Source organism: Lycium ferocissimum, chromosome 12 (genome assembly GCF_029784015.1).
Source record: "Lycium ferocissimum isolate CSIRO_LF1 chromosome 12, AGI_CSIRO_Lferr_CH_V1, whole genome shotgun sequence".
NCBI classification, from domain to species: domain Eukaryota; kingdom Viridiplantae; phylum Streptophyta; class Magnoliopsida; order Solanales; family Solanaceae; genus Lycium; species Lycium ferocissimum.
Window position 1 is genome coordinate 47,711,927 of NC_081353.1, and position 133,304 is coordinate 47,845,230.

At 37.5% G+C, this 133,304-nt stretch overlaps 1 protein-coding gene and 1 pseudogene across 2 annotated transcripts; both read right to left on the reverse strand.

Annotated features, from left to right (window-relative positions):
- Nucleotides 1-37,626: 37,626 nt before the first annotated feature.
- On the reverse strand, nucleotides 37,627-109,261 carry LOC132040129 ((+)-borneol dehydrogenase 1-like). 2 transcript variants are annotated; one of them, XM_059430745.1, is made up of 2 exons: nucleotides 109,133-109,261; nucleotides 37,627-38,509 (listed from the first exon to the last, which is right to left on the reverse strand). In XM_059430745.1, exons 1-2 carry the CDS (start codon nucleotides 109,171-109,173, stop codon nucleotides 37,678-37,680), a joined length of 873 nt encoding a protein of 290 aa, XP_059286728.1. In that variant the 5' UTR covers nucleotides 109,174-109,261; the 3' UTR covers nucleotides 37,627-37,677. The 2 variants fall into 2 exon arrangements, with proteins under 2 accessions (XP_059286728.1, XP_059286727.1); XM_059430744.1 differs by lacking the exon at nucleotides 109,133-109,261 and adding an exon at nucleotides 38,918-39,195.
- On the reverse strand, nucleotides 64,803-65,630 carry LOC132040903 (short chain aldehyde dehydrogenase 1-like; annotated as a pseudogene).
- Nucleotides 109,262-133,304: the final 24,043 nt, after the last annotated feature.

Sequence of the window (133,304 nt, forward strand, 5' to 3'; positions counted from 1 at the left end):
GACGCCACGAAGCCACCAAATTTCCCGGGAACTACTTTTTGGGGGCCAAAAAGGAAAAGTGCCCAAATGGGGCAAAGATGCCATCAATGTCAAATCCACAACGATTTAATCAAGGTTCCGCTGAGTGAGCTTAATGTTATGAGTTCACCATGGTCCTTCGTTGCTTGGGGTATAGACGTCATTAGACCCATCAAACTCGCCGCTTCAAATAGGCACTGATTCATTTTAGTCTCCATTGATTACTTCACTAAATAGGTGGAAGCAACGCCACACAAGTCACTGACAAAGAAAGTAGTGACTGACTTTGTGAGAAACAATATCATATGTCAATTTGGTATACCTGAGTCCATTATAACTGACAATGGAGAAAATCTGAATAGCCACTTGATGAAGGATATCTGTGAGCAATTCAAGATCACCCACCGAAATTCAACAGGCACACCGGCCACGTACGAACGGAGTCACAGAGCCCAACAAGAATATCAAGAGGATATGAAGGAAAATGACAAACAACTACAAAGGATGGCACGAGTAGTTGTCATATGCCTTATTGGGATACCGTGCCACAGCCAGAACTTCAACAGGGGTAACACCCTATTTATTAGTCTACGGTACTAAAGCGGTTATGCCTGCTGAAGTCGAGATACCTTCCTTAAGGATCATCCATGAAGCAGAATTGGACAACGCCGAATGGGTCCGAGCTCGATATGAGAAATTAGCCTTAATCGATGAGAAGATGTCACGGTTGTAGCGAGTCGTATTTTTTCCGATTCGTATTTACACTTGGCTCATTTAAAAAGGAAAGTGTTCCGGAAAAGTACGGTAGTCAAGCATACTGGAAAAAAGGAAAAAATAAACTTCTACGTGGATGGTGCTCTAAATGGACATCGTTTTAGAGTCGCCACCTAACTTATAGGTAAGTTAGGAAAACCAGTTCGAAAGGGTTCATTTAAAACGGTTAAATTTTAAAAGAAACCAATCTATACCAAAGTATGGGTAAGAGTGCTAGTGATCCCTCGGGGAAGGTGTTAGGCATCCCGGTATTAAGGATCCGTAAAATACGGTTGACCTACGGGTTCTAATAGTATGCCTTATAGATATAAATTGTCTTTGATAAAAAACTGCTTTTGTTTTATATTTCCGCAAATGAAGGCTGGTCATTTATGCAAAAAATACTCATTTTTCAAGAAATAAAAATGGTTGAGTTTTACCCAAAATTGGGCATTTTGGATTTCGGACTAGAACACCTAGGTTAAAACCCAAAGGCATTAACCTAAGTAGAACACTGCGTAAGCTCACCCAAGTTTAGAAAAAGGTTTTTAGTTTAAGTTTTATAAAATCATTTTTTGGCATACTATTATTATCCATATTTTAACCATTTTATATTTTTTAGATTTTTAGCCAATTTTAGTAAAAAATAGTCCAAGTTATTAAGATGGTCAAAACAGTCCATAAAGTCTTTAAATCAATCCATATAATCCACAGGTTCATATCGGTCCACGGGTTTCAAAAATGTTCAAATCAGTCCCATAATTCATGAAATTGATCATTTTTAGTCCAAATTATACTAAATCAGTCCGTTTAAAATCGCAAGTTATATTAAAGTTTCCAAAATCGGTTTGTACAGTTTTAAAATCAAGTTTAGGCGACTTTAAATGTGGGATAACCTTTTAAGTGTTCCAATTTATAAATAAATATGCAAATAAGAATTTAAAGGCATAAGTAATACAGAGATGGGAAATTGGGCCGACCAAGCCCAAATAGAGATGTTATGCAACGGGGTAACCTCGGGTCCAAAACATATGCTCCATTTTTTTGCTCCAAGTTGTTAGACTCGATCTAGATACGCTAGTGGGCCCTCTTGGGGCCCACCAACGGGTTTGGATGGACAAGGGTACAAACGGGTATTCAAGACATTTGAATACACTCATAAATTAAACTAAGTACACAAATTAAAGCCTACAATAATTATTACATAGCCAAAAAATAAATTACAGCATTATTGGGTAAGCCCATATATTGTAACTAGCAGCAGTAGATAATAAGATGGTCCAGGTAAAAAAAAAATAGGCCCAAAATAGTAGTAATAATAAGTCAAGTATAGAAGCGCAGATGACAAGCCCAAATAAAAGCCCAAGCCATTCTCTTCTTAAATTTTTTCTAAATGTCAAGTGGTGGTATACATGATATACCACGTGTATACTAGCCCATTTTTCTCAAATTTTTCCTAAGTATCAGAACTCTAATATATGCGATATACTGCCAGTATACCACTCAATTTCCTCTCAAAATTTCAAAGTGTCAAAACTCTATATACATGACATACTTACTGGTATATTACTAAAATATGAAGAGCAAAACCCTTTAAAGGACATACCCTCCATATGCACTTGATATATATTACAATATTCAATTAACCTCGACTCTAAACACCATATTCAGGTTATATGCAAGCCATAAACCTCCCCAGAAATCCACCCAATTTCAAGGTCAAGTTCCAGTTACCAGCCAAGGCAAAACAATCAAGCAAAGAGATCTATAACAATGCAACTTAATGTCAATTTTCAATATATACGAGGCAGGAAGGGCGTCACGTATCACCTCAACTAGTCACGTAAATGCATTTAATCCTGTAGTTTTAGAAATGATAAAAGATGGTGCAAGGCATATTAAGTGTCAGAGTTCAGAAGCAAGTATAGTAAAATCAAGGAGAACATGGCGCAATTTTAAATGATAAAGCAGATAGTATTTGACAGTGGAGGGACAAGGAAAACAAAGCTGTGCAGGATTGAGAGATGTAGAAAAGAAAACAAGCTAAGGCATCAATCATATGCACATAGTCTTAGTTTTTTTTTAACTGTTTAAGGAGAATTAGCAACTAAGGAAGACCAAGTGATGAACCACCTAACCAAAAGCTCATTTCAGATGACAAAAAGCTAAACCATATGACAAAAGATCATTTTAAGCTACCTACTACTAATAAAGATTGCAGAGGAGCAAGTTTTAGAATCAAAGACCATTTTTGTGTCAATTTTAACTTAAAACAACCTAAATAATAAGTGGATTCAGGGCATAGGTATACAAATGATTCCCAAGTTCCTAAATCCTAGTTTAGATTCAATCACAAGTCATAAAGGGTCTCAGCTAAGTGCAAAGATTATCCCAGCATAAGCAGCCTCATAGGAAACATTAACAAGGTTTCAAACTGATAGTTTATACTTAGTTTCATTCTCAGAATTTAAACAAATAGGCCCAAACACAAATATGAATCAAGCGCGTTCTATTAGGACAAAGCATTGAGTAATCAAGACAGGATCAACAACAAGGTTTTAAGCCATTTTAAACTAGTTTTAACCTTAAGCAAATTCAAATACTAAGTAAACAGGTTTGCAAGTTTAACAAGCATTCCAGGTTTCAGTCAAGGTCTATTATGATCAACTTCTTGCCATTTCTAGTCCCTAAAATCACCCCCAAAGACATAGCAAGTATAACAGGCTAACAACAGAGTCTCCAGGACACTATAAGCTTGTTCTATTTCCAAAATTTGCACAAAAGAGCCACATGTACAAGTAGAAGCCTATGAGGGTCACAAGGGGTGCATGATGGCTATCCTAGGTACAAGGTATGGATCAACTAGTCATAACAAATCACAAGTGAAAAGAGACTTCAAGTAGGAGGAGTGACAGGTTTCAAGAATTCCAAAACTGAGACAAAAAGGTTCATGGCACTGTCCTAGGTGCAAGAGATAGTTCATTAGACATAACTTGATTCAAACAAGCAAACAAACTCAAGTAACTGAACATTCCAAGTGAGTCAAATAGAAACAGGATCATTTAAACATGGTTTCAGTTTTAAGGTTCACTTTAGTCTACTAGGTGATCATGTTGAGCAAGAGGGACTAAGAAAGCTATAAGCAATATTAGTATAAGGAGGGTACAAGACACAAATGGCAAGTTATATGGACACTGCAAACAAGTAACAAACAGGACACAGAGAGGAATAAGATAAAATCATCAACAATACTAGTCCTTTCCCAGATCCATTATTCCATTTTAAACTCAAGAACACAAGTCCTTCTCCTATAGTCTTGAAAATCACATGACCAAAATAAGAAATCAAGGTTCATTTTAGAAGTTCTTAGCATTAATAGGTTTCATACTTTCCAAACACATTTCAAGTCCAGGTTACAAGTTATATTGGGAAAATTTGGAAGGTCATTTTCTAGGAAAACAGTGGTCATAGGTTTCAAAATAGAACAAGCCAAGTAAGCAGAGGCCATGGACATCTTTAGTTTAAGCTAGGTAATCAACACAGAGAAACAAGGGTATATTTTAGATTTTCAAAATCATTTTTTAAGCTCAAGATCAGTCTTAGAGAGTGTTATAGGGTCCACCTATAACATACACTACTATATACTTAAAACAACAAGAAACTCCAGAAATACTAAAGCATACTAAAGCACAAGCAACCTATATTTGAAAACCACTTTTCATCCAGTTTTATACCTAAAGTTTTTCAAGTTATTACAAAAAGACACAAAGTACTGCAAGATATCTTTTGGACTAGATTTTAGTCATTATCAACAAGTGAAGGAAAACAAACTCATTTTTGGTCTCAAAACAGTTTCAACCAAAGAATGAAAGGATTTTTTTTTTTTAAATAGTTTTTATTTTATTTTAAAAATTGACCCTTAAAACTCATTTCTTAGACTCTAAGCTATAATAAGCGAGTATCAATCTCTATTCCTTAAACTAGAATCAATACCTAAGCTGATCAAACTCAAGAGACCAAAAGCTACCAAAAATCAAAGGACTTTAGAATCTAATGAAACAGTGACAACACAACAAGAATCAGAGAAGAACCACCTTAATAACCTTCAATACAACATAAAACTTCACAGAAAAATCACATGACAAGTTCATATCACGTAAAAATCTAATGTAATAGCAAACTATAAGCTAAAACAGACCCTTCTCCTCATTTTTAAAGTCATTTTAAGACATCACATCCTTCAAATAACACTAGGATACAACTATTACGTGCCTCAAGACTCAGAACCAACTTGAACACCCCAGAAACAAAGAAAAATCCAATGAAACAGTAGCAATAGACACAAAATGAGTCCCCTTTCATTCAAACAACCATTTTAAAACTTCAAACACTTATTAAACAATACTAAAAACATCTAAACAACTCTATTATCACCTTTACACACCAAAATAGTTTCAAAAGCAAAATGGCATAATATGATTCAAGTAACATAACCAAAAATATAAGCTGTAAATAGAATAAAATAGGTTAGAAATAGGAGTATCACCTTTTTGTAGGGCAACCAAAAGATCAAAGAGGAGGGGTTGGATCAACACACTTCAACACCAACACTTATCCCTTGAAAAACAGCCCTTTGTTTTTTGATTTTTGCTAGTATATTGTAGTATTTTGAATAGTATAATATAGTATGTTGGTATATTTTAGTATTTTTTATAGTATAATGATAGTATATTTGATATATTGATAGTATTTTAGTAATGGAGAGTTTAAATTCTCAGATAACCTTTCAAAATTCTCCAAAATTTTTCAGAAAAAACTTCTGTAAAATGACAATAAACTCTTCTATTTATAGCACAAAATGATGCTAGGGATAGATATGGAAAGATTTTAGGTCACTTAACCGAATTTACCCCCAATTCCAAAAACCCTATCCTAAACAAATTCAAATTTAGTGAAGGACAAAAATGAATTTCAGCAAATTGTACCAATTCCTACCTTATCCAACAAAAATCTCACAATAATCGTATACAAGACAACTAAAATGCAAACTAATTGTACCCAAAAAATATAAACAAAAAATCAAAAAATACTAGGATAGTACGTCCCATCATCAAATAACAAATTTATCACATTCCAATTGTACAAAAATCATACAAACAAGATAAAATTCCCAAAATTAGTATTCAACCGAAGAACCTTCTAGGAAATTTCCCTAGGTTCTCTCATTAAGTGCATATGGTGCACAAGTTCGCTAAGGGATCTAGGCCCCACCCATGGCAACCATATACTTGAGAGAAGCCAAGTAACATCCTCAACATGATCCAATCTGGGCCTAAAAATTAAAATTCGAATGAAATTAAACTTGAAAATCATGAGAACTCGTGACTGGGCATGAAAGCGCTCTCAAATCAGGCCAAAAATGGCCGTGAATCACCGTGGAATAGCCGCCAATGGCGGAACCCTAAATTCGCCTGAAATCACCTCTCAAAGAGGGGAAAGGGTCGGTAGGGGTGGGGGGGGGGGGGGAGGGGAAGAAATGAAAATGGGGGATGGGAAGTTTATTTTAATAAACTTCAACCCCCCACCCCCCCCTTTTTTTTTATTAAGAAAATACCCCCTCCTACTTTTAAAAACACTTAAATTAACCCCTCATTTAATTAAAATATTGACCGATAATATAAAGGCATATATTGCTAAACGTAATAATTATTTAGGCTAAATAAAACTTAAAACTCGTAAATTTAAGACACGAGCTTTAAAAATATCCTAATATTGACATAGTTCCGAGCAATATTTAAAAATGTGAAAAATGCGGTCAAAATGAGCCGTAATTCATACGTCATTTTAATTAATAATTTTTCCGATTTAGACAGAGCGGGATATTTATCTTCTTTTCAAATCATATCTGTGAAAGTAAATAACTTGTAACTTTCTTGTAATTATCAATTTTTATGAAATAATAATTAAACGTCATTTTTTGTAATTTTCTCGGGACTTTAAAAATTTTAATTTTTTTAAGGGTGCATCCTTGCTCTGTCTTTGACTCAAAAAATTTAAAAATTAAAATACGCATCTTATGAGGTGAAAATTAGGTGTCAACAATGGTCAACTATACCAAAAAAGGATTGCAAGAGCCTTCAACAAACGAGTCAGAACTCGACTTTTCCAAATTGGGTAGATAGTGCTCAAGAGAATTTTCCCACACCAAGATGAATACAAAGGGAAATTTTCTCCCAACTGGAAAGGTCCTTATGTGGTCCGCAAAGTACTCTCGGAGGAGCAGTAGCACTAGCAGAAATGGACGGACAAGAGTGACCGAAGCCAATCAACTTAGACGCAATCAAGCGCTACTACGCATAAAGACAAGTTTGTCAATTTGTAATAGTACATTTTGCTTGTAATTGTTATTTTATGTACTTGTATTAGCTATTTCCTTTCGCTTGTAAAAGTTTATAACAGAGAGGAAAAAACAAAAAAACTTTGTAATATGAACTACACAATGACCTGACTTCCCCACAGTGCAATACATAGGCAGCCCATTTGGGACCTCGTCACAATATTAGTAAAAACCAAAAATTCATTTACTTTTATTCCGAACTACGATCAACCTGATTCCTATTGTGACAGGATACGTAGGCGCTCTTTGAGCTCGATCGCACCAAAAGAAAAACCCAAGAAAGCCCTAAGAAGCCTCAGAGATAGGACTTCGCAAAGGTGCAAGGATTGACGCATGCTCAACTGGGGGGCAGAATTTTTTAGAAGATCTCAAAAATTCGTGCCATCGAGCCACTAAAATTTCTCACTTGTTCAACACTAAAATTTCTCACTTGTTAAGCTTGATATATATTGAGCTTGGTCTATTTAGTTCTGCTTCAATAGTTTTGTTTGGGCCTTGAACTCTGATTCGTGTATTATCTAGCCGAGGCCTGTTTGTTTCATTTCTTTAGTGTTATGTGTTTGCCTGCTTTGTTTATTGCAATTTTGTTTAATCACATATTGTTCAAGTACTTAGCTAGTTACTTGTCCATATGTGTTGCATGTGAAACTCTTTCTGGGGCCATTCGGGCCATCCTTGCATAAACTTGTTGGGCCAAGAGCCCAACCACCTTTTTTCATCGAATCCGTATGAGAAAAAGGGAAGCTAATATTTGCATGAAGGCCCAACTATGGGTAAAAATGGTGAAGGCCCAGCTATGAGTGAAAATAGCTAACTAGTGGGCTTAGGTAGGCCCACCAGCCTAAACTTTCCTTTTATATTCATTATTTGTATAAATGTATTTGTAAAACACTTGACTATTATTGAAACCCATGTGGATGTAGAACTTAGGAAAACGCTTAGAATTTTTTAGGAAGGTCAGCCCCAAACAATCATTTTTGAACATGGTCAACTATTACCTTGGCATAAAAATGAGAAACTTTATTTGATTCCAAGTTCTAAAATTGGTTTAATGGTATAATTAGCTGTAAAATGATTAAAAAAATGGGTATGTATGATATTTTAATATATATATATATATATGTATGTATGATATTTTCTATATACGTATAATAAAACTAGTAAGAACTAAATCCATTTTATTAGAATTAAAACAGTAGTGACTCTACTTGCGAGAAATCCCGGGTGTGTCTTAGTCCGGCAATAAAGTGAGTTGAACACTTATGTGGACTTTTTTTTTAACCCAAAACCCTTTTCTAAGGGGAATTTTTGCCAAAATTTTCCTTGAAAGTTATGATATGACTAAATGACATTTTACGGAAACCTAAACATTTTTAAGCAAATAATACAATAATTACACATTGTCGCTCGTAGGTCAAGCGTATTCTATGGATCCTTAATACTAGGGTGCTTAAAACCTTCCCTCGGGGATCACCAGAACCCTTACCTTGAACTCTGATCCAAAAGGATTTTTCTCTTGTTTGAATAAACCTTTTTAACCCGGTTCTCCTAGTTTTCCTTAATAAATTAGGTGGCGCCTCTAAAATACTAAAATCCAATTAGAGCACCAACAACCTCTTAGTAGCTTTTATGCGCCCGCGTAAAAGTGAACCGTAACAAAGGCTTTACAAAAAGTCTATCTTATGCAGCAGAGTTTTCCTTAAGGCATAACTAATGTCTGCCTTATGCGACAGATGTTGCCTTAAGGTATAACTAAAAGTCTACTGGATAGTTACGCCTTAAGGCAAAGTTTTTCGCATAAGACAGACTTTTCGCGAAGCCTTGCTTTGCGATTTTTATTTTTATGACTAAGTCGGGGTTCGAACCCAGAACCTCGGGGTATTTTAGGCGAAGGGCAAAAATTAAAGAGCAACAATTTGAGGGGAAAAGATTAAAGACCACCCCAAAGAAGGACTGTAATGACTAATCTTCCATTCCTGAAAATAATAATCAAGACAAGAAAAGTAGCAGCAAAGAATAATGTTTGATTTCAAGAATTTATGCGGGTATTACAATGTTTGATTTCAAGAATTTATGCGGGTATTACAATCTTCATTAAAACTTAAAAAAGATGTAATCCTCTGATTCTTCTCCCTACGACCATCAATCAAGGGATTTTCTTATTCTTGAATGGACAGATTACTTGTTGGTGAGATTCCACTACGAATGCGTAGCCGAACTTTGATCACAAATGTAGAGGTACGGAAACTTGCGGCTCACCACTTGGAGTGAAGACTTCTTAGTATGCGAAAGACTTTTGGATAAGAAATTCTCTATGTATTTTTCTTCCTCCCTTTTGGCTTTATGAAGACCCCTATTTATAGTTGTAGGGGAGAGCTAGGGTATGTATGTGATTGGTTGAACCATGTTATTTGAACATTTGGCAACATTTGATTGGTTCTTCTATTAACTTGGCATGCTGCGTCACTTATACACATGGTTTGTCTTTATTAGTCCTTGACTTGACTTGATTTGGCGCACCACATCATTCGACACGTGGCGTGGACCTTGGGCTAACAAAGTGGGCGCATCATGTGAAGTCCGACAAGATAGACTAGCCCAATTGAATTAGTCTTTCAATTAAATCCATACATGTTGGATTTAAGCAATAAATCCGATTATACTAACCCATAATATTTGTTTGGACCAATACATCTCGAATTTAGAATATGCTCCACCTATTAAGATTTAAGTCCGACTAAATTTCAGTGCCTACAAATGCCCCCTGCCTCAAGGCTTGTAGGATTGAGATAATTGTCGAATTTAAAGACGAGGTTTGAAGTATCCATACAGACATATCTTCTTCTTCTTCTTCTATATTTTTTTTTTTTTTTTTTTTTTTTTTTTTTTTTAGCTTTTGTCTTGGTACAAATGTGCAATTGTCCTCCTTGTTTCAAAGTGGACATTTAGCCTTTGATTACTCTTCTTCATCAAGTGAGATCACTATACTGAATGACTATGAAGAAGCAAATATTTGACTAAGCCAAAACCAATTTCACGTAGGACAAGCTAAGCCACGTAGGCATTCATTTGGCAAGAAAACTTTTATCTCTTCATTGAACCCAACTCCCATCATGGTTCAAATTCAATTTTCTTTGCCTATTTAAAATCAATTTTCGCCTCTTACTTGATTTAGAATTTTTCAATGCCACGTAAGATACGGCCACCGCCTTGAAAACTCTATTTAAAGGAGCTATTATTCTTTTCAAAAGCATTAATAATGTGTATTCCATGAGTTGCATTAAGGTTCTATTCAGCGACTTGTAGACTTCCCAACCAATGGAATAACTTTGAGGACTTCCGGATCAGATGCAAAACCATTTTTTTTACAGGCTGTGTAATTTTTCATGCTTTGTTATTGCCTTTGATTTTTTACTCCTTTTTTTCCCAGGAATATCCATTTGATGTTGATAGCTCCACTTGTCACGTTCTCTTCCGGTTGAGGCTTTGGCGAACAAACGCACAGTTCATCCCTACTTCTTGACGAGGATCGGCGAACAACCGCTTGGTGTCCATATTTCACGTACCTTCATGATCACAAGTCATTTCAAAATGAGCTTTGCATTGCTTCTCTCTTCTCTATTGTCGTTGTTGAAGATCGAACTTGGCCGCAAGTTGAAGCATCATGATATTGTGTTGAAGCGTTGTGCCGTTGGCATTGATTCATGCGGAACCAAGAAGTTTTGTGCAGTTAGTATAGTGGGCGTCTATCCGTATAGAACCAAGGAGCTTCATGCAATTAGCACCGTGGGCGTCAATCCGTATAGAACCAAGAAGCATCGTGCAGTTAGCACCGTGGGCTCCGTCATATCCAATCTCCGTAATCCTTATTTTTTTTGCAAGTTTATGAGGAAGTGCAGATGGTCTCTTTTAGGTTTTTGGGTTTTCCCTTCCTATGTGGAATTAGATTAATAAAACCCAATTGAATTAGGTTTTTGGTTTTCCCTTCCTATGTGGAATTGGATTAATAAAACCCAATCCAATTTGGACCAGGCCAATTTTCCCCAAAATTTCCTCTATATATAGGATCAATTTAGGTCTTATTTTGAGAACACAAGAGTGAATTCATAGCAGCCATATAGAGAGAAAAACGTGAGAGAGAATTTTCGTCCGAAAATTTTCTGCTACGAGAGATCCACTTTAAATTGTGTTTCCCGATTCGTTAACCGTTGGATCGTGCTGAAATTTGAACTGGGGGTTCTCAACATCTGGTTCTTCGATTTCAACCGGGGAGATCGGATTTTGTGGTCTGTAGCTCCAGTTTTCGAGTACGAACAGTAGCTCATTTTTTGGGGTGATTTCTCTCCTTTCTTCACTAGTTTTGGTGCTATTTTTATGTATTGTTGCTCCGTGCTTGGCTTTGTTGTTGTAGCCATTTGGAGAACATTGTTGTAACTCTTGTTATTTATAGTGGAGCTTTTGTGTGCCGGAGGTCCCGTGGATGTTTCCTCTTCACCTTGAAGGGGTTTTACCACGTAAATTTGGTGTCTCTTCCATTCGATTTATTTTTGCTTGCTTTGCTATTTTATTGTTGGTATAGTTGCTGCCCGGATTTCCATTTGTGCTAGTGTTTATTGTCTTCTCTTGGTTCAAATAGTGTGGGAAGTTTTGACTTGGGTATTTCTTCCGTTGTTACCTCGTCGTGCAATTTGGTTATTGTTTGTTTCTTCCCAACAAAGTGGTATCAGAGCTTGTGGTTGTATTTGGTTGTGTTGATTGTCTATTTGAATGATGGAGGCAAATATGAGCAAGATGGTTTGTTTAAATGGCGGTAATTACCATATTTGGAAAAGCAAGATGAAAGATCTTCTATTTGTCAAGAAATTGCATTTACTGTGTTTTGCTTCTAAGAAACCCGAGTCTATTAAAGATGAGGATTGGGAATTTGAGCACTTACAGGTTTGTGGCTATATTAGGCAATGGGTTGAAGATAATGTTCGAAATCATATTGTGAATGAGACAAATGCTAAAAGCTTGTGGGAAAAGCTCGAGACACTTTATGCTTCAAAGACTGCAATAATAAGTTGTTCCTCTTTGAAACAATTGATGAATATTAGATACAAAGAGGGCGAGCCTATTTCTGATCATATCAATGATTTTCAGGGTGTCCTTGATCGGTATCTGGAATGGGTGTCAAGTTTGATGAAGAAATACGGGGACTTTGGCTTCTTAATACTTTGCCAGACTCTTGGGAAACTCTTCGAGTTTCTTTGACTAATTCTGCTCCCAGTGATGGTGTAACTATGGAATATGCTAAGAGTGGTGTTTTGAATGAAGAGATGAGAAGAAGATCTCAAGCTTCGTCTTCTTCAACTTCACACTCCGATGTTTTGGTTACTGAAGACAGGGGGAGAAGTAACTTCAGAGGTCAGAATGACAGAGGCAAAAGTAGAAGCAAGTCAAGATCCTCCAGGTACAAGAATCTTACATGTGACTATTGTCACTTGAAAGGGCACATCAAGAAACATTGCTACAAGTTTAAGAGAGACCAGAAAAAGGCAAAGAAAGATAGAGATAATGAAAATCGTGTTCTTGTTGTTGCTGAAAATGATCTTCTTGTTGCTTGTGGTAAAAATGATATCAATCTTGTTTGTGATGAGTCTACCTGGTTTGTGGATTCAGGTGCCACTTCTCATGTCACGCCAAAGAAGGAATTATTTTCTTCTTATACTCCGGGTAATTTTGAAAATTTACGAATGGGCAATGATAGTGAGGTTGAGGTACTTGGTATTGGCACAGTCTGCTTGAAAAGTAAGAACGGTTCGAGGTTGGTTCTTAACAATGTCAAGCATGCTCCGATGTTCGTATCGAATTTAATTTCGTAGGAAAGCTTGATGATGATGGTTATGATCAAACCATTGGTGGTGGCCAGTGGAAGCTTCTTAAAGGTTCAATGATTGTGGCTCGAGGTTACAAGATGTCTGACTTGTACTTATTTCAGGGCTCCATTTGTGGTGACTCAGTAAATTTGGTGGAGAATGATACTTCATCAGAATTATGGCATAGAAGGCTAAGTCATATGAGCGAGAAGGGGATTGATAACTTGGCTAAGAAGAATTTGCTTTCTGGAGTGAAACAAGCAAAGTTAAAGAGATGTGTTCATTGCTTAGCGGGAAACGAAAAGAGTTTCTTTTCAAGTCATTCACCTTCAAGAAAGCATGATTTGCTTTGGAGTTGGTACATTCGATTTGTGTGGTCCTTTTAAAGTAAGCTCTCGTGGTGGTGCACTTTACTTTGTGACTTTTATTGATGATCATTCTCGCAAACTCGGGTATTTCCTTTGAAGTCCAAGGATCGAAGTACTTGATGTGTTCAAGACTTTTCGGGCCTTGGTTGAGAGACGGACGGGGAAGAAACTAAAATGCATCCGCTCGGACAATGGTGGTGAATACATTGGTCCCTTTGATAATTATTGTAGACGACGGGGTATTCGGTATCGAAAAAAACCCCTCCAAAGACCCCTCAGTTAAATGGTTTAGCAGAGAGGATGAACAGAACTCTAGTTGAGAGGGTTAAATGTTTGCTTTCGGATGCTAAGTTGCCAGATTCATTTTGGGCAGAAGCACTTAATACTGCTGCTTATGTTATCAATTTATCTCCTATTGTTGCTTTGGATGGTGATGTCCCTGACAGAGTTTGGTTTGGTAAGGATGTCTCTTATGCTCATTTGAGAGTCTTCGGGTGTAAGGCCTTTGTGCATGTTCCTAAGGATGAGAGGTCAAAGTGGAAGTTAAAACTAGGCGAATGTATCTTCATTGGTTATGGTCAAGACGAATTTGGCTATCGTTTCTATGATCCGGTTGAGAAGAAACTTGTTAGAAGCCGTGATGTTGTGTTCTTTGAAGACCAACAATTGAAGATTTTGACAAAGCGAGAAGGTTGATTCTCGGAAGCAATGAGAGCTTAGTTGATGTTGATCCGAGTTCTGTGACTATTGCACACAGAAGAAAATCTTCAAAATAATGAAGATCAAGTTGATAATGAAGATAGTGATCATGTTCAGAATGACCAGCATGATGTTGTTGATGCTCCAGTGGAAGATGATGTGGTTGGCCAGCAACCAGTTGCTATTGATGTTCCAGAGAGTTCTCTCAGAAGATCTATTAGAGAGAAAGTACCTTCATCTCGTTATTCTCCCAATGAGTTTGTACTCTTGACTGATGGGGGAGAACCTGAAAGTTTTGATGAGGCCATGGATAGTGAAGAAAAAAAAAATGTGGTTTGATGCTATGCAAGATGAGATTAAATCCTTGCATGATAATCATACATTTGATCTGGTTAAACTTCCTAAAGATAGAAAAGCTTTGAAAAATAGGTGGGTTTTTAGGGTGAAACATGAAGATGGTAACCCAGTTCCACGGTACAAGGCTAGATTGGTTGTCAAGGGCTTTAATCAGAAGAAGGGAGTTGATTTTGATGAAATCTTTTCTCCGGTTGTGAAGATGTCATCCATTCGGGTTGTTGGGCTTGGGCTCCTTGCATCTAGATTTAGAGGTTGAGCAAATGGATGTTAAAGCTGCTTTTCTCCATGGTGACTTAGATGAAGAAATTTATATGGAGCGACCGGAAGGTTTTGAAGTCAAGGGTAAAGAGAATTATGTTTGCAAATTGAAGAAGAGCTTGTACGGTTTAAAACAAGCTCCCAGGCAGTGGTACAGGAAGTTTGGTTTTTTTATGAGTCAACGGGGCTTCAAGAAGACTTCTTCAGATCATTGTGTTTTTGTGCAAAAATTCTCTGATGGTGACTTTATCATTCTATTTCTTTATGTTGATGACATGCTTGTTGTTGGTCAGAATTCTTGTAGAATTTATAAGTTGAAGCAAGAGTTGAATAAGTCTTTTGCTATGAAAGACTTGGGACCAACAAGGCAGATTCTTGGCATGCAGATTATTCGTGACAGAAAGGCCAAGAAGTTGTGGTTATCACAAGAGAAGTACATTCGAGAAAGTACTTCGCGGTTCAACATGGATAAAGCTAAGGTTGTCAAAACACCTTTAGCTATGCATTCAAATTGAGCATGAAGCGGTGTCCTTCCAGTGATAGTGAGAAGGAAGATATGAAGAAAGTTCCTTATGCTTGATTGGCGATCGATGTATGCGATGATTTGTACAAGACACGATATTCTCGTATCGTTGGGGTTGTCGACCGTTTTCTTTCTAATCCGGAAGAGAGCATTGGAATGCTGTGAAGTGGATTATGAGATATCTTTGTGGCACTTCTAGTACGAGTTTGTGTTTTGGGACAGGAAAGCCTATTCTTTGTGGTTACAACGATTCAGATATGGCCGGTGATGTTGATACTCGTAAGTCTACTTCGGGCTACTTGATTACTTATGCGGGGGAGCGTGTCTTGGCAATCTAGGTTGCAAAAATGTGTTGCTCTCTATATATAGGATTGAAGCTTGTAAAGAGTTGCTCTTAAGAGATTTATGGAGGAACATGGCTTTGCTCAAGAGAGGTATGTGCTTTATTGTGACAGTCAAAGTGCTATTCATCTTGGCAAGAACTCTACATTTCATGGTAGGTCGAAACATATTGATGTGAGATACCATTGGATTAGAGATGTGTTGGATTCTAAGTTGCTTGAACTTGAGAAGATTCACACCGATGATAATGGTTCGGATATGTTGACTAAAGCTTTGCCAAGAGGGAAGTTTGAAGAGTGTTTCATACATGATCGGAATACTGATGGTACGGTTTCCTAAGGATTTCCCCTTTGCTTTGACAATGACATAGTTTTCGGGAGGGGAGAATTGTTGGGTTTTTGGGTTTTCCCTTCATATGTGGAATTGGATTAATAAAACTCAATCCAATTTGGACCAGTTTTGTCCAAAATTTCCTCTATATATAGGATCAATTTAGGTCTTATTTTGAGAACACAAGAGTGAATTCATAGCAGCCATATAGAGAGAAAAAGTGAGAGAGAAAGCGATTTTCGTCCGAAATTTTTTTTGCTATTGGTTTTCCGATTCGTTAACCGTTGGATCGTGCTGAAATTTGAACTGGGGGTTCTCAACATCTGGTTCTTCGATTTCAACGGTGGAGATTGAATTTTGTGGTCTGTAGCTCCAGTTTTCGAGTATGAACAGTAGCTCATTTTTGGGGGTGATTTCTCTCCTTTCTTCACTAGTTTTGGTGCTATTTTTATGTATTGTTGCTCCGTGCTTGGCTTTGTTGTTGTAGCCATTTGGAGAACATTGTTGTAACTCTTGTTGATTATAGTGGAGCTTTTGTGGGCCGGTCTGGATGTTTCCTCTTTACATTGAAAGGGTTTTACCACGTATGTTTCCTCTTCATTTTATTGTTAGTATAGGCTTGAAGGGTTTTACTTCTCGTAAATTTGGTGTCTCTTGGGTATTTCTTCCGCTGTTACGAATTTATTTTTGCTTGCTTTGCTATTTTATTGTTGGTATACTTTGCGCGTCCACTCTCGTTGGCTCGGCGAGAAAGAGGCATGAAGTGATTTCCATTTGTGCTAGTGTTTATTGTCTTCTCTTGGTTCAAATAGTGTGAGCTACATGAAGTTTTGACTTTGGCGAGCGAGCATGTTATGTTTTTTCAGATTTACACGCTATTTCAGAAAAAATCATATCCCCAGTTAGAAGTGTTCAAATTTTGAGACCTTTGATCGTACAAAATCATAACTCTAACGTTTACAACATATCCAAAATTCACAACAAAATTTGCTCTGGATTGATGAAGAATTAATTTTTCAATGTAACTACACGTCAGAAATGCCGATTTCACAGCTTTGTGCACTCTCGCCAAAATGTCTGTATCTTGAGAATGAAGTGTGGAAACTGTATCTGTTTGATTCTGCATAATATGAACTAATACCACTGCAACATATTCGAAATTCGCAGCAAAATTTGTTCTAGACTGACTGGAATTAATTTTTTCAATTTGACTACACGTCTTGAATGCCGATTTCACAGCTTTGTTTACTCTCGCCGAAAAAACCATGTCTCGAGCTTGCAGTGTCCAAATTGTGTGCCATCTGTGCCATTGGGAAGTAAACTCATAGGACTATAACATATTTAGATTTCATGGCTAATTCAGATTAGCTGCAGCAGCGACTTCTCGAAGTTGATCCAACTGTGCTGAAACTTCAGATTTAGGTGCTTTCGGCCAAAAACAAAAATATCATATCTCGTAGTTGGAGAATCCGAATACTGAACCATTTAAGCTGTTAAACATCGAGCTTAAAGATTATAAAATTTATTAAGAAAATGTATCATAGAGGAACTCATTCCAGATTCCCACGGTGATATCATGAAGTTGGCCATCCATATAAATCACGCGTGCATGGAAGATGTATTCATAATGAGCTCGGAACCATCTTGGCTTCAGATTATTTCCATTGCTTAGGCTCTTTGTATAGGAAAGATACTATCTAGCTTTTTCTTATCTCTTTCCATCTTTGCTAGGAAAGATATTATCTAGCTTTTTCTTATCTCTTTCCTTCTTAGCATTGATGTATCAAACTCTTATAATATTGAAGCAATGAAATGTCTTTTTTTCCTTCTTCAATTTGACGCAATCCTTTTTTCTTTTAGCAATGTATGCCTTTGTCTTTGAAGAATCAATGTGATGCCCCCAACTTTAAATTTGGTGACCATGTCATGCCACTCCTTTTTTTTTTTCCTTAAACTTATGAACTTAGAATGTAACTCTAAGCGCCTACGTACCTCGGTGAAGAGGATCAAAGTCATAACGTAGTTCCGAAAGAGTCATTTTTTTTTATGTCCTGACTTTTTCCTAGGCCACCCCATTTGAGGTCTTCAACCTAGCGGACAGCTTTTTTGTTGTGCCATACATTGTTTAAACTTAGGTAGGCCAGGAATATCCAACTTGAAGATGGAGTTTTTGTAACTTCAAGACTGCTCAATTTTGAAGAGCTTTGTAACTTGAGAATTTAGCTCAAATTTGAGTAGCTTTGCAACTTGAAGATTCGGCTCATATTTGAAGAGGTTTTCAACTTGAAGATTTGGCTCGCAAATTGAAGATTTTGCTCGAATTTGAAGATTCGGCTCGTATTTGAAGAGCTTTATAGCTTGAAGATTTGGCTCATATTTGAAGAGCTATGCAACTTGAAGATTTGGCTCATATTTTGAAGAGCTTCGCAACTTGAAGACTTGGCTTGTATTTGAAGAGAGTCACAACTTGTAGATTTAGCTCGAATTTGAGGAGCTCCTTCATGTGAAGATTTAGCTCAAATCTGATGAGCTTGATGACTTGATGATTTAGCCCGATTTGAAAAGCTTGTGACATACAGTTTAGACTCATGTATCAAGGAGCATTTCAACTTGCAGTTTAGGCTCATAGGTCAAGGAGAGTTTCAACTTACAGTTTAGGCTCTTGTGTCGAGGAGCGTTGTAACGTACATGGACTCTTAGATTTCATCTTCGGATTCAAACTTTCCCCTACTATGGAGTTCTTCTATATCTTCATCTTCGTGAGGCTTACGAATAGGAAACAATTTATTTCCACTTGTATCAATACTTAACTCCATATCATGTGCACGGGTTGCCAACTCTTCAAATGTCTTGGGCTTTATTCCTTGCAATATGTAACGAAGACCCCAATTCATGCCTTGGATGCAAATTTCGATCCCAGAAGTTTCACTAAGGTGCTCTTTGCAGTTAAGGCTCAAGCTCTTCCACTGATTGATGAAGTCAACAATTTGTTCACCATTTCTTTGGCGGGCATTTTTAAGCTCTATCATGCTCATAACATGCCTTGTGCTGTAGAAATGATTGAGGAATTCATGATCTAGTTTCTCTCCTATCAATGGAATTAGGTTCGAGGTCTATGTACCAATCGAAGGCATTCGCTTTGAGGGATCAAACGAATTGTTTGACAAGGTAATCACCATATGTTCCAGCATTGTTTCAAGTTTCAACAAAGTGTGCTACGTGTTGTTTTGGATTTCGCTTACCGTCAAATTGCTGTAACTTAGGAGGTTGATAGCCAACAGGCATCTTTAAGTTATCAATCCTTTGCGTATAAGGCTTTGCATATGTAAGGGAAGGTCTGGATGAGGACTCATATTTATGCTTGCCAGCCTCCATGATGAAGTCCTTCAATTGGCTAACGAGAATCAGACCTTCGCCGGAGACTTGGGCCTTCTTGATCGTTATTTCTTGTTTTGCGGAGGACTCTCCTTGCTATTGTGTTTCATGAAGCTTTACAGGTGCTTGGGTAGATTCTCCTTCGACCATGCTCTCCAATTTATTTGTTAACTTGGTGATTTTAGCATTTTGATCTTTAACGTACTTTGATAGGCCTTCAAAACGTTTTCGTCAAATTTTCAAGTTGTTCTTCTATGGTTGAAGCATTTGTCATCATCATATGCACCACCATCTTAGGTGATGGAGAAGAACATGGATTTTCGCGAACATAGGATGCGACCATGTTATGCAAAGTAGATCTAGTGCTTAAGACATCATTATCAGTTTGCGTGAAGGGTTTCTTGGACTTAGATAAACTAAGTTGGGCATCAACCCTCTCGACCATTTTGGCGACATCCTCCCCTGATTTTGTGGTGTTTGCGGGAGATCTCACGCCTTTTGAAGACGAACCAACGACGACAAGAACTCAGATTGTGCTTGCGGAGCTCGTTGTCCTAGAAATTTGGCTTGATTCCTTGTGATGGGACCGACCCTCCCCTCAGTAACATCTAAGATGTTTACCACACTAACGGAGAATTTGGATTCGATAGTGTTTGCGGATGCAGATTTCGAGTTGACCTTCTTGGAAGCCATCTTAGTGTTCTTGAACTTTCATTGCTGGAGAGAAGAGATGAGAGGTAAAGATTGTCCCACTGGGCGTGTCAAACTTGTAATGACTAATCTTTCGTTCTTGAAAATAATAATCAAGACAAGAAAAATAGGGACAAAGGATAATATTTGATTTGAAGAATTTGGGGGGGGGGGGGTTACAATCTTCATAAAATCTTAAATAAAAAGACGTAATACTCTAATTCTTCTCCTCACCCATCAATCAAGGGATTTTGCTTGTTCTTGAATGGATGAATTACTTGTTGTCGAGACTTCACTACAACGCAGAGCTAAGCTTTGATCACAAACTTAGAGGTAGGGAAACTCGCAGCTCACCACTTGGAGTGAAGACTTCTTAGTATGTGGACGACTTGCAGATGAGAGCTTCTCTATAGATTTTTCTTCCTTCCTTTTGGCTTTATGAAAACCCCTATTTATAGTTGTAGGAGAGAGCTAGGGTCTGTATGTGATTGGATGAACCATGTCATTTGAACACTTGACAACATTTGATTGGTTCTTCTATTGACTTGGCATGTTGCGTCACTTATACACGTGGCGTGGTCTTTGGGCTGATAGAGTGGGCCCATCATGTAAAGTCCGATAAGATAGACTAGCCCAATTGAATTGGTCTTTCAATTAAATCCATACATGTTGGATTTAAGCAATAAATCCGATTATACTAACCCATAATATTTGTTTGGACCAATACATCTCGATTTTAGAATATGATCCACAAATTAATTTGTGGATTTAACTCTGACTAAATTTCAGTGCCTACAAGGACAATCGTGCAAATTGCCCATTTACAACTAATTGTGGATTTAACTCTGACTAAATTTCAGTGCCTACAAGGACAATCGTGCAAATTGCCCATTTACAACTAAGGGATAAACGGATGAATCATATGGGGCCAAAATATAAATTTGCAAGGACACTAGTGATGTATATTCATAGTCCATGTAAGATGAATCATATAGGGCCAAAATTCATTTTTTTGCGCGAATTTCCTTTCTTTCGGGGTGGGCTTTAATTTTTTTTCCCTCAAATTGTTGGTCTTTAATTTTGCTTTTCGCTTAAAAAGGTGGCCGAAAATATCCCGAGGTTCTAGGTTCGAACCCCGGCTCAGTAAAAAAAAAAAAATTTGCAAGGTGAGGCTTTTCAAAAAGTCTGTCGTCTCCGGCAGACTTTTAGTTATGCTTTAAGGCAAAGTTTGCCGCATAAGGCAGACTTTTTGCAAAGCCTTGCCTTGTGAATTTTTTATTTTTTTTATTTTTATGACTAAGCCGGGGTTTGAACCCAGAACCTCGAAATATTTTAGGCAAAAGGCAAAAATTAAAGACCAGCAATTTAAAAGGCAAAAATTAAAGACCACCCCCAACGAAGGTCAATCGTGCAAATTGCCCTCCAAAATTTAAATTTGCCAGGACACTAGTGATATATATTCATAGTCCACTACATGAAACACAATCCTTGCAATATCTCTAGCAAACAATATAGGTTGCAAGAGAACAAAAACTTAGCTATTTTCTCACAAAAAATAATTGCACATGAAGACAATATTGAACGTATAGCCCTTGATATTGATTGATAAGCACTTAGCCTCCGAGAATTTAATTGAACGTAAATGATTTATTGCTCCAATGCATGTGAAAAATGCAAATAACTAACTTAATACAGTCAGACATCTATATAACTGTCATGCTCCATAATAACATTCTACTATAACGGTCAAGTTTCTTTTGAATAAATTTTCCCTGCATGTTACATTATATGTTTTCTATAAAAAATATCCGAACAAACAACACCGTTAGAGAAGCTTGATAATACTTACGAAATGAGCAGAAGATTGTGTAAATTATAAGAGCACAAATTTCTCCAGACGTTTTTTCAAATGTCTTGAGATTTTTTATGACGAGTAATGACCAAAATAAATCAAAAACTGAAAACCTTTCTATGCAAGATTTACCGCACCACTCACTCAACAATCGGCTAATTGTTTAATTATCCATGAATAAACGAGATTAAAATTTTACTGCCTCAACAACAACATAAAGTTTCAATCCCAGCATAATTTTGGTTGGCTAAAGTGTAAAACTAGTGAATTATTCTACATTATGAAGCTAATTATGTAGACATGTCAGATCTATTTAAGTTTTCTAGGTGGATCTAATTATTTGAGTATCAACAACCAAAGGGGATTCTGTTGGGATTTTTTACTAAAGGTGGATTAAAATTAACTTGAATATTTTTGGTTTATAAAATGAGCTAAACAGATATAGTTACGTTGATGGATAGGACTTGAACCGGTTACCTTTTTGATTTTTTGTTGGGTTTGAATCACTTCACTTCATGTATTAATGTGAGCTGAGCTGACAAGTCCATTGAAAATCTAATAGAATTAGTTATGTGGAGGCCCCGTTTTGCATATAGGGACAAGATGGCTTAATAGTTACGCGTCTTTAAGCTTATCTGATTTACGGTGTTTTTACTTAATGCCATATCAGAGCCTAATTGCATAGGTTAAGGACCAAAGAGCTATTCTTTCAAAGTTCATATAAGTAATGGACAAAATCTAATGTCAGATATCAAATTTAGAACTTAATGACTCAAATCGTCAATGAATTCAGTAACTTTTCGAACTCATAAAATCAATCTTAAATCACTTTTGCATCAGGTAAAGAATTTGGGTCTGTAGCATAAGGAAGATACTCATATTCACTTCCGTTTATGTTATTTTTTTAATTGTTATTTATGATATTCCGACACAGACACCTCGGATGTTTAAAAAAAGAAGTGTTGAAGATTTTATAAATGCTTTTTAATTAGCGTTTTGAGTTCTATAATATCTTTGAGAACAAGTAGTTACCACCCAAGTTTTATGGGAGATCCGGTTTAAAAACATTTGTGTGGATGAATAATTAGCAGCCACATCAATTTATGATCGACGATCAGCCTCCTTCTTGGTCAATTAAGATCATTTTCTTAATTTTAAACTTATGGGAAGGAAAAAAAAAAAAGTGAAGATCTTTTAATTAATTGAAGACTTACATAGGGCATATACACCAAATCTTTGTTGGTGTTACCTAACCGAGAGCGCATACACTATGGGCTCGTTTGGTTTGCGAGATGGTAGACTAGACAAGGATATTCCATGCATTGGGATGCTCCATGGGATTAGCTATTGACGCTCCCAAACGAACATGCAAACTTACGTGGCCTACAAGTAATATAGTAATTTTAGAAATTGAATGTCGAATCCACAGGGATTTATGGTTAACCGTTAACTAAATTAAACAAATGTTGATTATCTAAACAAGAGAAAAAAATCCAAAGGTTATAATTATGAACAAACTAAAATAAAAAGAGAACAAATAATGAACTTCAACCAAGAAAGAACGGATTTTCATGTTATCGATTAGATAAAATCGATCTAGGGCTATGGGCTATCTAACAATCACGTTATATTCTTCAATTGAACCAACTACTTAATTTATCTAGTTTGATATTACAACTAAGAATCTTTCGAGTCCTTAGCCGCCTATTCGTATCACTTTTACCCCTATATCTCTATGATCATGGATCCTTTAACACGAATGCATTTGTATTTTCTGTATATTAAGCAAACAAGGCAAACAAATATATATATATATATATATATATATATATATATATATATATATATATATATTAATCTCATTATCTTAATTAAATGTGTATATAATATATATCAAAAATAATTCAAATTTTGTGAATTTAAATATGCCGCTTTATAGAAGTTATGGGTTCGTACTAATAAACTTGGTTAGAAGCTACGTGAACATGGCTAAGCATTTAAAAGGCCTATGGAGAAGAGGTGTGAAATCTTCATGCCAAAGCAAGGCTATTCTAGGTAGGACGGCTAAGCATTTAAAAGGACTATGGACAAGAGGTTTGAAATCTTCATGCCAAGAAAGCAAGGTTATTCTAGGTAGGACGGGCGTGGCTGGTTCTGGGCCCCGAAACCAATCCCAATCAAGTCCAAAAGGTCGCATGGGTTAGGCGCCCCTAAGGAGGTCGGGTTAGGGGTCCTTGGAGGGCCGCGGGGGGGGGGGGGGGGGGCGCGAACCGGCCTACAATACCTTTCTAGTCCTTAAATTAAGTCACGTTGTCAGTTCGTTTCGAAGGAATTGCACGGTTTGTCCTTCAAATAGACTGGTCTTTAATATTTGCCCTTCAAATGGGCTGGTCTTTAATTTTTTGTCCCTCAAATCGAATTTAAGGAAGATAGCATAATTTATGAATATTATTATGATGCGAAACTTATGCATAAGTTTGATTTTGAAAGATAAAAATTAAAGAGCAGCACAAAATAGGGACAGAAGTGCAAATGACCCGTTAGTTTCCCCTGTTTCTTCTACATATTATGCCTTAATTACATATCGATTGGTATACAAATCTTTAAATTAACAAGCTACAAGACTCCTACCAAACACTTACTTACACGACTCTTAATATGCATATTGCATGGATAGTTTTCAGTCAAATGATATGATCAATACCATTTGAATACAACATAAATAAGCTGGTCTCTGTTGTATTACTAGCTAGAATCTTGGGAAAGGTGATGTTTTTAGGTATTTTAGTACCTTCCTTCCCAAATGAAACTAATAATGACGAAAAGTTTCAACCTTTGTAGCTCTTGAAAGTGGAAAAAGTTGGGACTTTTTATTCTAAGGAGAACTGACATACAAGGGATCTTATTAAGATTTTGGGGCTTGAATTCTTTATGATCATAGAGAAACAGATTAGTTTCCAGGACGCAACAATTAAAAACAACAGAGTTTCCGAAGTGAAGCGATGGAGAAGCAAATCGAAGAGCTTTAGAGAGATAATGGAGAAACAGAAAAGTTTTCGGATTGCAATGGAGAGGCAAATGAGCTTTGGTGGAGAGAGGAAAAGTGGTAAGGATTAACCGGGAAAACATAAGTGAAAGAACTTGAGTATTGATACGGAATAAACATAAGTGACTTTAATGAATAAATTTCTATAGTTGAGTGATATAAGTTATCCACTCAAATTCACCGGGGAAAAGAGGGTATTGATTCCCTGCTGCACCTTGCAGTTAGAGCAGGGAATTTGGGAAAGGTGAAACAAATGGTTGAGAAGTTTGATAACAAATTGCATAAAAGATTTGTTATGTAAGCAAAACAAAGAGGGTGAGACTGCTTTGTATGTTGCAGCTGAGAATTGAAATTGCATCTATTGTCGCAAATAATGGCTACGATACACTCCCATGTTGCAGCAAGGCATGGCATGGTCATCTTGGTGAATCTTCTAAACAGTTCATACGGCATTCCTTTAATCCCTTCCCCGGACCAAAAAAAATAAAAAAAAAGAATGTGGACTTCATGGATGAGCTGGATAATTGTGCTTTAGATTTGGTATATTTGTTTACCCCGAATTTCGGTAACAATTAAATTTGTAAGTGAGGTATAGGATCGGTAACAATTAAATTTGTAAGTGAGGTATAGGATCGGTAACAATTAAATTTGTAAGTGAGGTATAGGATATGTGGATGAACTTTAATCTATTAGGTTAGTGTGAAGTGCCAATGGATTCGTTTATAGCTATATTTATATGAGTAGGTGCTAGCGATATATAGATATATATATACGTATGATGGTGATTGATTTATGTCAAATATATTAAGTAACATTGCAAGGATAAGCAAACTAATGAAGAACACCAGGAGACCCGGACCAATATCTTTTGGGTGAGAGCTTTATATATTTGGCTATTACAATGTTGAGATATGGAAAAAAAAAAAAAACTAACCCTAAAAAGGGGAGCAATGTCCTCTATTTATAGGTATGCCTTATGGGCTATGAATGCAACACAAAAAGCCTTTATGAATAGAGAAACCCTAAAAAGATAAGGTATGACCGTACGATCTGACAGTCGTACGATTGTCAGTGCAAATTGCAGAACAGTTTTCTGACGCGTGGTAGCCTCACAACCGGTTATCCGAACCAACGGACACGTTGATTTAGGCTCGGTTTGTCCGAACCAACGGACACGTTGATTTGGGCTCGGCGTATCCAGACCAACGGACACGCTTTTCTAGTCTCAGGTCCATTACATCCAGTACGAAACCCGGTGTGAAGAAAAGCTCGAACACGCTCATGCTCATTTGGACTTATCCTCAGCTCCGGTCACACATTGATTCGATTTTTACCGTATACAGATAGTCCCCACACTTTCCGAATAGTAGCTTTATCGGAGCGACGGGAGGTGGATAAGTCCTAAAACCGGTGGTTCCATAAGCTCGTTCTTATCTTCAAATTAGTCGGGAACCATTATGTCACGTCCCTCTGACTTCGGCCACGTGTCTCACCCCGAGTGGCCAGCCTCGGGAACCGCCTTAACCCACGTCGCTTCAAGTCACGTCCCATTAATTCTGGGACATGTGTCGTCTCTCGATTGGCCATCCTCTCGTAACGACTCGGGAACCGTCTATATAAGGGCCAAAGTTGCTCATTTTTTACTTTTCATTTTCACTTCTCACTTCCTACTTCTTACTTCTTTGATCTTAAGCTTTTTCGTTAACTTCCTTCCCTGCTTTGAGTCTTCAACGTTTTCTGCAACAAAGTTCAAACCGAGTCTTCAATCCTTCTAATCTTTATCTTTCATTATTTCGTTCCTGCCTTGAAACTTTCATCTGCATCTTCAAATCTTCATACCAACTCCTTCATCTTTAAAATGTCAGCCAACACCGATTCTGCTTCCCAGGACGTTCCCTCGGTTTCTTCCCCGGGCGTCGAGCCTACTTCTAAACCCAAAGGCAAAACCTTTGTGGAACCAACCGCCCTGGACATAATACCGTCCAAACCCAATTATAATCACGAGTTTGCCGTTGAGAAATCGGTACAAATCGCGGATAGGGGTTTCGACGTGAGGTGGTACCCTTTGTCAATTACAGAGGATCTCCTCCCTCGGGTCCGGGCCAATTGTGGATGGGATAAGCATCCAGTGTAAATGTTCGGCCCCGGCCCCGACAAGTCCATTACCGACTACAAAGAAGGGTTCTTGTACGTTTACACGTACCCGTTCATGCTCAAACTCAATCCCCCAATTGATCCGGTTATTCTCGAGATGTGCCGGACATACAATGTATGCTTAGCCCAAATCAGGCCGATAATATGGAGGATCATGGCCTGCCTCCGTCTATTGTCTAATAATGCCAACAAGGAATTCACGTTGGCGCACTTCATCCGATTGTATAGCCCAAGGATCTTCCGAGAGGGCGTGATAAAGGTCGCCTAACGAGGTCGGAACTCGATTCTTTCCAAACTCGACGAGGATAGAGATCGAGGATGGTTGGAACGTTATGTCCGGGTAAGGACCGCAGACATCATTCCGGCTGATTATATGCCCTTTCCGAAAAAATGGAATAACAGCCGTAAGTTCCTCAGTCGTCTTTCCTCTATAGTTGTCTTTCCTCTATACTTAGTCCAAATTTGCTCCTTTACATGCATATAATTTTTTTTTTTAGCCGAGGTATGGATACCCGACACTAGGGAGACCTGTCCCGTGGTCAGTGGGTTGCCCAAAATCATGTTAATCTTCCCCTTGATTCGGTACTTATTGCTCCCTCCTGTTTTGCCTTGTCTTTCTATAACTCTTTTGATATTCAGGCTTGCCCAAGGGCTCTGTGGAGCCACGGCTGAGCCTGCCACGCTGGCATCTGAATTTGATACGGCAGGATCATCCCGGCTTATTGCCGCAACCGAAAAGAGGCAAAGAAAACCCGAGGCCAAAGGGAAGAAGCAAAAGAAAAGGTCGAGGAGCGAAGTTCGAACCCTGAGGGATGAATCCGAGCCCGATATTATTATTCGAAGGGTTCATGCGGGCCCTTTCGTCGCCATTGTTCCCGAGGAAGAAACTACTATTCCGCCCTCGTCTACAGCTGAGGAAAAAACTGCCATTCTAACCCCAAACACAGGTAGGGAAGACAATGTTCTTTTTTCGATTCCTCTAAGGTCCATTGAATTTATCGACATTTCAGGTGATGCTTCGCCTGAAGCAGCACCTTTGGTGAAGAGACCTAGAAGATCTGGCCCTTTATTGGACACTGAGGCTGATCAAAGGGCTGAATCAACCCCAGACAATGAGGTTATAACGGCTACCGGTCCATTGCCCAGCACCGATCAAGCTACCCCGTCCAAGGTGTCTGCAACTACCGGGGCTGCTGGAGCCGTTTCGGTCTCTCCTGCTCTTGCTTCGAGGTTTGATAACCTCGATGATATGTTCTCGAATATCCCTCCTGCAATCGGGGAAGCTGCCGGGTTTGGCCATCTTCCCATTCCTTGGGCCACGAGGACGGCTAGCCGGTCCACTGAAACGTGTGCGAGGAACAACCTTGTAGGTATTTTCCCAGCCCTTAGTGTAGAGCCGAAGAGGACGAGGTCGGCCGTGATCACCGTCCCCAAGGACTGTAGTTTTCTATCCCATCCTGTGGGGGTTGCAAGTTATCTAAGGCCTCTTATTTCAGATTCGGACAAGGAAAAAATAGCCAGGGTTCCTTGGCAGTGCCTTATAAACGAGGGCATGCACGCAGGCAACCGAGTAAGCATTATACTCGCCTTTCCGTAATATTAATGTGCAATTCTCTACTCTTGTTAATCAATTTCCTAACTTGGTTTGCTTCTTCTTCTGCAGAGTGTTGTGCTCGTTAATGAAGGCTTTATCCGGGCCCAACACGAGGTTGATGACTTAAAGGCCCAGTTGGATGCTCAGGGTCGGGAGACGGAGAAGTTCAAACTCCTCTTGCGGGAGAAAGAAGACCAGCTGAGCCAGGCAGTCCCACCTCCGAACTTTCAAGCCGAGCTTGAGACGACAAAGGCTGAGCACCTCCGTTTAAGGGCTGAACTTGATGATGCGGTTGAAAAGAACCGGCTCCTAGAACAGGATAACATGAACCTTGGCCGAGATAATGCTAATTTTGCTACGAGGCTCGGCGAATTTGAGGCTACTGTTGCCCAGCTTCGGGGTGAGCTTAACTCGATCAAGGCCGATGCCGAAAAGGCCAAAGAAAAATCTCATCAGCTCGAAACCAAGAGAGCCGCCGAGAGAGAGAAACTGAGGGTATTCGAGGAAAAAGCCGAGACTCGAGCTCGGATCAGTGATGAGCTCAAGAGCAAGCTCGAGGAGGCTATTGAGGCTAATGATCTACTTCAGACCGAGTTTGAATCGATTAACCAAGTTCGAATCGCTCTTCTTGAAATAAAGTCCGAGCTAGAAGCTAGATTGAAAAAATCCAAGGCCGATCTAGAAGAGTGTCTTAAAGATATGGAGGCTGCCGAGGCTCGCTCTACGATTGTGATTGAGTATGAACGGTGGAAATCCCGGAGGGCTACCCTCGAACAGGTTGAAAAAGGGTTGGGGGACCTCCAGGCCCGGATACTCGAAGCCAAAAAAGTCGAGGACAGGCCAAGAAAGCCCTCGATGCCGACTCTGAAGACTCCGAGCAAACGAATTCTGAGGACTCCGGTTCCAACCATATCGAGTAGATTAGGGACTGTACGAGCCTTCATTTTGTTTTTGTTTTTGACTTGTGTAAAAGTCTAAGTGTAAAGCCGCAGTTTATATATGAAATGCATATTTCCCTTTTGGCTGTTGTTTTTTTCGTTATTTTATCCGAATGTATGTTACGATATTTGCCTTAAACGTTTGTTTTGTAAGAAATAATCTAGGTTCGGAGCTACCCCTTTTGCCCTAATTGGGCCTAACTTAACTCATTGAGTATTGGCTTTTTCTTCGTTCGGTACGTTTTTGACCGACGATTTTATGGAATGGTTTACCTGCGGGGCTTATTTATGCTTCGTAAATTCAGACGTATCCGAATCACGTTGGGCATTTTGGGTCGAGGTTTTTAAATTGTTTGAACCTTTTCCGACCGTTTACTTATAATAGATTATGTTCGGATTCCTGAATCTCTGTCTTTTGTCGATTTTGAGACGGCAGTCCCCATTCGAGGGTGTTAAAAGATTTTGGCTGGGTTCAACGTGACCCTATTGCCTTTGTCGAATTTCGATGATAGTCCCCGGTATAGGGCATTTACTAAAAAGACATGTCCGAGTCGTATTTTTCATAACGCTTCTTTATATTGCAGGTGTTTGTACGTGCATAATATAAGGATTTCATCTGTTTCCTTTTGTTTCTGCCATAGCAAATACTAGCCGGACATGATTCATTTTGATCGTTTGGTCCTTACATTGAAACCTAACACAGAAGGTCTGGGTTTACGCAAAAATAAGAAGCATAAATTTCGAAGACCTTCCCGGGATAGGCCTTGCTTCTTCGTTCCTTCATCTGCTTCGGTGAGCTGAACTCATTCTGGCCTCGATATGGGTATGATAGTCCCCTAGTGTTTGTCCGAGAAGTATGATCGAGTAAGCACTATTGAGTCCCCAACGAAGGGCAGACCCTCCGCTTTCGGATATTTTGCCTTGTTTTCATAAAGTAACACATTTTACTTGTTGCCTCATTAGAAACCTTATCGGAAAACCCACTTCAGGATAAAATCGAACTAAGGAAAAGAGTGTAACACGTGTTTTCAGACCTAACTCTACCTCCTCGAGATTTATCTCGATACCACTTCTGCAAAAAAGGATAGGTTAATAGAAGATGATCACAAGGGTCAACGACCCATACCTTAGCAATAATATTTCTTCAAATGAGCCACATTCCAGTTATTGCGCAGCCGTCGCCCATCCATGGGTTCCAGTTGGTACTACCCCTTGCCAGTTACTCCGGTTATCTTGTATGGGCCTTCCTAGTTCGAACCCAATTTTCCATCATCGGGGTTCTTGGTATTCAAAGTAATTTTTCGAAGTACCAAGTCCCCGGTTCTGAAATGTCGAAGATTGGCCCTTCGGTTGTAGTACCTCTCTATACGTTGCTTTTGAGCTGCTAAACGGACCAGCGCATTTTCGCGTAGTTCATCCGCCAGGTCAAGTTTTACGGCCATAACCTCCTCGTTTGCCCCGCTGGTGACGTATTTGAACCGGAGGCTCGGTTCACCAACTTCTACGAAAATTAGAACTTTGGCCCCGTAGACTAACGAGAAAGGTGTCTCTCTCGTGCTCGACTTTGACGTAGTTCTGTAAGCCCATAATACCTCCGGCAGCACTTCTCTCCATTTATGTTTCGATGTTTCAAGTCTTTTCCTTAGATTTTGAATTATTGTTTTGTTCGTGGATTCCGCTTGCCCGTTCTCACTCGGGTGATACAGAGTCGATACGATCTTCTTGATCTTCAACCCCTCGAGGAAGTTATTGACCTTGCTGCCAACGAACTGAGGGCCGTTATCACAGGTTATTTCGGTTGGGATGCCGAAGCGACAGATAATATGGTCCCATATGAAGTCAATAACCTCTTTTTCTCTAATCTTTTTGAAGGCCTACGCTTCAACCCTTTTTGAGAAGTAGTTAGTCATAAACAGAATGAAACGAGCTTTACCTAGTGCCCATGACAGAGGACCGACGATGCCCATCCCCCACCTCATGAACGGCCAAGGGGATATCACCGGGTGCAGCAACTTCCCGGGTTGATGAATCATCGGGGTGTGCCTTTGACACCCATCACATTTTCGGACAAAATTTTTCGCATCCTCCTCCATCTGGTTCCAGTAATAACCGGCTCTGATAATTTTTTGAACCAAGGCTTTCGTACCGAAGTGATTACCGCAGGTACCCTCGTGGACTTCTCTTATCACATAATCTATTTCTCCAGGACCCAAACACTTGGCAAGAGGTCCGAAGAAAGATTGTCAATACAATTGGCCGCCTATCAAGCAGAACCGAGCTGCTTTGGTCCGGAGTGATTGTGATTCTTTCGGGTCGCTTGGGAGCTTCCCATCTTGCAAGTAGTCGAAAGTATCTGTTGCGTCAATCCCAAGTTAGACCCATTGTGTTTATCTCGGCCTGCTCATTTTCTATCTCTGAATTCATCAATTACACTACTATCTTAGGGGTTGATTTTCTCCGCTTCGACTGAAGAGACCAAATTGGCCAATGCATCAGCTTTGTTATTTTGCTCCCTGGGTACATGTTGCATGGTCCATTCTTTGAACCGGTGTAGTATCACCTGAGTTTTTTCTAAGTATCTTTGCATTCGCTTATCCTTGACCTCGAATACGCCATTCACCTGGTTCATGACCAAGAGTGAGTCGCATTTTGCTTCGATTATTTCGGCTCCCAGACTCCGAGCCAATTCCAAACCTGCAATCATAGCCTCATACTCGGCTTCATTGTTAGTCAATTTTATAGTTCTAATAGATTGTCTAATGGCATCACCGGCGGGGGTCTTAAGAACAATGCCCAACCAGGAACCTTTCAGGTTCGAAGCCCCGTCTGTGGGTAGAGACCAAATACCCGAAGCCTTTCTCAAGGTTAGCAACAGCTCTTTCTCTACCTCGGGAATCATAGCGGGGGTAAAGTCTGCCACAAAATCGGCTAAGATTTGAGATTTAATAGCTGTTCTAGGCTTATACTCGATATCATATCCGCTAATCTCTACGGCCCATTTGGCCAATCTACCTGATAACTCCAGTTTGTGCATGACATTTTTTAGCGGGTAAGTAGTTACTACACATATCGGATGGCATTGAAAGTAAGGTTTTAGCTTTCTTGACGCACTTACCAATGCCAAGGCCAACTTTTCGAGGTGTGGATAACGAGTTTCCGCATCTCCTAAAGTCCTACTCACATAATATATTGGGAATTGCGTACCGTGGCTTCTCGGACCAAAACACCGCTTATCGCTACCTTGGACAGGGCAAGGTATAGAAATAACTGTTCGTCTGCCTTCGGTGTGTGCAGCAGGGGCGGGCTCGATAAGTACCTTTTCAATTCCTGCAAAGCCTTTTGACAATCCGGTGTCTAGACGAAGTCATTCTTCTTTCTCAGCAGTGAGAAGAAACTGTGACTTTTATCCGAAGACCTCGAAATGAAACGGCTCAGTGCTGCTATCCTTCCGGTGAGCCTCTACACGGCCTTGACGTTGTTCACCACCTCAATATCCTCAATGGCTTTAATCTTGTTCGGGTTAATTTCAATTCCCCGATTCGACACCATGAAGCCCAAAAATTTGCCCGATCGGACACAGAAGGCACATTTCTCCGGGTTAAGCTTCATGTTGTATTTGCGAAGTACATCAAAGGTATAGTGCAAATGTTTTAAATTGTCCTCTGTTTCCAGGGACTTGACTAGCATGTCATCAATATAAACTTCCATTGTTTTCCCTATCTGTTCTTCGAACATTCCATTAACTAGGCATTGTTAAGTTGCTCCGGCATTTTTTAATCCAAATGGCATGACATTGTAACAGTAAATCCCGTATCGGGTAATAAAAGAGGTCTTCTCTTGATCCTCCGGGTGCATTCGGATCTGATTGTATCCGGAGTAAGCATCGAGAAAACTTAACATCTCATGCCCGGCCGTTGAGTCGATCATTCGAATCGATATGAGGCATCGGAAACGAATCCTTCAGGTATGCTTTGTTCATATCTTTATAATCAACACACATTCTAAATTTATTACCTTTCTTTGGCACCACCACTACATTAGCTAGCCAGTCCGGGTATTTTACCTCCTAGATAGAGCCTATCTTTAAAAACTTTGTTATCTCATCCTTTACGAAGGCATGTTTTGACTCGACCATTGGTCTCCTTTTCTGCTTCACCGGGGGGAATTTCCTATCGAGGCTGAGCTTATGAGTCGTGACTTCTGGTGGAACACCTTTCATGTCTAAATGGGACCACGCAAAATAATCGGCATTAGCTTGCAGAAATTTAATTAGCTTGTTCCTGAGCTCCGAGGTTAACCCTGTTCCCAGGTATACCTTTCTATCCGGTAGATGTACGAACAAGATGATTTGCTTTAGCTCCTCCACGATAGATTTGGTTGCATCCGAGTCATCCGGCAATACAAACGATCTAGGCACGCTGAAATCGTCCTCTTCACCAGCCAGGTCCAATTCCTTCTGCTTCGCTTTCAAACCCGTATTCTTTAATTGCTATTTGGTGTCCTTGCCTTCGATTGATTCATCATCTCTTTGATCCGGCTTTTTTGGAAAGAGGGGTGCTTCCTCGACCGCGAACATTTCCCTTGCTGCGGGCTGTTCGCCTCGGATAGTTTTTATCCCCTCCGGAGTTGGGAACTTTAGCAACTGGTGTAGTGTTGATGGTATCGCTCTCATGCTATGAATCCATGGTCTGCCGAGCACAGCATTATACTTCATATCTCCCTCGATGACGTAGAACACCGTCTGCTGTATAGTACCGTCAATGTTGACCGGCAAAGAAATTTTCTCCCTTCGTGGTTTTGCTTGCCATATTGAACCCGCTGAGTACTCGGGCTACCGGACTGATCGGTCGAGTAGTACCTGAGACATTCTACCACTCTCCACCGGATGATGTTGGCTGAACTGCCTGGGTCAATCAAAATACGTTTAACTTGTGATTTAAAAATAAGGATAGAAATTACCGATGCATCATTGTGCAGTTGAATGATTCCTTCTGCATCCTCGTTACTGAAGGAGATGGAACCCTCGGGTACGTAGTCCCGGGTGCGCTTCTCTCGTACAATTGAGACCTTTGTTCTTTTCATCACCGGTCCTCGTGGAGCATCCGTTCCCCCTATTATCATATTGATTACATGTTGAGGTTCCACCGGCTCGGCTCATTTGTGACTCTCCCTTTCTTTGTAGTGGTTTTTGGCTCGTTCACTCAGGAATTCTTGAAAGTGGCCATTCTTCAATAACCGAGCCACCTCGTCCCTTAATTGACGACAATCTTCAGTTATGTGCCCATGGGTCTCGTGATACTCACACACCGCGTTTGGGTCGCGTTGACCAGGGTCCGATCTTAATGGCCTTGGCCATCTAGCCTCCGTGATACGGCTGATAGCTGAGATGAGGTCCGAGGTGTTGATGTTGAAGTTGTATTCCAATATCCTCGGTATGTCTTTATTGCTAGTCGAACTCCCAGCGTCACTTCTAAATGCCTCGACTGTTTAACGGGCGTTCGACTCGTTTATCGCCCCTACTCGAGAAGTGATTGGGGCCGATCCTCGATTTTTCCGACCTGAAGCTCGATTTTTTCGACTGAGAGTATGGTCGGTACCTTTCCCTCGATGGTCGTGTCTCTGACTCGTAATTTTTTCTCGACCTCTCAGAGCTTTTGCTCATATTTATAGGTCTCGGGGGAAGTTCGAGCTGGTCATCCTCTACCCAAATCTTTGATTCGTACTTGTTATGGACATCTGCCCAGGTTACAGCCTCATACTCCAATAAGTTTTCTTTCAGTTTGAATGAAGTAGTCGAGCTCCGAGGATTAAGCCCTTTGGTGAAAGCTTGCGCAGCCCATTCTTCCGGAACCAGAGGGAGCTCCATCTATTCCCTTTGGAAGCGGTTCACAAATTCTCGTAACAACTCATCATCCCTTTGGGCTATCCGGAAGATGTCCGCCTTCCGGGCCTGCACCTTTTTGGCTCCAGCATGGGCCTTGATGAACGCATCTGCGAGCATTTCGAAAGAAGTGATGGAATGCTCAGGCAGATGGTCATACCAGGTCAACGCTCCTTTCGATTGTGTTTCCCCAAATTTTTTCAACAACACGAACTCAATTTCATCTTCTTCGACATCATTGCCTTTTATGGCACAGGTGTACGAAGTCACGTGTTCCTGCGGGTCCATTGTACCATCGTATTTCAGAATATCCGGCATCTTGAACCTCTTCGGGATTAACTTCGAAGCCGCACTCGGAGGGAAAGGCCTTTAAATGTACCTCTTTGAATCCGGCCCTTTCAAAATCGGTGGAGCTCCTGGGATCTGATCCACCCAAGAGTTATACGTTTCCACCCTCATCTCTGTTGAATCGACCCGTTTTGCCAAGGTCTCGAGCATCTTCAGAACTTTGATAGACAAACTGGCTCCGGATCCATTGCTCTCGACTATCCGTGTTTCATCCCTCCTCGGTCCGGTGACCCCTTTTGACCTTACCGGAGCTGCCTTGTCATTTTTTCTCTGAAGCTGAGCTATAGCAATCCCCTGTTCGGTTATGGCGGTCCCCTGTTCCTGCAATATTTCAAATATTAAACGTAAGTTAATCTCATCCGGAGTATCCACTGTTTTCCGGCCTTGAAACCGAGACAAAGTAATTGAGTTATGAGTATTCAAGGGATCGGTGGCCGGCAAGGCGGCATTCTCCCGATTCACGGTATTCTGCAGGTTGAGGCCTTCTCTCGAGTCGACAGAATTTGCGTCGACTGGATCTGCAAGTAGATTTCGTAATCCGCTGTTGTTGTCGTTTTCAGCTACTATGTCGTTATTGTTCACATGACCAGAATGTCCGCTGCTTGTCATTTTGTCCGTTTTTTGTGAAAATTTGCATATTCTTCAATCAACAGGTGAAAGAAAAGATTAAAAAACCACTATTATCCTAGCCCCACAGTGGGCGCCAAACTGTTTACCCCGAATTTCTAAGAACAATTAAATTTGTAAGTGAGATATACGATATGTGGATGAACTTTAATCTATTAGGTTAGTGTGAAGTGCCAATGGGTTTGTTTATAGCTATATTTATATGAGTAGGTGCTAGCGATATATAGATATATATATACACATATGATGGTGATTGATTTATGCCAAATATATTAAGTAATATTGAAAGGATAAGCAAACTAATGAAGAACTCTAGGAGACCCGGACCAATATCTTTTGGGTGAGAGCTTTATATATTTGGCTATTACAACGTTAAGATATGGACAAAAAAAAGAAGCTAACCCTAAAAAGGGGAGGAATGTCCTCTATTTATAGGTATGCCTTATGGGCCATGAATGCAACACAAAAAGCCTTTATGAATAGAGAAACCCTAAAAAGATAAAGTATGACCGTACGATCTGACACCCGTACGATCGTCAGTGCAAATGGCAGCCTCACAACCGGTTATCCGTCGTGTGGCAGCCTCACAACCGGTTATCCGGACCAATAGACACGTTGATTTAGGCTCGGTCCGTCCGGACCGACGGACACGTTGATTTGGGCTCGGCGTATCCAGACCAACGGACACGCTTTTCTAGTCTCGGATCCATTACATCCGGTACGAAACCTCGGTGTGAAGAAAAGATCGAACACGCTCGTGCTCATTTGGACTTATCCTAAGCTCCGGTCTCACTGGTCACACATTGAACCGGTTTTTACCGTATACAATATTGTGGACTTGAACAACTGGTCCTTCACATGCAATTTGTTACTGCTAATATTGGTGACATATAGTCTGCAACTTGTATCCTGGATCTTAGTTTCCAAACAATTAATTTGATATGCTGTAGTACATATTAGAATTAAACTTCTTGTTTGAACATTCCAGTATAGGATTTGAATAAGAATGTAAATAATATATCAATACACAAGTTTCCACGACTAAATGTGTGAAATAAAAAGGTGGCATCCTTCTTGATCTGCAATTAATGGACCACACCAAGTGTGGTGAAGCCCTCAGCCAAATCTAACTTCCCTTGCATTTTACCAAAGAACAAGTAATTCTGGAAAGTGGAGACATTTTGTCACACACACGTTGTATATAGCAGATAGATGCTAAAGGAAATTGTACTGATATTATTCATCCCCACATACTTTTTAAGTAAAAATTTACACTACTTCGTTGGGACTCTGATGGGTAGCAGCCGGTGGAAATAATTTTTTGTTGGTCTCTGATAAAGCCACATTTGTGGTACTATAACCACCATCAAGAATTAAGTTCAAACCACTCACATATTTGGAATCATCACTTGCCAAGTATAATACTGCTTTTGCCACTTCCTCTTCATCTAGTAAAGCTCCTTTCAAATTTCCACCTTCGGCGATCCATTTTTCCGCCATTTGTCTCTCAGCTATTCCAAGCGCATTCAACACAAGTGGTGTGCTAATGTAATGAGGAGAAACACAGTTGACTTTTATTCCATACTTTCCTAATTCTACTCCGATGTTCTTGGAAAGCCCTAAAACTGCATTTTTAGATGCCGCATATGCGTGAGGGACAATACCATAGACCACTGTGGCAGCACTAGCTGTAAAGATAATTGAACCTCTCTTGGCTGGAATCATCACTCTAGCAGCATGTTTCGCGCAGAAGAACGAGCCAGCAACGTTTACATCGAACACGTTCTTAATAATATCATAATCTACTTCTAAGATACTGGAATTTGGCTTATCCGCTGTACCAGCGTTACTGAACATTATGTCGAGCTTACTAAATTTTGCAATTGTTGCATCAACAGCATTTTGAACGTCTGATTCAATCGCGACATTGCAATGGACAAATATTATGTGTTCTGTTCCAATTTCTTGTACTAAGGAAGTTCCGAGGTTGTCCTGAATGTCTGCAATAGTAACTTTTGCACCATGTTGAACAAAAAGCCTAGCAGTGGCTGCTCCTATGCCGCTAGCTCCACCTGTTACAAGTGCCACTTTACCTTCAAGCCTGTCAAATATTAATAGAAACATACAATTAGACTAGTACTTCCATTTTTTTTGTGTGAAAGATGTTCTAGAAATATTGAAAATAATCCAACGGAGTAGTTAAGGACGCTTTCTGGAAATTACATTTAGGATAATAATTTTGCCTACTCGGTGTAAATGGTTAAAATGAAAGTCTAACTCCAAGATACAATGCTTACTTTGAAACTTAAGGTTGTATTCTTTGGTTTCTTCTATCACAAGCACTCAACCCAATAAATTGAAAGAGTGAATGGAATTTTGCAGAAAGCAAGGAAATGACTAGAGCCTTATATATCTCACATGAAGATTCTGTTATATATATATATATATATATATATATATATATATAAGAGGAAGAAGAAATTAAAGAGCAATATCGAAAAAAGAATACCTTTTGGCTATTGGTGATGGAAGAGAATTATTGTTGGCCATGTTCCTCAAGCTTGAGAGCTATGTCTTCTTCATATACAGAACAACTTCAGGGGCTCTATTTATAAAAGAGTTTAGACATTGAATTGGATAATGTTTAAAAGAAGTCTGAAAGTGAAAAGAAAAATTGACTTAATTCCAGTTCTTAAATTGAAAATAAAAAAGAAAAGTTGGACCATGCAGGTTGTTGAAATGTCTAAGCAAACATTTTCAGGAAGAGAAACCAATCTTCTTTGATTATTTTAATGAATTTACCATTTCTTAGTAAGTAATAACTACTATATTAAGGTGAAACTAATTGTTTTAATTAAACAATTAGTTGTCAAAAATAGATAGTAACTCTGGCTTGGTTAACGGACTCGTATCTCCTCTTGTTCAATTATTGAACTCTCCAACAATTGGCAGTGATTTTTTGTTGTTTTCCTTTCACAAAACATCTCATACTAAATGACAAGACACGGAAGAGATTATGTTGGGCAAAAATTTGTGGTCAAAGTTGTAACTTGGTGACTTTGATAGTGGAAAAAATAAAAATTTCTTATACGTTATTACCAGATTCTTATGCATAAAAATAAGGATTTCTTATATATAAAAATAAATAAAAAATATAAAAAAAAGACTAAACACTAAAAATAAATTTATAAAGAATTATAAAATTAAGTTACTCTGCATTCACTTTTTCTAAGATACTTGTGCTCCTATACTGTTCTCTTTTTGTATTTTACTAAGGAGGTATTAGTTCCCTTTTTTTTTTCCTCTTTCTCTTCTGAATCACTAATTAACAAAACTAAGTAGTATAATATCTTGTTTTTGACCTAAATAATACATTATTTAAAACAATTAACTAGAATAATAAAATATTTTTAAAATTTACAGAAATAGAATAAACGTAGTTGTGAGTAACGTTTTAGGTAATATTTTATTCAAATATTCTAAAGGAAAAATTTAGGACAAACGGAATAAAGAAAGTATAAAACGTAACTCTGAGTAGTTAGTATAATATACATTGTAGTTAGTATAGGAGATTTCTCATTTTTTTAGGGGGAACGAATCTTTTGTGCAAATTATTCTCATTGACCAAATTCAGTCTTGCACTTTAATTGTGTGCATTGTATCTTATTTTTGGTGTAGTTTGTTAGGAAGAAATAGAAGAGAGAGACGGAGGGAGGGGGAAGAAAAAAGTAAGGAAAGAAGCACAAGGAAAACGTGTGAGAGAAATGAAAATTATTTTGAACCCACAAGTTGTACTTTAGTAGAGAGTAATTAATAGAATCAGAGAGTCGCAACGAAATACTTAAAAAACGTTACTCCGAATTACGTTTTATACTTTTGTTATTCCGTCTGTCCTAAATTTTTTCATTAAAATATTTGAATAAAATATTACCTAAAACGTTACTCACAACTACGTTTATTCTATTTTACGTAAATTTTAAAAATATATATTATTCTTGTTAATTTTTTTTTAAATAATGTATTATTTAGGTCAAAACCAAACTGATAACACTTGCCCAAAGATAAACAGAAAATGGTGTATTGCTCAATTTTAAAGGAGGTTCTAAATTCAGAAATTTATGTGAAAGATCCAATGTGGATTAAATGGAAAACGTTTACTATAATATACATTCTAGTTAGTATAGGAGATTTCTCATTTTTTTTTAGGGGGAATGAATCTTTTGTGCAAATTATTCTCATTGACCAAATTCAGTCCTCACTTTAATTGCGTACATTGTATCTTATTTTTGATGTAGTTTGTTAGGAAGAAATAGAAGAGAGAGAGGGAGGGAGGGGGAAGAAAAAAGTAAGGAAAGAAGCACAAGGAAAACGTGTGAGAGAAATAAAAATCATTTTGGACCCACAAGTTGTACTTTAGTAGAGAGTAATTAATAGAATCAGAGAGTCGCGACGAAATACTTAAAAAAAAACGTTCTCGACTTACGTTTTATCTTTTGTTATTCTGTACGTCCTAAATTTTTTCATTAAAATATTTGAATAAAATATTACCTAAAACGTTACTCACAACTACGTTTATTCTATTTCTGTAAATTTTAAAAATATTAGATTATTCTTGTTAATTTTTTTAAAGAATGTATTATTTAGGTCAAAACCAAACTGACAACACTTGCCCAAAGATAAACAGAAAATGGTGTATTGCTCAATTTTAAAGGAGGTTCTAAATTAAGAAATTTATGTGAAAGATCCAATGTGGATTAAGTGGAAAACGTTTTTTATTATTTCTTTTCAGTTTTCATTTCTACATTTCAGGCCGAACAAGACCAATATTATTAAGGGCAAATGAGTGACAAAGACTAAAAGAAAGGGAAGTGATCGCAGGGTTGGTCCTTCCAATGGACTCGTCTTTAATTTTTGTGCTTCAAATGGATTGGTCTTTAATTTTTGTCCATATCGAACTATGTCTAGCGGGGCATAATTTCTTTAAGGCCGCACCCATAACTTGTGGATATTATGATGTGTAAATTATGCCTCTCTAGGCATGAGTTTGATTTTGAAGGGTAAAAATTAAAGACCAGCCCATTTGAAGGACAAAAATTGAAGACCAACACAAAATAAGTCAAAAGTGCAAATGACCCAAGGGAATGATTCACTATATTTCAGGCAAATGAACAATAATACTGATTGAATTTACTACTGAGGGATAAATGGATCAATCATATAGGGTCAACTAGATGGCGTATGCCCATGCGCAACACTTTGGATTATATAGTGTATTTATGTGTATGTAGTTGTGTATAATTGTAAAGATTTATATATTGGTAGTGATAGTATATATATTTTATATTGCTAATAAACATACCTAAATTTGCACTGTCGATGCATATATATATATATATAGATGAACATTAATACATATACACAAATGTTATTTGTCTATTAAGTGGAATTATGTGAGCATGATAAAATAGTGAAAAGTAAAAGGAGTGTAAAAGTGACATGTGGCCAAAAACATAATTAATACCTGCCACTTGAAATAGCATCATATGTTGTGATGCAATTTTTATGAGCAGGGGCAAAATAGAGAAAGTACGAATATATTTAATATTAAGCTACAGTAAGATTCTACTTTTAACTAATGGAATTATTCAATGACAAGTGCTTTGACCAAATTGCCCTTGGTTGACGATCCACTTCTTTAACTCATGCTTTTATATAGTTTAGTTTTAAAAAAGGGAATTTGTCTATTACAAATTAAAAACTAAAAAAATGGAAGAAATTGCACGAATTGTCCTTCAAATGGGGTGGTATTTAATTTTTGGCTTTAGCAATTAATTTTAGGAATAATTTCAATAATATACAATCCAGCATAAAATATTATATCCACGTAGTTATATTTTTAATTTACATCTGTATAGCCAACTTTTTTTACAATAGTGTTTATACACACGATATACAACATTATACACTTACTGTAAATAATGTGTCGATCTTATATAAAAGTGTATAATAATGTATAAAAGTGTTATTTTGGGTAATATTAAAAATATGAGTCATTTCAGGTAAATATTTTTTTCCAAATAGACATAGGCTGTTATTTTCCAAAATTTTATGCCTAGTGGCCATAAGTTTTTAATGGTGCGGAACATAACTGTGAGATATTATGATGCAGAAATATAAATTTATACCCCACAATTTTTTTTTTTTTTGAGGGACAAAATTAAACAGCAACACAAAATAAGGGCATAAGTGACAATGAGCCTAAAAAATGGGGAGAAAGTTTTGGTAGGACCCACAGCACACATGTGAATCCCTACCTTATTTTTTTATTTTTTACATGAGTAGGAGGTAGATCTCCTAGTTCTTCACGTGGATCCCACCTTAATTTTTTTTTTTATATCTACTATTATAGAAGAGTGGGCGAGATAATAGTCAAAATACCCGAACGTTTGGCCAAAAAAAATAATACACAAAAAGCTAACCTTTGCGTTGGTCATTTATTATTTTCTCCTTTTACAAATTTTTCTAATCCCTTAAAATGCCCTTCCTTTTTCTTCATGATGTGGACAAGAGCGTGAGTATCTTTTGCTCGGTGGCGCGTTATAGCCTTTAAAAACGACGTACGGCGTGTTTTGAAGAGCCAAATATCATACCACGTAGATGCCACATCCCGCTAGATAGCTACTATTAAATAAATTTAAATTCCTCCATTTTTAACTTACTTCATCTTCTTTCACCAATAATTTAATACCCGTCTCCATTCTTTTTGCCAAATAATACCCATTATAAATTTAGAGCTAGGATAGTGATTATTCTTATAATCACTTTTTTCCCAAATCAAATTCAAAAAAAAAAATCTGAAGAAAAAAAAAACGAAAATCTGGAAAAAAAAAAGTTGAAAATCTAATCTTGTTAAAGAAAATCTGATTGAAAGTTGCTTGGTTGGAGTTGTTTAAGCACTAATTCTTTGAGTTGATTTGGGGAGAAAATTAAACTCCATTGCTAGGAATTTGGAGAAAGTTATGAAGAACACCAAGTGGGTTTTAAAATTCTTGATTGTTTGATCAAATTAATGGATGAACTTTGTTCTTTGGTGTTACGAAGAACTTTTACATTTGTTTTTTTTTTTTATCAAATTTGAGGAAGTTGGTGTGATTTTTTTTTTTCAACTCCTAATGAAGATGATGATGATGATGATGATGATGTTGATGAAGATGAAGGAGAATGGGGTATGGGTTTTTGGATCCGTGAATGACGAAAAGGGTGGAGTGTGAAAAATTGAGAGATTTTTTTTTTTTTTTTTGAAGAAGGTAGATGGATGGAGGAAGGGGAAATTAATAAAAAATGAGGTGAAATTAAAGATGTGGCACGTGGGCGGGGACGCGCGTGTGGTACACTCTCCCCAGTATTAATAATTGGGGGTTGTCGTATTCCATATATTAGGTGTGTAATGAAAAAAGGTCGCAGATTTTAATGTGAAAAAATTTGTCCAGGGGTAATGTTTGGGCCAACGCAAGGTTAGGTGTGTGTTGACGTTTTAATTTTTTTTTTTTGACTATTATCTCAAGAGTGGGCCTTACCTTAAATTTGTTTTTTTTTATTGGTACTATTATGGAAAAGTGGGCCCCAACTTAATTTTTTTTAAAAAAAAATTCTACTATTATAGAAAAGTGGCCCACCTTAATTTTTTTTTTAATTTACTATTATAAAAAAAGGTTTTTATATTTAAATGTACTTGATATTATTCCGTTATTTGTGTGAGACGTATGTGTCTAAACTTATACCCAAAGGTATAAGTTTTAAATCTTTTGGTTTTATGACTTCTTTGGGGCATAGTTTTTGTGTTGAATTTAAATCGTTATTTCTTTTTTTTCGAACATTCTTTACATTTTCTCCCGTACCTTTATCATTTTATCTCGAACTTATTATCATTATTTAAATATCCTATTTTTTTTTTATGATCTCTCTTACTTCTTCACGTTGACCCACCTTATTTTTTTTTTTTTTTTTGCAATTGTCTCCTAATGCTCCATGCGGACCCCACGTTAATTTTTTTAATCTCGACTATTATAGAAGACTGGGCCCCACCTTAAATTTGTTTTTTTTTTTAAGTCCTACTATTGTAGAAGATTGAGCCCCATCTTAATTTTTTTTTTTTTTTTACAATTTTTCTACTATTAAAGAAGATTGGGGCCCACTTTTTTTTTTTTTTTTGACTGACAACGACTATATAGAAACTCATGTTTCTATACAGTAGTAAAAGTTAACTTTGCAAGGACACTAGTGATATATATTCATAGTCCATGTAAGATGAATCATATAGGGCCAAAATTTAAATTTGCCAGGACACTAGTGATATATATTCATAGTCTACTTCATGAAACAAGCTACTAATAAATTGTTGTTTTTCCACTGAAAATTACTGTGTACACAATCCTTGCAATATCTCTAGCAAACGATATTGGTTGCAAGAGAACAAAACTTTGCTTTATTCCAGGGGCGGCTCAACATAATTGGAGATCTAAAGCGAAACTTTAATTAGAGGCCTAAAACCTAAACAAACTTCATATACTTATACTTTATTTGAATTTATTCTTCTAACTTTTTTTTAATTGCAAATTTATTACTTAATAAGTTTTTTACAATCGATTTCTTTGAATAATTTTCTTTTTCAATTGTTAATTTTAGGTAAAATTTTATTAATTTGAATGTTAAAAACATTCTTCTACTGAGACAATCATTATAGAAATTGTTAACATAATTCTATAAGCAATAAGTTGACAAATTTTAGATAAAACAATAGAGTTAGAATGATAGAATCTGACTCAAGAAATTGATAACTTGGTATACCCACTTTAATATGTTGTTGTCATGCTTGAAAACCTACGAAGAAACAAAAAAGAATCTGTAATTCACTTTGTTCAACATTTTCGACTATTGACTCTTATTTTTGACAGAGTACTACTCTTGCTTATCAAAGATTTTAAGAAAGAGAGAACAACAGGAGTTAAAAGAGCATAAAATAATGAGAGTGTCAGCTAACGTAAATGTAAGAAGGCAAAACAACGTTTTCTTAATTTTTTCTATTTGAAAAAGATTAAAAACAATAAAATAATATAAAATTACAAAAAAAAAAAAAATGTTATACTTTTTATCATAAATAATCAATTTTCTTTAAAAAATTAACACATGATTTATTTTTGGTAAAATTTGGGGCCCCCAAAATTGGGGGCCTAAGGCATATGCCTTAGTTGCCTTGCTATAGAGCCGGCACTGCTTTATTCTCACAAAAAATAATTGCACATGAAGACAATATTGAATGTATAGCCCTTGAAATTGATTGACATATAAGCACTTAGTCTCCGAGAAATTAATTGTTGTTGATAAGCAATATTGTTGTTGTTGTACATTTTTAGCAGGTTTTGCAACATATTAGTACAAAAGTTGCAACAACTGCGTAGATTGTTGCAAGTGTTGGAGAAAGTTTTATAATGGACAACTTTACTGGATTTAAAGTTACAATCTGTGTGAAATTTGGGCTGCTTTGTGTTCAACAATCTTCACAAGACTTGTGGTTTTAGTTTGATTAGCATTGAAATAGTATAAAAAGTCTTTTTTTTTTTTTTTTTCATTTTAGGATTTTACATTTAACCTTTTAAAAAAAAAATGTGTCTATCGATCAGCTCATGAGATCCAATAGATTAAGATAAGTTGCAGGTCGTCCTAAAAACAATTTTGTATGGACGATCTTACTTGAACATGATCGATCTGTCTATTGACTCATACCATTGTATTGATCTAAGAACACTGATTCCTATCAAGTATCAATGAGCCATGGTTGAGGGAAATTCCGAGAAAGGTTGTTGTTTCCCAAACAAAGGTGTTCTAAGCTGCCATTAACTTAGCAAATCAATCGGGAACTTTAATTTTACAGATGAGAAGCAAAGTATATCAAGACATCTGTATAATAAGCATGTAATAAAAACATTCAGATTCAATGTTGAAACCTAACCGCAAGTTCCTGGATGCCCTTAATGTGAGTGATTCTAATAAAACAAATGCATGGGATTCTAAAATTACATATGATCTGAAATTGTATATAGGTCATATCTCTTAATTGTAAAGAGTACGTCCTCGATGTATTTAGCTTCCTTTGAACAGAGAATAGGCTGAATCTCTCTCTGTTTTTGGTGATCTAATAGGACTGCGCCTCCTTATGGCCTGAATTTGAAAAAAAAAAAAAAAACCTCATTAATTAGTTTACTAGGGATATATTTGATCTTTACAATATTCTGATATCCATACTGTCCATTCCAATCCTCTTCCAGTCCCTCTTCTTCTACTTATCGAATAATTTGTGAATCCGCAACACTTTTTTTCAGACCTTCCATAACCAATATAAGCATTAGTTAAAAGAACTTGGTAATAACATTTGCTCGTCTCAAGTGGTCATTGAAATACATCAAGCATATTAAGTTAATTTAAGGTACAACATAAGTGATGAATTCTAGATATCTCACTGTATTAATCATATTATCAGTGAGTGAAGAGAAGAAGAAATGAAGAAGAGACAAAACAGATATCTTCTCATTATCAGTTCTGTGGAAATGAATACACAGATATGTACTTTATACTAGTCTAACCGACTGAAATGAAAAATATCTAACTATATCTAACTACCTTCTAATTACATGGCTAACTAACTAGTTAACTTAAACCATACAGCTGGCACCTAGTTGGCAGCCAGCTGGCATAACTAACTAAACTACTTTGCTCAACTTAACACCTTCGCTCAAACTGATGGTTGGAGGAGATCTTTCAATAACAGTTTGGAGAGCAGGTATTCATGAGGATGCTTGCCTAGACTTTTAGTAAGGAGATCTGCAACCTGTTCCTTGGGAGAGACATGATAAGTCTTGATAGCCCCCTGCATAATCTTCTCCCTGACAAAGTGGCAATCAATGTCAATATGCTTGGTCCTTTCATGGAAGATAAGGTTAGCGGCAATCTGTAAAGCAGCTTTGCTGTCACAAAACAGTTGAACAGGCAAATCCAAAGTGACACCCAACTCCTTGAACACACCTAATAGCCAAGTAATCTCAGCTACCACTGAGGCCATACTCCAGAACTCAACTTCAGCAGAGCTTCTAGCAACTGTAGCTTGTTTCATGGACTTCCAAGATATAATAGCACCACCAAAGGTAACCAAGTACCCGGATCGGTGACCTCTCCAGTTTTGCGAGCGACCACCGATCCCCGAGTCACAAAGGCCTCCAACTTCTCAAAACTTGTAGCGAGGCATAAGCAAGCCAAGACACGGAGAACCGTGATATACGACCACTCTCGACGAAGATCCGTATGGGATTTCTTAGGTTGATGCATGAATTGACTGAGAACTTGGACTGCATAAAAGATATCAATCCTAGTCACAGTAAGATACAAGAGTCTCCCAACAAGCCTTTGATACTTGCTAGGATCTACTAATAATGGATCCTTATGCCTTGGGGAATCAGGATCCTGTGATTGTATGAGTGCATCAAAGTCAGCAGATATAACTTTCATATTGGATTCTAGAGGGGTACCAGCTAGTTTAGCATCTGCAAGGCCCAACTCAGTAACCAATTCTAGAACATACTTTCTTTGACTCATGACAATACCTTTAGAGGACCTGGCAAACTCAATGCCCAAAAAAAGTTAGGCTCACCCAAATCCTTCATCTTAAACTTGAGTTTGAGATAATTTCTTGTCTGTAAAATCAACTGAGGACAGCTACTAGTGACTAATAGATCATCAACATAGATAAGGACAATAACCAGTTCTGAATGGACAACCTTGGTGAACAAAGAGTAATCAAAGTGACTTTGAGTGAACTCTAACTGTATCAATGCATCAGTGAGTTTTTTATTCCATTGTCTAGGGGCCTGTTTGAGCCCATAGAGAGATTTGTGAAGTCTGCATACCTTATTATGCCCTCCCTGACTAGAAAAACCTTGAGGAATATCTACATGCACTTCCTCCATTAAATCACCTTGGAGGAATGCATTATGAACATCCATTTGGAAGACATACCAACCTTTAGGCTTTAACTGATAGCTATACCCGGACATTGTTGTGACTATTTTGGCCACGGAGAAAAGTTTTACGTAGTCTAGACCTTCTTGTTGACAGTGGCCTTTTGCTACTAATCTAGCTTTATACCTCTCTCTACGCACACGGAGGTGTACTTCACTTTGAATACCCATTTGCAGCCAATGGGAACCTTGCCTAATAGCGGTCAACAATACTGCGTGTATGATTCTCTTGGGGTCGAAATTTCATTTTGCATAGCCTCAACCCACTTCTTATCTTGGACAGCCTCTTTATAGGTCTTAGGTTCACTAGTACTTGAATAAGTTGCCAAGGCAGATTCAAAAGAGGAAGACACATTTGCATAGCTCAAGTAATTAGATAGAGGATAACAACAAGCAACATTGCCTTTATCTTTGGTAATGCAATCCTTCATCCACAGAGGAGGTTTGGTTGGTCTAGAAGATTTTCTGGAGGGGACAGCAATAGGAGTTAAAAGAGGAGGAGTATAGGTATCTAACTCAGAAGGAGAGGATGGAGTAGAATAAGAAATGGTAGGAAGATCAGAAGTAGAGGAGGAAAGAACATCAGTGTCACCAACACTCTTAACCTCTGAAGAATGAGGAGGTGAAGTAGTAGGAACAGTTAGAGAAACAGTGTCCTGCTCAGTAACTATTGGAGAGGTCAGCTCAATGACAGGGAACAAGGAGGAGGCTACAGAGGGAAGAAATTTGAAAGGACAGATATCTTCCTTAAAGACTACATCTCTACTAACTAGGAATTGTTTGGAGTGAATATCATACATCTTATAGCTTTTTTGAGTCAAGGAATAGCCAAGAAATATAGCAGGTGTTGCTCTAGGTGAGAACTTATCAGGTTTTTCACATCTGTTACATATCCTAGACAGCCAAAAATTTCCATATGCATAAGAGAATGATCATAACCATGCGGGCGAAAAGGGGACCTTCGCTTTTAATACGAGAGAGAGGCACTCTGCTAATAATGAATACTGTAGTAGTAACACACTCACCCCAGAACCTAAGGAGTACTCTAGATTGAAATCTTAGGGACCTAACAACATCTAGTATAGATCAGTTTTTTCTCTCAGCAATCCCATTCTGCCGAGAGGTATAAACACAAGAACTTTGGTGAATAATGCCAAGAGAGTTTAATAGGTCATTCGTTTAGGAATTAAAGAATTCACAACCATTGTCAGTTCTCAAGTACTTGACAGAGGATGAGTGTACATTCTTAACCATTGCCAAAAAAAATCTGAGTACCACAATTACTTCAGCTTTAGAAGGCAACAAAAATAATCATGTGTATCTAGAATAATCATCCACCAAAGTTAGAAAGTACTTCTTACCATCATGAGTAGGTACTCTATAGGGTCCCCATACATCACCATGCACAGTGTGAAAACAGGAACTAGCAACAGATGTACTTAAAGGAAATGATAACCTTGTTTGTTTGGCCAATGGACACATAGTACAATCCTTGACACTACCATGAGATGTTACCTCTTGGAGACCACTTATTCTTCTTAAAGTAGCTATTTTCACATGGCCTAGCCTTTTATGACATACAAATGCATCAACACCCTTGTTATTCTGCACAGTATTTACAGTACTCATATGTTTGTAAGCTACATCCTGAATTGGAAATTGAATGTTAGAGGTAGAATTTCATTTGGATATCAATACAGATTGAACACATATAAGCCATCTTCTTCTATACCAATCCCCCCCACCTGTCCACTTAAGAGATCCTGAAAAATACAGAACTCAGGATAAACGAGGACTGCCCAATACATTTCCTTTGTCAACTTTGCTACAGATAGCAAATTAAACTTGAAATCAGGAATGTGCATCATATTGATGATTTTGTGTCCTTGTAATAGATAGGCAGATCCCATGTGACTCACACTAGCTAAGCTACCAGTGGGAAGTTGTACTTTGCCTCTTTGATCCTTAGCTAGTGTTTTAAATTCATTCAAAAACTTTATACTATTTACCATATGACTGGATGCACCTGAATCTACTATCTATTTAGTCAATTTTGAACAATCTGCAGTAGTACAAGTTCTCATACCTGCTGCCATGGCTGATCCATTAGCTTCACTTCCCTTGCCTAACACGTTTAGAATTTGCTGATATTGTTCTTGAGTGAACAGAGGGAATTGGGCACCCAGTTTTGAGGCTCATGATTAGTAGAAGAACCGGATGTTCTTGTTGCCTGAGCTACCAGTTTGTCTACCACCTGCATCACTAGAAAAGTGTTGTGAGTAGTTGACTGCAACATTGTTAGAGTTGTTACCAGTTTCAAATCTCTTCTTTGCCTTTAGATTAGTGGGGTAACCATGTAACTTGTAGCAAGTGTCCCTTGTATGACCCTTAAAGTGACAGTAGTCACAGTAGAGAAAGTTCTTTTTGGATTTGTATCCTGAATAGTTGTTTCCTCCTGAGAGGTTTGAATGATTATTCCCTCCTGAGTGATATCCACCTGAGTTGGAACTATATCCACCTGAATTGGAACCATATCCTCCTGAACCGGAACCAGATGTTGAGTAGTTACTTCCTCCTGAGTAACCACTTCCACGGAAGCACCGCTTTCTTCTCTTTTGGTCTCACTTTTAGAACTGGATCCAACTGAGAAGTGATTATTTAGATTCATCACACCCTTGCCTTTTCCACTAAACAAGGCTGTTCCTTCATTTATCTCAGGAATGTGAGAATGTTGAGACATAGTCCTCTTACTTTCCTTTGAAATAATCATTGAGTATGCCTTGTTAATAGATGGAACTAGTGATGTATTTAGGATTTGGTTGCTGGACTGTGAGTAGGATTCATTTAGTCCCATAAAAAATTGAAGTAAACTTTGGTACCCAAAATGTTCACTATGCTTCTTTGACTCTGGACAGCCACATCCAGGGCATGGCATAAGAGCATCAAACTCTGCCCAAAACTCCTTAAGTTTTGAGAAATAACTGGACACTGAGGATATACCTTGAGTCAAAGTAGTAATTTGCTTATGTAGGTACAGTACACGAGAACCATTGACTTTATCAAACCTCTCTTTGAGGTCCGTCCACACTGCATGAGCACTCGAGCCATACACCATACCACTAAGTAACTCAGCACTAACAGAGGTCATGATCCTTGATAGAACTATAGCATTGCATTTTCCCCACAATTCATGAAGGAAAGCATCAAAATTCTCCTTAGGATATCTACCATTTACAAACCCTAACTTACTTTTACCAAGCAAACTAATTCGCATTGTACTACTCCATAGTGAGTAATTTTCTTGTCACACCCTAATTTCCGGTAGGGCATGATGGGCACCCGACCCTTATCTAGGGCCGAGCGAACCCGCTGACTCTCGTAACACACATGACCATCGGGCCCGCAAATCATGACATAAGCACATAATGAAAATTTTCGAAAAACAAACATGCCTTTCGTCTTTTTCAAATCAAATAAAATTCGTAGTCATAACGAAGTTGTAACAAAATGCATAATAACATATCGGCTCGCCTAGCTTACAAGTCGACATATTACATACATGACCACCGTACTTGCCAAAGTCTCTAACATAACCCAAATACTATAACATAAATGCTCTCTACTCGGCGACTTTCGAGAGGAAATGGAGCTCGCCAATCAGTGCAGGAACATCTGCGCTAATATCCTCTGCTATCCGAATACACTGCGTGGCATGAAACGCGACCCCAGAAGAAGGGGTCGATGCGATATATGTCTTGAGTATGTAAGCACGACATACGACGAGGTCATAACCAAAGTAAGGAGTACGAACATGAGCATAATAACCGGAATACCAAGATACTTGCGTACGAAACACAAATCGTACAACGAGTACCGACGACAAATATAATAATCGAATGCCAAATGCCTACCGTAACACATCATAACATCCTAACTTATCATCGGTGACATTAACCGAATGATCATAATCGACCGTCAAAATCACATATACACATATCGTGTCCGAATTACAGTGAGGGACTCGGCAAACAAGATCATATCATCATATTATCACATATCACATACCACATATACACACATACCGCGGTCAAGTATCCAGCGGTCAATATCACACATACCGCGGTCAAGTATCCAGCGGTCAATATCACACATACCGCGGTCAAGTATCCAGCGGTCAATATCACACATACCCATACACATACACATATACACATACCGCGGCCAGGAACCCAGCGGTAATATCACATATACACATACTGCGGCCAGGAACCCAGCGGTAATATCACATATACACATACCGCGGCCGAACCCAAAACGAAACGTAATAACGAACGCACGAACGAATCGTGAGTAACCAAATACGATTTAAAACATTTTCAAAGACTTAATAGGTTAATCAAAACGAACCATCGTTTATAAGCCACTGTGATAGTCAAGTCAGATTTTCTTCCGAATACCACTCGGGAACATATCAAACCGAACTTCAGAAATCATAGTCACGTATCGAAATCATAAGTACACGAATCAACATTTCAGACTCAACAAACAAATATATAATCATACTCAGGGGTCGAAAAGGTAGTCATATTAAGTTCTTTTCAAAAAGTCGTCAGAAGTACATAAGGAGAGTCGCGGGACCCACGAACGGGTGTCGACCCGAGCCGGGCCCGCCTATGGAAAACATAGTCATCATACATCATGGAATCATTTTTTAGCATATCAAGGCCATCTGGTTCTATTTGTGAAAGTTACGGACGTTCGTAGTTTTCGGAATCGTTTAGGAACAAAACTCTTTTTTTAACAAAACCAACTTTTATGCAACTTTTGAAATTTAGCCATACAAAAGACATAAGATCCTTTCGGAACAAACCGAGTACATAGCATTTCAAATCCAATCATATCAAGGACATACGGATCATAGCTTGACCATATTAAGGATGCCAACATCACAAAGCGAATATGAATCATAAACATGTTCGGATTTTTCGAATAGAATTACCCCAAGGCTCATAACATATCATACCTTACTCATATCTAAGACATGCCCAAAAGAAGGAAAGGTAAGCCTTACATACCTTGGTTGCTTCCTAAGCTAATCCAAACTCGAGTCTTGGCTTTTCAAAATCTACAACACGTCATTAGACACTAAACATTAGTCATAGGCACCTCGGAATCCCATTTTAAACTCGCACTTTATCTACAAAAATTTCGGCAGCACTTCCCCTGTAAATACCACACCCCGAGAATTCAACTCGACCAACGTCAACCACAACCATACCAACAATCATAATAACAATATCCATGAGTGATCCGAAACGCATTCTAATATCAATAATTTCTTTCTACATAATTCGACAACATTCATGCATATTCAATTCAACTTCATATTTTTAAACTAACATCAACGACCGCATATTCAAATACCAATCCAAAACCATTCAAACACGATTCAAGAACATTTCCAACAATCCGCACAATATTCAAACAATCCAATTAATACTCTACTCCACCGAAACCCAAATTTCCATAAGAACAACAACAATACATTTTCTTCCTTCCAAATTCATAAACTACATCAACAATCCACACACTTAACAATATCATTTTCATAAATTCAGGAAACTACATTAAATTCACATTAGCTTCTAAAACAGCCCATATACGTTTTCCACCTCAACTTGAATCATCAACTCATCATTTTCATCTTAGAATCCATACAACAACAACAACCAAAAATACTAATAAAATTTTGTTCATCATAGTCTACCAAAACAGCCTATATATCCATAAATCTCAACAAAATAACAAACTAGTTTATAACGCTATTTATTTTCTCGTTCTAATCCATTAAAACTCTAATTAAACTTGTTAACAATGAAAAAGGGACCTTAGTCTTACCTTAAGTATGCAGCCAGCACGTCACCCTCTTCTTCTTGGTTTATTTTTAGCCCAAATTGAAGGCAACGTAACGTACAACACTTTTCTCTTCATGAGCTTCGCGATTCGGGGCTTAGATTGTGGTTAAAATTTGGTTTCTCTCTCTACCTCTCCATCTCTGAAAATCTGGATGTTTTGGTCTGAAAAATGAAGGAGAAAGCCGAAAATTTCACTTAAATGGCATGGGTATTGGGCCTGACCCGACTTGGAATCGGGTTGGGCCGAATCCACTGTTCAGCTCGACCTTTCTGACTTAAAACGTCCATATCTCCTTATCCCGATGTCTCCTGTGAACCCACGACCTATGGTTGGAAAGCTATTTCAATTATATACAACTTCTATCTTTGGTATTTTTCCAAATTCCAAACTTATAATACCGTTTCTCGCCCTCAAAGTCGATCACCCGAAAACGTTACTTAAAAATATTTGCTTGGAGGACTTCCACTTTGATTTGGCTCAAGGGTCCTTCTTGAGTTATGTTTAACTTCACATATGTGATTCATATAAATTTCCGCATGTCCCAAAAAAAATCTCAATGTGTGGGCCCCACCTTAACAGGAGGCTACCAGGCATTTATAAACAGGAGGCTACCGGGCATTTAGGTTGGTTACTCTTCTTTCATATCTGAGATCGTGCCATAGAGTCAAGTCATAGGGAATGAGATTTCTCTTACTGACCTTTGGTTTCAGCAGAAGAATGGCATCGACAGAAGAAAGCAATGGATGATGTTGGAAGTTACAAAGTACGCGAGTAAGCGAGTTAAGAAAGATATGTGTCGGGTAAGATATTGCAGTACGATTGAAATGCAAGTTGAGGATTAAAAAGGAAAGTAAATAAGAAAAGTGTAACAGGTGCCGTTTGAGTTGGGTACACGAGGTATGTTTATTATTTTTGTATTGTTTATGATATTGGGAGCCCTGTGCGGCTGTGATACGATACGATATGATATAATATGTATATGTGTATGTTGTCCCTGTGTGGCATTGTTGGTATTTCCTGCGTGCAGGTTTTGAGATAGTAACAGTTACAGAGGAAACTCTGCCGAAATTTTTTCGGAAAAAAAAAAAAAGAAGAAGAGAAGAATGGGATATGGGTCTGTAACACGACTTGAAAGGTCGTGCCGATGGTAATAGTGTGATTAAGACAAGAGCACAGAGGAAAGGAATTGTGATGTATATGAGTGTATTGATAAGACGGTTTGTAAGATATTAAGGATAAGGAACGAGGAAGAGATGAAAAAGAAATATAATTGGCGGAGGGATTGTGTGTTATAGTAATAAAAGAAACCCCGAGATCCTTATAAGACCTTATGAGATTAGTTGAACATTCGAGGACGAATGTTCTAAAGAAGGGGGAGGATGTTATATCCCGTATTTTGTACGTTGGAATATTTTAAGTTAGTTGCGACAAGTTAAGGACAAGGCTATTTTTCGATTTGGTGTAATGTATAAGTTGTTTATGAATTTTATTGGTATGGAATATTAAGGGAAATTAGGGGCTAGAAGTTGAAATAAAAATTTCATGAAAAGGCCAAAGTGGCCGTGTGTTAAGGTGGGACCCACATGTTGGGATTTTATAACGGACATATGAAGAGATATATGAGTATTACATGTGAAGTTGAGCAAGTCCTAAGAAGGACCCATAAGCTAAAAATGAGTGTAAGCCTCCAAAGGGACGATTTAAGAAAACGTCTTCGGGTGATCTGACTTCGAGGGGCCAAAACGGTATTATGAGTTTTGAATTTGGGAAAACTCCCAAAATGCAAGTTCTAGATAATTGAAATATCTTTCCAACCATAGGTCGTGGGTTCACAGGAGACATCGGGATAAGGAGATATGGACGTTTTAAGGCAGAAAGGTCGAGTCGGAACGGTGGATTCGGTCCCAACCCGATTCCAAGTCGGGTCGGGCCCAATACCCACGCCATTTAAGTGAAATTTTCAGCTTTCTCCTTCATTTTTCAGACCAAAACATCCAGAATTTTCAGAGATGGAGAGAGAGAGAGGAGAGGAGAGAGAGAAACCAAATTTTGACCACAATCTAAGCCCGAATCGCGAAGCTCATGAAGAGAAAAGTGTTGTACGTTGCGTTGCCTTCAATTTGGGCTAAAAATCAGCCAAGAAGAAGAGGGTGACGTGCTGGCTGCATACTTAAGGTAAGGCTAAAGTCCCTTTTTCATTGTTAACAAGTTTAATTAGAGTTTTAACGGATTAGAACGGAGAAAATAGCGTTATAAACTAGTTTGTTATTTTGTTGAGATTTATGGATTAAGGGTCATTTTATGTGGGTTAAATGGTTGGAATTAGCTGTGTTATGGATGTTTTGAATGTGTTATAGTGTGTAAAAATGGATGGAAATCATGATATGTTGCGTGTTGAAGTTGAGCCGTAGTGGGGTATTCTTTTGTAATATGATGAACTAATTTTATTTAGAGTTTTGGTTGTTGTTGTTGTGGATTATATGATGATAATGAAAGCTTAATGATGTAAGTTGAAGTGGAAAACGTATATGGGCTGTTTTAGAAGCTAATGTGAATTTAATGTAGTTTCTTGAATTGATGAAAATGATGTTGTTAACATGCGGATTATTGATGTAGTTTATGAATTTGGAAGAAGAAAATGTGTTGTTGATGTTCCTATGGAAATTGGAGGATTTCGGGTAAGGTTGCAAGTTGCTTGGGCCGTATGAAATCTTGTGGGAATTGTTTAAAATGTTCTTGAATATTGTTTGAATGGTTTCGGATTAGTAGTTGAACGTACGAATGTGGAGGTTGGTTTGAATGTAAATAGTTGGATTGAATATAATGGGATGTTGTTGAATTATGTAGAAAAGTGTAGTTAATGTTAGAATGCGTTTTGAATTGATTGTTGATGTTCCTAGAATGTTTCTTGGTATTGTTGTTGATGAATTTGGCCGAGTTGAAATCTCGGGGTTGTTGAATTTATAGGGGAAGTGCCCCAATTTCGTAGAATAAGTGATGGTTTTGGAATTGAATTCTTCGATGTTTATGGCTAATGTTGATATCAAATGACGTGTTGTAGATTTTGAGAAGCCGAGACTTGGGTTTGGATTAGCTTAGGAAGCAATCGAGGTATGTAAAGCTTACGCTTCTTTTCCTTTGGCATGTCTTAGACGGGATTAAGGTATGACATGATTTGTGCCTCGGGGTAACTCCATGCTTAAGTTTCAAGTATGTTTGTGATTCGTATTTGCTTTTGATGTTGGTATCCTTAGTATGGTCAGGCTATGGTTCGTATGTCTTTGATATGATTGAGTTTGAAATGTTGTGTAAACGATTCTTATTTGTTTCTTGATATTGGCATCCTTAATATGGTCAAGTTATGATCCGTATGTCCTTGATATGGTTGGATTTGAAATGCTATGTACACGGTTTGTTTCGAAAGAACCTTAGGTCTTTTGAATGATTAAATTTCAAAAGTTGCATAAAAGTTGGTTTTTTTTTTTTTTAAAAAGAGAGTTTGTTCCTAAACAATTCCGAAAACTACGAACGTCCGTAACTTTCACAAACAGAACCGGATGGCCTTGATATGCTCAAAAATGATTCCATGACGTATGATGACTATGTTTTCCATAGGCGGGCCCGGCTCGGGTCGACACCCGTTCGTGGGTCCCGCGACTCTCCTTTATATACTTCTGACGACTTTTGAAAGGATATGATATGACTATTATTCCGATTTCAAGTACGATCAGTTTACCTATCTTTTGAGTTTGTAACAATGATTCGATAACATATGATGACCATGATTTTCGTAGGCGGGCCCGGATTGGGTTGACGCTCGTCCGTGGGTCCCGCGATCTTCTTCTGTATAATTCTGATGGCTTTTGAAAGAATTCAATATGACTATTTTTCCGACCCCCGAGTATGATTACTTAATTATCGGTTGAGTCTGAAATAAGGATTTTTATGTACGTGATTTTAATACGTAACTACGGTTTCTGAAGTTCGGTTTGATATGTTCCCGAGTGACGTTCGGAAGAAAATCTGATTTGACTACTGTTTGGCCTGTAAATGATGGTTCGTTTCGAATAACCTATTAAGTCTTTGTAAATGTTTTAAAAAGCTGTATTTGGTTACTTGTGATTCTCGCTCGTGCATTTTGTTGTACATTTTCGCCGAGCCCCCGGCCAAGTATGTGATATTGTCCGCCGGATATTGACGCATATGTGACATGACCGTGGGATTCTTGGCCGCGGCATGTGTATGTGTGATATTGTCCGCCGGATACTTGACCTGGCTTGTGATACGACCGGTTCTGTCGAGGTATGCGTGTGTGTGTTATTGACATTGGTTCCCCGGCCGCATATGTGTGTGTGTGTTATTGACCGCTGGGTTCCTAGCCGCGGTATATGTGTATATGTGTTATTGACGTAGGTATTTGGCGCGGTATGTATGTTGATATTGCACTGGTATTTGCTCAGCAGAGTACGTATGTGTATATATATTTGTGTGTATATGTGATTTTGACAGTCAGTTATGATCGGTCGGTTAATGTCGGCCTCATATGATATGTTTGATTTTCCGTATATACGAGGTGTTTTTCAAAAGAAAGCGAAGCATTTTGGCATTCTGATTATCCTATTTGTCTTCTGAACCCCTTATGTATGTTTTGGATGTCAGATGTAAGTACGTTGGTATTCGGATTATTATGCTCGCGTTCGGTACACTTTACTTCGTCTTCCTCGTATTTTTCTCTGCTTTTGCATACTCGGACATATTCCGTGACCGACCCCTTTCTTCGGGGGCTGCGTTTCGTCTGCGTCGCGCGAGTGTACCCGGATGAGTAGATGATGTTAGCGAGAAGATGTTCCGGTACGGATTGGCGAACTCCACTTTTTCCCGGAGTGCTGCCGAGTCCGAGCATTTATGTTCTGGTATTTGGGTTATGTTAGAGACTTTGCAGACAGGGTCATGTATGTAATATGTCAGTTGTAAGCGGCTAGGCGAGCCGATATGTTGTTATGCATTATTCAACTTCGTATTTGTTTTGTAATCGGCTATGTAAGCCGATATATCAGTATGCATTATGATACAGATTCGTTATGACTACAGGTTTTATTTGATTTGAAAAGATGAAAGGCATGTTTGTTTTCCGAAAAATTTTCCTACACCAAATCGAAAAATAGCCTTGTCCTTAACTTGTCACAACTAACTTAAAATATTCCAACGTACAAAAATACGGGATATAACATCCTTCCTCCTTAGAACATTCGTCCTCGAATGTTCAACTAGTCGCATAAGGGTCTTGCGAGGATCTCGGGGGTTTCCTTTATTACCATAGCACACAATCTCTCCTACCAATCATATCTCTTAATATCACAAACCCTTTCCAAATTCTTTTTACCATATCGGTATCGACCTTCGATTACCATTACTATCAATCCAGCCTATTAACTTATTTCTCAAAATCGTTGCACTTGCAGCTTGGCCAAATCTTACCCTTACTATTGACACAACCTTTCAAAACACATCACAGATCCATATCTCATTCTCTCTTCTTTTTTTTTTTTGGGAAAATTTTGGCAGAGCTTCCTCTATATTTCTTACTATCTCAAAACCTGCACGCAGGAAATACCAACAATGCCTCACAGGGCCAACATACATAGATACATATCATATCATATCACAAATATAGTGGCTCCCAACATCAACAACGGATTTAAAAATAATGAACATACCTTGTATGCACCAAATTGTTGAATCGCACCTCGTTACACTTTCTTGTTCACTTTCCCTTTTAATCTTCAACTTTACATTTCGATCATACTCGAGGTATTCTTACCCAACATATACCTTTCATACCTTTGCTTACCTGCGTACTTTATAACTTCCAATATCGCTAGTCACTTCCTTCTGTCGATGCCATTCTTCTGCTGAAACCAAAGGTCAGTAAGAGAAATCTCATTCCCTATGACTTGGCTCTATGGCAAGATCTCAGATATGAAAGAAGAGTAACCATCCTAAATGCCCGGTAGCCTCCTGTTTATAAATGTGGCGCGCAACACACCATAAACAAGACTCTACTTGACACGACTTTACGAAACCCCTAGGACGAATCGCTCTCGATACCAATTTGTCACACCCTAATTTCCGGTAGGGCATGATGGGCACCCGACCCTTATCTAGGGCCGAGCGAACCCGCTGACTCTCGTAACACACATGATCATACTGGGCCCGCAAATCATGACATAAGCACATAATGAAATTTTTTCAGAAAACAAACATGCCTTTCGTCTTTTTCAAATCAAATAAAATTCGTAGTCATAACGAAGTTGTAACAAAATGCATAATAACATATCGGCTCGCCTAGCCGCTTACAACTGACATATTACATACATGACCCTGTCTGCAAAGTCTCTAACATAACCCAAATACCATAACATAAATGCTCGGACTCGCAACACTCCGAGAGGAAACGAGCTCGCCAATCCAAATGGAACATTCGTCGCTAATATCCTCTACTCATCCGAATACACTCGCGTGGCATGAAACGCGAACCGAAGAAAGCGGGTCGAAGACGACATATGTACCGAGTATGTAAAGCACGATACGTAAAACGAGGTCATAACCAAAGTAAGGAGTACGAACGTGAGCATAATAACCGAATACCAAGGTACTTGCATCTGAAACACAAATCGTACAACAGAGGTAGCGACGACAAATATAATAATCAGAATGCCAAATGCCTACCGTAACACATCATAACATCCTAACTTATCATTTGAGCTGACATTAACCGAATGATCATAATCCAGACTGTCAAAATCACATATACACATATCGTGTCCCGGCCCTCTAGTGAGGGACTCGGCAAACAAGATCATATCATCATATTATCACATATCACATACCACATATACACACATACCGCGGTCAAGTATCCAGCGGTCAATATCACACATACCGCGGTCAAGTATCCAGCGGTCAATATCACACATACCCATACACATACACATATACACATACCGCGGCCAGGAACCCAACGGTAATATTACATATACACATACCGCGGCCAGGAACCCAGCGGTAATATCACATATACACATACCGCGGCCAGGAACCCAGCGGCAAATGTAATAACAGAACGCACGAACAGAATCGTGAGTAACCAAATACAGCTTAAAAACATTTTCAAAGACTTAATAGGTTAATCAAAATGAACCATCATTTATAAGCCACAACGGTAGTCAAATCGATTTTCTTCCGAATACCACTCGAACATATCAAACCGAACTTCGAAATCATAGTACGTATCGAAATCATAAGTACACGAATCAACATTTCGGACTCAACAAACAAATATATAATCATACTCGTGGGTCGAAAAGGTAGTCATATTAAGTTCTTTTCAAAAAGTCGTCGAAGTACATAAGGAGAGTCGCGGACCCACGAACAGGTGTCGACCCGAGCCGGCCCGCCTATGGAAAACATAGTCATCATACATCATGGAATCATTTTTTAGCATATCAAGGCCATCCGGTTCTATTTGTGAAAGTTACGGACGTTCGTAGTTTTTAATCGTTTAGGAACAAAACTCTTTTTTAACAAAACCAACTTTTATGCAACTTTTGAAATTTATCCATACAAAAGACATAAGATCCTTTCGGAACAAACCGAGTACATAGCATTTCAAATCCAATCATATCAAGGACATACGGATCATAGCTTGACCATATTAAGGATGCCAACATCACAAAGCGAATATGAATCATAAACATGTTCGGATTTTTCGAATAGAATTACCCCAAGGCTCATAACATATCATACCTTACTCATATCTAAGACATGCCCAAAAGAAGGAAAGGTAAGCCTTACATACCTTGGTTGCTTCCTAAGCTAATCCAAACTCAAAGTCTTGGCTTTTCAAAATCTACAACACGTCATTAGACACTAAACATTAGTCATAGGCACCTCGGAATCCCATTTTAAACTCGCACTTTATTTACAAAAATTTGGGCAGCACTTCCCCTATAAATTCAACACCCCGAGAATTCAACTCGGCCAATATCAACAACAACCATACCAACAATCACAATAACAATATCCATAAGTAATTCCAAACACATTCTAACATTAATAATTCCTTTCTACATAATTCGACAACATTCATGCATATTCAATTCAACTTCATATTTTTAAACTAACATCAACGACCGCATATTCAAATACCAATCCAAAACCATTCAAACACGATTCAAGAACATTTCCAACAATCCGCACAATATTCAAACAATCCAATTAATACTCTACTCCACCCGAAACCCCAAATTTCCATAAGAACAACAACAATACATTTTCTTCCTTCCAAATTCATAAACTACATCAACAATCCACACCTTAACAATATCATTTTCATAAATTCAGGAAACTACATTAAATTCACATTAGCTTCTAAAACAGCCCATATACGTTTTCCACCTCAACTTGAATCATCAACTCATCATTTTCATCTTAGAATCCATACAACAACAACAACCAAAAATACTAATAAAATTTTGTTCATCATAGTCTACCAAAACAGCCCCTATATCCATAAATCTCAACAAAATAACAAACTAGTTTATAACGCTATTTTCTCCGTTCTAATCCATTAAAACTCTAATTAAACTTGTTAACAATGAAAAAGGGACCTTAGTCTTACCTTAAGTATGCAGCCAGCACGTCACCCTCTTCTTCTTGGCTGATTTTTAGCCCAAATTGAAGGCAACGTAACGTACAATACTTTTCTCTTCATGAGCTTCGCGATTCGGGGCTTAGATTGTGGTCAAAATTTGGTTTCTCTCTACCTCTCCTCTCTCTCTCTCCATCTCTGAAAATCTGGATGTTTTGGTCTGAAAAATGAAGGAGAAAGCCGAAAATTTCACTTAAATGGCATGGGTATTGGGCCTGACCCGACTTGGAATCGGGTTGGGCCGAATCCACTGTTCAGCTCGACCTTTCTGCCTTAAAACGTCCATATCTCCCTTAAAACGTCCATATCTCCTTATCCCGATGTCTCCTGTGAACCCACGACCTATGGTTGGAAAGATATTTCAATTATCTACAACTTCTATCTTTGGTATTTTTCCAAATTCCAAACTTATAATACCGTTTCTGCCCTCAAAGTCGATCACCCGAAAACGTTACTTAAAAATATTTGCTTGGAGGACTTCCACTTTGATTTGGCTCAAGGGTCCTTCTTGAGTTATGTTTAACTTCACATATGTGATTCATATAAATTGCCGCATGTCCCAAAAAAAATCTCAATGTGTGGGCCCCACCTTAACACACGGCCACTTTGGCCTTTTCATGAAATTTTTATTTCAACTTCTAGCCCCAAATTTTCATGGAATATTTCCATCCAATAAAATTCATAAACAACTTATGCATTACACCAAATCGAAAAATAGCCTTGTCCTTAACTTGTCGCAACTAACTTAAAATATTCCAACGTACAAAAATACGGGATATAACATTTCTGGGCCAGTTAGCTTAACAGATAGCAAAGAGCTACCTGGAGTATCTGATGGTTGAAGAAACAATGGATGATGCTGATCTATCGTGGTTGAAACATTGTTATTCGTTGTCTTTCCAGAGTTGTTGTTGTTCTCGCCATTGTTAACTGCCATTGGAGCTTGTTCATCAGTAGCTGCCATTGAAGAAGCTCGTAATCAAAAGAAAAATTCCAAACACTGATAATTTTGTTGTTTAAAAGACGATTCAACCTCAAATTAGTTGAATTCACCCTCCAAATTGATGAATTAAACCCTAATTTTAGCGAATCGAAAACAACACTGCAATTGGTGAGAATCTAGAACTTTCGAATTGAATCAATTCAATCTTCACACGAAGCTAACACCGATCCTTTACACTCGCTCTGATACCATGATGAATTCTAGATATCTCACTGTATTAATCATATTATCAGTGAGTGAAGAGAAGAAGAAATGAAGAAGAGAGAAAACATATATCTTCTCATTATCAGTTCTGTGGAAATGAATACAGAGATATGTACTTTATACTATTCTAACCGACTGAAATGAAAAATATCTAACTACCTTCTAATTACATGGCTAACTAACTAGTTAACTTAAGCTATACAGCTGGCACCTAGTTGGCAGCCGGCTGGCATAACTAACTAAACTACATTGCTCAACTTAACAATAAGCTAAACTAGTGAACAAAAATACTGTAGTATTAGCATGGAAAATGAATAAATAAGAAGAAGCATGAATCAATCATTTAACTTTATTTCGAAGCGGGCTATATAGCTTTTATTCCTTGTTTTTATGTATATAGATTCATTATACATTGGATAGTATTCAGTCAAATGATCCAATCAATCATTGAATGCAACATAAGTTGATCTATCTTTATTTATTCCCACTTCGATTACACTTTGTTGGCAGTTGATGGAAACAATTTCTTGTAGGCCTCAGTTAAAGCCACATTTGTAGTACTATAACCACCATCAAGAACGAGATTCATTCCACTCGCATATTTAGAATCATCACTTGCCAAGTACAACGTTGCGTTTGCCACATCCTGAACACCTAGTAAAGCTCCTTTCAAATTTCCTGCTTCTGCAAACAATTTGTCTGCCATTTGTTTGTCTATTCCAAATGCGTTTAATACCAACGGTGTGCTGATATAATAAGGAGAAACACAGTTGACTCTTATTCCATACTTTCCTAATTCGACACCAACGTTCTTGGAAAGTCCCAAAAGTGCATTTTTTGAGGATGAATAGGTATGCGGGACACCAGCACCATAGACCACGGTCGCGTCACTTGCTGTGAAGATAATGGAACCTTTTATTTTGTCCTGAATCATCACTCTAGCAGCATGTTTCGCACAGAAGAACCCGCCAACAATGTTTACATCGAATACCTTCTTAATTATGTCGTAATCTACGTCTAAGATGCTGGAAATTTGCTTACCCGATACACCAGCGTTACTGAACATTATGTCAAGCTTACCAAATTTGGCAATTGTTGCATCAACAACATTCTTGACGTCTGATTCAATCGCGACATTGCAGTGGACAAAGATAATTGTTTCCTCTGTCCCAATTTCTTGTACTACGAAATTTCCAAGGTTGTCCTGTATGTCAGCAATCACAACTTTTGCACCATGTTGAACAAAAAGCTTAGCTGTGGCTGCTCCTATTCCTGTAGCACCACCAGTTATAATTGCTACCTTACCTTCTAGCCTGCAAAAATAAGTTCATATAGAAATTAGTATTACGGTTGTCTAATTACAGAGGAAAAGAAGAAGATTATAAATAAGGAAAATAAAGAAAGAAAATAACCTTTTGGCAATTGGGGATTGAAGAGAAGAGCTGGCCATTTTCTCAAACTAGAGAGCTGTGTGTTGTTCACACATTTAGAGTCTCTATTTATAAGAAAACACCTTAGGCCAAATTGGGGATCAACTCTGAGTTTGACTTGCTAAAATAACAGAGAGAATCTAGCGACTTTAGTTCCAACTCTTATATTGAAAGTAAAAGAAGTTTTGTCGCCAGGTCTTAAACTAAAGATATGTATAATTTAACAAAAATGTTAATTTTATGGTCTTAAACATATCACGTGAAAAGTTGAAATTAAAGAGTTGCAAAAAAAAAAAAAATTAAACCAACTGAAAAGAAAAGTAAGACGTACAAATTGAAACGGAGGGAGTAAGATATAAAACTGAACTTCTAAAGCCAAAGAAGTTTGCAATAAACTCCACAAACAAGTTGTACCATGAGTTCATTAATAATTTGAAAATTTTAGGGTGTGTTCGATACGAAGGAAAATATTTTCCAAAAAATAAGTCTGTTTCTTCCTGATTTTCTTATGTTCGGTATGCAAGAAAAGATTTAAAAGTATTTCTATATAATCTAAACAAATACTATGAAAGTAGGAGTGGTGGGGTAGGGTGATGAGGATTGGTGATACGGAGGTGGATGAAGATGAGGTGTGTTGGAAGGTGGGGAGAACACAAACAATGTAGAATGACACTTATGGAATTTGTTTTTCCTACTTTCACTAGGAAAATTATTTTCTTCATTTAAAAAAAAAAAATTATTTTAAAGGAATTTTTTTCCAAAAATTGACCAACCAAATATGAAAAGGCTGAAAAGCTCTATATCAAACACACCGTTTCTTACATTTCACATCACCTCTAAAGTGGTATCAAACTTAAAACGTGGTCATTTAATTACGTTTAAGTTCGTCTAACCTTTTTTTTTCCCTCCTAAGTTCGTCTAACTCACCTATTTGCTTACGAGAAATTTTAATTGATACAAAATACAACTAATAATATTTGTGTGAGAATAGTATTTACCCCATTCATTTCATTTTATGTCTTAGTTTTAATTTGATATGAAATTCAAAAATATATAAACAAAAAAAAAATCTCATTATCTGAAACTAAATGTATATATAATTATATACCAAATATAATTTAACTTTTGTGATTTAAATATGTCATTTTATTTTATATTTATAAACTGGAGATTTGAGGCTTTATAGAAGTTATGGGGTTGCACTAATAAACTTGATTAGAAGCCACGTAAACATGGCTAAGGATTTAAAAGGACTATGGAGGCGAGGTTTGAAATCAAATGCCAAGAAAGCAAGGCTATTAAGTAGGACGATGGGGTTGGTTTCGGGCCTGGCAATCAATCCCAATCAAGTCCAAAAGCTGCCTGGGTTAGGCGCTATGGACCCCACACTTTATGCTCTTCCTACCATTCTTTTCTTTTTCCACGTTTTTTTGTCATTTCTCTCTCCTCTTTCCTATTTTTTTTTCATTTTTTTCATTAATTTTAAAACCAATTCTATTATATAGAGATCAATTTTTTTTTTAAGATATTCTTCCGTTTTATTATTTAGTCTTTCAATTTTTCTTAAAAAATTAGTTAAACTCTGTACAAATTTAAAAAATAATAATTGGCACTCTAAAAAAAAAATGTAAAAACTGATAACCAAAAATAAATGTAGGATACTTTTAAAAGTAAAAACACCTTAGGAAATTTATTGGAATTCTTTTTTCCTTTTTCTTTTGGTATATATTATTCAAAGTTGCTACGTTCTGTACCCTAGAAATTCAAAGTTCTAAGTGTCAGCAAAGTAGACCCTGAATTTAGTGGTGTGCAAAAATCGGTTTAACCTATAAACTGAACAAAAAAAAAAGCTATTGGTTTAGCAATCTATTTGGTTAATGATTTTTTAAGATTTATGGACTACCAGCTCGATTTCAAATTTTAAGTTCTATTAACAGAAAATTTATTGGATTTTTTTTTTTTTTTTTGTATATATTCAATTCAAAGTTGCTACATAAGAATTTTCTTTTTCTTTTAGTATATATTCAATTCAAAGTGTCTATATTCTACACCCGAGAAATTCAAAGTCCAAAGTGTCATCAAAGTAGACCCTGAATTTTGGGGTGTGCAAAAATTGGTTTAACTGATAAACTAAACAAAAAAAACGTTATTGGTTTAGCAATCTATTTGGTTAATGATTTTTTAAATTTTATCGGACTACCAGCTCGATTTCAATTTTTAAGTTCTATTAACGGTTAAATCGATAACCCAGTAAGGACATAGGTTCAAACACGTTATTTGGTTAAGTTTGGCTACCAGTGTTAAACCAATTGTCTTCGAACACAATTGGTTTGGCCTCCCACATCTTTCACAGAGAAAATTCACTAAAACATACTTATTAAAGGTAATTTTAGTAAGATCTTATGTCCTCATTGGGTTATCGGTTTAACTGTTAATAGAACTTAAAATTTAAAATCGAGCTGATAGTCCATAAAACTTAAAAAATCATTAACCAAATAGATTGCTAAACATATAACTTTTTTCTCGGTTCAGTTTATCGATTAAATCGATTTTTGCACACACTAAATTCAGGGTCTACTTTGATGACACTTAGAACTTTGAATTTTTCGGGTACAGAATGTAGCAACTTTGAATAATATATACCAAAAGAAAAATGAAAAAAAGAATTTCAATAAATTTCCTAAGGTGTTTTTACTTTTAAAAGTATCCTACATTCATTTTTGGTTATCAATTTTTACATTAATATATTTTTTTTGGAGTGCCAATTATTTTCTTTTAAACTTGTATGGAGTTTAACAGATTTTTTAAGAAATAATTGAAAAGCTAAATAATAAAACGGAAGAATATCTTAAAAAATTTTGATCAACATATAATAGAATTGGTTTTAAAATTGATGAAAAAAAGAAAATGAGAAAAAATAGGAAAGAGGAGAGAGAAATGACAAAAAAACGTGGAAGAAGAAAAGAATAGTAGGAAGAGCATAAAGTATTGGGCCCCACAATATAATTGTAATAAAATACTCCCTCACAGACCATGTCATATTTATGCCTCACCCATTATAAAAATTTTCGCTGAGGTGGGTAATTCGCACGAATGCCCATCTTGGGGGTGGTTTTTAGTTTTTACCCCTCAAATCATGGGTCTTTAATTTTTATCTTTCACTTTAAGTACCAAAAAAGTGACCGAAAATTCTCTTGACATAAACCAAAAAAAAAAAAAAAAAATTGGCCTACCCTTTTCGGGCAAAGTTATATAGAAATATTTTCTTGTTCGGCATAAGTTTTGTAAGAATTAAGTTATCCGGCATAACTTTATTTCTACAGAACTTATGCCGGATAAGGTAAAGTTTCTATAAACTTATGCCGAGCGAATTAGAGACCACACAACTTATGCCAGATAACTTTATTTCTAAAAAGCTTATGCCGGACAAGGCAAAGTTTCTATGTAACTTTGCCCGTGGAAATTTTTTTTCCCGACTCTGCCAGGGATTGAACCCAGAATCTCTGGTTTCGTAGACCAACGAATAAGGATACTTTGGCCCACAAATTTTCATTAAATAAGAAGTAGCGGCAAAAATTAAAGGCCAGCGATTTGAGGGACAAAAATTAAAGACCGATCTGTATGAAGGGCAATTGGCAGAATTGCCCTTCTTTTGGGGTGGTCTTTAAATTTTTTTGCCCTCACGGTATTTGAAATCTTTAAATTTTGCCCTTCGGCTAAAACGAAAAGTTAGGGACAAGACTATTCCGGATACGAGGTTGAGACTTTTGACCTCCGATTTGTTTTAAGGCATAGTTGCTTATGATTTTATTGGTATGGAATATTAAGAAAAATTTGGGGTTAAAAGTGAATTATGAAAAGTTGACATTTCATGAAACCAAACCATATATGGCGAGGTTGAAATTGTGTGGTTATGGGTGGTTCCCACCCATGGCTTGGCAAATTTTAATTCATCCAAGCCATGTGTGGGCCATGGTACACATGGATGAACCTTATATGTATACAATAGATGACCAAGCAAGACTTATTAGTCATCTTTTCAACCTTAGAAAACTTGGAGAAAATATGGAGAAAAATGAAGAGCAACATTCGGCCATGGTGGCCGAACATGGTGCTCCAAGAATTGATCAAGAAAAAAATAATTTCTTCTAGCTTTTCAACTCCTTAGAAGGTCCTAATTAACATGGAGTAGTTGTTGGAGCAAGCAAACCATTCATTCTTGCAAGCACCAACCCTAGCCAAGTGAAGAACTAAGTGGAAAAGGTAAGGTTTAATCTTCTTTTCATATGTTGTGGATGGTTTATGGGTGTTGTAGAGTGTAGAAATGGATGAAATTCATGAAATATGATATGTTGAAGTTGGGCCGTGTAGGTGTTGGTTGTGTTGGAGTGATGAACTAATTTTATTTAGTGTTTTAGTTGTTGATTGTTGTGGATTATATGATGAAAATGAATGTTTAATGATTTAAATTGAAGTTGTAAACGTTTGGGGGCTGTTTTAGAAGTTAATGTGATTTTAATATAGTTTCTTGAATTTATGAGAATGATGTTGTTAACATGTGGATTATTGGTATAGTTCATGAATTTGGAAGAAAGAAATGTGTTGTTGTTGTTCCTATGGAAATTGGAAGGTTTCGGGTAATGTTGTAAGTTGGTTGGGTTGTTTGGAATATTGTGCGGATTGTTTGAAATGTCCTTGAATCTTGTTGAATGGTTTCGGATTAGTATTTGAATGTGTGAGCATTGGTGTTGGCTTAATTGTATGTGGTGATTTGAATGTAAATGGAATGTTGTCGAATTATGTAGAAAAGAGTTACTAACGTTAGAATGCGTTTTGAATTAATTGTTGATGTTGTTAATATGATTGTTGGTATTGTTGTTGAAGATTTGGCCGAGTTGAATTCTCGGGGTTGTTGAATTTATAGGGGAAATGCTGCCCAAATTTCTGTAGATAAAGTGCTAGCTTGGAATTGGATTCCTAAGTGCTTATGACTAATGTTTGGTGTCTAATGACGTTATTGTAGATCTTGGGAAGCCGAGACTTAAATTCGGATTAGCTTAGGAAGCGGACGAGGTATGTAAAGCCTAACCTTTCTTTCTTTTGGCATGTCTTAGTTGTAAGTAGGCTATGATACGAGCATGGGGGTAACTCTATTCTTAAGATCTGAGCATGTCTACGATTCTTATTCACTTCTTAATGTTGACATTCTTAATGTAGTCGAACTATGATCCTTATGTCTTTTGTATGATTGGATTTCAAATGTTGCATAAAGGGATTTTGTTCGTAAAAGATTCTATAACTACGAACGACCTTAACTTTCACAGACGAGCTCGAATCGCTTCGAAACGTTCGTAGAAGATTCTATAATGAATAATAACTTTAACTTTCATGGGCGGGCCCGGATTGGTTTGATACTTGTCCGTGGGCCCCGAGACTTTTCTATGTTTGGTTCTAACGACTTTTGAAAGAACTTAATGTGACTATCATCTTAACCCCGAGTGTTGATTACTTACTTATCTATTGAGTCTGTAATGATGATTTTTATGCATATGGTTACTCACGACTCTGCTCGTGCATATGTTGTTACATCTTTCGCCGAGTCCCGGGCCGGTTATGTTATCGTGCGCACTATGTTATATTCGGAGTATGATGTGTTATGGTTCGCCGAGCTCCTCGCTAGAGGGCCGGGTTCCGTATATATTTTGGTGTTATGATGTGTTATGGCGTTATGATGTGTTATGTGATATGCCGGGTTACGGAGATATGAAATCTTCTGGTGTTATGCTGTGTTATGGCGCCAATGACGGGTGGGCGACCATATTCCCTGAGCCCCATGCATGATTTGTGTTTTAAAAGTAAGCATTTTGGTATTCTGGATTTTGCACTTATTTTCTGTACTTTTGTTCCGATTATGATCCTGTTTACTATATTTCATGCTTTGCATACTCAGTACATATTTCGTACTGACCCCCTTTCTTCGGGGGCTGCGTTTCATGCCCGCAGGTACAGATACTCATTTTGGTGATCCGCCAGCTTAGGATTTCCATTCAGCTATTCTGGAGCGCTCCCTTGTTCCGGAGCCTATGTTTTGGGTACAGACACCTTTGTTATATATATGTGTATGTATATGTCTATTCAGGGGTACGGCGGGGCCCTGTCCCGTCATATGATTCTGTTATTACTCTTAGAGGTCTGTAGACATATGTGTGGGTTGTGGGTAGTCACTGTTCAGTTGTGTCTGTGTGATTTGTGTTTTGGACGTCCCCCTGTATTATGATAGCCTTGCTGGCTTATGTGCGATATCATCCGATTTGAGACGACGTCCGAAGTTGTGATGTATATATATATATATATATATATTGTGACGTTTTGGGGCGACGTTTCACTTTTCGTATGTATAAGATATTATGTTACGCTATGATCTGACGTCTGACCTTTGTATATGTATAAGTTATTTGTATGTTGATTCTGGTTAACGGGTGTGTACGGGTGCCCAGCTCGGGCACTAGTCACGGCCTACGGGGTTGGGTCGTGACAAAAGTGGTATTAGAGCAGTTCGTTCTCGGATTGTCTACAGACCGTGTCCCGCAGTCTTGTTTATGGTGTGAAGCCGGCCACACTTATAAACGGGAGGCGCGGGGCATTTAGGAATCGGTGACCCTTTTTCTGTCTTAGATCGTGCGATAGAGCCAAGTCATAGGAAATGAAATTCCTTATACTAACTTTTGATTTCAGCTGAAGGTCGACATCGACAGAAGAAAGTGATTGACGATATTCGAAGTTACAAAGCACGCAGGTAAGCAAAGGTACGAAAGATATATGTCGGGTAAGGTATTGAGGTACGATTGAAATGTAAAGTTAAAAATTGGAAGGGAAAAGTAAACAGGAAAGTGTAACAGGTGCAGTTCGAGTTGGACATACGAGGTAAGTCCATCATTTTCATACTGTTGTTGATATTGGGAGCCCTGTGTGGCTGTGATATGATATGATATGTATATATATATATATATATATATATATATATATATATATATATATATATATATATATATATATATATATATATATATATATATGTTGCCCCGTGAGGCATTGTTGGTATTTCTGCGTGCAGGTTTTGAGATAGTAAGAAATATAGAGGAAACTCGCCAAATTTTCTAAGAAATAAAAAGAGAATGAGATATGGGTTTGTGATATGCCTTGAAAGGTCGTGTCAATAGTAAGGATAGGATTTGACTAAGTTGCAAGTACGGCTGACCTTGAGAAATAAGTTAACTACCGAATTGATGGTAATAGTAATTAGGAGGTCGATATCGATATGGTAAAAAGAATTTGGAAAGGGCTTGTGATATTAAGAGATGATTTAGAAGAGGTTGGCAAATCTTGATAGAGTGTTATATTAAGGTACCAACTGAATTGATAAGCAGGGATAAATTATGACGAGTTTATAGTTAGAAGAAATAATAGTATGATTGAGACAAGAATACGAGAGGAAAAAGAATTGTGACGGATATGAATGTATTGATAAGACGAGATATTAAGGATAAGATTGACCAGAAAGGGTAAAAGGTTAAGAAGTGTTACACTATAAGATTGATTACGAACAGGATATTATGTGAATATAATAAGGATTGTTATGAAAATGAGCAAAGCCTAGCGAGGAAGTGACTAAAAGATATGACGTGATCTATGTGACTAAAGTATAAAGGTGAGCTATTGATCAAAAAAAAAAAAAAAAGAAAAAAAAAAAGAGGGATTTATGAAGTTCTTCTATAGGGAAAGTTCAGAATAGAGATTATGAGATAACGGAAATGATAGCGAGCACAAAAGAAGAAGGGGTTAATTGGAAGAAGGAGATGAAAAGAAAAGCGGGCGAGATAATAGTGCAGTAATAGATGATGACATGTGTAGCCGAGAACACGAGTAATATCAGTGACGGAACTGTGAAAGACCAAACTATAGAAAGATGAGCAACGAGGTAGAATGAGTGCTAGGAAATGACTGGTATGATAAGAACAAATAGGGATGAACAAAATATGATTTGAAAATGAGAAAGGGATTATGTAGGAGTAGTATCTTCCGAAGGATATAGAGGTATTATAAAATTCCTCGTGCGCGCGAAAGAAGGATGGACATAGACTAGAGAAATATGGTAAGGGGATACTAAAGGAAGCACCCAAGATAGACGTAATTAAATGAGTACGAATATGGAACGAAAAGGGAATACATAGTTATGAATTTAAAGGTGTAGTACGACGACATGGTGATAAGATAAGACCATTATTGAGACGAACTTGGTATGTTTTTGAGTAAGTTAGAAGCCTGTGTTGGGTACACAGTAAGGGTAAAAAGGCATAAAGCATAAAGGGGTATTGCGTGCACACGACTTCACCTCGAAAATAATGGAATCTTTAAGCGACAAAGACGGTAGGCTTAAGGAACAGATGGTGCAATATAATTTCATCAAAAGAAACAGATGATATAGGTTGAGATAAAGATACTATTTCAAGAGAACTTTGGACACTTATCGTTGGAATATAAGTGCCACCTAACTGAGAATTTGGAATGACTACAAGTATTAAATAATTATTGATTGGAGTAAGAGACCCTTTCTAATTCGGAGGGAGATGTGTTATGAGAACGTTTTGAAATCGTTAAGACTTCAACTTACTCCAGATTAGGTGATGAAGGTCATGCGGTGAGGTGGACGCTATCATACTAGCATTAGAGCATCGCATTTCATCAGAGTCCCAAAGTTAAGCGTGCTGGAGTGGGAGAAATTTTAGGATGGGTGACCCCCTGGGAAGTGTACTAAAAGTCCTATAGAGTCGGACACAGGAGAGACAAATGGGAAGCTAGGGTAGCCTAAGAGAAATCAGAGTATACAGAGTGGGCAGAACCTTAAGAGGTCACATAGGACGGGCGGGCCGAACCAGTGAAAAAGAAGGAAGGTGCATTACAGCTTTAGAAACAGGGTAAGTTGAATAGTGTTGGAAATATTTTGTAAACAAGATGGTAGCGATTATGTATACGTATGTATATGATGTCCCATACATGACTATATCGGCGGGTATGTGTATTCCAGCAATCGACGTTGTGACATATTGGAAGGCATTAATCGGACAGGGTAACGAAGCTCAAGTGAAAAAAAAAAAAAAATGGCACAAATGTTATAAGGCAAGCTGATGCTGTTTTCACTACAGGTTAAGCTCGGAAAGTTCTAATACAATGATATTTGGAAAAGAAAGAAAGTGAGTAGATGGAAGGTAAGGTGACCAAAATGTCGGAAAAAGCGAAAGAGTAAGAAACATGAGGGAGTAAAGCCTCCAAGAGAGACGACGGGCAAAGCACGGCACTATTTGGATAAAAATTTGAGGGTAGGCGTGTGAGAGGGATAGAGTGTGGTAGTATGGAACAAAAGAGGAATGTGTGGGGTTGGAGAACGGACTTCGACAAGTGGGACGAAAGGATAGTGACCACGTGCAACGATGCTAAGAGATTTCTAACTTTCGAAAGATAATTGCCGAAGACGATGGATATCAAAAAAAATTATTGGTGTATTAGGACCTCCTTAATAAAGGGGGGAAGAACATATTGGACTTGAAAGGGATTATGGCGTTCTTATGCTCCAGAAGGGAAATTTATTAGCTTGGAGCCAGAGTTCGAAACGATCGCCAATACAAGGAAATCGAAGACACGTATACTTGTGTTATGAGAGAATCGTAAGGGAGTAAGAATTTCCGTAGCCCTATGCTTTTGGGTTGTATTGCAAGATTTGAGGGATAAAGATGAAAGAAACAGTTGTGGCAGAAAGCTAAAGGAAGAGTTGTGGCAAGAGCCCAAGGATTTAGTTTGAACTCGAATTATGAGTTGCCATAAGTGTAGCTGTACTGTGAAGGATAGCGAAGGGTGCAAAACCATTTCGTATATACATACTTTGGATCGATGGAAGTAGTCCTGGGAAGGAACTAGGAGGAATAGTTTAAGGGACATAACCATTATACTCACTAGCGACAAAGTCATGTTGGGTGAGCACTCGGAATGTAAAGGTAAATGGTGACAAGGATGTAAGGACTAATGACGCGGACCATTGAACCGCAAGGAGTCAGTACAAGAGCATATTCAAGACCATTTATCCCGTTAAAGGCTATGCGAAATTATATAGAGAGACTTCACAAAGCTCTCACATCTATGATCTCAGACAGAGGAGCTCAGTTTACAGCTAACTTCTGGAGATCACTCCAGAAGGGATGAGGTCACAAGTGAATCTCGATACAGTATGTCACCCTCAGACTGACGGACAGACCGAGCGTACTATTCAGACGCTAAGGGATATGTTGCGGGCCTGCGTTATTGATTTCAGAGGCAGCTGGGATGATCATCTGCCACTTATGGAGTTTGCCTATAATAATAGCTACCATTCTAGCATCCAGATAGCCGTATGAGGCTTTGTATGGCAGAAAGTGCAGGTCACCGATTGGCTGGTTCGATGTTGGCGAAACTAAGTTAATTGGCCTAGATATGATTCAGCAAGCTATTGATAAGGTGAAGCTTATTCAGGAAAGGTTCTTAGCAGCCAGAGTCGACAGAAGTCATATGTAGATAATCGACGTCGACACTTAGAGTTCCAATTGGCGATTGAGTATTTCTGAAAGTGTCACCCATGAAGGGTGTTATGAGATTCGGCAAGAAAGGGAGGCTCAGTCCGAGGTATATTGGACCTTATCGGATTGTCCGTAAGATAGGCAAGGTTGCCTATGAATTAGATCTACCGTCGGATTTGGAAATAGTGCATTTGGTCTCCCACGTGTCAATGCTTCGCAAATGTGTAGGTGATCCTTCCGGTATTTCCCATAGATGATATCCGGGTGACGGAGAGGATTATCCTACGAGGAGCGGCCTATAGCCATACCGGATCGTCAGGTGAGAAGATTGCGTACTAAAGACATAGCTTCCGTTAAGGTATTGTGGCGGAACAATAACAGGGAAGAGATGAAGAATACGTATCCCCACTTATTTCCTATGTCTACAGGTAATCTAAATTCCTACATTGGTTATGTTGATTGATGAATGAACTGTATGTGGTAGCTATAAAAGAGACTCCCCCGAAGTGCTTATAAGACCCTATAAGACTAGTTTAACATTCGAGGACGAATGTTCTAAAGGGGGGGGAGGATGTTATATCCCGTATTTTGTACATTGGGACATTCCGAGCTAACCATGAAAAGTTAAGGACAAGACTATTCCGGGATACGAGGTTGAGACTTTTGACCTCCGATTTTGTTTTAAGGCATAAGTTGCTTATGATTTTATTGGTATGGAATATTAAGAAAAATTTGGGGTTAAAAGTGAATTATGGAAAGTTGACATTTCATGAAACCAAAACATATATGGCCGTGTGGTTATGGGTGGTTCCCACCCATGGCTTGGCAAATTTTAATTCATCCAAGCCATGTGTGGGCCATGGTACACATGGATGAATTATATATGTATACAATAGATGACAAGCACGACTTATTAGTCATCTTTTCAACCTCTAGAAAACTTGGAGAAAATTGGAGAAAAATGAAGAGCAACATTCGGCCATGGTGGCCGAATGATGGTGCCATGGAAATTGATCAAAAAAAAAATAATTTCTTCTAGCTTTTCAACTCATTGGAAGGTCCTTAATTAACATGGAGTGGTTGTTGGAGTAAGCAAACCATTCATTCTTGCAAGCACAACCCTAGCCAAGTTGAAGAACTAAGTGGAAAAGGTAAGGTTTAATCTTCTTTTACATGTGTTATGGATGGTTTATGTGTGTTGTAGTGTGTAGAAATGGATGAAATTCATGAAATTTGTGTGTTGAAGTTGAAGCCGTGTAGGTGTTGTGTGTGTTGGAGTGATGAACTAATTTTATTTAGTGTTTTGGTTGTTGATTGTTGTGGATTCTATGATGAAAATGAAGGTTTAATGATCCAAGTTGAAGTTGTAATCGTTTGTGGGTTGTTTTAGAAGCTAATGTGATTTTAATATAGTTTCTTGAATTTATGAGAATGATGTTGTTAACATGTGGATTATTGGTATAGTTCATGAATTTGGAAGAAAGAAATGTGTTGTTGTTGTTCCTATGGAAATTGGAAGGTTTCGGGTAATGTTGTAAGTGGTTGGGCCGTTTGGAATGTTGTGTGGATTGTTTGAAATGTTCTTGAATCTTGTTGAATGGTTTCGGATTAGTATTTGAATGTGTGAGCATTGGTGTTGGCTTAATTGTATGTGGTGATTTGAATGTAAATGGAATGTTGTCGAATTATGTAGAAAAGAGTTACTAACGTTAGAATGCGTTTTGAATTGATTGTTGATGTTGTTAATATGATTGTTGGTATTGTTGTTGAAGATTTGGCCGAGTTGAATTCTCGGGGTTGTTGAATTTACAGGGGAAATGCTGCCCAAATTTCTGTAGATAAAGTGCTAGCTTGGAATTGGATTCCTAAGTGCTTATGACTAATGTTTGATGTCTAACGACGTTATTGTAGATCTTGAGAAGCCGAGACTTAAGTTTGGATTAGCTTAGGAAGCGGACGAGGTATGTAAAGCCTAACCTTTCTTTCTTTTGGCATGTCTTAGTTGTAAGTAGGCTATGATACGAGCCTCGGGGTAATTCTATTCTTAAGATCCGAGCATGTATACGATTCTTATTCGCTTCTTAATGTTGGTTTTCTTAATGTAGTCGAACTAAGGTCCTTATGTTTTTATATGATTGGATTTCAAATGTTGCATAAAGAATTTTGTTCTTAAAGGATTCTGTAACTACGAACGACCGTAACTTTCATAGACGAGCTCGGATCGCTTCGAAACGTTCGTAGAAGATTTTATAACGAATAATATCCCCAACTTTCATAGGCGGGCTCGGATTGGTTTGATACTTGTCCGTGGGCCCCGAGACTTTTCTATGTTTGGTTCTAACGACTTTCTGAAAGAACTTAATGTGACTATCGTCTTAACCCTCGAGTATGATTACTTATTTATTTATTGAGTCTGTAATGATGATTTTTATGCATATGGTTACTCACGACTCTGCTCGTGCATTCTGTTGTTACATCTTTCGCCGAGTCCCGGGCCGGTTATGTCATCGTGCGCACTATGATATATTCCGGAGTATGATGTGTTATGGTTCGCCGAGTCCCTCGCTAAAGGGCCGGGTTCCGTATATATTCTGGTGTTATGATGTGTTATGGCGTTATGATGTGTTATGTGATATGCCGGGTTACGGAGATTTGAAATCTTCTGGTGTTATGATGTGTTATGGCGCCAATGACGGGTGGGCGACCATATTCCCTGAGCCCCTTGCATGATTTGTGTTTTTAAAAGTAAGCATTTTGGTATTCTGGATTTTGCACTTATTTTCTGTACTTTTTGTTCCGATTATGATCTGTTCTTGTATTTCATGCTTTGCATACTCAGTACATATTTCGTACTGACCCTCTTTCTTCGGGGGCTGCGTTTCATGCCCGCAGGTACAGATACTCGTTTTGGTGATCCGCCAGCTTAGGATTTCCATTCAGCTATCTTGGAGCGCTCCCTTGTTCCGGAGCCTATGTTTTGGGTACAGACACCTTTGTCATATATGTGTATGTATATGTCTATTCAGGGGTACGGCGGGGCCCTGTCCCGTCATATGATTCTGTTATTACTCTTAGAGGTCTGTAGACACATATGTGTGGGTTGTGGGTAGTCACTGTTCAGTTGTGTCTGTGTGATTTGTGTTTTGGACGTCCCCCTGTATTCTGATAGCCTTGCTGGCTTATGTGCGATATCATCTGCTGAAAGTTGTGACAGCGATATGTATATATATATTTGTGACAGCTTGGGGCGACGTTTCACTTTTCTGTATGTATAAGATACGGTTATGCCGCTATGATACGACGTCGACCTTTGTATATGTATAAAAAGGTTACTTGTACGGCGATTATGGTTAACAGGTGTGTATGGGTGCCCAGCTCGGGCACTAGTCGCGGCCTACGGGGTTGGGTCGTGACAATTATTGTTATGGATTATGTGATGAGAATAAAGGAATTAAATGGTTAAAGTTGAAGTTGTATTTATTTTGTGGGCTGTTGTAGAACTTGTGATGATATTAATGTAGTTTTCTTGCATATGAATGAATGATGTTGTTGTCGTGTGTGGGCTGGTATAATTCACGAATTTGGATGAAAAGAGTATATGAGATAATGTATGAGAAGCGTATGTGGTTTGCTTGGTGTATTTGTAGACGTTCGTGAGATTATCGGGCATCTTTATGTTGTTAGTTAGGGGCTGTTTTGAGTATGTTGTTGTTCTTGTTGAGTTGAAAGATTAAGTATAGTTAAGATTATATATTGTGTGTTATGTTGGTTGAATGATGTTGTTAGAAGGTCGTTTCGATGAAAATATTATGACTATGGATCATTAAGAATGACTTAAATATGTCGTAGTCGTATGTAGATTATTATCGAATGTTGTAACATGTGGGTTGATTGGAATGTTGTGCGGGCTGTTCAGAGTGTTCTCGAATCTTGTCTTGATTAGTCTCAATATAGTACTTGAACGTATGGTTATTGGTGTTGGCTTGGTTGTTATGTAAATGGTTTGAATATAAAGGAAACGCCGTCTAATTTGCTAGAAATGAGCTACTAACGTTGGAATACGTTTTGAACCTTCCCGTAGCTTAACTGTAGTTCTTGACATCTTAATATAGGTTGAGACACTTTGGGCGGCGTATACGTATTGTGTTACGGATAAGCGCTAAAGGTATGTAAAGCTATCCCTTCTTTCTTTTGGCATGTCTTAGATATAAGTGACGTATGATATGAGCTTTGGGGTAATTCTATTCATAAGTTAGAGTGTGATTCATGATTCTTATTCACTTCTTGATGTTAAAACTCTTAAAGTAGTTGAGCTACTGCCCTCGAGCCTTCTATATGTTGGATAGTAGTCGGATGTATAAGCTCTTATTCCTAAAGACCCTACGATGACTAATGTCTCTGATTCCATAAGCTATTTCACATTATCTTGATACATGTCTATGATTCCTGAGGCTCTGTTTGATATAGTTCATAGTGATATTTAAAGAGTACGTAACATGACTATCGCTTTGATACTCAAGTGCAAGTTTATTCTACTTATTCTATTGAGTCTCAGATGATGATTTAAATTGCATATAGTTGCTCACTACTCTGCTCGTGCATACTGTTACTACATCTTTCACCGTATCCCGGGCTGGGTATGTATTCGTGCACAGTTTCACTGCATTGTTCACCGAGTCCCTCATTAGAGGGTCGGGTACGGTATATATGGTATGATGATACGATGATATGATGATATGATGATACGATGATACGATGATATGATTATGGCACCGAGTCCCATGATGGGTCGGGTACGATATATGTGTACACGATGATTATCTTTATTCACCGAGTCCCATAATGGGCCGGGTACGGTATATGATAATGATATGCATGATTTCATTTCGTAAGGCACGGTACGTGGACTTCTTGGCTATTATACTTGTCTCCTATAATCTTTACTTCGGTATGATCTTTCTTATTGTATTTCATGCTTTATATACTCAGTACATATCTCGTACTGACCCCCCTTTCTTCGGGGGGCTGCGTTTCATGCCCGCAGGTACAGACACTCGCTTTGGTGATCCGCCAGCTTAGGACTCCTATTCAGCTGTCTTGGAGTGCTCCGTTGTTCCGGAGCCTAGACTTTTGGCACAGATCTTTTGATATATGTATATGTTTATCCAGGGGTACGGCGAGGCCCTGTCCCGTCATATGTCATTGTTGATACTCTTAGAGGTCTGTAGACATATGTGTGGGTTGTATATAGATGTTGTCCAACTGTGTTAGCATGACTTATGTTTTGGGACGTTCCCATTCATAGTGGCAGCCTTGTCGGCTTGCGTATATTCACATGTTTTGGGATGTTGTATGTAGTGGCAGCCTTGTCGGCTTGTGTATATATATAGTTGGGACGTTCCCATACGCTATGACAGCCTTGTCGGCTTATGTACTGTTTATACGTTGATAGTTGTGACTCCTCGGAGACGGAGTTGCGATGATATATATATGTGACGATTTGAGATAACGTTGCGTTTTTGTGAGTTTCATATTATGTTTAGTTGTGGATTGATTATAGCTAACAGGTGTGTATACGAGTGTCCAACTCGGGCACTAGTCACGGCTTATGGGGTTGGGTCGTGACAAAAGTGGTATCAGAGCAGTTCATCCTCGGAGTGTCTACAGACCGTGTCTAGTAGAGTCTTGTTTATTGGTGTGTTGTGCACCACATCTATAAACAGGAAGCTACAGGATATTTAGGATGTTATCTTTCTTTCATATCTAAGATCGTGCGATAGAGCCAAGCCATAGGAAATGAAATTCCTTATACTAACCCTTGGATTTCGACGGAAGAACGACATCGACGGAAGAAAGCGGCGATGATTTTGGAAGGTACAAGAGTACGCAGGTAAGAAACAGTACGAAAGATGTATGTCGGGCAAGGTATTTGAAAGTATGATTGAAATGTAAAGTTGAAGATTGAAAGGGAAAGTAAACGGAAAGTGTAACGGAGTGCTTGAATTGGACATACGAGGTAAGTTCATCATTTTCATACATTGTTGATATTGGGAGCCCCGTGTGGCCGTGATATGATATATATATATATATATATATATATATATATATATATATATATATATATATGTGTGTGTGTGTGTGTGTTGGTATTTCCTGCGTGCAGGTTTTGAGATAGTAAGAAATACAGAGGAAACTCTGCCAAAATTTTCCTAGAAATAAAAAGAGAATGAGATATAGGTTTGTAATATGTCTTGAAAGGTCGTGTCCACAGTAATGATAAGATTTGACTAAGCTACGAGTATGGCTGACCTCGAGAAATAAGTTAACTGCTGAATTGATGGTGATAGCAATTAGGAGGTCGATATCGATATGGTAAAAAGAATTTGGAAAGGGCTTGTTACTAAGAGATGATTTAGAAAAGGCTGGCAAACCTTGATAGAGAGTTATATTAAGGTACCGACTGAATTGATAAGCAGGGATAGATTACGACGAGTTTATAGTTAAAAGAAGTAATAGTATGATTAAGACAAGGGTACAGAGGAAAATGAATTATGACGGATATAAATGTATTGATAAGACAGCTTGTGAGATATTAAGGATAAGATTGACCAGGGAAGGTAAAAGGTTAAGTACGCTTACTCCACTAAGTGTAATCAACCCATAGTAAGAATCGTGAATGGGGTTAAGAAGTGTTACACTATAGGATTGAATACGAACGGGATATGATGTGAGTATAATGAGGATTGTTATGGAAATAAGTAAAGTCTAGTGAGGAAGTGACTAAAAGATATGACGTGGTCTATGTGACTAAAGTATAAAGGTGAGCTATAGAACGGATAAGAAAGACTTATAAAGTTCTTCTATAGGGAAAGTTTAGAATAAAGATTATGTGATAACGGAAATGATAGCGGGTACAAGAAAAGAAAGAGTAATTGAAAGGAGGAAATAAGAAGAAAACGAGATAACAGTGTAGCAATAGGTCATGACATGTGTAGTCGAGGACACAAGTACTATAAGTGACGGAATGGTGAAAGACCAAACTATAGAAAGGATGAGAAACGAGGTAAAATGAGTGCTAGAAAATGACTGGTACGATAAGAATAAACATGAATGAACAGAATACGTTTTGAAAATAGGAAAGGAATTATGCAGAAGTAATGTTTTCCGAAGGATACAGAGGTAGTATAAGATTCCCCGTGCGCAGAATAAAAGATAGACATAGACGGGAGAAATGGTAAGGGAATTCTAAAGGAAGCACCCAAGATAGACATAATTAATTGGGTATGAGTGTGGAACGAAAGGGAAATATATAGTTATGAACTTAAGAGTATGGTACAATGACAAGGGTATAAAATAAGGTTGTCATTTAGATGAACTTGATATGATTTTGAGTAAGTTAGAAGTCGGTACTGAGCACACAACAAAGGTAAAAAAGGCATAAGGCATAGAGGAGTACTGCGTGTACACGATTTCACCTCGAAAATAGTGGAATCCTTAAAGGACAAAGACGGTAGGCTTGAAGAGCAAATGATGTATTGTAAATTTATTAAAGGAAACAGATGGTATAGGTTGAGATAAAGATAATGTTACAAGAGGACTTTGAACACTTATCGTTGGAATATAAGTGCCACCTAATTGAGATTGGAATGACTACAAGTACTAATTAATTATTGATTGGAGTGAGTGGAATGTGGCTTTGGATAAGTTACTACATTGGTTGCATTACTCGAGTACAGATTATCAGATGAGATTTTGTACCATATATAGAAAGGCTCTCGTCGCTTCATGATTTTGTTAAGGTTTCGCATGTGGATAATCAAAGTTATACATCATAAGGGGAAAAAAACATAGATATGGTACAGTATACCAAGCGAATTGGAAAAAAAAAAGGGATCAGATGAATTTGAGGTTGGAAATAGGGACATAGAGTAGAATATAAACGGATAACGGTATAAGTACACCCTTAAGGGGGGAAGCGGGTGCGAGAAATGCAAGTGCAAGATGGAAACAATTGACACCACAATATATTTGATATAGATGCTTAAATTTCAATTGAGACAGTGCTGAGAATTATTTGTAGAGGTCTCGAATGATATGACATTAGAAAGTGGGTACGTATAAAAAGAAAGAGTACGACAGGAGAATGGTATCGAGTAACTTAAAATATATTATAAAGGATAGCAATGCTATACTGGATTAGAGGCTAAGATGTTTGCAATAGAGTCGTTTGCTAATGATACTGTGACTTACAAATAGCAAGGGAGAGAGATAGAAAATCTCCTATAGTAGGAAGTGAGGAAACCAAAGGGTGAATAAAGGAAGGGAAAGGAGTATGACAAGATAGGCTACGAGCGAATTTTAGTACGGAGGAGATATGAAAAGCAGAATGAACCAGGAGAAGGAAAGACTGTGACTAAGATTGAGTATACTTCATGCAAGTGGTGCGAGAATAGTTATGCAACCTACAAATATTTGTATGCTAAGAATGAGACCAAGTGAGTACTTGATAAGAAAAGTTTGGATTCAGTAATAACAATACGGTTACGATATTTTGGGTACATTAAGGAAAGATGTAAAGATGGTTTAAGCCAAATTACCGAGATAGAATTAGTACTGAGGGCAAATAGGACATGGCCATGGTTGAACCAAAGGTCTATCCCGATACCGATTGTAAGATAAGAGAGGACAAGGCAAGGTAAAGCATGAAGAATAGTGAAACGACACTAAGGTATTTCTCGGGCTAATTTGAGCCCCTTCGCATATTCTTGTGAAGATTGCAACATGATGTGTGACAGGAAAGTTAAGAGCAAAAGCTGAGTAAAGAGGTAATAGAAGAATGTGAATTAAAGATAAAGAAATGACACGAGATAATATGCCTAAAGTGTTACAAGTTGGATTAAGGGAAATCGTGAAATGATTTAAGCAAGACGATCAGAACTAGCTGGTTACTAGAAGATAGTGAATTTGTATGTCAAATAAAAAAAAAATTCTTTCAGAGTTATACCAGCTAATGATAGACAGAGCACGGAGCAGCTATGTAAAGCTATTATATGAGGGAACTCCAGCGCTACTTGATAACCAACTTTAAAGATTGAAATTAAGAGTTAAAAGAAGAGTGACAGTTAAAGTCTTTTAAAGAAGTCGAGAAGTGATACATGAGGTTGAAGATTCCAGAATATGGACTTCATTACAGGCTTACCCCGCACCCCACGAAAGTATGACTTCTATATGGATTATTGTGGATAGGCTAACAAAATCAGCCCACTTTCTTCCAGTCAGGGTTACTTATTCGGCTGAGGGCTATGCGACGTTATATATCAAGAAGATAGTGAGACTTCATGAGGTTCCCACATCTATTATCTCAGACAGAGGAGCTCAGTTTATAGCTAACTTCTGGAGATCATTCCGTGGGGATTGGGGACACAAGTGAGTCTTAGCACGGTTTTCACCTCGGACGACGGACAGGCCGAGTGTACTATTCAGACGCTAGGAGATATGTTGTGGGTCTGTATTATTGACTTCAGAGGTAGCTGGAGCGATCATTTGCCACTTATCGAGTTTGCTTATAATAATAGCTACCATTTTATTATCCAGAGGGCACCGTATGAGGCCTTGTATGGCAGGAAGTGCAGGTCACCTATTGTTTGGTTTGATGTTGGTGAAACTAATTTAATCGGCCCAAATATGATTCAGCAAACTATTGATAAGGTGAAGCTTATTCAGGAAAGGTTATTAGCAGCCCAAAGTCGACAGAAGTCATATGCAGATAATCGACGTCGACACGTAGAGTTTTAGATTGATGGTTGGGTGTTCTTGAAGGTGTCACCCATGAAGAGTGTAATGAGGTTCGGCAAGAAAGGGAAACTTAGTTCGAAGTACATTGGGCCTTATCAGATTGTTCGTAAGGTAGGCAAGGTTTCCTATGAGTTAGACCTACCATCTGATTTGGAAGCAGTGCGTCCAGTCTTTCACGTGTCGATGCTTCGCAAATGTAATGGTGACCCTTCTAGAGTATTCCCCGTGGATGATGACCTGGGAAGCCGAAGAGGGGATGAAGAATAGGTGTCCTTACTTGTTCCCTATGCCTACAGGTAATCTAAATTCCTCACTTGATTATATTAATTGGTGGATGAGATTATGTGTTATCGCAATAAAAGAGACTCCCCCGAAATCTTTATAAGACCTTGTGAGGCCAGTTTAACATTCGAGGACGAATGTTCTAAAGGGGGGAAGGATGTTATATCCCATATTTTTATACGACGGATTATTCGTAAGCTAATCGATATAAGTCCAAGGACAAGATTATTTTTGGATATGAGACAAGGACTTTTAATCTCGATTTTAATAATTGCACGGTTTGCTAATTAATTACAATTAGTGGAAATATTAGTGGAGATTTGGGATTAATTTACCATGATTAGATTATTAAGTGGGGATTAGTGATTAAATTATGATTAATTAAGATTAAATAATGCACTAAGTGGGCCCCACTACAACATGGCCAAATCTGATTGGTCCATGCCATAGTGGGACACTTGTCAACATTTAGGGCAGCATATATATATGTAATTTGATGACCAAGCTGATCATAATTCATCTTCCAAAGTGAATGAAGAGAGAGAAGCTCTCATCTTCAACAAGTGAAGTAGAGAGAGAGGAGCTCAGCCATGGCTACTGTTCACGACCAGCTCCAAGCTCCCTTTAAATTTTTTTTTTTTTTTATCAATTCCAAAAGTGTTCTACATGTTCAAGGGGGCAGCAACCTTAGGATTCAAATTGAGGAAGAAGAAGTGGTGCAATTGGTGCAAGAAATTGAAGAATCTGTCCAAATTTGATTGAGGTAAGACTTCTTCTTTTTGTTATGAAATTGAAGTTAATGGTGTTGTAATGAAGAGATTAAATTGTATTAGATGAAATTGGAAGTAAGAAAAATGGTATGATTTCGTTGGTGTTGGAGAATGGACAGAATTGAAGTGTTTAAATTAGATTGGGGTTGATTGTTGTTGTTGTTGTTATTATTGTTATGGATTATGTGATGAGAATAAAGGAATTAAATGATTAAAGTTGAAGTTGTATTTGTTTTGTGGGCTGTTGTAGAACTTGTGATGATATTAATGTAGTTTTCTTGCATATGAATGAATGATGTTGTTGTCGTGTGTGGGCTGGTATAATTCACGAATTTGGATGAAAAGAGTATATGAGATAATGTATGAGAAGCGTATGTGGTTTACTTGGTGTATTTGTAGACGTTCGTGAGATTATCGGGCATCTTTATGTTGTTAGTTAGGGGCTGTTTTGAGTATGTTGTTGTTCTTGTTGAGTTGAAAGATTAAGTATAGTTAAGATTATATATTGTGTGGTGTGTTGGTTGGGCTGTTAGAAGGTCGTTTTGATGGAAATATTATGACTATGGATCGTTAAGAATGACTTGAATATGTCATAGTCGTATGTAGATTATTATCGAATGTTGTAACATGTGGGTTGATTGGAATGTTGTGCGGGCTGTTCGGAGTGTTCTCGAATCTTGTCTTGATTAGTCTCAATATAGTACTTGAACGTATGGTTATTGGTGTTGCCTTGGTTGTTATGTAAATGGTTTGAATATAAAGGAAACGCTGTCTAATTTGATAGAAATGAGCTACTAACGTTGGAATACGTTTTGAACCTTCCCGTAGCTTAACTGTAGTTGTTGACATCTTAATATAGGTTAAGACACTTTGGGCGGCGTATACGTATTGTGTTACGGATAAGCGCTAAAGCTATGTAAAGCTATCCCTTCTTTCTTTTGGCATGTCTTAGATATAAGTGACGTATGATATGAGCTTTGGGGTAATTCTATTCATAAGTTCCGAGTGTGATTCATGATTCTTATTCACTTCTTGATGTTAAAACTCTTAAAATAGCTGAGCTACTGGCCTCGAGCCTTCTATATGTTGGATAGTAGTCGGATGTATAAGCTCCTATTCCTAAAGACCCTACGATGACTAATGTTTCTGATTCCATAAGCTATTTCACATTATCTTGATACATGTCTATGATTCCTGAGGCTTTATTTGATATAGTTCATAGTGATATTTAAAGAGTACGTAACATGACTATCGCTTTGATACTCAAGTGCAAGTTTATTCTACTTATTCTATTGAGTCTCAGATGATGATTTAAATTGCATATAGTTGCTCACTACTCTGCTCGTGCATACTGTTACTACATCTTTCACCGTGTCCCGGGCCGGGTATGTATTCGTGCACAGTTTCACTGCATTGTTCACCGAGTCCCTCATTAGAGGGCCGGGTACGGTATGTGATGATATGATGATATGATGATACGATGATATGATTATGGCACCGAGTCCCATGATGGGCCGGGTACGGTATACGTGTACACGACTTTATTCACCGAGTCCCATAATGGGCCGGGTACGGTATATGATAATGATATGCATGATTTCATTCGTAAGGCACAGGTACAGTGACTTCTTGGCTATTATACTTGTCTCCTGGAATCTTTACTTCAGTTATGATCTTTCTTATTGTATTTCATGCTTTATATACTCAGTACATATCTCGTACTGACCCCCTTTCTTCGGGGGGCTGCGTTTCATGCCCGCAGGTGCAGACACTCGCTTTGGTGATCCGCCAGCTTAGGACTCCTATTCAGCGGTCTTGGAGTGCTCCGTTGTTTCGGAGCCTAGACTTTTGGCACAGATCTTTTGATATATGTATATATTTATCCAGGGGTACGGCGGGGCCCTGTCCCGTCATATGTCATTGTTGATACTCTTAGAGGTCTGTAGACATATGTGTGGGTTGTATATAGATGTTGTCCAACTGTGTTAGCATGACTTATGTTTTGGGACGTTCCCATTCGTTGTGGCAGCCTTGTCGGCTTGCGTATATCCACATGTTTTGGGATGTTGTACGTAGTGGCAGCCTTGTCGGCTTGGGTATATATATAGTTGGGACGTTCCCATACGCTATGACAGCCTTGTCGGCTTATGTACTGTTTATCTGTTGATTGTTGTGACTCCTCAGGAGACAGGTTGCGACGATATACATATATGTGACAGTTCTGAGATAACGTTCTGTTTTGTGAGTTTCATATTATGTTTAGTTGTGGATTGATTATAGCTAACAGGTGCGTATACGAGTGTCCAGCTCGGGCACTAGTCACGGCCTATGGGGTTGGTTCGTGACACACCGGCATACACTTGTGAAGGAATTACCAAAGTTATGCCGGACCCGACATACTTATGCCTTATGGGCAGACTTGGCATAAGTATGCCGGTCCGATAACTTGATAATTCCTTCACAAGTTTATGCCGGGCCCGGCATAAAAGTTTGCCTATTAAAAGTATGCCCCCCCATGGCGGACTTTAGTTAAACATAACTAAAAGTCCGCCGAGGGGGGCGTACTTCTGCCTTGAAGCATATATATATATATATATATATATATATATATATATATATTTTAACTTTTCAAGGTAAACTTTTAGTAATGCCTTAACTAAAAGTGTGTCCCATAAAACATAACTAAAAGTATGCCCCATAAGGCGTAAGTTTTCCTTAAGGCATAACTAAAAGTTTGCCTTATAAGGCAAAGTTTAAATTTTGCTATGCCCCATCCGGCAGACTTTTAGTTATGTTTAACTATAAGTTCAAGTTTAGTGCGGACTTTTAGTTATGTTTAACTAAAAGTTCTGTTGGAGAAATGACTTTTAGTTATGTTTAACTAAAAGTACGGAGGAGCGGACTTTGCCTTATATATATATATATATATATATATATATATATATATATATTTTTTTTTTTACTTTTCAATGTAAACTTTTAGTTATGCCTTAACTAAAAAGTATGCCCCAAAGACATAACTAAAAGTATGCCCATAAGGCGGAACTTTTCCTTAAGGCATAACTTAAACTTTGCCTTATAAGGCAAAGTCTATGCCTTAAGGAAAGTTCTTACCTTATGGGGCATAATTTTGTTATGCCTTAACTAAAATTCGCCCCCCATAAGGCATAACTAAACTATGTCTTAGTAAAAATTCTGCCTTATGGGGCAGACTTTTAGTTATGCCGGATCCGGCATAACTTTAGCTTTTCCTTAGAGATTGTGTGCCGGATCCGGCATACACTCCCCCAGTCCTGCCTTGCGAAATTATTTTTTTATTTTATGCTTGAGCGGGGGTTCGAACCCAGAACTTCATGTATTCGCCCACCTTTCCAAGCGAAGGGCACAACTTAAAGACCACAAATATGAGGGGCAAAATTTAAAGACCACAAATTTGAGGGGCAAAATTTAAAGACCACCCCAAAAGAAGGGCAATCCGCGCAAAAAAATGGACAATCCGTGCAAAAAATTGTAGGGGGAGGACCGAACCGGCCCACAATTCCTTTCTGATCCTTAATTTAAGTCACGTTGTCAGTTAGTTTTCCCCGTTGTTTCTTCTACAAATTATTATGCCTTAATTACATATCGATTGGTATGCAAATCTCTTAATTAACGAGGTACAAGATTCCTTGCATATTGCATGGATAGTTTTCAGTCAAATGATCTGATCAATATCACTTGAATACAACATAAATAAACTGGTCTATGCTGTATTTTACTTTACTAGCTAGAAATGTGGGAAAAAGTGTTGTTTTTAGGCATTTTAGTAACTTTCCTTCCCAAATTGAATTGATAATGACGAAAAGTTTCAACCTTTGTAGTTCTTGAAAGTGGAAAAAAGTTGGTATTTTTTATTCTAAGGAGAACTGATATACAAGAGATCTATGGGTAAATTTCGTAGATGTAACATCATTTTTTCTCACCAAAATTACTTAACTATGTTTTCTTACACAAAAGTCATATAACTAAAACTTTTTTTTTTTTAATCAAAGTCATTTAACTATGTCTTTTAACACAAAAGTCAGAAAGCTATTACTTCCAATGCAAAATAATAACTATTACTCTATAAAATTCAATTTTCTACTATCCAACAAAATGTTACGCTCTTCAATGCACTATATTGAGAAAAGGGCCAATATGCCCTAAGATTGAGAGAAAAGTTATTTCGAGTAAATTAGCCGAAGTTAATTGATATTTACGAAGGTAAATTTTTTCCAAGAACAACTCTGCAAATTATTTCATCGTTGAGCATAAAACTAAATAATGAAGGACAAGCTTGTGTACGGTCGCGTCCTCCTCCGATACATTTTGTTTGTGTACCACAATCATGGAATTACATCATCCGAGAGTTAGCATCACAAGCCACAATATTTTATTTTTGCTCATGAAAATGAATTAAACAGAAAAAGTTTTTGAATTGCATTAGAATTATGAAGAAAAAAATGCCACGACCCCACCGGAGAGCTATGATGGGCACCCGGAGCTAACCTACCGAGCACCACAAGACATACATGTATTTCATAACCATACCTAATGGGCCATAATGCTAAATAATAAATATCATAAGCTGGAAGGGACTCAAGCCTAAGAAATATATACACATACATCATCAGGCTGAACTCAAGTATACAAGCCAACAAGGCTATCAAATAATGATATAACAAAATATGGACCAAGAAAGGATGGGAAAGGACCCCGCCATGCCCAAATGTACACAAAAGAATCATAACAAGTTGAGCTGCAATTCCGGAACAAGTGGAGTGCTCTTGTACAAACGCTGAGAAGGTAGCTTAAGGATCTGAACCATCACCCTATCTACCTGCGGGCATGAACGCAACATCTACAAATAAAAGGATGTCGGTACGAATAATGTTTACCAAGTATGTAAGGCATGAAGATCAACATAATAAAGATATGGAAAATAACATGAGATAAGAGAGAAATAACCTGTACATCTGGATGCCTCTTAAGGCGGATGACATGCATGCATTCATTCCTTTAAAAATAAACATTTTCATACGCGCGCGCGTGCACACACACACACACGATATATATATATATATATATATATATATATATATATATATATATATATATATATATATGTATGTATGTATGTATACATATACCTTACCCGTATATATATATATATATATATGTATATATATACCTTACCCGGTATATATATACATACATATATATATACATATACCTTACCCGGTCATAATAGGCTCGGTGTTATACGTACCCAACCGTGGTGGTGTGCGCAATAGGTGTTGTACCCAACCAACTATAGCGCTGCTCGGTGTCAGAAAATAGTTATATATATATATATATATATATATAAAGCATGCATGGGAGCTCAAAGAAACGTTACAACTCTATCGGAGTGACGTAAGGTAAGGTCGGTATACCTCCGATTACCATTATGGAGCTAACATCTACGACATATCTCACCTTGAAGGAATAATAACTATAAGATGAGATTAACAATAATAAAAAAGATCAATAATCATAAGACAAATTCAATAACATCATAAGAGAGTCAAGAACATAAGCTTATCCTATTTCTAGGAATGGAGTCATTATGGATGTCATTCGTATATATGCGTATCAATGTGATCATGTCAAAAGAAAGAAAGGGACAGCCTTAACATACATGCCAAAAGAAAGAAAGGGATAGCCTTAACATACCTCGTCGTCTACTTAACCTCTCAACGTCTATCCTCCCGAGCATGCAAATCTACATTCAAGATGATTCATTCTAAGGTTAAGTCATTGAAACTCTCATAAGGTCAAACTAAATTAACTGGTGAGCTAACGAAAATTAGGCAGCATTTCCCCTATATCAACTACTTCCACCAAACTCCAAACAATTCCCAAAACAACAATAACAACATCAACAATACTATAACCAAGGTATTACATTCAAATTACACTTAGATCAATCCAAAACTCCCTTTCAAAATTAATCCATAGCCATCAACTTCAACTTAACACCTTATGAATTATCTACCATGATTCTCTTTAGTTTAAGACTTATTAAACCTCCAAATCAACTCAACATAAGTAATAGGATTAAGAACATACCTTATACTTGAAAAACTTTAGCCACACACAACTTCTTCAAGACCAAATTCACCGCAACTCCAATTAGAAGTAAGAACAACCACTTTCTATGAACTACTTGGGGATTTTAAAGCTTGATCTCTTCTTGTATTGGTTTGGAATGCTTTGGGGTCTTTGAGAGAGATTATAGGGTCAATAAGGATATGTTTTTGTGAAATAATTGAACCCCAAGTCTTGGCCCCTAATTTTTAACAAAAGGGTCCACTACCTCAATTTCACTGTTCCTTTCACAGACCGTGAATTATTTAATAGGCCGTGAAAGTGGCCATGAAATTGTTCCAGTGGATCCACCCCACTGCCACCAATTCATGGTGTTGGCTGCCTCCTTTTCACGGCTGTGGAATATTCCATTGACAGTGAATCCAACCGTGGTAACTCTCTCTTTCGATTTTTCTGACGAAACGTATTCTTTTCGATTCGTTCAGCTTCTAACCTTTGTAATCTTATTCAAACATGTTTAAGGACTTATATAAATCCAAGATGCACCTATAGTACTCATACATAACTTTCCAAATGATTCCCAATACAAGCTTCCAACAACTGACTTAAGACGAAACTTTAATGTATGAGAAAAGACGAAGTGTAAAATTCTTCCCCCCTTAAGAACATTCGTCCTCGAATGTTAAATTCCTAGGGGTTTTATAAAAATTTAGGCAGAGTTTCCCCTGTAACTATACCATTACCAACCTGTAATAACAACCCAAAATATACAAAGCCACACAAGGCCTCAACAAGCAACAACAGTAATGGCCTCACACGACTAGTAATCATAAAAAAATTAAAATATTACGCACCTGAACACAATGGTTCTCTCTATCTGGACCTCCTATGGAAGTGGGAACAAGTGCGGATACCTGGGTCTCATATCTTCCTTAGCTTCCCAAGTCATCTCCTCGATATTCCTGTTCTTCCAAAGGACGTTAGCTTCACATTCCTAGGAGTCTTATAAAAATTTCGGTAGAGTTTCGCTTGTAACTGTACCACTACTAAACTGTAACAACAACCTAAAATATACAACCCCACAGAGGGCCTCAACAAGAAACAACAATAATGGCCTTACACGACCAATAATCATAAAAAAAAAAAATGAAACATTACGCATCCGAACACAATGGTGTCCTTGTCTGGACCTCCTCTAGAAGTGGGAACAAGTGCGGATACCTGGATCTCATATCTTCCTCAGCTTCCCAAGTCATCTCCTCAATATTCCTGTTCCTCCAAAGGACTTTAACTGAAGCTACATCCTTCGTCCTCAATCTCTGAACCTGTCTATCTGGCATAGCAATGGGAACTTCTTCATATGATAGGTGCTCGGTAACCTGAACATCATCAACAGGTACGACTCTAGAAGGGTCTCCAATACACTTATGAAGCATCGATACATAGAAAATCCGATGGACTGACTCTAAATCTGGTGGTAGATCTAACTCATAGGCCACCTGGCCCCACTCTACATACTATCTTGTAAGGTTCAATGTACCAAGGACTAAGCTTACCCTTCTTACCAAATCTCATAACGCCTTTCATAGGTAATACCTTTAAGAATACCCAGTCATCAACCTGGAAATCTAAGTCTCATCGGCGATTGTCTGCATAAAACTTTTGACGACTTTGGGCTGTCAATAATCGATCCTGAATAAGCTTGACTTTATCCAGTGCTTGCTAAATCAAATTGGCCTTACTAACTTAGTTTCCTCTACTTCGATCCATCCAATAGGTGACCTACACTTTCGCCCATATAAAGCCTCATACGGGGCTATCTGGATACTGGAATAATAGCTATTATTATATGCGAACTCAATAAGCAACAAATGATTATCCTAGCTACCTCTAAAGTCTATCACACATGCCCATAGCATGTCTTCAGCGTTTAAATAGTATGCTCAACCTGCCCGTCTGTCTGGGGATGAAATGCTGTGCTAAAACTCACCTGAGTCCCCAAACCCTTCTGGAAAGGCCTCCAGAAGTTAGCTATAAACTGCGCTCCCTTATCGGAGATAATGGATACCAAAATACCATGGATTCATACTATCTTCTTGATATAAAGCTTCACATAATCCATAGCCGAGTAAGTAGTCCTGACAAGCAGAAAATGGACTGATTTTGTAAGTCTATCAATAATCACCCATATCGAATCAAACTTACGCTGAGAACGAGGTAAGCCTGTAATGAAATCCATATTAATCGCTTCCCATTTCCAATTCGGAATCCTTATGCTCTGTAATAATCCACCAAGCTTCTGATGTTCAATCTTCACCTGCTGACAGTTAGGATACTGGCTACAACTTCTGATATGTCTTTCTTCATTCTGTCCCATCAATAACCTTCCATGATATCGTGATACATCTTCGTCGTCCCCGGATGAATAGAATAACGGGAATAATGAGTCTCTCCCATAATCTGACGATGTAATCCTGCAACATCAGGAACATATAGTCTGCCTCGATATATGAGAACTCCATCTGCAGAAATATCAAAGGGTGACTTTTTCTTCTGAGGAACTGTATCTCTATAATGGACTAACATAGGATCCTCGTACTGGTGTTCTTTAACATCAAATACTAAAGATGAGACTGCTGAATCTTGGATAGTAACTCCTGTATCACCAGAGTTCAATAATCGAACTCTTAGGCTAGCTAGCTGCTGAAGTTCACAAACTAACTCCTTTTTCTCTAGCTGAACATTAGATAAGCTACCCATGGATCTGCAGCTAAGGTCATCGGCTACTACATTTGCCTTTCCAGGATGATACAAGATGCTAACATCATAATATTTTAATAACTCCAACCATCGCCTCTGCCGCAAATTCAACTCCTTTTACTTAAAAATCTACTGGAGACTCTTATGTTCTATATAGATATCAACATGAACTCCATACAAGTAGTGCCTCCACATCTTCAATGCATGAATCACCACGGCTAACTCTAGGTAATGGGTCGGGTAGTTCTTCTCGTGCTTCCTCAATTGCCTCGAAGCATAAGCTATAATATTTCTGTGTTGCATCAACACACAACCTAACCCCATGCCTGAAGCATCACAATGAATAACATAGCCCTCTGATATTTTTAGAAGTGTCAAAACTAGTGCCGAAGTCAATATGTTCTTCAACTCTTGAAAATTGCGCTCATAAGCATCTGTCCACTGGAACTTGGGTTGATTTCTGAGTCAGCTTCGTCAGTGGTGCAGAAATAGAACAAAAGCCCTCTACAAATCTCCTGTAATAACCTGTAAAGCCCAGAAAACTATGAATCTCTGTGGGTGTTGTGGGTCTCGGCCAATTCTTTACGGCTTCAATCTTCTACCTATCAATCCTGATACCCTCTTCTGATATAACATTCCCTAGGAAAGCCATACAGTTCAACCAGAACTCACATTTAGAGAACTTTGAATATAACTTCCAATCCTAAAGAACTCTGAGTACTGTACGCAAATGATCAACATGCTCAACCTTTGATCGAGAGTAGACTAGAATATCATCAATGAATACAATCATAAATAATCTAAGAAATGTATAAATCATGGTTCATCAAATCCATAAATACTGCTGGAGCATCAGTCAAGCCAAATGACATCACATGAAACTCAAAATGGCCATATCTGGTTCTGAAAGCTGTCTTAGGAATGTCCTTCTCTTTGACCCTAACTTGATGATACCCTGATCTTAAATATATCTTTGAAAAATATCTGGCACCTTGCAACTGGTCAACTAAATTATTAATCCTCGGAAGCGGGTACTTATTCTTTATCGTCACCTTATTCTGATCCTACGTCAATCTAGACCGTAACGAGCCATCTTTTATTCCTCGCAAATAAAATTTGCAGTTACCTGCGATGTACTAGGCCTGATAAAGCCTTTCTCAAGGAAGTACTTTAAATGCCCTTTTAATTATTTCAATTCAGCATGCGCCATCCTATAAGGAGGAATAAATATTGGCTGAGTATCTGGTAATACATCAATGGCGAAATCAATCTCCCGTTCTGGTGGAAGACCTAGAAGCTCATCTGGAAACTCATTAACTACTGGAATAGACTGAAGAGTCAATGGTTTTGCTTCTACGTCTCGAACCCGGACTAAATGATAAATACAACCCTTAGCAATCATCTTCCTTGCCTTAAGATAGGAAATAAACCTACCTCTTGGCGATGCTGTATTACCCTTCCATTCTAGAACTGGCTCTCCTAGAAACTGAAATCGAACCATCTTCATTCTACAATCAACAATAGCATAACAAGGGGCCAATCTATCCATACCCATAATGACATCAAAGTCTATCATATCTAATTCAACCAAGTCTGCCATAGTATGATGATCACATACTATAACTACACAATCTCTATATACCTATCTAGCTATCACTGGATCACCAACGGGTGTAGACATCTCAAAAGATTTAATCGAATCGGGTTTCAACCCAAACTGACCAGCAATAAAAGGAGTAACATACGATAATGTAGAACTTGGATCTATCAACGCATATACATTATGAGAAATACTTATAGTATACTTGTAACCACATCAGGTGAAAACTCGAGATAAAACTCGAGATCATTGACCGGCCGGTCATAAATGTGGTTCGAGGACGCAGGGGCCGGACACTCCCCCCCTGCCTACGAGCGGCCTGGCGATGTGCGAGAGCTTTGCCCCAAAGGGCGTACAAATGATAACAAACCAGCTCCTGATACGGCAGGCTGAACTACACCTCTACCACCCCTCGATAGACACTCACACATAATATGGCACGGCCGACCGCGAGCAGCGCGCAAACATACGAACCCAAGCGACAATCGTCCGAAGATGTAACTTACCACACGTAGCACATCGTGGTAAAGGTAGCCTCATCTGTCCTGTCTCATCTCTTTATCGAGAACTTGAGGCTCTGGAACCCTAGCCTGGTTGTGAATGAGTAGGTCGATCAAATCTCTTGCCTGCAAACTGCGGAGGTGCACTAGCCGCTGAATGGCCTAAATGCCTAGAATACTACTGCCTCTGGCCCACTCTGAACTCACTAACATCACCTGAAGATCTGGCTCTCTTACTATGACCCCTATCATGCTCATGCCCGACCCTCCGTTGCTGTTGACGCTCCTCAAGATTCTGAGCGTGCCCCTGAGTGCGAGAAATATCCATACCTGTCTAAAATGAGGCCATCATGCAGTCATCAATCAAATGTGGCCCCAATCTACTCACAAATCGTTAAAACCGATCCTCCATCTCAGCTACCATAGCTGGGGCATACCTAGCCAATGAATTAAAATGAAGACTATACTCCCAGACACTCATATCCCTGTCTAAGATTCAAGAACCTATCAGCTCGAGCCCGTCGAATCTCTGGAGGAAAATAATACCGAAGGAAGGCATCTGTAAACTCCTGCCATACGAGTGAAGGTGCATTTACTCCTCTAGACGACACCCAGGTCTCATACCAATGAACAATAACATCTTGTAGTCTATAGGAAGCCAACTCTACTGAATCATTATCTGAAATTCTGTGGGTCCTCATCTGGTTTCGATCCAAAGAATTTTGAAGGGTCTAGATTAATAAAATCTCAAACTTTGGCACTAACAGCCCTATCACATAAAGCACGTGCCTAATGCGGGCACGAGTGGCTACTAGCCGGGTCAACAACCGAATAGCCTCTCTATCTCCTGGCTTGAGGCATCGGGGTGGAGGAAGGCCCGGGAGTCTTTGGGGCGGAGCTCCTCTGTGATCTTCGGAGCGAGGCGAGTATGAGAGGACCAAGATGGAACCTCATTCTGGGCTCGCCCTCCTCAACCTCTACCGGCGGTACCGGTCCAGCTCTCTACCGATCACCGACTTGCCTTACGGGCCGATACTCCCGTCACGAGCATGCGAAATCATAGCATGTAGTTAGGAAAAAGAAATCCTTATAACATGGCTCTATCGTACGATCTAAGATGAGAAAGAAAGGTAATCTTTCTAAATATCCTGCAGCCTCCTGTTTATAAGTATGGTGCATTGCACATCCATAAACAAGACTCTACTAGACACGACTTGTAGACGACCCTAGGACGAACTGCTCTGATACCACTTTTGTCACGGCCCAACCAGAGGGCCATAACGGGCACCCAGAGCTAATCTACCGAGCACCGCAAGACATGTATGCATTTCATAACCATATCTGATAATGCTAACTAATAAATCATAAGCTTTAAAGGACTCAATCCCAAAATATATATATACATATACATCATTAGGCTAAACTTAAGTATACAAGCCGACAAGGCTATCAAATAATGATATAACAAAATATGGACCGAGAAGGTCATAAGACATCTAACTATACATATCTGTTTACGAGCCTCTACTGGAGTGTATAACATAATAAGGATGAGACCGGCCCCGGCCATGCCCAAATGTACATAAAAGAATCATATCAAGCTGAGCAACAACTCTGGAACGAGTGTAGTGCTCCTATACAAATGCTGAGAAGGCAGCCTAAGGGTCTGAACCGTCTTCCTGTCTACCTGTGGGCATGAACGCAGCATCCACAAACAAAAGCCTGTCAGTTTGAATAATGTACCGAGTATGTAAGACATGAAGATCAACATAATAAAGACATGAAAAATAACATAAGATAAGAGAGAAATAACCTGTACATCTGGATGCCTCTTAAGGCAGATGACATGCATGCTTTCCTTATATATATATATATAAAGCATGCATGAGAGCTCAAAGAAACATTACAACTCTATCGGAGTGATGTAAGGTCGTTATCCCTCCGATTATCATTATGGAGCTAACATGGACGACATATCTCACCTTGAAGGAACAATAACTATAAAATGAGATTAACAATCACAAAAAAGATCAATAATCATGAGACAGAGTCAATAACGTCATAAGAGAGTCAAGAACATAAGCTTATCCTTTTTCTAGGAATTGAGTCATTATGGATGTCATTCGTATATATGCGTATAAATGTGATCATGCCAAAAGAAAGAAAGGGACAGCCTTAACATACCTCGTCGTCTACTTAACTACTCAACCTCCATCCTCCCGGGCTTGCAAATCTACATTCAAGATGATTCATTCTAAGGTTAAGTCATTGAAACTCTCATAATGTCAAACTAAATTAACTGGAGAGCTAACGAAAATCAGGCAGCATTTCCCCTATACCAACTACTTCCACCAAAATCCAAAACAACTCCCAAAACAACAATATCAACAATACTATAACCAAGATATTACATTCAAATTACACTTAGATCAATCCAAAACTCCCTTTCAAAATTAATCCATAACCATCAACTTCAACTTAATAACTTATGAATTCTCCACCATGACTCTCTTCACTTTAAGACTTATTAAACCTCCAAATAAACTCAACATAAGTAATAAGATGAAGAACATACCTTATACTTGAAGAACTTTAGCCACACACAACTTTCTTCAAGACAAAAATCACCACAACTCCAAGCAGAAGCAAGAACAACCACTTTCTATGAACTAGTTGGGGATTTTAGAGCTTCATCTTTTCTTGTATTGGTTTGGAATGATTTGGGGTGTTTGAGAGAGCTTATAGGATCAATAAGGATTTGTTTTTGTGAAATAATTGAACCCTAAGTTGTGGCCCCTAATTTATAACAGAAAGGAAAAAGTTCTAGTGCCTCAATTTCACGATTCCTTTCACGGACCGTGAATTATTTCACGGGCCGTGAAAGTGGCCATGAAATTGTTCCAGTGGCTCCACCCCAATGCCGCCAATTCACGGTGGTGGCTGCCTCCTTTTTCACGGCCGTGGAATATTCCACGACTGTGAAACCAACCGTGGAAACTCCCTCTTCCGATTTTTCCGACGAAATGTATTCTTTCCGATTCGTTTAGCGTCTAACGTTTGTAATCTTATTCAAACATGTTTAAGGAATTATATAACTCCGAGATGCACTCATAATACTCATACACAACTTCCCAAATGATTCCCAATACAAGCTTACAACAACTGACTTAAGATGAAACCTTAAAGTATGCGAAAAGGCGAAGTGTAACATTATCAAACTGAAAAAAGTTATTCCTAGAATGAACACTTTATTTCCACCCATTTTTGGCTTGAGAGCCCTTGTAGAGAAGGATCATATATTTGGGGGAAACGATTGGTTCAGTTACTATAATATTTTAATATTTATATATGGCTTTTGGGTCGGGTCAATTCTTTTTTATTGAGTTTGTATTTATTAGATTAAAAATAGAAAGAAATAAAAAATATTACCCATCGGAAGTTGCATTTTCCGTAAGGTGTGATTTTTGTGTTAGTAAGCTTTAAGTTTTGTGACTTTTGTGTTAGAAAATATAGTTGAATGACTTTGGAGAAAAAAATGATGGTTATGTGAATTTGTGAAAAAAATGTTAGTTATGTGATTTTCGTGTTAGAAAACATAGTTAAATGACTTATAAGGTAGAAAAAAAGTGATAGTTACGTGACCATCTATGAAATTTACCCAGAGATCTATTAAGATTTTGGGGCTTGAATTCTTTATGATCATAGAGAAATAGGTTAGTTTCCAGGATGCAACAATCGGAAACAACAGAGTTTTCGAAATGGAGCGATGGAGCAAATCGAAGAGCTTTAGAGAAATAATGGAGAAACAGAAAAGTTTTCAGATTGCAACGGAGAGGAAAATGAGCTTTTGTGGATAGAGGAAAAGCAGTAAGGATTCACTGGCAAGACATGAGTGAAAGAACTTGAGCATTGATACAGAATATAACATGACTTTAATGGATAAATTGCTATAGTTTGAATGATCATATAAGTTATCCACTCAAATTCACCAGGGAAACGAGGATATTGATTCCCTGCTGCATCTTGCAGCTAGAGCAAGAAATTTGGGAAAGGTGAAACAAATGGTTGAGAAGTTTGATAACAAATTGCATAAAAGATTTGTTATGTAAGCAAAACAAAGAGGGTGAGACTGCTTTGTATGTTGCAGCTGAGAATTGAAATTGCTTCGATTGTGGCAAATAATGGCTACGATACACTTGCATGTTGCAGCAAGGCATGGTCATCTTGGTGAATCCTCTAAACAGTTCATACGGCATTCCTTTAATCCCTCCCCCGGACAAAAAACTGTAATTGCACTCCTCAGTTTAATTTCAAAATCTTTCACTAAATCTTATTTAACTCCCTATGTTAAGATTACATATACCAATCAAATAAATTAAATTACTGATAATTTAATTCAGTGACTAATTAAATCCTTTATACTTCCGCTTAACTTAGTTCATGTGACGGATACAAAATCCACTTGCAGGGTTTTCACATAAAAACTTGTAAGCATCCATAAAGGGGTATCATCAATTTCAAAGTCAACACATGAATTCTATCAACTAATTATTATTTCACAAATGTTATTTGTTACTGTCCAACGTATCAGGAATACATTGACTCACAATTGGGTTGTACCTTTGATAAATAAAAATAATGAACAAATCACATTGATCATAATAATTATATCAAGATTAAGAGTATAAGTACATTTAATGAACTAAAAAATTTATTTTATATATTCATACAAAAACACTAATCTCTGCTTGGTCCGTTCAATATATATAAAATGTACTAGCACTAGAAGTCGAACCTATACCGTTCCCATAATAAAGATAATTACAATCATATCGATAACTTTATCCAATTTTCATCATAGATTGTGAACATAAACTTTATACTTATAAGAACCGATGATTTAATCTTCCGTGTATAAGCTAGACTCTATACACTAAATCATCTACTATATAAGTAAAGGACACACATACCAGTACATGATCTATTTAGCTCTTTATTAAAAATTCAATTAATTGTTCTATAATAAATACTATATTTAAAATCCAAACACATGATTAATGAGCCCAAGACTTTTCTAACCCAAAAATAAATATTTGGAACCAAACTAACTCGTTAAAAAAAAAAAAAAAAAAAACCAAAGTAGGCTTCACGTACAGAATCTGTGCGTGAAAGGACCAAAGTGTACATTTATAGTTTGGTCCTTTCACGTACAGAATCTGTGCGTGAACCCCCCCGCGGGACCCCAGCCTTTATTCTTTGGAAATCAAACTCAAAATTAGGCTTTTTTCCATACTTTGACCGAAAATTAGTCACGTTTCAAAACACCGGAATATGAATATTTTATATAGAACTTAATATTGTTTTTAGTTTACAATAATATCGACTCATTACATCAAGTATACATATACATTTAGATCGTCGTTTTAGGGGTTGTAAAGTGCTCCAAAGTAAGTTTGAAAACTTGTTATACATATACATTTAGATCGTCATTATAGGGTTCTAATTAATATAGGACGTCGCACGAGTTATTATTAATCGACAATAAATACTAAAATAACTAATTATCATTAAAAAAATAATACCCAAAAATATATATAATATTAACATAAAATGTACATTTTATTTACAAATACACAATCTCCTAAGGCCTAAGGATCCTCCTAACCACACCACCCTCACTATCATCAGGATCCTCTCGCCTCCTCTTAATGACAGGATGATTTATGCCATGATCATCCTTTCTTCCCTTCTTCAGGCCCTGGGTGAAAATATGCTTCTTGTGGGAGACGGCGGCGGTCTCCACCTGAGTAGCCTCATTAGATGCCTTAGGAGATGACTCAATCGAAGGAGACTGGACCACAGGAGCAGAAGAATGAACCTGAAATAACATATAAACAATTTAATGTTTCATAAACTAAACATGAAATAACATACAAACAATTATTTAATAAATTATTTCTTTGTAAAAAAAAAAAACCTGTGTGTCGACGGCCTCCTGAGATGGCTGGTCAGAGGGCTCCTTAACTAGCTCCTCAATGGTCTCCTGAGCGCTACCTGGAGTTGTAGCTGGAGGTGGAGACAGGTCAATCTGAACAAGAGGAGACGGGTCCACAGGCGCAGAAGAATGAACCTATAATACATATAAATAATTCAGCTTAGATTAATAAAATAATTAATTAATACATTAATTTATTGTAAAAAAAATAAACCTGTGTGTCGATGGGCTCCTGAGATGGCATGTGAGAGGGCTCTTTGAGCGGCCCGGCGAGGAGATGCGAGATGGTGCGTAGGCTCGGTACGTAGAACGAAGAAAGTAGTCATCGAAAATAATATCCAAGTTTATGTCCTCATCTCCTTCTCCTATACGTAGATCACTGCGGCACTGTGGAAATGATGACCAAGGATCATAACGTGGGAACATCTCTAGCGTATATCTAGGTCTCTGTGAAGTCGATGTCCTGGAAGAAGAAGTCGATGGAATATACCGTGCCGACGCGACGGGGCCGTATCATCAGGCTCATCTACTAGACCTCTGCCAGCCCGACCACCTTTGCCAGCCCGACCACCTTTATCAGCCCTACCACCCTCTGGTACAGGCTCTGGAACATCCTCATCGACACGATGCCACTCCTGTGCCCGTGTCATACCAGTGTCGGTAAGCTGAACTATCCATGCTGCATATGCCGCTATCCCAGGGTCGGTGGACTCCGTACGGGGAATGCTCTCATGGCGTATCATCAAAGTCATCCGTACCTGCATATATTTGCAAACTTTAAGAATTGAATAAATTCGTAAAGTAATACATAATAAGACGATGGATTAAGTTTAAGATTAATAAAACTTACTAGCGCCTCATACGCTCCTGAGAGTGATGCATATCCTCGGCCATCAGGACGAGGCGTCAAGGGGTTGGCAATCAAGGAGCGAGTGATATGCATATACCACGACATGTACTCATGGACCGGAGTGTCATGTACGACCGTCGCTAGAGTCATCATCCTCGTGTTCCATGCATCGACTTCCTGGTGCATACGCACCTGCCATGCCACATTGTCGATCGAACGCTCGTCCCTGGTATAGTGGGTGTGCTCCCAACGTGTAGCCGTGGGTATGTTCTGTACATGCCCAAACTGTCGTAACACGCGGTCGGGCGCATGATGCTCAACGATGTCCATATGGATCAATAGACACCGTGCCATCCACATGTGCTCACCAGCCCTACAAAACATCGGCAGCTGACCCAAAATCTGATCATACGACGTCCATATGAAAGCCAATAAAAAGAATTCAACTAGTTAACAATAAAAGACTAATAAAAATAACAAACTAATGTTAAATAAAAAAAACTTACCTCTGGCGCCGTCATGCGGTCTAACTGATCCCTAAACGGGAGAATGACATGGTGCATCTCTACACATGTAGTACGGCCTTGCGACCATCTTTGCGCGAATGGTATATCCTCAGCAACATAGTCATCGGGAGGGTGAGCAGCTATGGGCTGAAAAGGTCTCAACCTAGTCCACACCTATATCTGTCATAGTCATCAAAAAAATTATTTATCAGTCGTCGTTTCAAAAAAATATATTTAGTGTTTTATTAAACACACTTAAATATATTACCTGAAGAAGAGGGCTAAATGCAGCACCTCAAGCCTCTTGCCCATAGAGGCTCGATTAAATCCTCTGTACATGTAAACCAAGACAGCGACGCCCCAACTGTAACATCCCAGCTGGTCTAGATCCTCAATAAAGAGCAGATACCTCATGCTCATATCCGCACCCGACGTGTTCGGGAACATGACGCCCCCGAATATGATGAGAAGATATAAGAGAGTACGTCGGTCAACATCAACCTGAGGCGTCGCCTCGCCAATCGGATGCTGCAGATGTACGAGGCGCGAGTGAGCATGGAGGGAGGACCGCAACAACCAACTCCGTCCACGCATATCCCTGCGAGGCAAGAAATCGGTGAGCCTGAGTCAACTCACCTAGGATACTCTGAACATGAGGCTCCACTCTATACAATGCCTGTCCATCAATATGTAGACCATAAATCACCTCGACATCTTGCAGGGTGATGGTAGCCTCGCCAGTGCGGAGATGAAATGTATGGGTCTTCGGTCGCCAGTGCTCAATCATGGCCGTCACTAGAGCCCTATCGTGGACAAGCCGACCAACCTCAATGCACCGGTAGATACCGCCCCGACGTAGTATATCTATGACACGAGGATGTGGGGGAATAGCCTCTAGAATATCCTACGGCTCCCCCAAACGAGTATGGACCACTCTACCAGAGGATACCGACGCATCCCATACATCTTTGGACCTATGCTTTCATGTTTGTAGATAAAGTACCCCTCTGTTGTCGAAAGGCCCGACTCCGAGGTGTCCTATCTATTTTAGGCATTTTAAATTAATCATTAATACATGAAGTAAGGATTAAAGTGGTATATTTTTTAGGCATTTTAAATTAATCATTATTTTTTTAATTAATCTCTAATACGTAGTATTAGTTATGTAATCTTTTACCGAAAATTATACAAAGGATTAAATCCTAAACTAAGGATTTTCAATTTCTAATTAGCAAATAAATGAATTAACAATTAAAGATATAAAGATTAATAATTAACAAATCAAAAAATTAACAATTAGCTAGCAAACAATTAGCATATAATTAATAAATAAACAATTAACTAACTAATCAAATAATTAAAAAATTATTAGCATATAATTAATAAATAAACAATTACCTAACTAATCAAATAATTAACAAATTATTAACAAATAAACAATTGGCTTAACAAAAACTAAATAAATAATTAGCTAGTCTAACAATTGAAATAACTTATCTAACAATTAACAAATACTAGATAAACAATTAACAAATTAACAACAAATAAACAAATAAAAAAAAATTTAAAAAAAAGACAAAATGGGCAGAAACAGCCCATTTTGCGCACAAAAAAAGTGCGTAAAAGTTTTTTTTTTTTGTCCATATCCGCAAATAATACACAATAGTAATGCTTAGGTTAATAATGTAATAGAAAAATCATAGTAAAATACCTAGATTGAAGCTTTGATTTTGAGTTTTTGAACTGAATTATACGCCGCTTTATTGCGAAAAAACTTGTTCCTAGATTTCAATATACCAAAAGTATTGACTTTTGGGTTGGAAATCAACAAGAAAATGATGTTTTTGTTCGCGTGGGACCTCGAAAATCAACAAGAAAACGACCTTTAATGGCTGTTTTTTTTTTTTTCCTTTTGATCGTGGGGGACCAGTGGTGGGGAAGGAGCGGTTATATTTAACATCTTTTACGCACAAAATCTGTGTAAAAGGACTTAAGTGTAAAACTACACTTTGGTCCTTTTACCACGAAAGTTTATTTTGATTCTTTTTTTTTTTTAATGGGTTATTTTGGTTCAAAAATTTATTTTGGATTCTATGTCTTGGTACCTACGATTAATAGTATATATCCCAACATCCACAAGACTAAATGTGTGAATAAAAGGGTGGCGTGGCATCCTTGTTGATCCACAATTAATGGACAAGACCAAGTGTGGTGAAGCCCTCAGCCAATTCTAACTTTGCTTGCATTTTACTAAAGAACAAGTATATAATTCTGAAAAGTAGAAACATTTCGTCACACACACGTTCTATATAGCAGATAGATGCTGAAAGAAATCGTACTGATAATTATTCATCCCCACATATACTTTTTAGTAAAAAAAAAATTACACTGCTTCGTTGGGACTCTGATGGGTAGTCGCTGACGGAAATATTTTTTTATGGGCCTCTATTATAGCCACATTTGTAGTGCTATAACCACCATCAAGAACTAAGTTCAAACCACTCACATATTTGGAATCATCACTTGCCAAGTATAATACTGCTTTTGCCACTTCCTCTTCATCTAGTAAAGCTCCTTTCAAATTTCCACCTTCGGCGAACCATTTCTCCGCTATTTGTCTCTCATCTATACCGAGCGCGTTCAGCGTAAGTGGTGTGCCAACGTAATGAGGAGAAACACAGTTAACTTTTATTCCATACTTTCCTAATTCTACTCCGATGTTCTTGGAAAGCCCTAAAACTGCACTTTTTGAAGCTGCATACGCGTGCGGAGCAAGACCAAAGACCACTGTGGCAGCACTTGCTGTAAAGATGATTGAACCTCTCTTGGCTGGAATCATCACTCTAGCAGCATGTTTCGCGCAGAAGAACGAGCCAGCAACGTTTACATCAAACACGTTCTTAATTATGTCATAATCTACTTCTAAGATAGTACTGGAATTTGGCTTATCCGCTGTACCAGCGTTACTGAACATTATGTCGAGCTTACTAAATTTTGCAATTGTTGCATCAACAGCATTTTGAACGTCTGATTCAATCGCGACATTGCAATGGACAAATATTATGTGTTCTGTTCCAATTTCTTGTACTAAGGAAGTTCCGAGGTTGTCCTAAATGTCTGCAATAGTAACTTTTGCACCATGTTGAACAAAAAGCCTAGCCGTGGCTGCTCCTATGCCGCTAGCACCACCTGTTACAAGTGCTACTTTACCTTCAAGCCTGTCAAATATGAATAGACACGTACAATTAGACTATTATTTCCATTTTGTTTTGTGTGAAAGGTGTTCTAGAAATATTGAAAATAATCCAATGGAGTAGTTAGGACTCTTTCAGGAAACTATTTTTAGGACACTAATTTATCCTACTTGGTGTAAACAGTTAAAATGAAAGTATATCTCCAAGATACAATGCCTACTCTGGAACTTAAAAAGTTGTACTCTTTGATTTCTTCTACCGATTTCTTTTATCACAACAACTCAACTCAATAAATTAAAAGAGTGAATGAAATTTTGCTGAAAGCAAGAAAAAGACTAGAGCCTTATATTTATATTATTATATATTAAAAAAAAAAAAAAAAGGAGGAAGAAGAAATTAAAGAGCATTATGGAAAAGAAAAACGAATACCTTTTGGCTATTGGTGATGGAAGAGAATTATAGTTGGCCATGTTCCTCAAGCTAATTGGGAGCTATGTCTTCTTCACAGATGAAAGACCTTTAGGGGCCCTATTTATAAAAGAATTTAGACATTGAATTAAATAATAATGTTTTTAAAAAAGGTATGAAAGTGAAAAGAAAAATTGTCTTAATTCCGGTTCTTAAATTGAAAATAAAAAAGAAAAGTCGGACCATGCAGGTTGTTGAAATGTTTAAACCAAAAAATTTCGGGAAGAGAAAGAAACCTACTTGTTAGTACTTGGTGCGTGTATTCGTGGTTTTAAGAAGTGAATAAAATCCGTTTGTTCGAAAAAAAAAAATAATAATAACCAACCCACTTTGATTATTTTAATGAATTGACCATTTCTTGTCTTGGTAATAACTACTATATTAAGGTCAAACTAATTGTTTATGTTTAATTGTCAAAACCAGATAGTAACTCTAACTTAATTAACAGACTTGTATCTCCTCTTGTTCAATTATTGGACTCTCCAAGAATTGGTAGTGGCGTTTTATGTTGTTTTCCTTTCACAAAACATCTCATAACAAATGACAAGACATGGAAGAGATTATGTTGAGCAATTTTATGGTAAACAATTGTAAGTTGGTGACTTTGATAGTGCATTGACGACGAGTACATGAGCGAACATAATCGTCTATAATTTGAGGGAAAAAAATAAAAATTTCTTATATTACGTTATTATCAGATTCTTATGTATAAAAATAAGGATCTATCTCATGTAATTAGCGCAAGTACTCCTTTAATTTCCGTCTTTAAATTCAGTTATAAGATTTCCTTTCTTCAAAAAAAAAAAAAAGAAAAAAAAAAAAGAAAAGAAAAAGAAGGGATAGATTGATGAATCATATAGGGCGAAAATGTAAATTGCATGGACACTAGTGATAGATATTCAAAGTCTACGACACGAAACACAATCCTTGCAATATCTCTAGCGAATAACATAGTACATTGCAAGAGAACAAAAACTTAGCTTTCTTCTCACAAATAATTGCAAATAAAGACATTTGAATGTATGGCCCTTGAAACTGATTGATAAGCACTTAGCCTCAGAGGAAGTAGTTGAATTTAAACGTGCTGCTGTAAGTTAATACAGTTAGACATTTCTATAAAGAAATGGATCATTAGTTTAACTTAACCCCAAAAGCTAGTTCATGAGGAGAGGATTGCCCAAGTTTATATAAAGAGACTATTCATCTCATAAACCGCCGATTTGGCACTTTTATCATTCTTCAAGACCTACGCTAAATTTTTGCTTGGGGCCCGGACGTACGAGTGCGTGGGCAATTTTATGGGGCCCAACATCGGGTGAGATGAAAGTCGCTCTACCCCGTCTGTGTTAAAATTGAGACGGGGACGAAATTTAGAGAGGTAAAGAATAATGGAAGAATTCTTTCTGCTTTATATTCATCATAATGACCTCCTTATATACAAGTAAGGTCCTCTATTAAAATCGAGACGGGAATGAGAATTTACATAGACAAGAATAATAGAAGAATTATTTCTGCTTTGTATTCATCATAATGACCTCCTTATATACAAGTAAGGTTCTCCTTACCCTAGTCTAATAAGGTAATACTATTTTAATAGAACGACAAATCTTATATTACCATAATTACAAATGCACCATAAATAGACCAACCTATTACAATTAAACTAGAATATGGTTCCCACTGACGTACGGATTCACTGACGTGACCGGATAAACTGGTCCGGTTACATCCGGTCTCAATAACCCCCTCAAGTTGGAGCATGAGGGTCCTGAATACCTAGTAATTACACATTATAGTAATTACGATGACATGTTTTTTTGTCATAACCTAATTACGGTGTAATTACAAGCATGTTGTTTGGTTGCACATGTGTAATTACACAGTTAGATTAGATTAAAACTAAATATTAATACTTGACAAATATGTGCCTTTATAAATGATATATTAAATTAGGTATTTAAGATGCATATTGTTTCCTAAAAATAATTAATAATCATATATTTGTAAGTAATATTGTAAAAATAATTGTATATATTTTTCAACTGAATAATGTTTCAATTTAATTAATTATAAAAATTAAAACCACACATTTTGGATGATCATCATGAGCTGAATGTTTGACAAAAAGATTAATATCTATACATAAAATGTAATAACATTATTCAAATGTTTGACAAAAAAATAATCTATTAATTTGTAAGCTGAAATGTAAAACAACAAGTGAATAGTACTAAAGCAAATAAATTGAAATCGAAAATATACCCAAATTCAAAATCCAAAATAAAAAAAGGTTTAACATAGTACTTTTATGTCAAATCCCAACATAACATAAAATAAGTTCCAACACAAAATAAGTTCCAACACAAAATAAGTTCCAACATAACCTAAGTAAATATAATTCAAAAGAAAGTGAAAATATATATAAGTCTATAACCTCATTCAACAATGACATTCTACTTTAATAACATCACTCGTTATATGTCAAGTTTATTTATTAATCATTCTTCTAAATTAGGAAGTGTAGTTTCAAGAACTAGAATAATAATATAGTTACGCTAAATGAAGAAAATAAGAAAAAATTGAAAAAAGAAGAAGAAGCAATTACATGGAATCCCAAGAAGTAAAAGTTGGGAAATGAGAAGAAAGAAAATGAAAGATAAATAATATAAGAAAAATATTTTAAAAGATAAAAATAACTTAAAATATAAAAATTAAAATAAATTAAAATAATAGAAATAAAAAATAAATTAGAAAGAAAAGAAAAGAAATTAAAAAGTAACCTTGTAATTACAACAATTCTCAACCCACCCCCCCCCCCCCCCCCCCCCGCCCGGAAATTGAGAGTGTAATTACCCCTCCCCATTACACCCATACATCGCGACCATGTAATTCTTTTAACAAACATGTCAGCTTAATGTATTACACTCAATCCCAATTACATGGGTGGCTTTCCAAACAGACCCTAAGTTGTTTCATTTTCCTACTGAACTATCACCATCTATATATTAATACACAACTCAACTATCAAATATTCCCTTTTTCTACCTGAACTATCACCATATTTAAGGTAGGAAAAGGAAACAACTAAAAATTGAGGTGTGTTTTAATGCAAAAACACCACATTTACTACTCACTAGAGCATGCAACATTACAGGCCATCGATCCCAGCTTATGTTTAAGGATTTTTACATCGAGGCCAAAAATTATGTTAGCAACAGATCGATTAAGCTTTGTTCTATGAGTGTTATTGAATCAGGAATGGAGAATACAATGAATACACAGAGTTACATATACGGAAGGCTCAACGACACCATGATCAATCGTAATTTAAAATCAACTCTAAAGGAGTGTGTTGGTTGCTTTCAAGATGGGCTTAGCTCTTTTCAAGCTCTTTTCAAGTTGTATATGGTGAAAATTATATTTATGATCTTTTTAGAGTTTATGATTAAGTTGAACGTTGTGACTATTTTCTGTCTAATTACAAGGTTAAGGAACCTTTGATTTCAATTGGGATGAAATATGTGACATACTTCAGTTTGCCAGAACTAAAATTTCTGGAGGATATTTTTGGTCCATCTTCCCAGGGTTTTTTTTTTTATTTTCTTACCATATTTGAATTTTACTTTTCTCTTAAACGAAAGTCAAAGTATAACCATAATTGTTTTACTTTTTCTGAAAAGAAAATATAATTTTCTTACATATTTGGCTAGTTCGTTTCTTGGAGTAAAAGGTTTTGGACCTCTATATATTGAAGAATCCCTCTCATATAACAATGACACAAAAAAAAGCAACCACAATGTAGTCCTTTAAAGAGTTTCATTTGATGGGAGATTTATTCACTCAATAGGTTTAGATTTTTTTTTTTTTTATTAGTTTTATCATATGTAGGTCAATTGGCCAAACCCATATCATATTATCAAAGTCATATATATATATATATATATATATATATATATATATATATATATTTTTTTTTTTTTTTTTTTTTTTTTTTTTTAAATGTTAGGGATTGCTGCTGAATCTCCTACCTTAATTGGATTCTACACCATAATTGTGTTTTATTTCAAAAAGGTTTTCTTGGTGGAAAAGGACTCTACCATATTTATCTTTTCCTTGGAGGAGAAATTTTGGACTTCTATAAATAGGAGATCCTTTCTTTTCATAAGCAACACAATAATATCCACAATGTAGTCATTTAACGAGTCTTGATTAAGAGAGATTTATTCTCTCAATAGCTTTAGATAATTTTTATATTAGTATTATCTTATGTAGGTCGATTGACCAACCCCATATCATATTATCAAAGTCTTATTTATAGTTTTTTATTGTTGTCTGATTTATCGTCGATCAAGATTTGCAACTTTTAGCTTTCGCGTGAAGCCCTGATTATTTCGATCCCAACAAGTGGTATCTGAGTTGATGGTTCAACGAGGTTGAAAATAGGTTCAAAGCAGATTCAGATCAACTTGCAACCTTTTGATGATAATGAAGATTTTTTATCCAATAAGTAGAAAAAAAAGAAGTTTGAGGTGATACATGTGGAGACGAAGTTTCAACCATATTTTTAACATTCTCTGCTGTTGCATATTTGAAAATAAAAATAAAATATTTTTTAAAACATTTTTAACCAATAATATTTTTAACTTTATTTTTAACCATGGTATGAAGATGAAGATTATTTTGCTAGAAAATTCAGGCCAAGGGGAAATTTGTTAGGGATTGCCTGAATCTCATACCTTAATTGGATTCTACACCATAATTGTGTTTTATTTCAAAAAGGTTTTATTGATGGAAAAGGTTTCCTTGGTGGAAAAAATCTCTTCCATATTTGAATAATCCTTTTTTGAAGAAAATGTTTCGGACTTCTATAAATTGAAGATCCGTCTCTCTCGCATCACATACACAGAAAAACATCCACAATGTAGTCATTTTATGAGTCTCGTTTAGGGAGAAATTTTTCTCTCTAAAGATTTTATGCCTTTATATTAGTTTTTTCATATGTAGATCAATTGATCAAACTATATTAGAATATTATGTCTCTTTTAGTATGTTCCTTTGTAGTTGAAAATAATTACCTATATATTGAGAAAGCTTAAATAATACGGAAAAGGGCCAAATATACCCCTGAACTATCGAAAAAGGGTCAAATATACCCTTCGTTATATTTTGGGTTCAAATATCTGCTGTTATCTTTGGATCTAAATATACTGCATCGTTATCTTTGGGTGCAAATATCTACATTGCAGATTAAAGTTGACCCCATTCTACGTGGCTTTAATATTTTAATAAAATAAATATTATGTGGCGTAAGCATCATTACAAACCCAATTTTACTCCTACTCCTCTATCTTCTTCCACCACACCTACAATACTACGACTACGTTCTTCTTGAAGTTCTACATGGTGGTGACTTAATTTAATTTCTTTGTGATAATAATGATGTTATAACGCCTAAAAGCCATTGAAAAGGGGTTACTTCTATCATTCTATGACTGTGTGAAGAAGTTCTTTGATTTTTTATCTAGAAAATATTTGGCTTTTTTTGTGTATCTTTCCTGATTGATTTGGAGCAAATATTTTGCTCTTTGGTTTTTGTTGTAAAATTTTTTCTGCTTTGTGCATATATAATGCTTAGCCAGTGACATTATGCCAACGTTTGATCCATAGATTCCCATATAAATTTTGAAAAAACTGATTTCGTATCATAGTTTTTAAAAATATATTTCATGCTTTTTAAAAAGAACATGTTCCACAAGTTTTAAAAAATATCCAATTAATGGTGGTGGACTGGTGGGCATAAGGGTGGTAGTAATAGAGGGGAGGTGTGGTGGAAGAAGATAGAGAGGGGAGAGATAAAATTGGATTTGTAAGTGAGGCGGCATGCCACATAATATTTATTTTATTAAAATATTAAAGCCACGTAGAATTGGGGTCAACTTTAACTGTGGAGGGGTATATTTGCACCCAAAGTATAACGACAGGGGTATATTTAGATCCAAAGTATAACAAAGGGTATATTTGACCCTTTTTAGATAGTACAGGGGTATATTTGACCCTTATCCGTAAATAATACGGTCACATTGCGACGTGTGTTACAAGAAAAATTTCCTATTAGAAATGATTTGAACCGCCACAGCAATTTTCGTAGTCACGACATATGCGTTCTTAAATATGTTAATTTCACGGGGTAGTCAGTTTTTGTAACGTTATTTAAGGTGTAATCACCTTTTAAATTTTTTGCACCTGTAGCCAGTAAAGACTGATGCGCCCACTTCTTCTTCTACTACTACCTTTACAAAGAGAACTAATAGTCATACTCATACTGTTGACTTAAATTATTGTGTTAAATGCCAACAACTTGAAGTGAATAATTTCAGACAAAGTATGTAAGGCTTATGAAGTTAGGCATAAATATCTGAACTTCGGACATTTATTTCTAGAACTCAGTCATAAATGCCAGAAGTTCAGACAAGAATGTTTGATGTTTGGATTGCCAACCAAAATTTTAGACAAAAGGATCTGAAAGTATCTAAAGTTTTTTTTTTTTTTTTTTTTTTTAATATTAAGCCATCACCTTGAGGTTGTGAGCCTAAGGTGTGGGGGGTTTGGCTTGACCCCTACCATATTAATTTATGTAAGGAACTTACAATGATTAGAGGGGGATATGGAACCTTGCCTCTAATCTACAAAAGAAGATTAACAAAACAATCTTAAGGAAAGAGTTAGCCTATACAAAGCTCTTTCCATAATACAAGAAAGTAAATTAGCTAACAAAAAAGTTACACTTTTCAAACCTTCTCCTAAAGCAAAAGCAGTTGCCATTTATCAAGTTGAACTAGTCCCTTTGCTTCTCTAGGTAAACTATGATGAGAAAGATACAAGGTCCTAGTTCTACTTGAAGAAGCTAGTTGGGCCATATAGTCAGTAACAGAATTTGCTTCTCTAAAGCAGTGAGAGAATTGAGCAGAGATTCCATCCACAGAGTTGAGGGTTTTGGTGATGATATGTTTAAGCTTTAAGTTGTTTGTGCCATTCTTGATGAGCATATTGGCAATTATTTGAGAGTCCAATATATTCAACCAAGATATTATCTAGACCATTTCGCCTACACCAGTTTAACCCATATTCAACAGCTAGAAGTGTTATGACTATCACACTCAATAGTAATAGAGAAAGCCATAATATGATCCCAATATTCATTTCTGAGAATTCCTCCAATACCAGCTTTTTTTGTATCCTTGCAATAACTCCCATCAGTGTTGAGTTTCACCTTTCCCAGAGCAGGTTTGGTCCAGCTGATAGTGGTGCATTTAAGGACAAGCCTTAGTCTTTCTACTAAATCACAAACCTCAGCCCAACTACCATCAGTGCATATGCTGGGAAATGCAATTTTAAGAGCAGCTTTGATATTCCAAATAGTTTGAGACACCATTTTGAAAATTGAGAATTTTTATTTTATCACTATAGCTACAAGAACTCCAGTTTTTCCAAAGACTCCAGCATATCATAATAGGAGTAGGAGCCCGTTTGGATTGGCTTATAAGTTGGTTTATAAAACATTTTCAACTTTTGAGTGTTTGGTGGCAAACGAAAGTCATTTTGTGCTTAAAATAAGCTCGAAAAAATAATTGGACCCGTTTAACTTAGTTTATCTAAAGCGAAACATAAGGTGAAAAAAAAGCTTATAAACGAAAAAAATAAGTTGGACTACTGACTTATTTTTTTCGACATAAGGCAAAAACGACTTTAAGTATAAGCCAATCCAAACGGGCTCTAGTTTGCAACATTAGTTTATGGACTTTGTTTTTTTGCTTTTTTGTTCCACCAATGCTCTAGCATTCCTTTCAGAGGGTTATCTTGATGTTTGAAGCCCAAGGGAGCTTCAGTGCTCTTCCAAATTTGCTTAGCAGCCTGTCCCTTTATAAAAACATGCTGTATAGTATAAGATTTAGGCATAGAACAACATAAACAAGTAGGAGAACCTTGCACCCAAACTTTGATACTGCTTCATTGAAGGGCACTTTCTTGTGAATCAGTCTCCAAGTGAGAAATGACATTATGAAAGGGATAGAATTATGCCATAAATTGTTGAGAAATGGCATTTTCTGTCTGTGTTGTCTGACCAAATTCCAAGATGAAGAAATTGAGAATTGACCATGCTCAGTTTCACTCCATACAACATAGTCCATGATATTTTCCTGGCCAATGTCAATTGAACTGATGTGAAGTGCTATATCCCTTGGCAAAGTGTTGTAAAGTTTGACCATATTCCATCTTTGGTTTATCAAAAAATCCTTGACCTTAACCTTGATTCCTCCACCAGAAATTGCACTCTCCACTATTGATTTTCTAGCTAATACACTTTTCTGCTATGTCTCTAGCTAGTAACAAATTTTTCTAGGCTTGTGAATTTCCAGGTGCTCATTTTTGGTCCATTGGATGATTTCTAATACAGTACTTAGCTTTAAGGAAATCCGCTCAAATGGAATTGACAGTTCTAAGCCTCCACCATCTCTTGATGGCCAAAGTGTTTGACATGTCTTGTATTTTTCTAAAGCCCAGTCCATCTTCATCTTTTGAAAAGCACATATTCTTCGAAGAACTCCAGTGATATCTGTTCTTGCCATTTGCCACACCCCCGAAGAAGTTAGCCAGATGGTGTTCAATAAGTTCACAAGTCTTCTTAGGAGGGTCGATGGCGCTAAGTATGTATGTTGGGAGGGCTTGGAGAACACTCTTTATGAGGACATCTCCTCCTCTATGTGATAACATATGACCTTGCCAGCCACCAACTCTTTTAATAATTTTAGAAACCATACTGTCAAAGTAACAAAAAAAATTTGGGCCAGTATATATAGGGCACCCTGTAACGACCCGTTTGGTCGTTATAGTACTTTTGGCACTTTCTCCACTTCTGAGCATTGATTGACTCACTTTCGACCCGAGGTTGACTTTTGGGCAAACAGACCTTTTCTAGAGTTTCGTCAACTCCGAGAGGTCCGGATGATTATTTAGAACCTGTATGTATGATTGGTTCAGTTCCCAATGCATTTTAGTGCATTTCGGGACTTTGGATGGGAAATGGGAAGTAGGCACCGGTGGTTGACTCGGTCAACAAGACCTCCGTTGGAAATTTCGAGACCACGAGTGCGTTTGTAGCGTATTTTGTATGGGTTTAGGTGGTCGGGTTGTGAGCAGATGACCTCGAGAATAACTCGAATTTTCGACTGAGACTTAGAAAATTTATGGAGAATCTGGTGTCTGTTGCCCGCAACGGCGACACTAGAGCCGCCCCAGCGGCACCGCTATGGTGGTGTGATGGCCGTTGGGGCGATCATGTGTGATTTGGGCTTTATCGACGCGAATGCGGTGTCCCAGTAGCCGCCGTAAGCGACACCGTAGCTAATGACACTCCCTCCGCCGTGGCGGTCACGAGCAATGATATTTCATTTAATGTGTCTTAATTAAGTCTTAGACCCTCATTTTATCATATCTGGTTATTGGAGCTCGGGAAAGCTGTTCTTGGAGACAAATTGAGGAAATTCTTCGAGGTAAAACTTTGTCTAATCCTTTACTCCTCTCTAATCACTATCATCCTAGAATTTCCCTTCCTTTTTCAATCCCTTAGAAATGGAATTTAAAGGAGGATTTTGGGAGACTCCTCTCTAGGGCTATACTTGCTAAATTGATGATGTTGATACTAAATACGATGAATCTAAGCTTAGTAACCCCATATCTTCCACTATTAACGTTGAATTTCGGATTTGGAGAATTAGGGTTCATACTAAATTTGGGGGTTTTTACTTGAAATCAGATTTAGATCGATTCTTGAGTTAAATCAACAATTAATGGTTGGGTTATGATCATCTAGGACTTAATTTGGTATTTTGCCTTCGAATTTCTCGTTTTGCCCTTGTGGGCCCGTTTTTCCAATTTCTAGGGTTAAAATGGACCTAATTGATATCATAGCAATATTAGTATCATTCTTCATGATTTCTAATATAGAGTTCGATTATTCTTAGACTACTTTGGTTCTGAGCTTCAGAGGAAGAGCAAGGCAAAAAAGTGACTTGTTGGTGTTGCCGTTCGGCAGTCCAAGTAGGTTATGGTTTACCCCTAGTGAGATTATGCATAGTGAATCACATATTTAGAATATAATTTTGGAGACAGCATGTGGACCTTCGGGTATGAAGTTGGGTTGGATATTGCCTTAGGTTGGGCCCTGTTGTGTGTTGGGACTAGCCGCCCCGTTATGTGTGTTTATTGTTCCATTTTGATGATTTGACTCTACGAGTAGCGGTAGATATCTGAATCTGTGTTAATGTCATGACTGTGATATGATTGGTATACCGTGTTGGTATTTGCATTATGATACATTGTTGACATACCCGTTGCTGGTACTAGTGATATCGATGTATTGTTGGCATACCATTGTTGGCGTACCCCCTCATGGTACTTGTGATATTGAACTTGGTTATTAATACTTGATGTACGCATTGAACGCATTCTCACACATTCATGATGCATGGCTAATGCCCGGTGATGATCCGGTATCGTTGATTAAGTAAACTGATATTTGATAAACTCATTTCTTAAGTAGTTGTAAAAGGTCGATGTCCGAAGCTCCATTCCGGAATCGTTGATTACATGAAACTAATGTTTGATAAGCTCTTTTACTTGAGTGATAGTGAGAAGGCTGATGTCCGAGGTTCAATTCCAGAATCGTTGATATGTGCATTGTATACATTCCCTCATATTCATGATGCTTGGCCGATAGCCGGTAATTATCCAGTATCTTTTATTGAGCGACTCCATACTTGAGTGATTGTGAGAGGCCGATGACCGATGATCTATGCCGGCATCGTTGTTACATGGCTGATTCCATCCAGAATCGTTGTTAGTGCATGGATTATGCGGGTCCCCTAGGGTGGTGCCGGTGAGACTCCCCTTGTGAGCGATTAGCGAGGTCCCGATCCGTCATTGGGCAAAGATCCGGACGAGTGGCACTTAGACTTCGCGAGTCACGCTGGGTTGTGCTACCGAGACGTCGATATTTCCATCCGAAGTATATGTGCACATTCATTTGCATGACATTACATCTCATCCATTCCATTATTACATTGCATTGCATTAGCTTGATTGCGATTCGTGGTGATTGATTGTGATATATATATATATATATATATATATATATATATATATATATATATATATATATATATATATATATATATATATATATATATATATATATATATATATATATATATATTCGGACTTGGTGTACTTGGGATTAGAGGCTTACGTAGGCGATGACGAACACTTGGTTGTGATCTTACTATCTTATGCTTGTTGATTTCATTGTTATCTGCTTATTTTCTGAATTGTGTTATCTATGATTGGTCGGCCGATGATGCCTACCAGTACTGTTGATTGTACTGACCTGTACTTGTTGCATTCTTTTATGAATACAGAGTATCAGGTCAGATCTACCTCTCTGACTCGTGGTTGATTGAATCCTCAGCTTCTACTTGAGTTTTCCAGGTGAGCATGGCGTCCGCTGACCTCAAAGACTCTTATATTGCTTATGTTTTACTTTTCATTCAAGACATGAGTTGAGACTATTTATGTATTATTATTCAGACCTTAGTATTCAGATTAGATGCTCTTGTATGACCTGACCAGATACTGGGGTGGATTCAGTTACTTCCGCACTTATCTATATTATTTTATTTTGTGAGGTTTATGTCATATTACTTCTTCTGCTATTATTTTATTATCTATGAATGTTGAGTTAAGGGTTCGCCTACCGAGGTGGGAAGGGTAGGTGCCCGCATGACCTAGACTAAAATGGGTCATGACACATCCCGAATAAACTAATGGGAAATTCTTATTCATGAAACCAGTGCAGTTTCTGATTCTATTGATCCTATAAGCATCAGTCTTTGGACTTGTGAGGAAACAACCTTTTTCAGCATTTTCTAGTTGACCAGATGCCTTCTCATATCTTCTGATCTGCTTCATGATGAGTCTGATAGACTTAGAACTGCCACTGCTGAATATCACTATGTCATCAGCATATGCCAAGTGAGTAATTTGAGGGCCTCTGATGCTCATAGAGAAACGGGTGAAATTTTGATTGTCAAGCAGACTGTTCAGAGATTTGTACAGTACCTCAGCAGCAATAACAAATAATGAAGGGGAAATAGGGTCACCTTGTTTCAACCCTTGAGATGATTTAAAAAATCCATGTCTGGTCCTATTTATAATAGTGGAACACCAAACATTGTATATACTTCTTTGAATAAGATCAATCCAAGTATGGTTGAAACCAAATTTAAGTAGAACCTTGTAAAGGAAGGACCAGTCTAACCTGTCATATTCTTTAGCTATGTCCAATTTAGTAACCACATTACCACCCTTGTTCTTTTTGGAGATATGGTGTATGATTTCCTAAGTCGGCATCACATTATTTGTAATGAGTCTACCAGAAATGATCCCACTCTGATTCTCTGAGATAAGTCTAGGTAGCAGTGGATTCAGTCTGTTAGCAAGTATCTTGGAGAGAATTTTGTTGGAGTAATTACTCAAGCTTATTGGTCTAAGCTCAGTAAAGTTGGAAGGAGATTCCACCTTAGTAATTAGTGTCAGACAGGTATGAGTGTAATATTTTGTAAGCCCTTTACCAATAAAGAATTCCTTTACAAAGTTCACTACATCAGTTTCAATAATGGTCCAACATTTTTGGAAAAATATCCCATTAAAACCATCAAGACCTGCACTACTTTCATGATTCATACCAAACACTGCTGCTTTGATTTCTTTATTGTCTGGCATTATGGTAAGCATAGGATTATCCTCATCAATGATGACATGAGGGGTATGATCAATAGTATTACCTTGATGGGGATTAAGCTTAAGATTGAATTGCTTCCTAAAGTGTTTAACTGCAACCTTTGCAACTTTGTCCTTTCCTTGGATCCAGTTTCCCTTATCATTTTTTATTCTTTGGATCTCAATTTTCCTTCTTCTGTATCTCAAAACACTGTGAAAATATTTAGATTTCTTGTCTCCATCCTTAAACCAGCTAAGCTTAGTTTTTTCTCAATGAAGAATCTTGAAGATTCAGCCATTTCACATACTCAGCATAACCTCTATTGAGATCCTCTCTACCTTGATCAGTGTTATTCACAAGGTAAAAGTCCTCTAGCAGTTCCATTTTTGCCTCCCAAGTCTTAAAATTCTCATGGATGTCACCTATGTTGTATCTTGACCAACAACTAAGAGCTCTTCCCTGTCTTTTTAATTCAGTCGGCAGAATCCACTTAGAATTTCCTCTTACTTCATCATTCCAAGATCCCCTTACTATACCAAGAAAGTCATTCTGCTTAGTCCAAAAATTAAAAAATTTGAAATATTTAGTGCTATCCTGGTAATCATCATTAAACTTGAATAACAAATGTCTGTGATATGAACCAGTGTAGGCTAAGTGCTTGACCAGATTGTTATTAAATTTCTGGGCCCATTCATTATTTATCAGAATCCTGTCAAGTCTTTTTCCAAATTCTTTTAGTGAGTCTCCTATTGTTACACGAAGTAAATTTAGGTCCAGTGAATCCAATATCTAAAAGTCCGCAAGAATCCATAGTAGTAATAAAGTCCATACTTTTGTAGGCTCTGTGTGGTTTCCCACCTAATTTCTCATCGGTATCCATAATCACATTAAAGTCTCTTCCCATACACCAAAGACCACTAATTTTATTGCTAAGATCAATAATAGTGTCCCATAAATCAATTATATCCAATGCAGAACATTTAGCATAGATAGCAGTGACATAAGTACCTGGATCATTGGGGGAGTCCTTAAGCTTGATGGTGATTTGATGTTCATTATTTTCCGAAATCTCATAATGGTCAAAGTGATTCCAAAAGCACTAAATTTGCCCATTTGTGTTGGCAACACAATGGTGAAACCTCAGGAATATATTATAGCCATCAATCTTGATCTTGTTAATAAAAGGTTCAAAAATAGCCACAAAACTAACTTTGTTGATTTTGTTAAGAAGTTTCAACCTGTGAATTGCTTTTTTTGATCTTACCCCCTCTAATATTCCAAAAAAAATTACTAATCATGGAAAGGTGGTTGGCCGCCGGGGGGGAGCACTTTGTCTATATCTTCTTCCTTTCGTTTTGGATAAAGATTTTTTTCTTGTGATTCTTTCTGTTTTCTTTTTCGACTTCTACCTCTTGCATCTGGAGAAGGGAAATTTCTTAGACTTTGAGAGATAGGTTGATAGTTCTTGTCAGAGGTTCTTGATTCTTCTAAGGCAGTTTGCAAAGAATTGTCTTTGTTGTGAGTCTCACTTGCCTTAATGTTCATAGAGTTTCCCCTTGCTATTGATTTCCTTTTCCTTGATGGTGGTTGCATCTTTAGCGTGTTGCTGGATGATATTTTCTTATTTTCCTCTTTGTCACCAGGATCATAATTCAATTTCTTTGCTTCATCTCCAGGATCATTACTCATGGTTTGATGTGGTTCACATTGCAGATCAGCTAACAACTCGATGCCTCTATGGTTCTTAATAAATGATGGAGGACTGGAAGTGCTATCTTGAATAGGAGAAGTGTCACACCCTAACAATGGTAGGGCATGACGGCACCCGGCTCATCGAGTCGAGCAAACCCTCAGACATTCGCTCTATCAAAACCTGTCATTTCAAAAACTTTTAAGAACATAAAACTTTTTCAAATAGAAATCATTGTCTTTATAACAATTATGAAAACTTTCAATCAAATAAGTACTTTAAACCAATTGAAATCATCTAAAATACATACTTTTTTAAAATCCACAAATGACTCAACTAACATCACTTTGTCGACATCTCGACAAATATACCACAGGACACTATCTGCAGAAGCCTCTAAGAAGTAAACTGAACATTATGAGTCGGGACAGGGCCCTGACATACCCATAATCATACATATCTATACATGACTCGTGACTCCGAATGAGGTGGAACTTGCCAATCCCGGTCGACGTCAAGCATCCTAGCTATACACTTAACTTTGCAAACAATGGGCCGCGGCATGAACGCGGCGTCCCCGAGCAAAAGGACGTCGATGCGACAATGTACCGAGTATGTAAGGTGGTAACGAATCATAATCATAATTTGACTTGGAATGAGAAGAAATCACAATCTAACTCAATACTGTGACCTTCGCTCGGGAAGAAACATAAATGTGCACACGAAATCTCAAAACAATCTTTAAGTAAATAATGCAATCCAACACACATGCCGCTTCCGACATGTTAACGAATGTTCCCTTCGGACAGCGCTTCCGGCTAGTATCACAATAGTCCGCCGGACGGCGCTTCGCATAATAATGATGGCCTCTTCGGGCGGCCGGCCGGCTTAATATCACAATCATGTCAACACAAACTCAATCCACAAGTATCAATTTCAATTCATATCATAAGTCACTAATCAATTCATCACAATCCGATTAGCCTTAGTCTTTCATAAGTTATCAAATTTGTATCTCACTGACTCAGGAGGACATACTTCCAGGTTTGAGGGTAGAATTGTTATGAAATTCTTACTACCTATATTCTACTCAATTTCATCTTATTGCCTTACCCAAAGAATAAATGATCATGTCAATACAAAGGGATGATACTAAGGAATGTAAACATAAATAGTAAATGAAATGAAGTAGTAAAATCTCGCACCCCCTTCGGAGTGGTTTTGAAAAACAAACTTTATGTTTCCTTTAGTATAAAACTCATTTCCTCGAAATCATTAGTAAAACCATATACACAACTCAACGTGGCACCTTATGGGTGTTCCTTTCGGAACAGAATAGGAGTACAATATCAATAAGGCACCACAAGAAACATTTAGACCCTACTCGTCTAAGAATGGAATCATATGGAGTACATATAGAACGAATAACAACAAGAATCATGCCAAAAGAAGAAAGGTTTGCCTTACATACCTTGTCGCTTATGTGATTAGCTTAACTTATGCTTCCAAACACTGGCCAATCCACAATCAAGGTAAAGAAAACCCCGTAGACAACTTGAAAAAGGTTCATATACTTCTCTAAGCTCGTAATTAACTTCCATAAATTAAGGGCGCATTTTCCCTGTAATCTTTGCTTCCCTCTAATTCCAATTCAATTTAACAACACAATCAACAACCACCAACAACAACAACCATCTCATATAAGTCTCTTTAAACTCAAAGCATCAACTCCCAAAGATATACACCAAAACAACTCAGTATACGCTTTGTATACGATATCTTCATACACTTTATTCTCCCAAATTCAAGAACAGCAACTTATCAATAACATATCAAAAATAATTTTATATCAATATCCAAATAATTCTATCCATTTAATCATACCAAAACAGCCCCCAAGTCATTTGATATCCAAAAATTATAACCGAACTTTCAACGTCATTTTCTATGTTCTAACCCGTCAAATCTATCAATGATCATGGTAAGAACATCATTAACATCTTAAACATACCTTATATGAGCAGCCACCACGAAAACAACATCCCCCAAGTTCAACTTTTAGCTTAAAACGACGATGACAACTCGTACTACACTTTATCCTTCACGAGCCTCGGGATTCGGGGCCTCGAAGTTGATCGATTCTCCACTTTCTCTCTCTAACTCTCCTCTCTCCCTATCTAAAAGTTTGTGGACTGCTTGATGTATAAATGAATGAATTTTTATGACTTTACCTCTTATATATGGGTCTTGGGTCGGTTCCCACCGACCTTGAGTCGGGTTGGGCCGAGCCCACTGCCCAGCATTACCTTTCTGTCTTAAAATGTCCATAACTTTTTATCCCTATGTCACATGCAGGCCTACGACCTATGGTTGGAAAGGTATTTCAATTATATACAACTTTTATTTTTGGATTTTTCCCAAATAATGATGGGGTTTTGGCCTCCCGAAGTCAGATCACCCGAAACGTAACTTAAAAACATCTTTTTGGAGGGCTTCCACTTTGATTTGGCTCAAGGATCCTTCTTGAGTTGTGTTTAACTTCACATATATTATCCACATAACTTGTCATATGTCCTTTATAAAATCTCGACATGTGGACCTCACCTCAGCTTACGATTACGAGGGCTATATATCTTTTAACGTATCATTCCAATCATATTGTACGAATTCCAAATATTATACTCATGCTATCCTCATGCTAATACAGTAGAATTTCATCCTTTATACTTGTAATATTTTCTCCTCCATGAGCTCACATTAAGCCGTCTGCAGCCTTAGTAACCTGAAATTTTCTGGGGTGTAACAAGAAGTGATTTTCCCTTCTTCAATTTCATTATCCTTGTTAACACTATTACCCTCCTGATCAGCTTGAACCAATTAAATTTGGTCCTCCTTGGTGTTTCTTACATAAGATTCCTGCTGATGAGCTATAAACTGATCCTTTTTTAGACGCCTATTGCTGTCATTGTCCAAAAGCTCAGTTTTCTCCCCATTCTGAACATTTTCATGCTGTTTATTCTGCTCCTTTGGTAGTTGGTTTGAATTCTTGGCGTTTTTGTTCCATCTACCACCTTCAAGTAAAGCCACTGATTTGAAAATTATTTTTCTTTTCTTTTTGACCATCTTCTTCTATTTTTTCTTCTTTTTCTTCTTTTGTTTGTCCTTCATACTCATGTTACTAGCAATTTGTTCATTGGTCATGTTTGCTTCAACCTCCTGAGCCTTCTCAGTTGGTTCATTCTGATTGTTTTTCATTTGATCCTCCTTAGCCTCATCCCTTCTTGATTTCATATTGGTGTTTTGTTGTTCAGCATCAATCTGTTTCTGGGCCATTGGATATCCAGATGCCCCAGTGGCTTCATGATTGTTGTTCATATTGTCATTTCCATAGAAATGCTTAGAAATAACACTCTTGTTCTTCTTCTTTTCCATAACTCTACAGTCTATCAAATTATAGCCCTTTTTTTTTTGCAATGTTTGCATTACTTTGGTAGACCCTCATACTCCAATTTATGAGAAAAACCCTTTAGAGGTGAATTCGGATATTCTTGTCCCACCCACACATTGTCAGGAAAAATTTTAATAGATCCACTTCAACTCTAATTTTTGCCATACTTGTCTTAGTTCGAGCCTTAGTAGCATTATTATTGAGCATAGTGTAACTTAGGCCCAAGGGAATTAAGTCATTGTGTATATTTTCATATTATTAGTTAAGTAGTAATTAGTTAGTTAATTAAAGTTAGTTAAGTGTAACTAATTACTCAATATAAAAGAATATGTTCTGTACATTTTCAAGTTAAGCTTTCATGAATAATATTCTTCTTTCCTTCTCCATAATTCCTCTCTGTAATCTTTTCTCTTCTTCTACGATTACTGAATCAACAAACTCAACATGGTATCAGAGCATTGAGCATATCTAATTGCTGCTCGATCCAATTTCTTCCGCGTTAATCAATTTTCTTTCCAAATTCTTGAACTGTCAAAATTCGAGTCTTGATGCTGTCAACAATGGCTATCAACGAAGAAATAGGGCAAACAACTTCTGAGAATAACACCGGTTCTGAATATGATGAAACATTGGGGGGGGGAAATTACAGTTGAATTGAATCACCTACTGTATCTTGCACCTTGCGATGTGAGTGGTGTTTCCTTGATCTCTTTTCAATTAACTCGTACTGGCAATTACTCGTAATGGCTTCATTCTGTGCGAATTCCACTATTGGGTCGTAATAAGTTAGGTATGGTGAATGGGTCTTGGAAAAAAGAAAAGTTTCACCCAAAATATAGAGATCAATGGGAAAGGTGTAATGCAATTATTATTTCTTGGTTGATGAATTCTGTGGATCAAAGTTTGAGAAGTGGAGTAGCATATGCTACAAGTGCACATGTTGTGTGGGAAGATCTTAAAGAAAGATTCAACAAGTAGATGGTTCTAGGGCTCTTAATGTTCATAGAGAAATTGCAACTTTAGTGCAAGGTACTTCATCTGTTCCAGTCTATTACTCTAGGCTAAAAGATTTGTGGAATGAAGCTGAAACTTTAGTTCTAATACTTGGATGTAACTATGAAAAATCGAAAGATTTCTTGGCCCATGTTCAAAGACAAAAGTTGTATCAATTCTTGATGGGGCTTAATGAGTCATATACTCAAGCAAGGAGCCAAATATTGCTTATGGTTCCTTTACCCTCAGTTAATCAAGCATATTCCATGCTAGTAAGTGATGAAAATCATAAGAGTATGGCTGCTACTAGTGTTCTTGGTGCACCTCCTATAGTTCAGTCAAGAAATGATAATTCTACTGCATTGTACAGTGCTAGACCACCATCTGGAAATGGCTAAAGGTTCAAGAAAAACTATAATCTATTTTGTGAGTTTTGTAAAATGAAAGGGCATACAAAAGAAACCTGCTATAAGATAGTTGGGTATCCAAATGACAAGTTCAAGAAGAAAGGACCTGGTGGTTAATCTCATTCAACTTCTTATAACGTGTTGGCTAATACTCAAAACTTGCCTCAAATGAGTCAGGATACAAGCTTTAATGCAAATGAACAAACCAATGTTCAAACTGCTGCTGCTCGAAGTTCAGGTTCTCACGGAGGCTCAATGTAGATGCAGATGCCTAGCCTGTTCACTAAGGAGCAATATGAGCAGATTCTTAACATGCTAAATACTACCAGCACACCTCTAGCTAATACTGCAGGTATGACTAATGCCTTTCTAGTTGTGAATAATAGTCATGAATAGATCATTGATATTGGGGCAACCAATCACATGGTTGCTACACTTAAACTGATTTCAAAACATGTTAAAATAGATCCTACTAAGCAAAGAAAAGTTTTCTTACCCACTGGAGATATTTCTTTTGTTGCACATATTGGTTCTAGTATTTTATCTGAAGGACATCAAATAGACAATGAGTTGTATTATATACCCAAATTCAAATTTAATTTGCTATCAGTTTCTCAGGTAACAAAAGATTTACAGTGTTTGGTTGCTTTTTTCCCTTTTGTATATTTCAGGATCTCTTCAATAGGAAGGTGAAAGCGATTGGTAGAGAAAAGGGTGGTTTGTATCTGTTACCTTCAGTAGCTGCAAATTCAATAAAGGATGAAAGTTGTTCACTAGTGTCTAAGGAAGTCATAAAACCTGTTAATATGAATAAGGCTGATCTAAACTTGTGGCATAAAAGATTGGGACATCCCACTTCAAAAATTCTAAAGAATCTATTCTCAGCCAGTATTGATAATTGTACTGATGTTGTCAAGAATTGTTTTATTTGTTCTTGTGCTAAACAAGTGAGATTACCATTTCCTAGTAGCAGTAGCAGAAATTCTAGTAGTTTTGAGTTGTTACATCTTTATGTATGGAAACCGTATAAAGTAGAAACTTATAATGGAAATAAATACTTCTTGACTGTGGTTGATGACTATTCTAGAATGACTTGGTTATTTTTGCTTAAGCTCAAATCTGATGTATGTGTTGTGTTACAACAATTTCTGACCTATGTTTTAACTCATTTTAATAAAAGGGTTAAATATATTAGAAGTGACAATGGCACTGTATTTGTAAATTCAGTGTGTTTGAACTTGTTTCGACAACTTGGTATTGTTCATCAAACATCTTATGTTTATTTCCCTCAGCAAAATAGTGTAGCTGAGATGAAGCACAAGCATGTTCTTGAAGTCTGCAGGGCTATAAGATTTCAAGGTTATATTCCATAGAGATGCTGGGTTCATTTTGTATTGGCTGCAACATAATCAACAGAATGCCATTTACTACTCTTAATAACAAGTCACTATATGAAATGCTTCATGGATCCACTCCCTCACTGGATCATATTAGAGTTTTAGGTTGCCAGTGTTTTGCCAAAGTTGTAAATGAGTCTGATAAACTTAAATCAAGATCAATCACAGCTGTGCATATAGGATATTCTTACACTCAAAAAGTCTATATACTTTATGATTTAGCTGATAATTTGTTTTTTGTCAATAGAGATGTTGATTTCAGAGAAGAAGTCTTTCCATTCAAAAATTATGAGAAGGATATGCAGTTCACTTTTACTGATGTGTTCAAAGATGCATTTTTCCTACTGGATGATGCTAACACTAGGATATCTCAGCACAATAATCAAAATACTGGTGATGCCCATCATGAGGAAGCTCAATCTTTAGGATCACATAATGCTAACCAGCTGACAGAACCAAACTCAAGTACTCAAAGTATAGCTCCTGGCTCTACTACAAATCACAATAACCAGTTGACAGACACAACTATAGAACCAACTAATATATCAGTTCCTATATCTGATACAAACCAACCATTGCCCTCTACAAGTCATGTACCAAACCAACCTATAAACACAAATATCACTGAAAGAAAGTCCTCAAGAACCAAAATTGCACCTTTTTGGATGAAAGATTTTATAAACACTCAGAAACAAACAAAAAAAACACTGTGCTGTCTAGCAAACCATATTAGTTATGATCATTTGGCTCCTGCATATCAAGCCTTTATTGCAACTATTTCAACTGACATAGAACCAGCATCTTACACTGAAGATATTAAAGATCCAAGATGGGTTAATGCCACAAAGGCTGAAATAGATGCACTACAGAGTAACAATACATGGAAGATTGTGTCACTGCTTGATGGTAAGAGGTGTATAGGCTACAAATGGGTGTATAAGATTAAATAAAAAGCCAATGGTGAAGTAGAAAGGTTCAAGGCAAGATTAGTTGCTAAGGGATACAGCAGCAAGAAGGTATTGACTACTAGGAAATATTTTGTCCTGTAGTCAAGATGGTAACTGTAAAATCAATTCTATCTATTGCAGCATTCAGACATTGGCATATCCAACAAATGGATGTGTATAATGCATTTCTTCAAGTTGATTTATATAATGAAATCTATATGGAATTACCCCAAGGATTTAAAAGCTAGAGGGAGACAAAACTAGCATGTAAGCTTCTTAAATCTCTATATGGGCTAAAACAGGACCCAAGACAGTAGAATGTAAAATTGCTAGGAGCAGTACTACAACTTGGTTTCACTCAAAGTCAATTTGATCACTCTATGTTCATTAAGAAGACTGGAATTGAGTTCGTAATTATCTTGGTTTATGTTGATGATATGCTAATCACTGGGAACAGTTTGAGAATGATAGAAGACACAAAATCAGCACTACATAAAGCCTTTAAGATGAAGGACCTAGGTGAACTAAGGTACTTCTTAGGCATTGAGTTTGCAAGGTTTAAATCTGGAATCTTAATGCACCAAAGGAAATACTCACTTGAGTTAATCTCTGAGTTAGGATTAGAAGCTACAAAACTAGCAACTACTCCACTTGAAGCAAATGTGAAACTGACTATAAAGAACTAGATGAGTTGACAAAAAAGGAGAGTTTAATCAAGGGAGAGGATGATCCTTTGACAAACATCAGTGTATATCAAAGAATCATTGGAAAATTGCTGTATTTAACCATAACAAGGCCAGACATAGCATTCAGTGTACAAACACGGAGTCAATTCCTTCATCATCAAAAGAAGTCTCACTTTGATGCAGCCATGAGAATAATAAGATATGTGAAGAATCATCCTGTACAAGGTATTTTTCTATCAAGTAAAAGTAAAGAAGAGATTGTAGCCTATTGTGATGCTAACTGGGCAGCTTGCCCAAACTCAAGAAAATCAGTAACATGATTTCTAGTCAAACTGTGTGAATCTTTGATCTCCTGGAAATCAAAAAAAAAAAAAAAGAACAATATCAAAGAGTTCAGCTGAGGCTAAGTATAGGAGTCTAGCTTCTACATTAGCAGATCTAACTTGGATTCTAGTCTTGTTTAAAGAAACTGGGGTTCATATTGATCAGCCTGTTCAAGTTCACATTGACAGTAAAGTTGCTATACAAATAGCAGCCAACCCTGTGTTCCATGAAAGAACAAGGCACATTGAGATTGACTGCCACTTTGTAAGAGAAAAGATTCAAAGTGGTATGATCAAAACTGAGTATGTTTACACTTGAGATCAGCAGGTAGATATACTAACAAAAGGGTTGAATAAACTACAACATAAGTACTTGTGTTCCAAGCTAGGTGTATTTGATGTCTTTGCACCACCTAGCTTGAGGGGGAGTATTGAGCATGGTGTAACTTAGGCCCGAGGGCATTAAGGTCATTGTGTATATTTTCAGATTCTTAGTTAAGTAGTAATTTTTTAGTTACTTAAAGTTAGTTAAATGTAACTAACTACTCAATATAAAAGAGTAGGTTCTGTACATTTTTAAGTTAAGCTTTGATGAATAATATTCTTCTCTCCTTCTCCATAATTCCTCTCTGCAATCTTTTCTCTTCTTCTACCATTATTGAATCATCAAACTCAACAATTATCAAGGATTAACAGAGTTCCAACACATTGTACAATTTTTTTCAGATAATGCCAACTGTGTAAATAGAAAAACAAACCTGGAAAAAGTACCCATGCCAGAGCAATTGGTAGATCTTCCTCTGGTTTAAAGTCCGGCGACCATTTACGAGCCACATTTTTTGACCGTCAAACTCAATCACTCTTCTAAACCATACAGTCGTAAAATTGTCATGATTTGTGAGGTCTATGAAGACATTAAGGTTGTCATAAACTTCAATTGTTGTTGTTCCTTTCACAACTATGCTTTCCTTAAACTTTGACCTAAGTTTATCAATTTGTGGTCAACGTTTTAGGAATTTACCCCCAAGGTATATTGACAATCTTCAACTACGATTCCGTTGTAGTCGTCTGCTTTGAATGTGATGGCATAACTTCCATTGTGGTTTGATTGCCGAGCAAAAACAAATTCTTTCACTCGGCGAGTTGGGGTTGGTAAAAAATTAGATGGAGCAGTGGTAATGTTAGCATAAGATGATTTTTCTAAAATTCCTCCAGTATATGAGGTAGTTCCCACCGTGGGAAAGGCCTCCTTCACTTGATGAGCTAGAAGGGACTCTCCCGGCAGCTCCATGAAGGAGGAGCGTGATTGATACGCGCAAAATAGCCGTTATGTGGTTGTTATTTTAGGAGAGAGAATGTAGTGTCTTACTTATGGTGACAAGGTTTTGCAATATTATTAAAAAACAA

Coding starts and splice junctions, on each gene's coding strand:
- LOC132040129 (XM_059430745.1), bottom strand. CDS start 109,173: ATGGCCAACTATAATTCTCTTCCATCACCAATAGCCAAAAG. Junction 38,510..109,132: donor CCATCACCAATAGCCAAAAG/GTATTCGTTTTT, acceptor AATATTTGACAG/GCTTGAAGGTAAAGTGGCAC.